This window comes from Pholcus phalangioides, unplaced genomic scaffold (genome assembly GCF_987345545.1).
Source record: "Pholcus phalangioides strain wild (caught in Gottingen) unplaced genomic scaffold, Ppha-v1.0 ptg000015l_1, whole genome shotgun sequence".
NCBI classification, from domain to species: domain Eukaryota; kingdom Metazoa; phylum Arthropoda; class Arachnida; order Araneae; family Pholcidae; genus Pholcus; species Pholcus phalangioides.
In genome coordinates, this window is record NW_028301608.1 from 39,263,598 (window position 1) to 39,396,658 (window position 133,061).

Genomic DNA, 133,061 nt, shown 5'->3' on the forward strand with positions numbered 1-133,061 from the left:
GTATGAGTGTACATAAACCTCCGATTCATTCACCTCCCCCACCTCCAGGAAAGAGATGACGTATTGGAAACTTGTGCGTCACTTTTTTATACGGCGGACATGTTGCTGAATCAGCAATATTCAATGGATATACACTCATACTGCGTACATAAGTGTAGAGAGGGGAGAAGAATTAGCTTCATAGAGTAATGAGACCCATAAAAAAAATGGAGAGAGAGAGAGAGTTTGGTAGGGTCTGAGTTATATGGATTTTTAACCCAGTTCTTCTATTCACTTACCCTGGGAAAAGGGAGTTATGAAATAATCTCTCGATTCCTTTGATGTTTGATTGGCTATTTGAGAGCATTACCGCCCATTTTTAGAACCCCTCCCTGCTCTTCTATTCAACTTGAAAAAAAACGGATTTTGTTCAGTTAAATGGATTTCTTTTTTGCTCGAAAACACTCACTTCCGAATGGAGTTACATCACAATATGGAGGGACGGGTAATCGAGTTTTAATAAAAGGGAAGTATGTTTAATTCTAAACGTCCTCAGTCGAATAAAGAGCTTATTATCAACAGCGTGAGGTACATGATAATACTATCCAATGTAATAAGTCAGTGCATGACGCGCCTTATTTTCATTTAATTCGTTTTATAAGGAAAAATTAGAACTTTGAAGAAAACTTTTATCTTTCTTTCATGCCAGACCGTCTTAACGAGTTGTGGACGGGGGGGGGGGGCAGGAATTTTATCACTTTTTGTATCCTCCTCCCTTTTAAATATTTTCCTTCTCTAAAAAATGTTTAAACCAGTGGTTCTTAACTGGAGAGTGCCCTGGTTAAGAACATTTTTGGGGGCGCGAGAATGGGGAAGAAATTGCCTGTTAATTTATTACTCAGGAAAATTGAAATAATGATAAAAATTGAATTTTTTGATTCTCAAAAACAAAAAAAATATGACTCACGTCGATATTTTGAAGAGTCATCTTTAAATTTTCGCTTGCAGAAATGTGTGACACGACATTTGAGTTTCAAATGATCCTTTTTCGGTTAGCGATCACATTTGTTTTCCATTTCGATTGAGAAAAAAAATACATACCATTAATACCTAAAATATTTCCTGGTTTGTTTATATTTGTACGTCGTGTTATTAGCATGCTGTGCTCAGATTTGATACTGTCGTGAGCATTATTCAAGAAAAAGTTTAAAAATTGATCAAATGCCAAATAAATATCTAAATATAATCGATAAATAATTCATTGAAATTTTTTTTTCCAAATTTCGAAAAATGTTTAAAAATAGTAACTTTTTTTTTTTTAGTTTTATTTTTGAATTAATTGAAAAAAAAATTAAAACAAGCCAAAATTTTCACCGCAGCCGAAAATGGAATTAAGTAAGTAAAAAAAGTTACAAAAATTAATTAATGGATAATCAATGCAATTACAGAAAACTAAATACTCTAACAGAAAACGCATTATCCGAGGGAACGCTATATAAGATATGTCGTATTCATAAACATGAGATTAAGATTGGTTATATTATATCTATGGTCGTATTGTACCCCGGGGGGTGGGGATGGAAAAAAGGTTAAGTACCACTGATTTAAATACTGAATTCAATTTCCGATGATAAAAAGAAACGTTGAAGAGAAAAACAAAATTGATGATGCAAACTACCGTCCTGACGAGTTTTGGGAGCTCAGGGCCCTAACATTTTTGGCCCCCCCCCCCTTTAAATCTTTTAATTTTATTTAAAAAAAATACCTTTCTTTTACAAAACACTGAATGTGATTGCTAATATTAAAGAAGAATGTGCTGGAGAGAGAAAAAAGAGAAAAAAATCCGCGTCTTCATGAGTTTTGAGAGTCCAGGGCATAAAAGTATTCGATGATCCTTTTAAATGTTTCACTTTCGTAAAAAAACTCCTTGGCTTTCAAATACGCTGTTGAATCCAATAAAATGAACGTTGAAACTCATTTTATTGAAAGGGAAAGAACAAAATAATGACTAAATATAAAACAGCCATCGTGACGAGTTTTGGGAGCTCAAAAATCGGGAACTCGAAGTCTAAGATTATTTTAAGATTTACCCCCCTCCCCATAAACTTGTTAATTCTATAAAAAATCTCGGCAGAACATTGAATCTTATTTCTAATATTAAAATAAAAAAGAATGCTGATTAAAAAGAAAAGAAGTAAAATAATAGTCAAATCTCGTCATAACGACGCCACGTTATAGTAAGATAGTCCTATAGTAAGCTATGTAAGTCCCAAATATTTTCATATAATGACTGTCCTATGCATTTTCCTTTCGATACAACAACCACCCGATACAACGTCCGTTTTAACGGAATGATGGGGGTCGTTGTATAACGAGCGTCGACTGTAATTAGTAAATAAAATTGCCGTCTCGACGGGTTTTGGGGGTTCCAGAGACTAGAAACTTTTGGTGATCCTTTTTAACTTTTTACTTTTGCAAAGAAATAACTTCTCTTTATTAAAAAAAAAGTTCAAGTTTAAGGAAAAAACAATAAAATTTGGAATGGAATTCAATGATTCGGGGCTCTTCTATGGATCGGCACGAACCCCGTTGATCCAATCCATAGACTAAAGATATAATTATAATAAAGATATTATTCTTACTCTGTGATCCAATCCTTAAGAAGCAACTGCTTCATGTACGATAACTATTGTACTCTGCAGCTGCATTTCTCACACGTGGGTTTTTTTGAAAAAAAGATTCTTCTAACCCCTAGAATCCACTTACCATGGGCATTATTACAAGGGTTCATTGAAAATGGATGTTACAATATAATGGGTAAGAATAATATATTGTAATTTTTTCTTGAACACATGGATATTATAATGGGCAAGGGTATTATACTGCATGGATTATTTGAACATGCATATTATTGCAATGGAACTTCGACCATACATATTATTGAAAGGGTTCCTCGAACATGTATTTTATTGACAGGGTTCCTCAGACGTGTATACTATTGAAAGGATTCCTCGAACATTAAAACTATTGAAAGGATTCCTCGAACATTAAAACTATTGAAAGGATTCCTCGAACATTAAAACTATTGAAAGGATTCCTCGAACATTAAAACTATTGAAAGGATTCCTCGAACACTAAAACTATTGCAGACTTCCTCAAACATGTATTTTACTGACAGGGTTCCTCAAACATGTATTTTACTGACAGGGTTCCTCAAACGTGTATAATATTGAAAAGATTCCTCGAACATTAAAACTATTGCAGGAGTTCTTCGAACAGCGAAATTGCAGCAAGAATTCCTCAAACATGCATATTATTGAAGGGGTTCCTCGAAAAGTGAAGTTACTGCAAGGGTTCTTCAAATATGTATGTTATTCAAAGGATATTTTGAACACCGATGCTGCTGCAATGGTTCCTCGAACATATTACTGTAAGGGTTATGGCTCCAATCCATAACTTATGGCTCTATGTTACTGCAAGGGCTCTAAACATGGATTGTTAATATATCCCTAGAAGGACGAAAAAGCAAAAAAAAAAAGAAAGCAACTCTTTTCCACATTAAATCATCATTTCAAAGGTGAATCAATGAGAATGTTGATGTATGAGTCAAAATACGAGCATTGTTTCATCCGGACCCTCATTAATTAGAAACATGGCGTGATGAATTCATCTGAATCTGGGCTGACGTGGACAAAATGGTGAACGAACAATCAACAGCAACGTCTAATAAATAAGAGAAATATTTATGGACTGACCCGAATCCGATACAATTCAAACGACCGAAGCGCGCGATTGTTATTTCGGTTCGTTTTGCGTCAATCAATTTATGAGTAGGCCTATTGTGAATCATGCACACAAACACTACAGCGTCCTTTCTTTTTTCCCCCCCCAGTGTGTTTTTGTGTCACACATACACATGCACATACAAAAGATTCCATTGTATCGCAACATGGCAGTTGATTTCCACAAGTATTACTGTAGTCACGAAATTATTTTTTTTTAAAAATGTCAGCGTTTCTCAGAAAGATACCCAAAGCTGCTCCGATGTTGCGACCTGGAAAATAAATACTCACGTTTTTTTTAGATATTTATATATCACATCTGAAAAAAAAAAAGAAGATAAATTTACATATTTGCATTGTGAGCCTTGAACTGAGCCCAATTGCTCAGAGTGAATGAATAATACAGTCGAATCCCGTTATAACGAACTCCAAGAGACGGGAGAAATCACTTCGTTATAAAGGAATTCCACTTTTTTTGCATTGTTCCTATGTGAACGTACCTGGGGGGGGGGGGGGGGGGATTAGAGACGTGTTCGTTAAAAACGAGATTTCCGCTATATCGGTATTCGTTGAAACGGGATTCGACTGTATATGTCGTCCCTACACCCCAGTTGCAGGGCCATCTTAGCCATCTTAAGAGCATCATCGGCTCCCGGCCCAAGTAGCTTTTCTGAGGCCCTACCTGGTAAATTCTAGAAAATTTCAACCGGATCTCATTTTTGTGAGGCCCCTCTTCTCTTGAGGCCCCCGGGCCGTGCCCGGGTGAGCCCATGCGTTAAGATGGCACTGCCTAGTTGTGATTCCCCCCCCCCCCAAGCGCCTGCTTTATCCAGGTCACTAAGGTGAAAATTCTTGTCCAGGCTTTCAAACTTACTTCTGGTCCGTTATAAATTAAAATTTTTTATAGTTATTTAATTTCTAAGGTATTGGTACATGCCGGAACGTGTGCTCTGAGTGTATGTGTAGCCCTGGTGTATTTGTGTTGTCAGAGATGTCCACCAAGGTCATCTCACCTATAGCCATTGGATGTAGCAGGCTGACGCATGTGAGCCATCTTTACCCCTTTTTTGTAGTATATCCAATGCCTATAGGTGAGATGACCTTCTTCAATGACGCCACGAGCTTCGAGTGGAAGCTTTCTGCTATAGATGGTGTTGCCGCTGTGCGGTCGTGTGGGTATCGTGCTGGATTCTCGTCCTGCCCGTTGACGGCACAGTGGTGGTCGACCGAAGTTGGTTTCCTGTGGTTTTCCAGCTTCGTGGCACGAATGTGAGCCGGTCTCCCATTTGAAAAAGTCTCTCCGCAGAGAGCAGGCAGGCCTACAACACGCTACTGACAAAGCATGGAAATTCAAGCATTTCCATCTTTACTTCAGAAAATGGCAGCCAGATGGCAGCGTGAACATGAAACAAGCGCAACTCGACAACATAAATACGTTAGGGCCAAGCATACACTCAGAACGCACATTCCGGCATGTGCCGATTCGTTAGAAATTCCGTAGAGGAATGTGTACAAAGTGCATGTTCGGTTAAGTAGTAGTAGTAGTATAGATGGTGTTGACCTAACAGTCTTAGTGCGTATCTAGTGATGTGTCTGATTTTTCAGTACTGCCATCTGTGGTTTCAGAAGTGGAGTGAAGTGTAATGATTGAATATTTGTACCGTTTGTAGGCCTATTGCTGGAGAGACCTTTTAAAGGGGAGATCGACTCACATTCACTCCTCGAAGTTGGGAACCACAGAAAACTAACTTTAGCCGACCACCACTGTGCGACCACTTGATCAGTCACCTACTCATTAACACACTCGTTTCCTTACTTGGTCACTGACTTGCTCCTTCACTCCCTCATTCACTCACGCACTCACTCATTTGAGCACACTCAATTTTGCCGAATCGTTTGTCGGTGAATTTTCCCTATATAGCTTGAGTGTAAAAACTTGTGCTTGCGCAAGCATGTTTCTACCGTTTGGAAGCGAAAATGAAGCAGCGCATGCTAGCGCAAAAAAGATTGAGCATGCATACTTGTCAAGCTTGCAGTTACGTGTGTAGGCACCTTAATGCACTCGTAAAATCACTCAAAAGAACGCATTAAGTTTTCGCAAAATGTGCTGGGGTACCATTTACACAGCACCAGAGGTGCATTTATAGTTTTGCTCAGTGCGGGCGCTACACTAATTTTGCCACCCTTCTCCAATTCTAGTCTAATTTTCTTGACTACTCTTTCCTCGAATTCGCCACCTTGTGCTGTAGCCCGCTTGGCCTCCTCCACTCCTGTAAGTACACCTGTATATCTAAGTCACTTTTCTGGTCACTCCCATGCTCGCACACTCTTTTAGTCATTCACTTGCTTGCACACTGTTTCGGTCACACATTTTCGCACACTGTTTTGGTGAATTGCATACTTGCACACGCTGTAGGTCACTCTTTTGATCGCCCAATGACATGCTTCCTTGCTTTATACTTATCATGGGAGGACTTACGGGGACATGGGGAGGCATATCTCTCCAAGCGTCAAAGGTGGATTCGACTGATCTAATGTATATGTGTATATATGAATTGGCACCATCATCATCGTGCCACCCCCTTAGACTTTCAAGTATATCTCTGCCTATGATGCTTATATTGATCGCCCAATATGACACATGCTTCTTTGCTTTATACAGTACTTATCATGGGCGGAAATACGGGGGGGGGGGCAAAGGTGGATTCGACTGATGTGTATACGAGATGACACCATCATCATCGTGCCCCCCAGAATTTCAAGTACATTTCCGCCGTCCCACGTGGTCTAGTGGTTAGGATACCTGGCTCTCACCCAGGAGGCCCGGGTTCTATTCCCGGCGTGGGAAGTGTTTTTTCGTAGGATACGGACCGAGCCGTCACACGGTTAGTTAATTAGAGTATTTCTCCGCCTATGGTACTTATATGTTACTTTTTTGATCAGTTACACGTTTACGCATTCTCTAGGTCATTATATTGGTCATCCACATGCTTGACCACTCCCTAGATAATTTTTTTTGGTCGTTAACATGTTTTCACTCTCTCTAGCTCACTCCTTTAGTCATTCACATGCTTGCACGTGCTCTATCACTCTCTGACCTGGTCCCTCGCTCTGTAGGTCACTTTTTTGTTCATTCACATGCTTGCTCATTCTCCAAATCACTCTTTTGCCCACTCACGAGCTTGCAGTTTCTCTAGGTCACTCTTTTGGTTTTTGGTCACTTAGTGACCTAGTCCTTTACTCTCTCGGCAGCAGGGCCTTCTTAACCCATTTTTTACTGGTGTTGCATTTGAGTAACACTTTGTTTTAAAAAAAATTTCAAATACTTTTTCATTCAATTTTTTTTTTTTTTCTGAAATAAGCGTTTCTGGGAACTAAAACGTCTAATGAGTGTCAAGATATTTTTTTTAAATTTGTTAAAAATGAAATGTGATTTTTTATGATTTTTCAAAAATGAAAGTTTCAGAAATTTTATTCCGATATTTTTTCTGAAACTTATTTTTTCGTGACCGCAGCAGAAATAAATTTTTTTTAAAAATAGAAAAAATTAATTTTTTCTAAATTTTTTTAATTTCGATTAAACTAAGATAATTAATTAGGAAATTAATTGGGAATTCTTGCATTAATTACAAACAAAAACATCCTAAATTGATAACCAATTTTTTGAAACTTCGAAAATATGTTATTTGAGTAGACAGTTGAGTAGGGAACACCGGTATCGATTGGTGAGGGATAATGCAAGGTTATGGTGTCGCAGGGAATTTTTCTCTAATAGGGTTGTTAATAAATGGAATAGCTTACCCCCGGAGGTAGTAAATTGTAACACAATTGACACGTTTAAAAAGAAATACGATAAACATGTTGGGGTAAATCGAGAAGCTATCCATTCTTAGAATAAGACAACCATAAGTATTCTTTATGGGCATTGTATAACCTTTATCATGTGTATATATTGTTTATAATTTGTGTTAATTGCATTTTTAATTGGGTTGCTTTATTTTTGAAATATATGACATCCATATTTTTATGGGCATCTTTTTCTCAGTCACCTCGTGGGGCATTTTGCCTGTTGTGGCGTTGTATTTGTATTTAGCCGTTCATCATATGTATTGTAATATATCGTCATCATAAAAAAATTGTGCGATTTTGTCACGAATTGTACGAGCGACCAAAAAATGGCTTAATATCCCCAAGGGCCCCTGGGCAAAGTAATATTTTGAGGCCCCACCGGTCTAGAAATGCCCGTCCGTAACCAATTACACTCTCGCTTACTCTAGAAAATTTTAACCGGATCTCATTTTTGTGCGCCCCTCCACTACCCTTGATGGGCTACCCCCGGGTAAGCCCTAGCGTTAAGACGCATTGACTCAGCAGAAGCGGATTTATTGAGGGTTATACGAATTATGCCACCCTTCTCCCATTTTACTGATTTTCTCTGCCACTCATTCCTCAAATTTGTCGCCCCTCTGAACTTGCCGCCCTCGTCTATAACCCGCAAAGCTCCCACTTCCCGTAAATACGCCACTGCGCAGCGCTCTCGTCACCTTTTCATTTGATCACGCCTAATAACTACAAATAATAATACACAAATAAAATATATCCGTGAGGGGGAAGGGAAGGGAAGAGCAATCGATTTGTCGTGCAAAGCAAAGAATTGAATTACACGGTCTCCATATCTGAAATCATCTTGAATTAAAAACAAACTTCCACTACCCGAACCGAACCGGGCTGTATCGAGCTAATTTCCCAGATAAACAGGCAACCGTGTAATCGTTTCCAGGGATCTATCAAAAGATTTCCGATCTTTCCCGCCTTTTTCATTCACAATTTCAACAATCTGGGGCTTTCAAACTTCCCGCTTTCTATAGTTTTGCTTTTTTTTTGTGTATGTGTGTGTATGCGTGTGTGTGCTGTCTTTTCCCGAATGTCCTGATTCATTTTTTCCCCCGGAATGGCTCTGTACAACGATCTCATCACTCCCAGCCCTTTCTCGTGACATGGGGAAACCCCCGTACCACCGGAAGTTACCGCTTTTTTTTGGCTAAAGGTGTTTAGACAATGAGACAACTGAGAATGAGAGGGAGGAGGGAAAATAAAGCAAAAGGTATATGTGTGTATATCATGTACAAAAGGAAGGGAACCCATAAATAAAAAAAAAAAGTCCTGCTGGTCGTCCGAAGTTTAGTCATGATGTGAGTCACATGATCATCTGCCATGATGGCTGAATCACTGTACATAGAGGTCCATTCATGAGTACCAGCCAATACACTTTTTTTTTATAATGTATGATTCAGAGACAGACTTCAATATCGATGAATAGTCTTTGTGAATATAACGATTTACATGGGAGGGTGGGGGATATGAGGATATCACTTGAGTCACATAATCTCAATAAAATTATTAATTTGAGAAGTTTCAATTTTTATTAAGGATCATTAGCATTTTTTCAGTTCATGAAGATTGTGACTGCAATGCTCCTAGATTAATTATTGTATGAAGTCAGTGAAGTCCTGAAAGCTGGTCCTGGGCGTAAGGTTCCTGATCAAACATGAGGAAGCTTGTTCATTCTGAGATTTTGTTTTAGCCAGTGAGGTGTCTTAACGGCTAGGACAACAGATCGTGGGTGTGAAGCTCCCGATCAAACAAGACAGATCCATATCATTGAAGAGATTGTATTCATTCAGAGCTTTTTTCGGACAGCAGTATCTTAATGGCTGGGACAACAAATCCTGAGCTTAAATGTTTTCCAATTTTTACAACGGAGAACCATATCATTGAAGAGTTTTGTTCATTCTTCTTCCTTTTTTTTTAATTAATTTTATTTACATTTATTAATTTAATATTTCAATTTATTTCGTTATTTGCAGTTCGATTCAGTGTTTTAAGATTCAGTGTTTTAAGATTCAGTGTAGAAAAGAAATTTTTACAGAAGTTAAAAAGTGGTCCCAAAAATTTTTGGGTCACTACTTCCTCTTTCCCTGAACTCGTAGTGATGGAACTCAATAAACCGTAAACGTCCGAATAGCCCGTTCCGTCTATTCGTATTAATGAAAAAAAAAAGATGTAAAAGATGTCAGTTTTACTTGAGTTGTGTTTCAGTGTCACTTATAAAATGGTTTTATTCGAGATTTTTACAGTACTAATTTACCTGAAACAGTTTATTAAAATAACTTTCGATACCTATAATAGACGAAAATCATAGCGAAAGTTAGGAGCTCCCCACATAATAGGCCGAGAATTTAAGTGTGACAATTTAATTGAGAATTAATTTGAGGTTAGTCAATATTAATTGAGATCAATTAATTTGATACCAGGGCCCTGAATTTCCTTTTTATTAAAGTAAATTTATATTGTTTAAAAGATAAAACAATAAGAAGCTAAATCTTTGACCAAAAAAGTTATGGATTTATTTACGCGTATTTTCGGAGAAAATAATCTGAAATCCTCAAGAGAGAGAGAGAGAGGAAAAAAATACTTATAAGACAAAAAGATAATTAAAATAATATGGGGGGGGGGAACAGGGCTGTCTAAACGAGTTCAGAAGATAAGAACACAAATATTATGTACTATAAAAACTGTCTTTTAGGCAGGGATTACACTATAAAAGTTCGATAAAAGTCCTTGTATAAAACTTGAAAAATCCAACCAATAAGATTATCGGTTACATTCTAGAAAATGCAACCGGTGACCTTATTGGCTACATTTTTTAAGTTTTATAAAGGGACTTTTACTAAACTTTTATAGTGTAATCTCGGCCTAAGTGGGAAATCACTGAGCCGATTGCAATTAAAGAATAATAAAATAAAATAATGGAAGAGAGAGAATAAATAGCAAAAAACTGATTAAAATTGATGGCTCTTCAATGATTTGGATGTCTCTTGAGACCCCCCATTCACCAAATCGTTGAGAAGCCATGATAAAAGGGGAATCATCGTCATGAAAAAATTCCAAATGACTTCAAAACTTATGAATTTTAGTAATATAATTTCTATAAAATACGATATGTATGGCTTCATCAATACAGTCGAATCCCGTTATAACGAACCCCAAGAGACCGGAGGAATCACTTCGTTAAAACGAAATTTCGAAATAAAGGAATTCCAGTTTGTTACCTAGCATTGTTCCTATGTAAACTTATTTGGGGGAATTAGAAAAGTGTTCGTTAAAACGAGATTTTCGCTATAACGGTATTCGTTAAAACGGGATTCGAATGTATATATTTTATATACAGATAATATAATACTTTTATATATATTTTTTTCGACTGAATTTTTTACTAATTAAAGAAATAATAACAATTTCATGGCCCGTATGAAACTGAGTGTGAATTGGATGGAGGCAAAAAAAAAAATTATGGCAAAAATAATTTTTCAATAACCCACACACAATACATTTTTATTATATTTTTCGGATAGAAGCACAAATTTGTCGTTCTTGTTTCCATTTTTTGGGTTGTTTATTTTTTCAGCGCCACGTCATATACCGTTTTGGCATTACACATGTATATATAGATTGTTGTCACGGAACGATTCCTTCCTCGACGTGCATTGCCCTCCTCGACATTTTGTATTTCTTTTCCGGGAAAACTGTCGGGGCCAGCCAAAGAAAGAGAGAGAAAAAGAGAAATATATATATATTTTTTTTGTCGAGGTTTGTGACACGACATCTGAATATGCAGATGGAAAACGAACAAGATTTTGTGAATGATGAACTTTTAACACACAGAATTCACCCTCTATGATTCATTTTTAAATATAGCGAATTCGGGTATTGTGATTGAGTCTTTTAATTGCTTGAAAATGGTCGTATTTCTATGGACTAATATTTCTCATGTTTAAGATTTTCTCTTTTCTTCTTAAATGAGCGATAAGAATCGTGCGAATTGTATATAGCAGTATTTCTCAACCTTCGGAAGCCCGCAGTCCGGTTGATTTCTTATTTGTGAATGGAAGGCCCGGTCATACACACGACTAATGGGAAAATAATTGAAGAAAAAATGAAACAGAGTGAATCACTCGCGGTCCGGTTTGACTGACGGCAGGGCCGGTGATGGAAAAACACTACTATTACTACTATTTAAACGTTTGAACCTGGGACCGTGGCGGCAACCTTCACGGTGGTACACGAGCATCGTACCATCGCGTCACTCGGGTGCTACGAGAGTTCCACTGGAGTATATTGATGTTATTAGTGAGCGTTTGAATAATATTCGCTGCACAAGCTGGACATATGACGTCACTAACAACAGAGAACAACAACTACGACGACAAAACTGAGAATAAAAATGTTCAACGTCAGCTGATGAACTCAATGCTTGCCTCGACAATCATCAACACTGGCACGAAGTTAAAAAGTTAATCATTATCCACCAACATGCGATCATTTTCACATCAGTTAATCAAACTTAGCAATGGAAGAATTCCCGTAGACCCAAGCACTGGACTGATTACGTTCCCCAAATGGATTTTACCAGTTGTTAAACTCAGTTCAAGAACTTGCAGACAAAGTCTTCCCAAACATTCAACAAAATCACCGAAACCATGAGTGGCTTTGCGAGAGAGCAATTCTGGCACCGAAAAATGACAGTGCGAACAAGATCAACGAAAAAATCCTAAAAATTATTCCAAGAGACTCCACATCTTACAAATCGGTTGACGCTATCACAGACACAGAGCAGACAGTTCTGTATTCTGCAGAATTTCTGAACTCTTTGGATATTCCGGGTGTGTCACCACACAACTTGACCCTCAAAGTCGGAGCACCTATAATGCTTTTAAGAAATTTGGAGACACCGAGACTCTGCAATGGCAGCAGACTCTGCGTGAAGAAATTGCACAATTACATCATCGAATCACCGATTATAATTGGATGTGCCAAAGGAGAAGACACGTCTTCATTCCACGTATCCCGATTATCACTGAAAAAACGCCATTCACTTTCGAGCGATTACAGTTCCCGATTCGTTTAGCTTTTGCCATGACAATCAACAAAGCGCAAGACCAGTCGTTAGCAGTGGCAGGTATCAACCTACTAAACAAAAAATATTGTGTATCCACAAGCGATTGCCTGAAGTTTTTAATTAAAATATTAAAAAATAAAAATAATTTTTTCTTACTTGATGCAGAAATTTTTTTGATTAAGAAATAATTAATAAGCTATACATATATACATTTTTTACGGGGCAGGCAACGTCGCCTGGTATCGGCTAGTCTTTCATAAACACACACTTTTGCTCTTTTTCTATTGCCCTTTTGTTGCTTTTCATTTTATTTATTTAAAAAAAAAAAAAATCAAACTTCATTTGTTTCTTAATTCATTGTTGAACAATACCAAGTTCAAAATAGAGTTTTGTAAATGAAATTTGTATGTCTTGCTTATTGCTTAAACCTTTATCTACATTATGAAAAGTAGAGTAAGAGGAACCTGACATACAAGAATAAAAATATAATTATAATAAAATAGATAATATTGCGGTATCATGAAAATTTAAAGTGTGTGTCATTTTATAGTTCCAATTCAAAGCAAATAAAATACTCTTTTTCAAACAATTACCTGTTATTCGTTGAATGAAGTACCAAGCTTAATTAACGTAGTGGGCATATATTCGCCTTTATCTTCTCTACTATTGTACTTCGTTAAGGAAGATTTAGTGAACAAAATGGCCATGTTAATGGATAAGAGAATACCGGTCTGTTTATCAACTGGCTTCGGAAAGTATATTCTTTTCGTAAAAGAAATGAAATTTCTGATGTTAATAGGTTTTGTCAAGAGAATATTTGTTCCTCCCATGTGTTATACAACTAGGAAAAAAATTGTAAGTCCCCCAAGGAAAGTTCAAAAGCTTTAAGTTATATTGGAGATTCTGATTTCAAAACTAGTGTTGGTTTTGCGTTATTGCCTCTAGTTTTTGAGGTAATGCATACTCTCAACATTTGAACACACGATAGTCTGTCCGCAGCTACTAATTTTTGCGTAGAATTTTTATTTTATAAATGTTCCTATTTTCATCCACTTTATTATTTCATCATCAGGCATCAGTGGTCTTTGTATAAGTCTTTAGTATATTGTTGGTTTAAATTCCACACAGTTTCCATGTGATTTGTATGCTGCTTATATTAATATTGAAGTTTAATTTTCACTTCATCTCAGAAATGGAGCCACTCTGACAATACCAATGCCAAATTCGTATTCAATGTCTCAAAATCAACCTAAAAACACTGAAACATATTTGGGAACAAAATCTGTGTTGAGCAAAATTATCAATCACCCTTAAAAAAACGATGATTTCCAAAACTTTCCAACGTTGCAAAATACTATTTGGCTCCCTGCACAAACTATTCATGTCAATATGGCATTTATAGAGAATAGTTATTTCCAAACAACGTACACATGTAATGTGATTAATAGTTTGACTAACAAAAATATAGTAGAACCTCAAATAACGGAGACGCCCTGTTAGCGGACACATTTTGAATTGTTTCTACGGGCCTCAATGTATTTTAATATCCGTTAACGAACAAACTTTTCGGTCACATGGGAGTCACGTTATCGAGAGGTTCTGCTGTAGTTGGTTACCCGTATCGAGAACGGCGTAACTTGTATTGATATCCATGGGAACGTGCCTACCCCCCCCCCCCATATTTGTTACCATTTCCATGTTACTTCTAGATATACAGTATTTGGTTTGAGCCCTCCAAATACAAGTGAACTTGGCTAATTTAAACTTAGTTAATTATAATTTTTGGATAATTCGAATTTTAGGAATTCCCTATTCAATTTAATTTTAAAGTTAGCTGTTTAATTGGTGTATGTCAGAGGGGCGCCAAAATTATCATGTTTCGTACGAGCGAGAATTTTGTCTTTACCCGCCCTCGGCGAGAGGTATTAACAGAACAGAACGGACGGAGCACGGCCAGGCTCTTTCGCTTACGCGATATAAGCTCATTGCCCCAGAGAGCGTAGTCATGCCGGAGAAAATTCTGAGTTACAAGGAAAAAATAATAATAATTGGGGTCCCTACCGTGGAATCTAAAGGAACCTCTTAGTCATGTATCTGCATTCATTTTAATTACAAAAAGCATGTGCGAGGTCTAACATATAAGATGGGAATCAGTTTATAAAGGAGTTCGGGGGGGGGGGGGAGCTATTTTAGGGTACTTAGAGGACCCTTTGACAACATGCACTCAAACACCACAAGATTCAAAGTAACATGTAGCCTACAAGTATAAATACAACTATATATACTTGTTGTTGTATACACACAAAAGTGCGAAATTGTAAAAATAAAAAAATCGGTGGTCCTAAAGGACCCCAGTCATGCTCATTCATGTACAATTTCAAAAAGCATGTGCAAAGTCAGGCAGGCATATGCGAAAATAATCAGGTTAGAGGTACCGGGTGTTTCACGAAGGACCCTACCTTTGGAAATGAATGAGTCGGAAAGGGTGATGGATAGAAGCATGAAACCAGTGATATGTTTATTAAAAAAACCGTAAGAATTTGATACAGAAACCTCAAAATTTTAGTTACATAAACTGCGCGCGCGCGGGAGCAATATTTTATGATGAAACGACATTTGTTCTTTGTGCTGCCATCTATGAGATGCATTTAAAAATAAACTGAAACAAATTTTATTAACGTACAATGTACATACACATATATATACAATAAATAAGAACACAAGCGACAGCACGATACATATACGAACATACACAAACAAAATACATGAAATGAATAGATAATAATCTTTTCACATAAATGAAAGAGCTTTTCACATCTTTGAATTTGGTAAATATAATGTTGAAAACATAGTGAATTGTGTACATGTATGACTTGCAAACGGTTTCTGGGTTATTAGGCCATGGTCTAGGTCAGCGGTTCTCAACAGGTGCTCCGCGGAGCCCTTGAGGCTCCTTGTGCACTCGCAAGGGGCTCCGCATCCACTCGAAGAAAATTAAAAAAAAAAAACCCGTAAAATTTAAAAAAATAATTATAAATATTTTTAAATAGTAAAATTAAATCAGTAACTTTGATGAGTAATTAAAAAATTGGCCTACGGGGCTCCGCCATAGAATTTTTTTACTTAAAAGGGCTCCGCGCGAGTAAAAAAAGGTTGAGAACCGCTTGTCTAGGTACATGTATTTCAATTCGACACCAGAGGCAGGTTTATGGTTCTGCAATTGTGGACTATACAAATTTTCCCGCCCTTTTTCCCGTTCTTGAATTTCTAATTTTTTGATCATTCAATATGAAAATTTTCCGTCCTTTCTCCTTGGGCTATAGGCCAATTAGCTCCTCTTTAAATCACACTCTTTTTTGATGCTCATTCGTACTTAAGATAATATTCTTGTGAGGCCGGATTTTCGGGCTTGATTTCATGCTGCTACTTTTTTGAAGTGAAACTTCTATAGTGACATAACAGTGAATTTTAGCGAGGGGAAGGAAATTCATCATAAAAACTGGAACGCTTTCCTTTTCCTCAAAATCCAACTTTTTCTTTTCCCTCTAACAGATTGTGTGGTGAAGGTCCAATAAGTTGATGGGCTGATGTGGTGATGGTGGGGGAAGATGTTAGTAGAGGTTCGGCCGTGTAGGGAAATAAAGTTGAATGGGGGTTTGGAACTCTGCTACTAGACTTATCCAGCACCTCCTAGAGATCGCAGGCCTCCGCACGCTGCTCGTGACGTCAGCAAGTAGTCCATTTTACCTCAGAATATTCAGGGGGAAAAATTCCCTGTTCGTGCCAGTATCATCGTTGTGAGGAAAAGAAATGATTGGATCAGAATTGGCGATTTCTATGCCCTACATCCAATCACTATGCGGTATTTGTGAGCCAATCAAGAAGATTCTACGCCAAAATACGAAGAAACTAAATAGGATGCTGTGTTTCAAAATGTGGCAAACTTGCTAGGTAGTCTGAATGGCGTTTATGGCAAACAGTGCAGAGGCCTTCTATCTCTAGGAGGTGCTGACTTATCCCGTCTTCCGGCTCAGCTTCGTGACAGAATCTGGAACAGTGAGTATGTGCTCCTAAAGAACAATCTGAGTGCGTATGTAGTGGTGTGTGTGAATTTCAGTGCTGCCATCTACATTTCAAAATATGTGAGTGAAGTGAAATGATTGGATATTTGTACCATTGTAGGCCTGTTGTTCTCTGCGGAGAAACTTTTCAAAGGAAATGTCGGCTTACATTCATGCCTCGAAGTTAGGGACCAATACCGAATAGTACTGTTTTCTTAAACAGAATTTCAGGTCACAAATTTTTTTTCTAGCTCAAATCTCTGAATAAGGAGAAGAAAACATAGAATGAATTTAAAAATAAAATAATGCTGTCAAAAGATTTGGTAGTCTATACAGCCACGTTCACAAGGGGGTAATCCACCTCAGTGAAATATTATAACAATTATTACAATTGACCACAATTAAAAGAATAGTAGTTTAGTTTTTAAATGATTACTCAAAAACAACAACAAATATGCATTCACCGGTACTCGGCAAATCTATTGCCCTACATAATAGGAACAGTTCGAATCTGATGAGACAATTTTTTTATGAAAGTTAATTAATGAAATTGATGAATTTATTGAGAACTGAAGATAAATTATTAACTTACACGAATATATAAGGTGATGTTTACAGTATCACTGGAATACGATTTTCTTTCCCTCACAAAATTTCACTCTTATGGCACTAAAGAAGTTTCACCTTCATGAAATAGATCCGGGAACCTGAAAATGTGAGGGCAAAAGGTCGAATTCTCCGAAACGTAGGAGGACGCTTGAAATAACACCAAAGAGGACGGCGTCTAGTAACTCTATTTATACGGGAAATATACTACATTCTACAAAATACTACATTTAGTATATAGCAATGCAAGGGCGTAGAGGGAAGGGGGGAGACTTGGGGGGTCTGTTCCCCCCTCCGAACGAAATTTCTGGCTACGCCCCTGTAGCAATGTAAAAACAATAAGTTAATTGTTTTCTCATCAAAACTCACTGAATCTCCTGAAATCTCCCCAAGAACCCTCGGGGGAAGCCAGCATCTATTGCCTCTGCTGACAATCTTAAGGGGACGAAAAATTTCGGGGGAAACAAAAATGCTGTTACAAAAATCATAGACTTTTATAGTGAAGAAGGCAGCAAAATTACGGTTTTCCCTACTAAAAAAAATCCCAGTTGCTGTCCTGGGTCCGTGACAATGGGTTAGGAAACCTTGCGCTTTATGGACATGTCCATTGTCCATGTATACGTGAATTCTAAAAATCAATCAATTGGTAAAAAAGTTTTTGTGAGCGAATTTATCGTTTGTTTAAAAAAAGAAAAGCAACCCAAAAAAAAATACAATAAATCAGTTTCATTAATCAATGCTTTGTAGCTATACCGTTTTTTTTAAATTGGCGCATTTAATTTTTCCTTGATCTCATGAATGAATTGTGCCGTCATCTCTTGACGTATATCAGAAACTTACTTGTCCCGCAAACTAAATTGCAGAAAACAAAGTTTGTAATGAACATATATATAGAATGTAATTCTCTTAAAAACAATTTGTTCTAACTACTTATTTTTTTAAGTAGTGAAAACTTTATATATCTTGTATTTTCTCTTGAAGATAAAAACAAAATAAGAAATGAGTTGTCATTTTTATTGTACCATTTTTACATGGGCTTCTCGGGCAGAGTGGTATTCGGTGGCCTCAACCAGGGGGGGGGGGGGGAGAAAGGGGTGGACTGAGGGACTCTGGGGGTCCTCCCCCCCCCCGAAATGTGAGAAAATGACCGAAAAAATGGAAAAAAAGATAGCCAAGTCTATTGTTCTATCACTTTTGTCGTTTTCCCCCGAACAAAATTTCTGACTCCAGGCCTGTGTGCCAGGTCCCATCATTTTGAAGGAAACCAAAGGTGAGCGGGACCCATCCGTTAAGACAGCCGTTGAAATAAGTTTTCTTAAAAAAATCGAACATTTTTCACAAAAAAAGCGGGACGACTAAACACAAAAAGACAAAAATACGAAAAAGTTCTGTAAAATTATCACTATGGTCATTTTAGCTAAAAACCAAGCAATTTATGCTTTCTTCAAAGTCAATGTTTAAAACAAAACCAATTCTATGATTTTCATCAACTAGGGTTACAATACGTCTCGTATTTTCTAGACATTCCCGGTTTTTTTCCCTGGTTGTCTTGCCATCCCGAATTTTTTTTTCGCAAAAATGACCCGTTTTTTTAGTTAGGAGTTTTCTCGAATTTGTTATTTTCATCAAAAACGTTGATGCAGGTTATTTTTGTAATTGAATAACGAGTTGTCGAGTTGACATATATTTGAACTTTTTTTCTGAATAAGCAACATTTTGGCGCTTCAATACTTTGACAACACACCAGACAGAATTTATATTTATTCAGAATACAGCGTATTTATTTGAAAATCGGTCAAACCTAAATACCTATATGATACATTAATTACCGTTTTTTCTTTGTTTTTACATTGTACGTTGATAAAAAAAATCGAGTTGAAGCATTTTTAAAAATTAAGTGAGGCAGTATTTCTCAATTAACATAAACCATGCAGAGTATTATGCTCATTGACTTTTTTATTCCTTGTCAGAAGCTTTCTGCTTTCCACATTTTACAGGAAGCGTTTAACTGATTTTTCAACATATTATGCTAGGATCCTATGGGTTCGCTTGAGTTGGGGGGCGATGAGAGAAAAATTTCTCTGAAGAAGGGGGCGATGGAACAAAAAGTTTGGAAACTATGGTTTAGAGCAGCGGTTCTCAACCGGTGCTCCGCGGAGTCCCTAGGGCTCCTTGTGCACTTCCCAGGGTCTCCGCGGCCACTCGAGGATAACAAAATAAATTAATAAATTTGATAAACAAGCAAAAAAAAAGAGGCCTAAAGGGTACCGTGATATAAATAATATACAAAAAAGGACTCCCCAAGTTAAACAGGTCTCCGCCATAGACATTATACACTGAAAAGCGAGACAGAAAAGGTTGAGAACCGCTGGTTTAGAGGATACTTACGTCATCAACCACTCTTTACAAAAATATGAAATATTCTTAATGGCATCTTAGTCGGTGCGTCAAAAATGAGAAAAACTTTCCCTAGTTTGTGGGCACCTGAACTAACATTCTTTCTATTGATAAGTCCCTTACAGAACCACGCTTTAGTAATCTCTAAATGTTTCGCGTATCAAAGTGATCTGGAAATGTGTCAGGGCAGCTTAAGTACTCTGGAACTGAGCCACACATCACTCAAGTGATCCTTAATTATGGCGCGGGTAACTTGAGCGATGTAGAACCGCACTGGGGCCATTTAAGTGGTCTAAAACTGTGCCACATGTCACTCAAGGGATCTCTAAATGTGCCACAGGCAGCTTAAATACTCTGGAATAGTGCCACGGGTCACTTAAGTGATCCGTAAATACACCACTTAGTTCATTTTTACAAAATTAGGTTTATGGGGGCAGGCCAATTCAGATAGCCCCCAGCAACTGGGGGGGGGGGACTTGGATGTCTGGTTCCCCCCACCCTCCGAAATGTGAGAAAACTACCGAAAAAAAGGAAAAAGATGGTCAAATCTATTGTTGAATCACATTGGTCTCTCTCCGAACGAAATTTCTGGCTACGGGCCCAACCCCCTGGGTCGGGTCAACGGGCCAAGGGTCTACCATTCACGACTTGGAGGGTTGGTCACAATAAATTTCTTAAAAGAAATTTTGAGTTCTTAGCTTTCAAATAGCATTGAAATTAACAGAAATTCATTATAATGGCATATAAAGGTATTTTCTTTGGAAATTTTAATTAAAAAAAATATTTTATGCATTAAGAAAAGTAATTGTTTGATCGTCCGGGGGTGCACAAGCAATACCTTCTCTGCTCTAGAAGGTATTGGCACAAGCCTCCCCATACCCCCCCCCCTCCTACCTGCGACGTCTCTCATCCCACCAATATTCGTTGGTGGGGGGGAGTGCTGAGAAAAATTTGCTGACAAGGGGGGGGGGGTCAGAGTTTTGCTGACAAGGGGAGAGGAGGTAAAAAAAATTTCTGAAAATTTGCTGACGTAATACTTGAACGGCCCCTGTGGCCTGGGTATCTTTCGGTTTAACGGCCCCTTATTATATATTTTGCAAAATAAACACATTCAGAGCACAAAGTAAAAATGTAGAGAAATATGGAAATGTTCTGATAGCAGTCTGTTTCCTCCGCTGCTGTGGTGTTCGAGTAATCATAGTGGTAACTCATATGGTGTGGATCCGGGTTAGAACCCCACAGTCGTGGTCGGCTGAAGTTAGTTTTCTGTGATTCCCAACTTCGAGGCTTAAATATGAATCGATCTTCCCCATCGAAAATTATCGCCACAGAGAGCAACAGTACAATTATTCAATCATTACACTTCACTTATAGTTAGAAAAACTGATGGCAGCACTACACATATCAAGCATTAAATAGAAACAAACTTTACGTTAAACCTATAGGTTTAACACTTATATGCTCATTCCTGCATGTACCGATTTGTTAGAAATTCCGTAGAGAAATATGTACGAGGTGTGTGTGTGTGTATGGTTAAGTAGTAGTCTTTATCCTCCACTTGAGGGAAACATTGTTGAGCGGGTAATTATTTTTTGAATCAGTTAATGAGAACACACCATACACACAAAATATTTGGAGGGTTTTAAATCACCACAAACGTACTTTTTCTGAAAATCTTTTCAAACGTGAGGTGGGGGAGGGGATTTAAAACAGCTGTTTGTATACATATTGTAGTATTTTCGAAAGTTTTGATTTGTATTGTGGACCTAAATTAGCAATTTTGTTGTGATTTGGCGGCAATTGGCAATGTCCCGTATTTTTCCTCGAAAAAAAATATGGCCAGCTTATTACCAAAGTTTTTTTGTTATCTAGTAAGTCCACAGAACATTCAGTAAGACCCATGAATCCGAAATGACGTCGTCGATCGAACCAGTGACGTCACTCGTGAGCTGGTGGGGAAAGGAAAAAGTGCTGCAGTCGTGTTTCGCAGATCTATATAAAGGGCAGCCATTGCTTGGATCAACTCGGCTTCAAGGAAGCCTCCCGTGCTTGTTCCTTCAGGAGGACGTGATAACTTTTTTTTTTCCTCTTTTTTTTTTCTTTCTTTTCCTTTTTTTAAATTTCTTTTTGAAAAAAAAAAGCATGTCTGCGGCAAGCACTGTGGTAAATTGATTTCTATAACTTTTGATCAAATAACTTTGTTCCTATAAGAAAATTATGCAGTATTGTCTATGAGAGTATCAGTTGATGGTACATGTAGTTGCAAAGGTTAACCCGTGTGTTTACGTGTATTTAATCACGATAAAAAACAGATTTTCCCCTAATATATCTCCATATTTCCAAATCTGTGGGGATTTTTGTTTAATAAAGAGAGCGAAATACAAAACTAATCATTGCAGTATTTATAATATATTATAGAATTTGAAATCCCTCTCTAGGGATAATTTTTCAAGGTTTTTTTTATTCATAAAGTTGTTACTCAATTAATTTGTTTCATTAACATCTATAAGTTCACTTAAACTTTCTCGGTTTTAATTTATCCTCTATGTAAAATGTTAATAATTATTGTTAACTTTTTCTAGTTTCACCCTAGCTTTATTATTTTTTTTTCTAATTTTGTTTTAATTGCCTATATCGAATTTCTGTGTAGTTTTATCGTGATCTTCAGGTTTTTTTTTTTCTCAAGTATAATCGAAAAGGCTTTTTTAACAGCACCGTGTGTTCCCTGGGCCGAGTGATTTTTCTCGTCCTGTTACTTGCATGGGCAAACAGCAGGTGTGTCAAGGGACCCAAAATTTGCTGTTTTTTATATCATGGGTACAGGCTTTGAACCTCCACCATCATCACAGTGGTGGTGAAGTTGGTTTTCTGAAGTTCCCAACTTCAAGATGTAAATGCGAGCCGATCTCTCTCATTAACGTCTCGCCACACAGAGCAACAGGCTTACAATGATAAAATTATTCAATCATTATACTTCACTCACAGCTAGAGAGACTAATGGGAGCGCTACATATAACAAGCATTACATAGAAACAAACTTCATGTTAGATTCACAATGTGCACCAATTCATTAGAGGCAAGGCTGTAGCTAGGGAAAGGAGGACTTAGGCTTCTGGTCCAACTCTCCCCTCCCCGAAATGTAAAAAAATGACCAAAAAAAAGGGGGAAATGGTCAAATGTATTGTTTTATCACTGGTTCCCTCTCCCGAACGACGACCACAAAGGAATGTGAATGAGGTACATGTACCGTTAAGTAGTATAGGTGCAGGGTCTGTTCTGGATATTTTTCAAGTGTAAGTGAATGATATTTTGGTGATAAAAAATTAGATGGCTTCCTAAAAGATTGTCCTCCCCTTCAGTAGGCACCTGCTGCAGCGTAGGTTGCAGGCTTCAAAGTCCAGCCCTTCTCATACCCAGGGCTGCAGCTAGGGGAGAACAGACAGGTCTGGTACACTGGTCTAGAGGGGAGGGGTGCTGAATTCAACCTTTAAGTGTTTGTTCTACATTAGATGGGCATCAGAACGTATCTGGCCCCTGCTGACTATTTAGTTGCGGCCTTGCTCACACCTCTGCCTGAAAAAGCACTATATGTATAAGGCCCTGGTTTCAGGGGACCCTACCAGGTGGGAAGTATCTTCCTATCTACTTCTTTCTTGCTCAAAAAATCATAGTACAGTAAACCTGCTCAAGTCGGGCATCTACAGTTCCATTGAAATCTAAGTTTTTTTTTCGGTAAAAGTGTCCGATATTGCTGCAGTTATTTTTGTGAAAACGTCAATTTTTTATAGTAAATTTTAATTATAATGTAATTAATAATCAGTGCCCACATCCGGTATTGATTTTAAAGACTTTTTCATGTCAACAAGTATTTTTTAAATAGTCAGCCGCGGTGCAAGTTAGATTTCCAGCCGCCGCATTGGGAATGCTAAGTGGGTCCAATGGGTCTGGGTTTACCTCCATTGCGCTGTCCATTTCATCAGCAACAAAATTCACAACAATACTTGATCCAGCCCCATCAGATGTCGCCAGAGTTGCCCGAACATGCTTGCGTTGCCTAAATTTGTGGCAGTACTGCACAATGGTTTTAGGTTTGATCTGTGTTTTTGGTGTCATTATCTTCATCTTATGTTCTATGCATTCGTGCCCAATTTTTCTCTTTTTGGTTGTACTTTGTACTCGATGATTTAAGAGGCGAGAAGTGTCTACCTACAGATTTCATCCTTACTTTTAAAAAATCAGTCAGTCATGCCCTTCACATCTTACAACAGGGTCCGTAGGCTGGGACCTTTCACAGGTCCGTCCCAGACAAAAGTTTTCATGTTCCCCACAATAGTGAACTTATCGCTTAAAAAAAAACAAGAATTGTCCCTGACTTAGTCCTTTCAGCCTTACCCTTGTGGGGGACAATCATAGTACTAGAACAAATTACCTTGAGCCCTCACAGGCTGTGCCCAGGGGGATTCCATGCATAAAGCCATCACTGATGATCAATTTTTATCTCTTTAATGAAATATAATGAAATCTTGAGTTAAGAGTTTAAAACTGTTTCTAAAAACGAACTGTCAAGAGAATCGAGGGGGGGGGGGCAGCTACATGTTCACATTATCAGCCTGCCGGTTCACATATTTACTCACAGACATTAGTACCAGACATAATCAGGAGGTCCTGTTATGCATCTGTGGCTTTTGGAAAATTGCCACGTGTTAAAATGGCCTATTACTATTTAACTGTACATGCACCTTGTTCACATAACCTCTGCAGAATTTCTAACGAATCCTTACACGTCAGAACATGTGCGAGTTTTCGTATATGTGTACTCTTAACATATTTATGTTGTCAAAGTTTTGCTTGTTTTCATGCTGGTGCTGCCACTGCTGCTGTTGTTGTCAAGTGGTCATAGTGACAGACTTGCATTGCAAGGATCCGGGTTCAAACCCCACCAGAAGCACGGTGGTAGGATGAAATTGGTTTTTCAAATGAGAGCCAATCTCCCTGTTAGCAAGTCTCGCCACAGAGAGCAACAGGCCTATAATGGTACAAATATTCAATGATTACACTTCACTCATAGTTTGAAAAATTGATAGCTCACTATAACAAGCATTGCACACAAACAAACTTCACAATAGTTTCATAGCGCATACGCTCATATTTTCCAACACAGGCCCAGGTCGTCTTTGACCACCTGCTTATATCTGTTCATTGAGAAAGAGATAATCATGCCACAATCTGGTTAGGAGGAGGTGCTGCCATCTGTCTTCTATATTTTGGAGTAAAGATGGTAAATTCTTAAATTTTCATCTTATGTAAGTAGTTTGCTAAAGGACTGGGTGCTCTCGGTAAAGAGGCTTTTTCACAAAGGGAAGACTAACTCGCAATTAAAATGGCAGTTTCTGAAAGTTACTTGCAGGGCTGAAACTTGAGACCGGTGGGGGGTAGCTAAATAGATGTAAAATATATTTTCCTTAAAAAGTATATTTGCAGATCTCAAGATATGATCATGGCCTTTCTCTGCAATTGTGACCCCTCGTTTATTTGACACTGCTGATTTAATACTAGAGGGGTAGGTACTGGAACGGAGGGCTGATGCTATTTTAGCTTTCCAGTAAATTTTGTGTGGGGGTGCTTTGATCCTCCCCCTCCCCAATGATTCAATGATGGATGAATATATAATGTAACACATTCTTCCTCCCTTTCTATATGAGAGCTTGAGTCCCGTATACACAGCGCACAATTGGCAACTTTCAGCCCCTCAATTGTTTCTTCATGCCAGCGCTTATGACGGAGGGGGGGTTTATCAAAATATGTCTTCCTTCTCCCCCTCTATTTTGATGAAATATCTAGTAGTTGCATTGCAGGCCAGGTTACTCATCTCTTAAAAAATGGTATCTTGAAGCAAACTCTCAAACAAAATAATGGAAATCATTTAGTATAATTTAGCACAGTGTGTGTAGTACTGCATGACTTCACAATACAGTGAAACTTCAATATAGTGATATTCTACGGACCCAAGTAAAGAAGAGTTTGAAAAAAAGATCAAAGGAAAACAGCAAAGCTGAAAAAAATAGTTATTGGGGGAGTTATTGTAGTAGAGGATATTTTTGTATCAAGAGGAGTTTAACAATTAGGGTAAAGGTGATTTCAAAGTAAATACAAAAAATTATTGTGGAGGGAGTTATCATTTTAGGAAGTTTCACTGTATATCAATTTATGCAGTTAACAGCTGTGATTTGGCGATATTCAGTTTTGATGGTCTTTTTTTTATTATTCATCATGTCTCTTGCTAGAAAATTACTCTAGTTTTGTTTTATGTAAGTAGTGAAACTTGACAAATCATTATTTCTGACTATCAATTGTGTGTTTCACTTTTCACTACAGAGTGTATATTTAGATATTAAGTAGCCTATTTGACATATTGTTTATTTTGAGAAATCCTTCATGATCCACACTTTGAGAGGCAGTTGTTGATAGTTCTTGCTTATTCATTTCGCAAAGTATGTAATTATATATTAATTATTCCATTTTTCCCCCCTTCCCACGTACTTTTAGCCGAAGCTTTATTATGGTGTCATTGATGAAGTGATCGCAAGTGTGAGGGATGCATTTATTGATGAAGGTATTGATGAACAAACATTGGCTGAGCTCAAGATGGTGAGTATTTAGATTATGTCTGAAGCCTTTTTTATTACCTAGGTATGATGTGTGATTATTCCTAATAGTGTGAAACATGTATTTTTTTTTAATCCGATGAACCCTAAAATTATCTGTTAATTTTGTTTGTTTACGTGTTGACTTAAATGGAATTTGCATGTTTGAACCCGTCCAATGAGTTCAGATGCACATCGGAAATATTTGTAATGTTGAATTGAAATCCAGCAGAGTATTAATCGGGGATATGATATCCTTAGAAGAAATTTGTGGTTGCTCTTATGGAAACCTTCAGCTGCTTCTTCCTTATCACTCTGTTCCCCTAATAGTTCTGCAATAATCTATTTACTGCTTGCTTCGCCTAACACTAGCAGATCATTGTCTTAATTTAAGAATTCTTCACTGTTAAATTCAAATTCGTGTTCTGCAAATTTTTGTTATCTCGCATTCTGTACCATGGAGGTGTCATTTTCCAAGATTTGAAAAAAAAATTGAGATGTGTAATGTCCGGGCTGGACAAATCCCAGGAGCCAGGTCCTAGCAACTAGAAAATCATTATTTGTGTGCATTTAAAATTTTCTAAATGTGGTTGCTAAATTAAAGCTAACTTCTAAATTGGAGTCTAAGGGTGACACAAAATTTTCTAATTTCATTACGCTATATCTTTTAACATAGAAAAAAATAAAATAGAACATTATTTATAGGATCTTTTTTCTTGACCAAAATACCATTCTTGGCTCCTAAGAAATCAGGCTGGCACCTAAATGTTTTTGTTTTTTTTTCGATTTGTCAAGTCTAGTATAATGTACTACCAATTTTCTAAAGAGGTTAAATTATCGATATAAACAGGAGCGTCTAAAAAGTGATTGTGGTAGGCAGGTTCAAAATACATTGAGTAAATATAGGAATTCTGCCAGACTATCATAAGACTTCATCATTGACTATCATAAGACTTCATCATTGACTATCATAAGACTTCATCATTGACTATCATAAGACTTCATCATTGACTATCATAAGACTTCATCATTGACTATCATAAGACTTCATCATTGACTATCATAAGACTTCATCATTGACTATCATAAGACTTCATCATTGACTATCATAAGACTTCATCATTGACTATCATAAAAAATTCTGTACCAATTAAATTTAATATGGTTTAAATTTATCTTGTTAATATTTTCATTCATGTTTTTCCCTTCATGTAGGAATTTAGCTGTTATGAAACACGGAAAAGGTAATGTTTAACAAAATATGACAAAGTTCACACATGATATAGGTATCCTGTAACATGCAGCATAGAAAATGTCAAATTATACACCAGTTATTATGCAAAGTAATTTTGCACATGCCGAGACAGTTTAATAAAACAACCATGACATTGGTTTAATCAAATTTTCTAGACAATTTTTTCATATTTGTAACAAAATAAACAAATTCTAAACACCCATCTGCGATAGACAACTGTATAGCATCATTGATACTTCCAATTTCACTTTTTGATAAGAATAACAATATAAACTGTTAGCAGGTTTGAGAAGTGAAAAAAAATGCTACTGATTATGTCATCAGTAGGACTGCTTTCCCGTCATTCATAAACCAAAAATATCTCTAAAATGATATTCTAAATGATACATAGAAGTCACAGTAATGAATAACTACTAAACCACACATGCACCTCATCCATATTCCTCTGCAGAACCTCTAATGAATTTGTACATGCTGGAATGTGCATGTATGAACCTGTACTGTATTGAACCTGTGCATGTATGAATGTGCTGTGTTATGAACCTGACGTGAGAAGTTTGTTTATGTGCAATGTTTGTTGTGTGGGGTACTGCCATCTTCCATCAGTTTTTTTGAGTGAAGTGTAATGATTGAATAACAGTAATGAATAACTTTAACACATTCTACTGCTCTTCTGTAAAAATCCTTGTGTAATTCTATAGCCTACTAATGATAATAGTACTGAAGGTTTTATTGACATATCCATTGTCAGTAGTGATGCAGATAGCAGAGAAATTTTTTTAAAAAAGGTCCTTCACCTTTTTTTCAAAAGTTATCATGTATCTGTAGTCATGTATCTTTGTTGTCATCCTGAGCAGTTTTTGACTTAGACTTTGGGTGATTGGTTCAATGGAACCTTAGATCCATTGTGCTGTAGCAAAAAAAATAAATAAAAATCTTCTAAAGTGTTCCTAAATGATGACCCAAGTGCTCAAACCTATATGCAGACTGCTTTTCACTTTCACAAAGAAAGTGAGTAGCTGTTTGTTTCTTATGTAAATAGTCTGTAGTAATCGAGTCACTACTAACTCCTATGAAACTAAGATGCCTTTTTAAAGCACAGCAGGGCTTGACAAATCAAAAAAATTTAGGCACCAACCAGATTTCTTCGAAGACAAATATGGCTTTTTCACAAGAAAACCCATCTGTTTTTTCTGCATTTCTAAAACCTAATGGTTCTTTCCCAAGTGTGAAGGCACTTTATTTATGAAATAAGAAAATTTTGAATCATCACGTATAGAATATTTTAGGTGGTAATATGGATTTTCTAGTCACCATGGTGACCTAGAATCCAGGATTTGTTAAGCCCTAGAGTACAGTAACCAATACCTCTTCAAATACCATTTTTGCTTAGCTTCATCAGCTTCTGTCTAAAACTAGGTCAGTCACAAATCTCTTTTGCTTGTCGCTGACAAACAAAAGAGCCAATTTCGGCACTGTTTTTATCTGAATGACTTGGAAACAGTATTTATAATCAATTCCAATGAAATGCACAAATCTGGCTCATTACCAGTGAAGATAGTCAGAACCCCTTCTAGCCAACTTTTGAACTAATTCATTACCTGAGGTACGAGAATGACAAGGTACCCAGTGAAGCTTGATTCTATTGTTGTTGGATAGATTACAAGTTCAGTGTTAACACTCTCAGACCACATCGGAAGTAAGATTTCTGGGGAACCATCAGAGCAGCCTAGCTATTCAAGAGCATATAAAAATAAATCTCCTACCTACACCTCTGTCTATGCGAACATGTTCTATTTTACAGTATTTTGACTGTGCCACTGTGGTGGTCGAGTGGTCATAGTGACGGACTTGCATTGCGGGGACCCGGGTATGAGCCCCACCGTCGCCACAGTGGTGGTCGGCTGAAGTTGGTTTTCTGTGGTTCCCAACTTCGAGGTGCAAATGCGAGCCCATCTCCCCGTTAAAAAGTCTCGCCACAGAAAGCAACAGGCCTACAAACAGTACAAATATTCAGTCACTACACATCACTCACTTCACTTCTGAGATATAGATGGCAGCACTGAAAATCAAACACAATACTACATATGCACTCAGACAGTTAGGTACACACACAGTTGCACCTCCGGCACAGCTTGCTAGGTAGTAAATTGCCCATAAATGGCGATAGACCTGAGTTGTGCTCGGTTTGAAAAAAAAAAAAAAGAATTTTGACTAGTTATATCCTAGTTTACTGTAGTTTTATCTTTTATTGATATTGTTTGTAATTTTTATCAAAATCTCTTGCTTTATGTAAGTTTTTCATAATTATGTAATATTTAAAATTATACAAAGAAGTTTTTTTTATTCTCAATAGATTTGGGAAAAAAAAGTGGCAGAATCAAAAGTTATTGAAAGGGATCCAGATCCTTCACAGAAACCACTGCCAAATGCTTTGCCTACTACTCCTGCTTTACAACATACTTTGATCCAACAGCATCAACAGTTTCAGCAGCAGCAGCAACAACAGCAGCAGCAGCAGCAGCAACAACAACAGCAGCAGCAGCAGCAGCAACAACAACATCATCAGCAGCAGCAACATCATCAGCAGCAGCAGCAACACCATCAGCAGCAGCAAGCTCAACCAAGTCGTGTTTCTACTAGTAGGAACCATTTTCTTTAAAAAAAATTAATGTGTTCAGTTAAATTTTCATGTGCAAACAATACATTTTCAATCATGTACACATTTGTTTAAAAAAATCAGAACGTCCCAGAAATTTGCTACAATGGAGTTGATTTGATTCATGGCAAGAAAAACATATAGGGTTGCATGAAAACATTCAAGTAAAAATCCATTTCAAGTTAGATGTTTTAATATTTTTTTGTACAACTTTTTTTGGAAAGTTCAAATTTTTTGAAACAAAGAGAAAAAGTAATTTTATATTTTATGATGCATTCAATCTACTTTATGTTAATATTTTTGTAAAAAACCTGTAAGGAGATGGAAAATGCAAAATACATCCATACTGTAAATTTTGGCTTTTTAACTGCAGCATTTGATGAACTGCGCTCGTAAATTTTCTTTGACTTTAAAATTTTTTGAAACATGTCTAATTTCTGTAGCAGAATATGTCAAAAAACTGTGACCTATGTTGCAGATTAATCAGTGCTACTGCGGAACAATTTTGATGAGAATCTTAAGAAGAAAAATCTTTAGAGTAGAAAACGCTATCATGAAAATTTTTATTGCAGAACATTTTCAGTGAGCTGAGGACTCATGTAAGAACAATGCAAAACATTCTGCTTTGGGGTGTACAACAAATAATTTTTTGTAATTTATTTATGTAGGGAAACCTCACTATATATATAAACAATACCCTCCTTTTAACAAAACTCTGTGGGAAAAAAATTCCAATGTCAAGCACGATTTCCTGTAGGCTTACATAAAATTTTATTTTGTATAAAAAGTCTATTTATAAAATTTTGTTAGAAATAGTTAAACTGTTGCAGGACTTGTTAATCGAGTACCTAGACCAGAGAAATAGAGATCATTGTTCACCAATACACATCTAGATGATTCACTCATCAAGATTAAATTTAATAATACAATAATAACATGATCTTCACGTATTCCCAAGGGATCAGCATGATCCGTCCAGGGAATTTGTTAGTGTTAGTAGACATCCATGCCCGAACCGGGATTCGAACCCAGACCTGCACAGTGAGAAGCTAGTTCCCTAACCACTCGACTGCCAGGCGGCGATTTTTTTTTTCACTCAAAATTTTTTTAGTGGAAATACTCATTCAAATTTTAAGTAATTTTTTTTAATAGTTCTTATTTTTCCGTAAACATACTCTTTTATGAATTGGTGTCAGTATCTTTCTGCCTTGAAGGGCCGGACACACCCCGCTTCACATCTCAGAGATACCGAAGCAGTGAGTGGTTTCAAGTCAATGGGGGGGGGGGGAACGCCTACTACTAAACCATACATGTACCTCATCCACATTCGCTTGTGGAACTTTTAATGAAGTAGTACACGTTGGTGTGTAATGATTGAATTGTAATATGTCTGTTGCTCTCTGTGGCGAGACTTTTTAACAGGAAGATTTGTTTGCATTCACACCTCAAAGTTGGGAACCACAGAAACCCAACTTTAGCTGACCACCACTGTGGTACTGGGGGTGTTCAACCTGGGTCCTCTGTGGGGGGGGGGGTCTGATTCTCCAAAAAAAATCCTGTAAATACTTGCATATTCTTGCTAAAATGAAAAAAAAAATCAGTTATAAATAAATTCAAAAACAAGTTTCTGAAAATCAACAGAAGAGTACAGAATGTTTCAAAAATGATCCTGTAAAATTGGTTTCATAGAATTAACTAGCTGAACTGTTGGGGAAGACAGGCTGTTCTTCTATGGCTTGTGGGGAAGAAATTTTAACTAATACGCTGCGTGAAAAAGAAATAAAATCTGGTAAGCATTAGGAATGTTCCATATTTCTTCAGTTTCAAAATGAGTAGGCTTGAAAGAAGACAATTTTTGATTAAAGAAAAACCTAAGATCATTTCTGAAGTTGATGCTGGAGTAAATAAAAACAATGACATTCAAATCTCCATCTACTCTAGAAAAATTGGACCACGTTGAAATTTCAAATTCAAATAAACAAAAGTTACAGGAACCCATAGAAAAATACTACCCTTTCGAATTACTCTCTCTCAGATTTTCAAGATGTGAATGTAGCTGTCTTTAGGGGATATTTGTTCAAGAAATTTTCCAGAAACACATGATTAATATGCATACATAAATATTTGGGACATTTATTCCCAAAATGTGCCAGTTATCAGCTCACTCATATGAGAAAATACTTAGGAATTTGCATGTGCTTTTGGATGTGAAATCTTTCAAGCATTGCACATATATAATTTAGAGGAATTTGTTGTTTCCTCTGCTTCCATAATACTTGTAAATAAATAAAACATGAATTGTTTGCCTCAAATATGTTAAGTAAGTAAAACGTATCCAAAAAAAAATTAATGCCTAATTGATTTGAGTTTTTTTTTTAGTTATTTTTGAAATTTAACTTCATTCCTTTTATTATCTAGAATGTAAATAAGTAATTTATCCTCAGAATTAAATTCCACCACAACAAACAAATTTCTAACTAATGTTAAAATTCATAAAATTGGAAATTCCTTTATAACGAAGTGATTTCTTCAGTCCCTTTGGGTTTATTATAACAGGATTCGACTGTATATAATTTTTGCTGTCAAAATTGAAATGTGCTGCACAAAACAATTGAACTTTGATCTTCAAAATTAAGATAAGAAAAGAATAAACATAGTTTATCGTAATTTAGCTGAGTGTATAACAATTTGAATATGTGTAAATGTTTATCGGTTTTATTTCTTTCACAAATGAGCATTTCATTCGAATCTGCCATGCATGTGTAGTTTGTCTAACACATCTCTTTTCAGTAATCCAGTATTCAATAAAATGAAAACTATTGGACATTTTTTATTACTAGTGGAGTCACCTCCTTATATTTTGTGAAATGATATTTTTATTTTAATTCTCTGTTGTAGCTATTCCAGTTACACCTCAGATTGCTATGCCGGCTAACCTAACAGTGCCTCAGGCTGTGCTTCAGTATTCTACTACAGCTTCTGTAAGTAGAAATTTATCTTTATTTTTCATTTAAATCACATAAATTATTGGATGTCTGTTGAAAAAACATTATTGAAAAGAAAAATGATTTGACATTCACATATTTTGCCAGAATTGTTTAGGCCTTGTCAGGGTTGTTTGGTTTAAACCACGTTGATTTAAACCATGGTTTAAACCTTGGTTTTAACCAAATGGTTTTTTTAAAAAAACCACTTCGGTTTTTTTCAAAAAATCAAATAAAAGTTGCCTAAATATAAATTTTTTTCCTTGAAAATATCATATTGGTTCATTATTAGCCAAAATGTTTCATTTTTACCACATTTTATATCCTTGGGGTACATTGTGATGGTATATCTTTAAATGACATAAGATTTTATAAGTGGTTTTTTTCAAAAAGTCTCATAAAAGTGGCCAGAATATATATATATTTTTCATATGAAGTATCTTAGTCATTTAAAGTTATATATAAAAGCCTAAATTTCTCATTCTTACAACATTTTCTAACCTTTGGCTACATTCTGATGCTCTATCTGTAGCAAATTCATGAATAAGGATTGCATCACACATGTAAATAAAATGGTGTATTATCTCACAGGGTTTTTTTTTCCCTTCACAAAGAAGCAGCTACAGTAGTGGCACCATCATGCTAGGGGCAGGTGGTCCTATAATCCAATAAAGACACCAGCTGTCCTTAAAGGACAGACTAGTGTACTAGTTCTAACATTACCTCACATACATTTTCATTTTCTTTCCCATAAGAAGTAGCACATCTCCTACTGTATATCTCCCAGTCTTAATATTCTCTCTCAATAGTTGTTTTTTTTATACTTTCACACAGACACTGTTAAGCCCAATTAATCAAGGTTCTACTGTATAGTAGTAACAGATTTCCGAAAAATAATCAGCTATATACAGGGTGATTATAATTAAAGTTTTGATTCCAAAACTATACAATAAGTACTGATCAGAATGACTTGAAAATTTGCATGGATACTCCTGAAGCAATGGAAGTTTCTTTCGCAAAAGTAAAAAGTGTAAAATGTGCAAGTAGACGATGCTGTACTTGGCCAGCAGTATAATCTATTTTGTGCAACCACATCATTTCGGCACTTCCACAGCATCAGTGTGTGGATAGAACTTCTATCAAGATGCACATTGCAATACCAGCTGCTGAAGACCCATTTTGACAGGATGCACCTTAACCCTTGCAACTTCTGGCTGTGGGGATACCTCAAAATGTTATAAACAGTGGTCAGATTAAGTGGTTTAATAAAGCTGAATTGCAAGCACATCCACATTATGACCATGGAGCATACTTTGATTCTGTTGTTGAACAAGAATTTTTGTGCTTTCAACCTCATAGCCAGAACACGCGGTGGACAACATATTTAACATTTCTTAAGTAAGTTGTAGTTATTTGTTCAATTACTTCGTTTTTTGTGATGTTTCCATGAATTATGAAATTGTGAAATGTTATAATTAAGGTATCATTCTGCCATGACTGTCTATCGTTTCCATTCTGCGGGCAAATTTCCCACATGTTGCATGATATCATTAATTTTACATTTTTAAGTATTTTTTCCCCTTTATCAAATAAAATTGAATTTTTTCAGGAATATTCATGTCAATTTTCAAGTCATTCTGACAATCGTTCTTTTTTTACAGTGTTTTGAAATCAGAACCTTAGTTATAATCACCCCGTATATCGTAAACCATTGCTAATTAATCTGCATTATTTATGCTTCATTAAATACATTATATTCACTTAATTTTTATTACTTTTTGCAAAATAGCTTCCTAATTAAGTATACTGAAAGTAACTGGAGAAAAACCTTTATATATAATATGATTAATAATAACATTAAAAGAATTTTCAAACACACAGTAATCCATTGAGTTAAACAAAAAATAATTAAATTGCAAAAGTTGGTTTTTGTTAAAATGTAATAAATATTTATTGATTAATTAGCATGGGAATAGTGTTAATTACATTAATAAACATTTTATTTTAGTTAATTATTGGAAGTTTGAATGATTTTTCAGATATTTTATTGTTTTTAATGTTAATACTATTTAAAACAAAAAAACCGGTTTAAACCAAAAAAACCTGGTTTAAACCAAAAAAACCCGGTTTTTTGGTTTTTTTACCAACCCTTGGCCACCATAATTAACTTAGGTTGTTTCGGAATGTACATAGTCATTCTTCCAGACAACTGTTCAATATTTATTTTTTAGCTGTCTTTCATAATCTTTGGTTTTTGAGAATAAATTTGAAAGTATAAAATTTGAAAAACCTTGTAATTATTGAATTCATGGACTAGGATAAGACAGTAGCTTTTGAGTGGCGTGGTGGTAAGATGCTCGTCTGCCACCGTGAAGGTTGCTGTTACGGTTCCAGGTTCGAACCCAAGGGAGGATATGGATAAGATATTTTCCTTACTGAACTTGAGGCAATCGCCAATTGACAGCACCTTCATTGCCAACCCATCTCATTAATGGCAGTAAATTGCAATATATCGATATGGCCAGAGTTTGTGTCTGGTGAAGTAAGATAGGACAGTAAAACTGTTAAGCATAATCTGTGTGAGCTTTTCAATGTAATCTATATTCTATATGTTAATAAATGTTTGTGGAGTGAAATTAGTTTTGATTTTTAAACTTTGAGTGCATTTTTATTTCGTGTACGAGTCTATTTTGGCTGTAAAAAAATTTCTTGTTTTGACGGGTGTCTTAGAAATATTTTTTATCCTTTTTTTAGTCTGATGGCCAGAAAACAATGGCGTTAAATTTGCCTCAAAAGCTGACACTCACTGTTCCTGCCAACTTGGCTCAGTCTGGTCTTCAGACTCTGATGGTGAGTATTGAATTTTAGATCATTGTAATATCCCATGATAGGAATTACAATCATGGTGAAACAGGTCCTTGCTTTCTTTTTTACTTTTGATTATCGAATCTACCCACTAGTGTCATATGAACCAGGTTAAACAATTATCATTTTAATCTGTGTTATTACAGTAAAACCCCTCTTTTGCGGACACTCGCGGGACAAAAAAAATTCCCCATTAAAAAGGAGTGGCCGTATCGGAGGGGGTTCTCATATTAATTGTATTATATAGTATAACAGTAATTGAAATGGTACTTTATTTGAATATGAATGAAATTTTGGCAATATGAGATGCATTTAAAGTCATGACAATACATAATTATTGCATAGATACAAAATTAAAATTACAAAAGATAATATATAATATTTCTTAAATATTATACAAAATATTATACATTAACATCTTTTGAAAAAACTGGTCAGTTGCATTGTGGTGGGTTTTGCTGAGTATTTCAACTCCTTCAAAATATATTTTAAGCTGAAAAACTAAATCCAATGACTTTCCACTATTGCGTTTACAGAAAAATGCATTGAATTCATTTGCAAGAGCATCAATTCCAGTTTCGTTTTTCACTGCATTTGAGACATACATTTCTCTTAGTGATAGAGAGCGACAATTATACTAGAGCTGGCCATATTAAACACTGAGAAAATATGAGACCAACCAGCAACATGTGGCTTCAGATTCTAAATGGACATCAGAATTGCAAAACATTAACAAACATAAATGAACTTCAAGTGAAAATTTCATTCAGAAGTAGCCAAATATGAAAAGTTGGTCAATATTGAAACTTTTTCTGCTATCTAGTGATCATAATTAGAATCAAAATTGCAACTACTAGTGTCCGTACAAGGGGTTTTAATCCAATGAAACAAATGAAGGAAAATTGGGTCCATTACCATATTTGAGGGTGACAGTTAAACAGGGGTTTGAAATGTATTATTTGAATAGGTTTTTTTGCCGGGATATTTTTATGTGGCTGTAAAATGGGGTGACCGTTAAGAGGGGTTTTACTTTATTGAAATTGTGCTATTCGTATAAAATCTATTTCAGTCAATTTAAAAGTTGTCGTTATATTTGAGATTTCAACAGAGTTTGATATCATTTTTCATGCGTCTGATGGTTCAATGATGATCTGATACAATCTTGGTCAAATACCTCAACGCCCTGATTTATGCAAGCTCAGAATTACCTTGATAACAGATATTTTCTGTATTTAATTTTCTGAAAAATATGTTTCTTTGATATCTTGGGCTGAGAAAGAAAGCTGTATCTCTCTCTACCCTTCCTCCTGGGGTCATTTGCTGAAAGTTGAGAGATTAGTAATGCCTCTACTTCGACGTCTTGCGCACTGTGATGCTATGAAATAAGGAAGACAGAGAGAGGATTGTGTGTTTCTTATAGTGTAGATGGTAGTGTGCTTGCCCGGTTTGTAAGAGGGCCTGGGTTAGAGTCCTAGTGGAGACCAGATGACTGACCAGGAACCCATGATGTCCTTAAGATGGCCCCCAGTATAACTATTACAGAATTATTATTGAGATAGAAACAGTGTTTCAATCATGGTGTAACAATCAAGTGAGAGAAGAATTAACTAAGTCTATCAAAACACCATGCGTAATCAAACGAAGCTGATTTTTGAGAGCAAAAATAAACGTCTTCTTTTGTTCTGTTGTCTAAACCCTGATGACCATATGGTGACCCATTGTCTCTCTTCGCCCCCCATCCTCCCCCCACTGAGGATAAATGACTGAACAAATGGGTGAAATGCTTTAAAAGAAAAAAATCAACACGATCATCGATATTCGTGTATTCTAATTTCAAAATGGTATATGGCTGAACAATTGAAACAATAGTACATTAAAGAAAAACCAGTCCCAGAACTATTAGAGCAGACTAAGTATATTGGAGCAACTGCAAAATTTTGGCTAAGTTTTCTATTTGGAGCCACCTGTTTTTAGGGAATTTTTGTGATTAATATTTCCATGTATTTGTGTGCAAAGTTGCCTCCTAATTTAAACAATTAAATGTTGCCTCCCTTTCTGTATAAATTAAGGATTTTGTTGTGTCTGTAAAAATTTTCATTACTGTTAATTTCAAGATTTTTTTTTCTTTGTTTCAGTCTGCTGCCCCTGGAACTGCTGTGCAAATCCCAGCTGATTTAGCTTCAATATTGCAAGGTATGTAGTGAGTAGCTTTAAGTGCTCCCCCTCCCCAATATGAATTTGTTTTAAATAAAATATAAGAGTTTATTCAAAAAGTTTTAATTAAAATTATTTGTAAAATTTGGATGGTTTTCAAATAATTGGTGGGTAGGTTGTAGAATTTCCATTGAATATAAAAATTTCATCTGCATGGGGTTCTTTGTGATATATCATTCTTGTGATGACAGTACATCTCGACTATCATGAGATAGCAAAAACTTCTTTGAAACTCTGATCTTTCTCTAGCCTTATAATTTATTATCACTTTTCTCGTTGTATTCTTTTAAACTTATTCCTCTGCTTCATTTGTCATGTATATTTTGATTAAATTTTGGTTTTATCATTCAAACCTTTAGGTGGGCAACATTTACCATTCCACACGGTTACAATTCCAGTCTCCGCTCCTCAGCAGCAACAGGCAAGTCATTTCTTTTTTATATATTGTTGTTGTATAATACTTTTTCCCTTTTTAAATGGGGTCTTTTTTTCTCCTATGCATAAACATATTTGAATCAGCTGTTTAAAGAAAGAAGCAAAAACCACATGATAGCAAATGAATCCAACCTGATTAGTAAATCAATTGCTACTTACAATCTACTGATATTATGCTATCAAAATTTTGATATCGTATAGGTGATTCATCATTAAAACAAAATAAATGAAATAAATTTGAAAAAATAGGAATTTTTTTTGAATTTTTTCAATCTAGTTCCTGAATTTGTTCTCCCCCCCCCCCCTTCAAACTGATGATCATTTATAAAAACAACAAACATATAACCACACACAGTAAGAATTTCCTAGCACTTCAGCACTAATCTATCGCGGAACTAACACCAACTTACAGGAAAATATCTTCCATACTGATGTACTGGGAAAACAGATTAATTTGTTGTGGAATTCTCCCATCTCGCTGTTCTTGGCGAGAAAGGAGAGAAAAATAACTTTTAATTATGAATGAACATTTGTATATGGGTGATTCTCATGAAATTTGCCTAAATTGTGTCCCCGGCAGTTCACATTAAATATATTTGACACAGAACTTTTTTTATCACTTTCTATTTATATTCCAGTTCCTCTAAAAAGTCGTCACTCTTTTTTTAATTTTTTCATCAATAAATTTTTTTAATTTGCCTGAACATATTTTCATTTGTTAAGGAAATGTCCTTCTCCTGGCAGTGCCCAGCCCCATTTTTTAAAATAACTTTTTATTCTCAAACAAAAAAAAAATTTCAATATTATATATTTTTAGGACCAGTATATTTCCATATTTAATCTTTTTTTACAATTTTAAATGTTTTTATCAATAGTTTATAACCAAATTAAAATTTCACCCCCCCCCCCCCCAGCTTTTTTTTTTCTTCTATTCTTGACACTTGGAAAACATTAGTTCAAGTCCTACAACACTAGTTGCCACCTATCAAATTTCGTGTTTAGAAGATTAAGGAAAATGTAACCATCACTTGAACCTCCTTTTAAATTAATTGGAATTATTAATAAATTCATAAATATTATATTTATTGAGGAAAAGAGGAGTGTTTTATTAAACTTGTCAATTTTTTTGTGAGAAATATATATAGTAGAATCTCTTTTGCAGACACCGGTGGGATAAAAAAAATTTGTCCATAAAAGAGGGGGTGATCATCAATTGGGTTTGAAATACATTCTTTCATTTCACGGGGAAATTATAATTTGGTCATAAAAAGGGGGTGTCTGTTAGGGGGAGGGTTACTGTAATTAAAAATTATTTTCACTTTACAGCATGTTTCAATTCAGAGACATTTATTATTTCTGAAAATGCACATGTTTTTTCAACATGCTTAGTTTTTGTTCAGTATTGTAAAACATTTAAAAATGTCTGTCTCTTGGCAGGTAACCAGATGAAACATTTGATCATAAGTTAAGGGGAGGGGGAAGTAAACACAACACAAATTTCTTGGTTGCAATATCAAGCTGCAATAATGTTTCATCTGAAGACTACTTTGAGAATGCAACTCGTGCTCTAGCAAAACAGACAAATTAGAAATATGTTCTCTCCCAACATAAAATTGATGAAAAAAGAGCAAGAAACATAAATGAAAAAAGAAATGCAATTAATAAAAAAAAATTATTCAGAGTATCAGCGTTTGTCCAAGTTGAAAATAAAATTTGTATAATAGCCAATAGTGACATAATGGTAATGGTGCTGTGACATAATGGTAAATGGATATGATTAGGATATGTAATGATGGCAACAGTTGTTGTATCGGAGAAGATGGCGGAAAGACATACTTTTTTATGTCTATGAGTGTATCAAATAAATGTTTTAAAAATGATTTCACCTTAGCATAGGCGTACGCAGAATTTTCTCGAGGGGGGGGGGGGTTCAGATTTTTTTTCTTTCTGAGGGGGTTTAAGTTTTTTCCTGCAAAATAACACTAATCTTGGCTCAAAGGGGGTTAGAACCCCCAAACCCCCACCCCTTTGCGTACGCAGATGCACCTTAGACATACCCAATGTTGTGAGTGTCAATCATAAATATCAAATTAAGTGCTGAAACAAGCAAAATACCTCTTCGGATATGCCCATCTCTTAACATGGCTAAATTTAAATTAATTTTTTTATCTGAATTTTTAACGAACTTCATTGTTGATTATATTCCATTTATTAGCCGGTAAAGAAGTGTCCCTAAGAATTTTTTCGGTTGATTTTTTCCCTATTTTTGTCCAATTTCATAAGAAAAACCAATACACAATACATATAATCTGTTACGGTTTAGATGTGAGAAGGAAATTTTATTTTTCATAATGTATCCCTTTGTGTAAATTGAAGCAAGGAACTTGTTAAACTTTATTCATTATTCTTTTCTTATAAGGACAGTAATCACTGGATGTGTAAAGAAAACGTTAACAGCTGAATTTAGTAATCTAGGTTTTCTTTAATAGAAAGATCTGAAATTTCGTTGGTGTATTATTAATAGATGTTTCTGCACAAAACTCAATCCAAACAAATTTTTCATCACATGAAAATTTGAATTTAGAGATAAACTGTTCTGGATTTTAATTTACTTGTTTTATACTCCATGTAGACCACAGGCATGTTGGGTCAGATGGATGGTGCAGATGACACAAGTGATGACGATGATGAAGATGACTTTCCTGATAATGATGATGATGCTGATGAGAATGATGATGATCAAAATGAGGAAGAAGTTGGAGATGAAGAGGAAGAAGAGGTGCATATATATTATATTTTTTTGTATTTGTATGTCTTTCATATTGTGTCTTGTCAATTACATAAATTAACCTTTGTCATTTGCTTCACCAAAATGAATTGTTCCAAATATAGTAACAAAATTTTTCTTATTACAGAGATAATAAAACTCTATCTTTTGTAGGACCCTCTCAATTCAGATGATGACGTCAGCGATGATGACCCATCTGATTTGTTTGATACAGACAATGTTGTCGTTTGCCAATATGACAAGGTAGGGACATATTTATGATTATCAATGTTTTCGTTATTAGGAATTAATTAAATGTTATCAAAATTAAAAAAAAAATCTTTTTCTCGTTTTCATTTTGAGTTTTCATTAGCTGAATGATGTACAAAATTTCTTTACAAAGTATCTGACCATAATTTTTGTGTGAATCAATGAAGCTAGGGAGGCGTGGTTTGGTGCACTTATGTAGGCACACTTCAAATTATCCCAAGATGGTCTGTCTAGGCAGTCAGCTGTCATGTCTGTCTGTCTGTAGGCATACTTGAATTTTTTCCTGCCTATACAAGCTGCCAGTCACAGGCAGACCGCGATGAGTGAGGAAGTGTGAGTGTCTTTGCATTTTTGTTTTTGACAAAATAGCAAGAAAAACTTGAACAGTGCTACTGCATTAATCATAAGGGAGCTACCAATTGCAACACAGAACCTCTTGGTAGTAGTACTTAGTGATGGTGTAACCTCCCTCAGAGTTACATGCCTGGTTCGAATTATTCAGTTATGGCAGACAGCAAGGAAAACCAAACAAGTTTTTTCACCTCAATTACTTTATTACATTTTGTGAAGATAGCGCTTTACATTAACACTTAATGTTTCAATTTAGTTTGAAACATTAAGTGTTAATGTAAAGCATTAAGCAGTAGCATTGCTTGAAAAAACTGAAAGTGCCACACAGTGCTCACTTACACTTTCTCACTCATCTGTGGTCTGCCAGTTTCTGTAGGCAGGTGAAAATTTAAGCATGTGCATTAGGATGTGTACCAAACCCCACCTTTCTAGCGTCATTGGTTTACACAGAAAAAATTATGGTTGAATAATTTTTGAACAAACCTTGTATGTTGGTGAACATATATTAAAAAATCTTTGGTGAAAAAATCTATGTGATTAAACATTAACACTAGATAGTAAAATCTGTCCATTCTATTCTTGTTTAGATCACCAGGAGCAAAAACCGATGGAAGTTCCACCTAAAAGATGGGATCATGAATCTTCAAGGAAAGGACTTTGTCTTCCAAAAAGCATTGGGTGATTCTGAGTGGTAGCTAAGCGAATGTATGATACACATTTTCTAAAAATATATATATTTAAAAACAAAAGAAAACGTTTCCACTAAGTCTGAATCAGAATCTTCAACCAAACTTCCCAGTCAAAGAATCCGTGAATTTTCTAGTTGTATACCAATGCCTTCTTGAGTTTTCAATTCTATTTTCACTTGCATCGTTAAAAATGTGCATCGAATGCCTTCAAGCTGTCTGTGTATGGAATTGTGGAGTAAATCTTAACGAGTAGGCTCTGATGATGGGGATGTACTATGGTATTCGTAAGATTTAATATATGTTTGCGTGAAGAGGAAAAAATTTTGTTTATTTTTTTGTTTTTGTTTTCATTCTATGAGTTTATTTTGTGGGGTTTTTTTGTGTGTGAGTGAACGTTTTCTCTTATGAAGATTTTATTTTAATTGTATGGGTAAAGGGTGATTTAGTATTTAGCTTATTTCTAATGTTTGATTTATGTAATCTGCATCTTCCCATAAAATAGTCTTTTATTGTGATCTTATAAAAATCAGAATTTTGTTTTTCATCTATAATGTGCTCTTGTGATATCATAAGTAATGCTATTTATGTTCTGATCTTTTAATTGAAAGGTGTTTTTTGGTATAAATTGAGCTGTTTTGATGAGTGAAATAATAATTTTCACTTAAAATCATTAGGAATGGCCACATATTTCTTGATTCTGCAAAGAAAACTCTTGAGGTTTTGCCCATACTAACAGCAAATATTACTTAATTATATGTAAATCAACCTGCATTCAAATCACACACCCTTCCTAATAGTTTCACAAATGGTCTTTATTTCTTTATTGTTATTCTGTAATATTTATAATCTAGGTATATTGCTTTTTTAAATTGTTATTGCTGGTGGTAAAGAATGGAATTTAGTGGGGGATAGGAAAGCTGTCAATTTATGACTGCTATTGGTTCTGACAGACTAAGTTGATGTTTCAAAATGGCAATGTTTGTTTTAAATCCTGTCTTGCTGCCACGTCTTAGAACTGTTCCCCCTTTCCTTTCCCATTTTACTCAGTAAGTTTTATCTATCTATGGAGAAGCAACACATAATATTCTGTGGCAGGGGTTTTCAAACTGTGTGCTGCAAACCTTTGTCAGAGGCTCTGTAGAGTGGTGATGTTGACAAAATTTCTTTGAAACAATTCTTTGTTACACTGCCTTGGGAAAGCCGTGGATCAGCATTGATTAGGGAAAGGGGCACTGCAGGTGGAAAAGGTTTGAGAACCCCTGTCCTATGGTATCACATAATATAAATGATATTTGTGCTTCATTTTACTTATTTATTTTATTAGTTGTGAAGTTAAGATCAGGTGGTTGTTAACTACCTGTGTAAATTCAACATCGAAAATAAAGCAGTGTAGAACTGCCATTTTCATATCTGGTAATATGTTTAGGAATCTTGATTTCACACAGTGGTTATTGTGCAATGTGTAATATATAGTGAATGATATTGAATAAAAGAATGATTATAAAGTAAAACCTCCCATGTGAAAATAAATATATATGTTTCACGCATATCTATTCAAAGATATGTATGAGATACAAGGGTGAAAATGAGGTCAAAGAAATGGTGAAAATTATTTGCAAGATAATTTTTGAATTTTTTAGCCCTTTATTAGCTTAACAATTTTTATAGCTGTAAAAAGCATGAGCAGAGATAGATTTGAAGTGCTTAGGGTGGGGGATACAGTTATTATGTCAGTACATTATGCAGTAAAACCTATTTAAGATCAACATTCTGAGACAGAAACCTGCCTTGAACAAAATCAATAGATTTTTCGATCAGTGCTTCAATATGTACCTTCATAAAACAAACCTGTATGAAACAGTAAAATTACTTTAGTCCTTTTACGTTCCTTTTCATACAGGTCTCACTGTATAAGTTCTATCTATCTCATCAGTTACACTGAGGAGCAGTGTCCTCTAATACACGTCAAAATGCTTAATTCACACATCAAAATTCAATTTTACTCACATTTTGTTGAGGAGTGGAAATACTACAAATTTTAGGTAATTTTTTTAATAGTTATTTTTCTCTGATAAAAAAAAGTACCCTTAAAATTTTGGAGAGGAGTAAAATTACTCTTCAAATCTTCAAAATCATATATTCGGTTAACACTACTGGGGAGTATCGTTGTCCTACAATCCCCCCCCCCCCCAATTTCAATCCTATCCTCAGTGTCTTTGCCCAGGGTACCTTATGAAACCCATTCTAGGTAAGGTTATTTTTGATATGGGAGGTTTTGCTGTGTATCAAAATCTTGATCCTTCACAGAATTTTTTTTTAATCTGAAATCTCTCACACATGGTAAAATATTTTTAATTACTTTTTCCCCCTTACTAAAGCTTCTGAATTCTGCAAAAATTCTGAAGTGTTTCTTTTAACGATGTTATGGTTCACCTGGGAAGTTTATTGAGGAAGACAAGCATTTTGCAAGTGAAAATTTCATGTGGAAGTTTATTAGAGTTTTTTTTTTTCTTCTCCTGTATATGTATATTCTGTTTATTAATGTTTGGAGTTTTGTGTAATGGATCCTGATTTATCATGATCTGGCTTGTATCATGATGAGATAAAACTGTCTCACATGTTTTATGTTTGTTTCAATAAAATTAGAAGAGTTTTCTAATTGTGACAGTGATATCAGTCAATTTGCGACCATTGGGGCATTAGTTAATATGAGTGGTTTTTCATTATTCAAACATCCTTTTAATAATTAGAATTATCGCAAACATAAATATTTGCTTTGGAGGGTCTTGGAATGTAAAATAATGTTGATTTTGTAATTGCTGATGATTATTGTTTGAATGGGGTTGTGAATTGATAAATTATTATGACGTTCTTGCAGGGGTTGAAAGACTTAAACAGTTTTTAGATTTGTTTTCGTGGAGAAATCGCTCTTGTACCTTGAGTGGGGGAAAAAATATGCTCCATTATAAAATTGTAAAGTTTTATTGTATTGTATATGTTATTTTCATTGAAATCTCAATTAAAAAAAAAACTTGTAAAATAACTTTTTTGTTGTTTCATTGGATAAACCACATATAAATTTTGCATGAAAGTTATTATTGTATTGCATTATTTGCTTATGGCAGGACTTGACAAATCCCAGGTTGCCATGGTGACAAACATTTTTGTTTGTGACTAATTTTTTTAAGTGAACCAAATTAGAGTCAGGACATCACACAATTTTCAGAAATTATATCTGCATTGTATGGAAAGTGGTATCCTGGCCTCTTTTCCTAAGTCTTGGATGAGTTATTAATATGAACTATATTTTTAGACTGTTTTTGTGGGGGAAAAAAATGCTTACTCCCCTATGAAATATGGACAGACACCTAATTTTTTTTTACTTTCAAAGCCGTGGCTTATGATGGTTTTAAGTCTCCTGATGGTGACCATGGAAATAGTCTTTTCCTGAGTATATTTTACAATTGTTGTCAATTCGTGAAAGCATATCACCTTCCTAAACCCATAACTTGTAAACTTAAAATTTTGGTAGGCCTGAGCTATAGTCGGTTTCAGATAAACTTAAAATTTGGTGATTTTTAGGTAACTGCAAAAATGAAGCTTAGTAAGAGCTTAACCCTTACAACGGCAATCCCGAGATATCTCGTCAAACTTGATCTGCTTTATTTCGGTCATTCCCAAATATCGAGTTAACACGCTTTTATTTTCAATGTGGCAGTTATAATGTGAATCATGAAATTTTTGAAAACCGCTTAAAGGGTCAAATATGCCACAACCATGCAATCCATAATGCAAGTCCTAGTATTTATTTTGCTTGCTTCAATAATAATGACGGATGCAATGAAACGTCTGTATAACAATACTCAAGGTACTGGAGAAGTGTATTAGTATACAGTGAAACCTATGTATAATGATAAACCCATGCCTATTAACGGTATTTTCTTTGGTCCCAATGAATTTCCTATTTAATAGGAAATAGCGCACATGCTCAAACTGTTTACAACGATAACCTGTCTATAACAGGTTTATAACATATTTTTTCTAGGCCCCTACAGTATTGTTATAGACAGGTTTCACTTATACGCTTTAGTTTTTTAAGTGGAGCATATTAACACCATGGAAAGTGCATTGGAACCGAAGAGTAATATCATTTATCATTAGAGCATGGTTTCTCTATCCCAAACTTTGTTCATTATCCCCTGTTCGGGAAAAATTCTCATCGCCTCCACCACTTTTCCTTGAGTGATGGAATCTTGTATCGGTAATTGTTTTTGTGCCCCTGGTAGGTTCCATCTCTCACCCCTATGGGCTGATATTGCCTACTTTGGGAAACACTAATATAGAGGGTATTGCTATATACCAGCGTTTTCAATTTGTGTCTCCAACCTTTGTCATGTTCACAGCGCCCCTGACAATAATATCGATTTTTCGAAAATATTCTTTGTGAAACAGCTCTAGGGAGCTCACGGATAAGCACTGAATATAGAAAGGGGCCACCGCTTTTCAGAACTTTCAGAAACCCTGTTGCATATGTTTCACTGTATACGCTTCTTTAGTGTTCAATTTTCAAAATTGAGTCTAAAATATTGATTAATCTAGTTGTATTGACCCAACAGTATAGTATTTTATACTGATTTCATTTTATATTGGTTCTTATTACATTTTTTCGTAGTGAATAATTTCTATCTCAATGCTTATTCTTTAAAAAAAATCAGAGGAAATATATTAAATATTTAATGCTTGTTGTGAACACAATTTCTGGGTGTTAGGTACCTGAATCTAGAAATGAATAGTGCAATAAGATTTTACATTAACATGGGGAATAAATTGGACAGATGACGTAACACAAGTTTGTAAATGTTTCACACTAGCTAAATATTCTAACTCATTTATGAGACAATATTTAAGAATAAAAGACCAGCAAGAGAAACAATAAATTAATGTTCAACATGTAAAATACATTGATGTCTGTGATCATATTAACTTCTGATGAACAATCACGTGTAGTCCAAGAAGTCTTTATCCAGGTATACTTTCAGCTCGTCCTGCAAAGGAAGGAAAAAAATTGAGGGAGGATATAAAATGATTTTGTGAAAAGTACAAATATTATTCTGTATTACAGTTGATCCTTCCGTGTCTAGAACAACCACTATTATTTTTTTATGCGCATTCACTTAAGATGTTTACTAGAAGTTAGTGACCGAAGAAATGGTGCAAATTCTCTAAATTTAACAATTAAATTTCTTCAATGTTTATCTCTTCATTAGACGGTCTTTTGCTCAAGTCCAAAATTGATTCGATCTCTTATATCTCGGATGAAAGAGTTTCTATTGCATCAATACAATGTACAGTGGATTCTTCTTACAACGTTCCCACTTAAAACGTCTACTTGCTTATTTTCTTAGTCTCAACTTTTCCTAATCGAGATTTCCCGCTAAAAGCGTTCTCTCGCTTACAACATTTTTTCATGAGGTGTTTTTTTTGTTTGTTTTTTTGTGGGGGGAAACATCATAAAAGGGATTTCCTGTATTCAGATTTGAGTTTTTAACCCTTTATTTGGCAATTGTTGTTCTTTAAGCAACATGGTTTTCTGAAATGTTTCAACTAAACGCATATGTTTTGAACTCGTTTTGGCATTGATGCATCTAAGCCACTCCTAAATATTCAATTTTTACTTGTGAGCTGTTCATAAAGCTTCTATAATTACCAGCCGAATGGCTCAAAGGTCACACGTCTCCTATATTTTGACAAACCAAGCAAGAACGATTTTTGAGCCTTGCATTTTGGAGGGAAATACGATTTGTGGAGGAGACATATATCACTGTGTATTCTTCAACAACGATAGAAAAGTAAGCTGGCAAACAATATAAATGACGTAAGTATGAGCTCAGGACAAATAATTACAATGTTTGATGAATAATACGAGTTAATATTGCTTGATTTTTGCTACAAAAAAGTGTATTATCCATGAAGATGTTTGTTTGATTCGAGTGTGTAGATAGATTTGAAAGAAGAGGGGGTACACGCGGGTGATGATGATATGATGTCAGTCCCATGTATGCGTATGCATTAGATCAGTCAGCTCCATTATTGACGGGGGGGGGGGGGGGGATTTCCTTCCCGTATCTCCAACCATGTTCGAGAGGATTTTATTTCAATCATACGTATATTTTCATCATTCATGGAAAATACACTTCTTTTTTGCCAGGATTTTTTTTTTTAATTTTATACTTGGGTAACACGAAAATTATTTAAGAATTTTAAGAACTTTTCATTAAGAAATGGAAGCTGTAAAACAGGTTAAAATTAATAATTACCAGCAGCCTTTCGTTATCTTCTTTGAGCCTGAACTCTTTCCTTTCGTATTCTCTCAGCTGTTCCTTTTCTTCTGCGGCCAACCTGGCCTCTGTCTCTTCCAGTTCCTTCTCCAAGTTGTTCATTTTTTCAAGGATCGCTGGTTGCTCTGCCAACAATTCTTCCAGCTAATATGAAACAATTCAATTTTTACACTTTTCAAATTCTCATTTTAAGAGAAAACAAATATGAATGAGAGAATATTCGATTTCGACAAATACTGTACATATTAACTAAGCCGGATTTGTCTTAAAAATCTCTATTACTGTGCGCAATTGAACAAAAAATACAAGAGATTATGCCCTGATACTTCGGCACATGACACATTATACATGAGGGCAGGATCAATCACAGTCATAATATTATATAATAAAGTTATATTAATATCTGTGCACGCGTCAACGTAAGAAATGAATTCGAAACTAAAATTGTGGTTCTGTGCCAACAGATGGCAGCAGTATATATCTTTGAGGAAAAAAAATAATAATTTACGCGCGAATTTTAAAATGAAGTGCGAGCCATTATTTGGGCCTACTCATTACCATGAAATGCCCGAGATGGGGTTCCATATTTGCTGACTTTTGATGACAAGGGGGGGGGGGGGGGTTTGAAGGTTGCTTACGTCATCAACCACCCTTTTTGAAGATATGAAATATTCTAAGCTGCTGACGAAATTTTGCTGACAAGGATGGGGGGGGGGGGGTCAAAAATGGCTAAAAATCTACTTACGTAATACTTGAATGGCCCCTTACAGCGGCAATGACGAGATATCTCGCCTAACTTGATGCCTCTTATTTCACCATTTCCGAGACATCTCGCGTCCTTAAAACCCTCTTATTTCGGCAATGCCAAACTCAGCTAGATCTGTAACGAGTTTTGTTCGCAAACATGTGTGTTTTCCATCCCTCCCAACCTGTCAGATCAAGTCCCAGTGGGTATAGCCAGCTTTTGTTCAAAGTCTAATAACAGAAGGATAGAGACAGTGTTTTTTCTTTCCCTTCGGAGTAGTATAGGAATATGCGTGTAGTGTAAACAACAGAAAAAGCTAGAATATTTCTTTTCCTCGGTTGTTAAATGGTTAACAAAGATTTTGAAAGCAATTATGAATGAGTTTGAAGATAACGCAATGAAGAAAAAAATGGCTATTGATGAAGCAAGTAGCAAGAAAAACAAGGAATTCCTTAAGCGTTTTTCAACTCAACTTACCATGGGTGTCATGTTTAGAATGGAAATGACTCTTTTCCTGCTGCTTGTGTTTATCGTTGGTCTTTTTTTTTGTTGTGCTTGATTAAGCAAAGAATTTCTATTTCTCCGTACAGTTTCAAGATAGGCGTTATCTCCACATAATATCCACTTTCTTGTTTAGTAGTGCAAAACTAGGTGAAGGTTAGCGCCGTTTAAACGCATGGGCGCTCCCGGGCACGTCCCAGGGGTTTCAAGAGAAGAGGAAGAGGCCTCACACAGAAATGAAATCTGGTTGAAATTTTCAAGAATTTGCCAGCAGGTAGGGCCTCATAAAAATTACTTGGCCCCCATAATGCTCTTAAGACGGCCCTGGTGAAAACTTCATGGACTTAAGATCAGACGAGCTAATATGTACACTATTACTCACCTCGTTCTGAGCGTCTTGCTCGTCCTTCAGTCTCCCAAGCGATTTCTTGATGCCGAAAGCGATGTTGCTCTCGTAGACCTTGCTTAATGTGTCCACTGTCATCTGAGTCTCGTTTCGGATCATCTTATAAAGCTTCCCTCGCTCAGGGCATTCTATAATTTCTTGTCTAATCAGCTCGTCTTGATAAAAAAGGAATCAAACTAAGTTAGGGGAAACTACAGGGTGATTCAGAAAAGATGGGAAGAAAAAGAAAGAGGTGAGAAATGAGAAGAAAAACAATACACACCAATATAAACAATTGTTATCAAAAAATGCATGGTCTAACATGAAACTCAAACGCGTTAGTGCGTTGCGTTTCGAAACGGATGCTCCGCAAACGTTAAAACGGCATTCCTGTTGAAATTTATCAGGAGAAAAAGAACACCATGCATTTAAATGTAACCTGGGAAGAAGAAGAAACCGTATGCAAAATTACGGCGCGGACGCCAGCCCTGTGAAGTTATTCCAGCGTGCATCCGTTCTAACAGTTGTAATGTACGGGATAATGGCACAATTTAGTAGTACTGAAAAAGCAGACATGCAAGTACCACAGAGACAGTACGAATGTACGGTAAGCGTTTTTCCCACAGGCGGCTGCCCAATCCGATTCAGAAAATATGGGAAAAACTTTAAGTGCTGGTAGTAGTACACACAAAAACAAAGGTTTTGCTTGCAGCTGCGTAAATGGAATGCATGTCTACTTTTTCAGTATTACTATATAAAATGTGCGCTTATCCCATACGTTACAACTGTTAGAACGATTGCAGGAATGTTGTTTTAACGTTTGCGGAGCGGCCGTTTTGAAACGCGCTAGCGCATTTGCGTTTCATGTTAGGCCATGCATTTTCTGATGACTCTGATGACAATTGTTTGTATTGGTGTGTACCATTGGCATACGCAAAGGGGGGGTTGATGGTTCCCTCAAGCCGTGGTTATAGTATTATTTTGCAGGAAAAAACGTAAACCCCCTCCCCCACTTAAGAAGAAAAAAATTGAACCCCTTCCCCCTTGAGAAAATTCTGCGTACTCCTATGGTGTGTACTATCACCTCTTAAAGTTTTTCCCATCTTTTCTGAATCACCCTGTATAAAATTTCATGTTATTCGTCTCCAAAATAAGGTGAGTGGTTATATCAATAGTAAGAAAATAGAATATGGTTCATTGGGGGAGCATACTAGGAGAGGGCAGATGGGCCTGGTGCTCTGGGCGGTGGATCTGGAAGGGTTCCGAATTTACAGGTTTTCCGTTCAAAATTACGAGAATGGGCGCACGAAAATGGACACTGGCTCCAGATGACATAGGAAGTTTTCGTTTGTAGTTGCGGCCCTGTGATTCATGCACCAGCATAGTTGGCCATAAGAATTAGGTAGATTGGATGATTCGATATTTGTATTTGCTGCCAGTGATGGCCGGCGATGTCATTTTAATATTCAATAAATCTTCATAGAAACCCACAGTTCCTATGGGACAAAGTGCTTATATCACCCTATGTGGTAGAGCCTGGGTAGGGTTACAAGATTCGAATACTGAGGAGAAAAGAGGACGCTTGTGTGCACCCTTAGGGACGTCACTCATCCAAATTTCCACAATAGATGGCGCCACTACTCCGACCAATGAAACCGGCCACAACAATAATTTTTCCCAACACTAAAACAGAACCGCTAAAAAAAGTATTTTAGTTGCTGATTTAAATTTTTTCTTGACCTAAGTTCCTGCTAAATTGAGCAGCACACATGTTTGGCAAACGATATCCAAAATGTCGAGTGCATCAGTAACTGAAACGTTGACCGAACGTAACTGAAACGTTGACCGAACGTAACTGAAACGTCTCCTGTCGGACAGAATCGAAACTGTTTGGAAACATTCATTAGAATAACCGCTAGGTAACGTTAAATTCTTTTTTCAGCATTGGTGCAAAGTACCAGATTTCATTGCTATGATCGGGAAGTCCATGCTCTAAGACGGCCTGGTTTATTAAGGTGAATTCTTGGGCAGTTTTCTGAAACGTCTTCAGTACATACCGTAAACAAATGGTGCACTTCTGCATAAAGCCAAACGAACAAACTCGTCATTATAAGGCAAGTTTCTGGGAATTTTTCTCGGTTGAAAAATTTGTTACCATCGATCAACTAAACGTTCTTAAAATTGACCCCGAAATAGGAGAATGGCAAAAAAAAACAACAACAACAAGGTAGCACTTACCGAAGCACTGTGTATACAATTCCCTTCTAATGGGACATATCCCTATTTCGCGCGCCTCCTGCCGAGAAAGTTCTCTGTCGAACTGCTCCTCGAGGTTTAACACTTCCATGTCTGTGGCGGGGCTCCTAGATACGCGCTGGATCCATAAGGTGGTACCTTCTTCGCACTGCCTGCCCCCAGGAAAATATACAATAAAGACAATTAGGAAAGATTCTTTGCTTCACATGAATTTTAAAACTTGATGGATTGCATGAAATAATATGTGTATGCCATTATCACTCAGAAGAGAATGATGGACTACAGATAAAGTGAACACAAAAAAGATAAAAAGGATAAAAATAGAAGGAAATCGACAGCAGAGCTACTTTCGTACAGCTATAAAAGGAAAAGGTTGCAATGAAGCAAGCGCAGATCCAGAGAGGAACGATAGGGGCGATCGCCCCTCAAGAGCCGAGTAATATGGGGCGAATTTTTCTGCCCCGTAAAGTACGGGATGATCCAATGCACCTACACAATAACTCGCTTCTTCGACACATCGGCTTTAATCCGCCTGCCCCCCTCCCCCATCGCAGCTCAAGATGTCCGTCTTCGCTCCATTCGCTGCTGGAGATCCATTTCGCTCAATTTGAAGCTGAATATATTTGCCTTGACTTCATTCGCAGCTGAAGATATCCGCTTCGGCTTCATCCGAAGCTGAAGATACCTGCTTCGTCTTCATTACCAGCTGAAGATATCCGCTTCGGCTTCATCCGAAGCTGAAGATACCTGCTTCGTCTTCATTGCCAGCTGAAGATATCCGCTTCGGCTTCATCCGAAGCTGAAGATACCTGCTTCGTCTTCATTACCAGCTGAATATTTTTGCCTTCGTTCAGGGCCGTCTTGAGAGCATCATGGGCTCCTGGGCCAATTGGTTTTTCTGAAGCCCTACCTGAAAAATTCTCAAAAATTTCAATTAGGTATCATTTTTGTGAGACCCCTCTTCTCTTGAGGCCCCCGGGTCTTGCCAAAGCCTCCTAGAAGTACGCTTCTAGTATCTAGGAGGCTTTGGTCTTGCCCGGGTGGGCCCATGCGTTAAGACGGCACTACCTTCGTTCCAATCGAAGCTGAAGCTGTCTGCCTGCCTTTCCAGTCGAAGCTGACGATGCCTACCTCCAATCCATTCACAACTGAAGATCTCTGCCTTTGCTCAGGCGTAGATACTGTGGGAGGGGAGTGATGAGAATGATCGCCTCTCCCAAAAGCCGAATAATATGGGATAATTTGTCTGTCCCGCAAAAAAAAAGATGATTGAAAGAACTTTCATAATTTGCCCCTCCCGAAATATCGTCCTGGATCCACGCCTGCTATGAAGCAATGTTGCTTTCTTTTCTGAGCATTATACCCTACCCCGACGTTAATTTGAACCTGATGTGAAAACACCTAAATATGCTAAATCCGTTTCTATTCCCGAATGAAAAGTTTTTGGCAATGTCATAAAACCAAAAAAAGAATGAAGATAAAAAAACCTTGGTGGCAAGAGGACATCAAGTAGTTCTTGAGTTTCATCAATTACTTCTTTCTCCTCTTCAGATGATGACTCTTCCATTAGCTCTTCCAGATCCGAAACTTCTGGTTTAGCTTTCTTTGCCTGGAAATCCGAAAAGAATAGTAAGAAAAAGATTGATTACAGAAGATTTTGAGGTAAAGTTCAACAAAGATTCAATAGTCTGGCCCACAGCGTGAGCCCGCCGCTAAACCCGCCTCTGCAAGTATGTTAACAAATCGAATTGCTAACTAGTAGGGGAACCAAAGAACATAACTTTGCAAGGGGTACCCGCGATGCTATTGAGGTGGCCTTTAGAACTTCAACTGGATGCTTTGTCGGAAAGAGCCTGCGCAATTTGGCGCCTCAATATAGGGTTGAATGTATGGTTAAAAGGCAAATTCGGCACCCGTTTTGGCTATCTTATGCTGCTCAACCCAGACAATGTAGAATGAAACTCAGCATAAACAGCTCAAATTGTTATGCAATAACAGACAGATGGAAAAAGTAGGCAAAAAATAAAGATACCGCATATAAAATTACCTTTACAACATCGGGATCATCATAAAGCGTCACAAGACGTGGACTTTCATACTTTAATAAACTTTGAGGAAACATCGCCATATTAGTTACGTTTCAATAACAAAGGCCTCAAAAGAAATTCCTCAATTAAGAAAAAAAAAGGCAAGAAATAACGAATGAATTAATGAACATCATCTTTTGAAGCAAAGATCAGTGAATTCACTTTTTTTTAAGCATCAATAGTCGAAGTTGCGATGCCAATTGCAGAACTAAATTTCATATTCCGTTGAGCCACTTCAAGATTAAAAGAAAACTTTGTATTGGCTTGTGTTTCAAGATTTCTGAATGTGCATTACACTAATTATTATTAGAAGAAATAGTTTAGGGTAAATAATCCAGAGCTCTGTAAAACCGCTGCCAGGACCACAACTAGATACTTTGTGAGCCGGAGCAAGCACACATTTTGCCCCCCACCGTTTAATGTAGAAGGAGCAGTTAAAAGACAAATTCGGCACCCCTTCCCCTAGTAAAGCACCTGGGGCCAGGGCCGTCTTAAAAGTACCATGGGCCCCCGGGCCAATTGGTTTTTCGGAGGCCCTACCTGGTAAATCCTAGAAAATTTCAACCGGATCTTATTTTTGTGAGGCCCCCGGGCCGTGCCCGGATGGGGCCATGTGTTAAGATGGTACTGCCTGGGGCACCGGACCTGCCTGCTCCCCCATGTCGCGGCCCTGGCTACATTCGACTTAATTCAACGCCAACGAAACTAGAGATCACGTGATTTTATCCGTCCGACCCTCGGGCATGACCGACTCGATGTGTTTGGTCACAGACACATTTTTTTTACCTGATGCACTGGGGATGAACTTAGGCCGTCTTAAGAGTATCATGGCCCCCCTGGGCCAAGTAATTTTTCTGAGGCCCTACCAGACAAATTCCTGAAAATTTCCACCAGATGCCTCTTTTGTGAGGCCCTCTCTTCTCTTGAGGCCCCCGGGCCGTGACCGGGTGGGCCCATGCTTTAAGACAGCACTAGGATGAGAACGTGGTATGTATATATATATATATATATATATTCATTAGGAATAGACTCATGTTCATAGGGAATATATTCTCTAGGTCAGACGAATAAAGTCACGTGGTCTCTATCTTCATTGGCCTTGTGTTGAGTCGGCCGTGGTGTGGCCCAGCGTACATATTTAGGTTCTTGCAAAGTAAACACCACATGGGCCCATAAGGGTGAGGCTGACAGGACTCCAGCCTTGGGGCCCGGGACAATTCCAATCATTTTTTGTTTTCCTTCATGCTATAAATTCATTATGTAGGGGCCCATGGGGGGCATCTGTCCTGGGCGCCACGCCAAAGATCCCAGCTTTGGTCCTGCTCCAGGAGGATGGGGCATGACATACCAACATGGCAAAACCAGGGCTACAACTAGGGGAGGGCAGAAGCGTCTGATGCCCCGTGTGCTGGATCAGAAAGGGCACAGAATTTACTGTTTTCCCATTGAAAATTATCTTCTCAGCCAGCTCGTTGGGCATTTTGCCTGTTGTGGCCTTGTATGTATTTGTATTAGAAGAGGGTGCCAAAAATGAACGCTGACTCCGGGCGACAGAGTAAATTTTCGTTTCTAGTTGAGACCCTGGCCACAACTGTGGTAACAGGATCCTAGAATTAAAAAAAAAATTTCGAAGCCGCGGAGACTTACGTCCAAATAACCTCAGATGATGGCTGCCACAGATGTGGGCGAAACGTCAGGATGAAAATCTCCTAGACCATGGCATAATAACCCGGAAACCGTTTGCAAGTCAAACGCTGAGAAACAAGCAAGATGTTTGCCAAATTTGCACGGACTTCATTGTCGAGATGCTTCATGGAGTTTGTAAATTGTTTTTGGGAATTTTTATTGCAGAGATAAAATTTTTCAAGGCACAAAACAAAAAGAAATTGGGGGAAAAAAAAACAGAACGAAAGTTTAGGAACCTCTCACTAGAGAGCAGTACATGTTGCCTTGACAACTAGGCTTATTAATTAATTAAGACATTTTGTAGACTTTAAAAACAACAAAAAATGTAAAAGCTTGAAAAAAAGTAATTATTTGGAAAAACAATTTAAATTTAGATAATTATGGAAACATACAATATGAGAAATCCAATATAGCCAATCGTTGTCTTGTTCTTAAATTAGAAGTACTTCTTACATCCAGAAAATCCAGTTTGATTCGTCAATATTGACGCTCTAAACGCGTGTCTGAGTTGATAGACGAAGCGTAAACAAACCGCAAAATAACCGCAATGGTACTCGAGGGGGGCGGAGTTTCCGCCACCTGTTGTAAACAAATAGTGGTATTTTCACTATAAATCAGTCATATTTATTTTTTCGTCCAATAATTTATAGACGCGATATTTCGTAGAGAATTTATTTGTCGCCGATAAATGGCTCGTGAAATTTTAGTGACGTAATTTCGCGGTGTTTGATTATGAAATACATAATTAATAATCATAATAAGGTTTTTTTATGATAAAATCTTTAAGGGTGTCAGTGTGGTTGTTATTTGTAAGTACGCTGCTGTAACTTATTATTTGATAATCATTGTTGTCACATGCCCTTCCCAAAATACTATGTATTTGTTTTTAATATTTCTAATTACCAAGGTAATGAAATACAGTGAAACCTCGGTGCAACGATACTCGATATAACGATAAATCCCTCTACAACAATATTTTTTCTAATCTTGTTTGGAAATGCCTATGCTGTAATGTCAAACTGATGCTTCTCGATATAATGATAGTCCTTCTACAACTATATTTTTTCTTGGTCCGCAGGGTATTGTTATATCGAGGTTTCACCGTATTATTAAAATTTTACCCTGGTTCCCATGGCCCTCCACAAGGCCAGGCCTCCCTGAGGCACAGGACAATTCTTACCATATTTTGTTTTTTATACAACAAATTCACTGAGGAGGGGGCCCCCCCAGCTGCAGGATGGAGGGGGGCATGCTGGAGTTGGGGAACCCCCAGGTGGTGATCTGTGACGTACCTTCAGCCATGATTTTTCATGAACATCTGTAAAATTTTTCGTGTGAAATAAATGAAAGAACTCGTCCCAGGGATGAGTCCTCTCTAACCTGTATCATTCTACACATACATCAACTGGATGCTTTGTCAGCTGGAGAAACTGCAAAACACTTGGGCTCTGTGGCAAGAAGCAACGTAAGCACTTCAACTCCATGGGGGCGGGGGGGATATCTCTGGAAAAACCAGAATTTATTGATACATCAAAGATTATATATAGTGCATCATGATAAAGAAATTATGTAAATTGAAGAGTCAAGTGAAAATCAAAGTGCAACGGGCACAATATCAAACAATTACAGAAAGTCGTATAAAGCCATTTTGCAATCAAAAGTTTGATCGATTAAGTATTGTATGACAAAAGGCGGAAAACCCAATTCTGCAATTCCAGACAGTTCAATCCACCCAGTCAAATTGACTCGAGCACAGTTGAAGACAGAAAATTTCTTTAAGGCTTCACTGAATTTTGGATTCATCATGATCCTTGCTTGCAAACAGTGCCACCAGTATGCTCTGTCAGGGTCAAGACGCTATTATCTTTCTAACAGGGACACTGGTATCTGAGCTGGAGAGAAGCTGGATCCCTTATCTTCTCTAGATGTTGCTCAAGAAATTTGACCAATTTTCTTATCTTTTTTTTCGATTCCTCTCGACGTAGTATGCAAATGGTGTGTGGAGATGGACAGCCAGTGAATGGAAGTGTACTTTGCCAACTGAAGCAAACATGCATTTCGGCGCCTCAGTGTAATGTAGTAGGAGCAGTTAAAGGGCGACTCCTGTTCCCTCTCTAGTTCAGCTCGTGGGACACCAGACCCACCAGTTGTGGCCCTGAGCATGCACTATGTTTGAGGGTACATTTTGAAGTTTCAAAAAATTCTAAATTCCTTGCACCGTTCGTGAGATCACTTTGATTTGAACACATCAGGGTGGAAGGTAAGTTCAATTTCGGAAGTGTTGTTACAGTAAGAAAAAAGTAAATGAAAACCTTTGTATATTTTATTACATTGTTATGTACATTATGCACCACCACTTAACCACTCATATGAGTGAAAGTTACAACAACCATTAATTGCAATGCTCTTAAAATTGATTGACATTAATTCACCAAAATTTATACTGTATTTCATTTCAGGTGCAAAAATGGAAGAAACTTCTCCAGATATTGTATCAAAATATCAAAAATTAGCGACAGAATATTCAAAGGTATATTGATTTTTTTAACAAAAAAAGCTGCCTTAAATAAATTATTCTCTCTATATATATTCAGGGCAGCAACTAGATACTTTGTCAGCCAGGCAAACACACATTTTGGCGTCCTTTTAATATAGAAGGAGCAGTTAAAGGGTTAATTTGGTGCCTTTCTACTAGTCCAGTGCCCGGGGCACCAGACCTGCTTGATCTTCCCTAGTTACAGCCCTCTGTATATGCTACCCTGAGCTGTATGATTTTCTGTGAAAACATGCACATTTCTGTAAGTAAAGTGTAACCAGTGGTAGAGATTAATTATTGGTAGAGAATATATATATAATAAATCATACTCTCAATTAAAAATTATTTTATTCGATCAAAACACTGTATGTAAACTGCAGTAAACAAGCTGCACTGATTTTTGAAAGCGGGGTGGTAGCCTAGTCTTTTATATTGGACTGGACTGAACACAACACATAAAACATACAATCAAACTGAGAAAAGCACAAATCAATAAAACTTCACACAAAGTAACATAAGGATGACACAGACACTCGATGAGCCTCCCCCCCCCCCAAGGGACTGATAGTCCTTCTTCCAGTGGGTCAATATATGTTAAATTAAAGAGCTGATTGAACTATGCAACAGCCTTGTTACAATACTAATTGGTTAATATTTTATAAAGTCATATATATATATTTTCAGATATTTTTTAACTGAACAAAGAAAATATACATATATATATATCTTATATATAAATGTGAAAGTATGTATGTATGTATGTATGTATCATCAGCACTCTACTTCACCAAACACCAACTCTGGCCATATCGCTACATTGCAATTTACTGCCATTAGTGAGATGGGTTGGAAGTGAAGGTGCTGTCTATCGGTGGTCGCCTCGAGTTTGTTAGGACATCAACACTCTGGCACGAAGCTAAAAAATTATCATTATCCACCAACATGCGAGTTCAACTGCAAAATGACTCAGCACTGCTATCATTTTCACATCAGTTGATCAAACTTGGCAATGGAAGAATTCCCGTAGACCCAAGCACTGGACTGATAACGTTCCCAAATGGATTTTGCCAGTTATTATATATATAAACTCAGTTCAAGAACTTGCAGACCACGTCTTCCCAAACATTCAACAAAATCACCGAAACCATGAGTGGCTTTGTGAGAGTGCGATTCTGGCACCGAAAAATGACAGTGTGAACAAGATCGATAGACAGCACCTTCACTTCCAACCCATCTCACTAATGGCAGTAAATTGCACTATAGCGATATGGCCAGAGTTTGTGTTTGGTGAAGTAGTAGTAGTGTGAACAAGATCAACGGAAAAATCCTAAAAATTATTCCGGGAGACTCCACATCTTACAAATCGGTTGACACTGTCACAGACACAGCGCAGACAGTTCTGTATCCTGCAGAATTTCTGAACTCTTTGGATATTCCGGGTGTGCCACCACACAACTTGACCCTCAAAGTCGGAGCACCTAAAATGATTTTAAGAAATTTGGAGATACCGATACTCTGCAATGGCAACAGACTCTGCGTGAAGAAATTGCACAATTACATCATTGAAGCAACGATTCTAACTGGATGTGCTGGAGAAGAAGACGTCTTCATTCCACGTACCCCAATTACCACTGAAGAAATGCCATTCACTTTAAAGCGATTACAGTTCCCGATTCGTTTAGCTTTTGCCATGACAATCAACAAAGCGCAAGGCCAGTTGTTAGTAGTGGCAGGTATCAACCTACGTGAGCCCTGTATTTCACACGGACAGCTTTTCGTCACCTGTTCGCGTGTTGGTAATCCCAAAAATTTGTACATTTACGCACCAGATGGAAAAACCAAAGATATTGTGTATCCACAAGCGATTGCCTGAAGTTTTTAATTAAAATATTTAAAAATTAAAGTAATTTTTTTTTACTTAATGCAAAAATATTTGATTAAGAAATAATTAATAAGCTATATATATGTAAATTTTTTACAGGGCGGGCAACGTCGCCGGGTATCAGCTAGTCTTATATATAAATGTGAAAGTATGTATGTATGTATGTATGTATGCTCTTTATACAAATCTACAGTTTTAGACCGATCGTCGCCAGATTTTGCATATATACCAAACAGGTCCAGGATTGAGCCGTAAGCTACTTTAAAACTTCGTCAGAGCTGGGCAAATGCCCGAAATGGGCAAAAAACTGTCGGGCAACAATGGTATTGGGGCCTCAACAATTACTTTCTCGGAACGTTTACTTCGGTTACCGTGGTTTCCAACAATGCGTTTCAGACGTGTATATATGCCTTTACAATGGTTCGTCCCACCTTTGATTCTGTTGTTATAACAGTTTATTCATTTATAACGGTTTGTCACTTTTCCAATTTAATTGCAGAAAACCCGGAAAGCGCCGGGTATTTCTGCTAGCCTATATACAGGTTGCCCTGTAATCCTGTAAGTGATAATGCGGCCTTTATCTCATCAACCGCCCATCGTATAGGTATAGTTTCAATTTAAAAAATGCGTAAAGCGTTTGAATAATATTCGCTGCACAAGCTGGACGTATGACGATAAGAACAACTACGCTGACAAAACTGGGAATAGAAATGTTCAACGCCAACTGATGAACTCAATGCTTGCCTCAAATCATCAACACTCTGGCACGAAGTTAAAAAATTACCATTATCCACCAACATGCGAGTTCAACTGCAAAATGACTCAGCACTGCTATCATTTTCACATCAGTTGACCCAAGCACTGGACCGATTACGTTCCCAAATGGATTTTGCCAGTTGTTAAACTCAGTTCAAGAACTTGCAGACAAAGTCTTCCCAAAAATTCAACAAAATGACCAAAACCATGAGTGGCTTTCTGAGAGCGATTCTGGCACCGAAAAAGATCAACGAAAAAATCCTAAAAATTATTCCAGGAGACTCCACATCTTACAAATCGGTTGACACTGTCACAGACACAGCGCAGACATTTAGTTCTGTATCCTGCAGAATTTCTGAACTCCTTTGGATATTCCGGGTGTGCCGCCACACAATTTGGCCCTCAAAGTCGGAGTACCTATAATGCTTTTAAGAAATTTGGACACACCGAGACTGCAATGGCACCAGACTCTGCGTGAAGAAATTGCACAATTGCATCATTGAAGCGACGATTCTAACTGGATGTGCCAAAGGAGAGAAGACGTCTTCGTTCCACGTATCCGAATTATCACTGAAGAAATGCCATTCACTTTCAAGCGATCACAGTTCCCGATTCATTTAGCTTTTGCCATGACAATCAACAAAGCGCAAGGCCAATCGTTAGCAGTGGCAGGTATCAACTTACTTGAGTCCTGTTTTTCACACGGACACCTTTTCGTCACCTGTTCACGTGTTGGTAATAGCAAAAATTTGTACATCTACACACCAGATGGGAAAAGAAAAAATATTGTGTATTCACAAGCGATTGCTTGAAGTTTTTAATAATAAAAGTAATTTTTTCTTACTTGATGCAGAAATTTTTTTAAGTAAGAAGTAATTAATAAGCTATACATATATAAATTTTTTACGGGGCGGGCAACGTCGCCGGGTATCAGCTAGTCTTAGATATAAATGTGAAAGTATGTATGTATGTATGTTCTTTATACAAATCTACAGTTTCAGACCGATCGTCGCCAGATTTTGCATATATACCAAACAGGTCCGGGATTGAACCGTAGGCTACTTTAAAAGTTCGTCAGAGCTGGACAAATGCCCGAAATGGGCGAAAAACTGTCGGGCAACAATAGTTTTGGGGCCTCAAGAATTACTTTCGGTACGTTTACTTTGGTTACTGTGGTTTCCAACAATGTGTTTCAGACGTGAATATATGCCTTTACAATGGTTTGTCACACCTTTAATTCTGTTATTATAACAGTTTATTCCTTTATAACGGTTTGTCACTTTTCCAATCCTCCCAGTAATCGAAGAAAACCCGGGAAGCGCCGGGTATTACGGCTAGTTTAAATATAAACATATAAAATTAGTCAGTTGACGAACACAGAAATCACATACAATGTGTACTCACATGTATTTTTTATGTTTTTAGAATAAATTATTTTAATTGTGTTTTAGGATCCATTATTGTTGTAGTATGGATTCTAAACTATTGTTTATTGAGAATATAAATATATTGTGATTGGATCTTATGTTATTATTTGTATGATTAGTTGCATGGTATTTGTTCATTATTTTTGGGGCAGCTTTTGTTTAGCTACATACAATTTTAAAATACATTTTTAAATCCCCTTTGTCTCAGTACCACAGGTGGAAAGGTTTGGGAACCCCTGCCCTAGAATCTTTCAGTTCCCCACCAGGGTCTTTTTAGGGGCAGCACAGGAGGCTTTGCTCCCAGGCAGCAGGTGAGCTTGAACCACCCCTGTTTGAAAGGTATGTAAAGATGAAACCTCACCATTTATTTAGGAATGAAACTCCTAGGATTGTATGTTATCTGCAATTTTTGCAGAAGTCACATTTGCATACCTGAAGACAAACGTTATTGCCAGTCTTGGATAAAAAAAAAGTTTAATGGGACGTTCATGGATGATAATGAACCTGAACCTTCGTAAAAGATATTTTATCAAAATTTTATAGTGTAATCCCAGCCCAAGAAGGGAAAAGATATATTTTTCCTGAATTAGTGAGATGGTCAAGTGACTAATTATAATACCTAACTGTTTGTCCCATGTTTTTGTTTTAAAAGCTTCGTGCACAAGTGGCTGTCTTGAAGAAAGCCGTTTCTGAAGAACAAGGCAAAAATCATGAACTGAAGGTAATATTAATGTTTTTCTTTTAGGTGAGGAAATTATGTATTTGACGTAACTAATTCAAGATATTTTTTTGATACATCTTGAAAATTTAAAAAATTAGGTACCAGCCAAACTTTTTAGAAGCAAGAATTTTTTCCCAAAAAAAAAAAAACGGTCCAAAATCAGTTTTTCCTTCCAACTTTTCAAGATTTTGGTGACATTTTCCCCTATTAGTGGACACACTAACATTAAATCTAGAAATTTTGTACATAAAATTTTTTAGGCACCACAGTTCCATTTTTTTAGTGACCTGGCATTTGTCAAATCCTGAGATACATCATACATATAAATATGCTGCTCAGAAAGAAATTATATGGAATTTATTAACTTTGATTTCATCAGTTCAGTATTAAATCCTTCTTGCTTTGGTACAAAACACATTAAATTCACAGTTATGTCTTGGTTATTTTTATTGCTATCAGTTGTTATGTTTATTGTTGTAATGATGATTTCAATTAGAAATTTTTATTTTTTTTATAATTCAGGAAGCACTGAAAGAGCGAGATCAGTCCATTAGGAAATTAGAACAAGAAGTTGAGTGCTTGAATTTTAGAAATGTACAGTTGTCGAAGAGAGTTTCTGTTTTGCAAAATGACCTTGAATCAACAGAAGAACGATTCAAAAAATCAAAAGTTTGTACAAAGTTTTTTTTTTTAAAAAAAACAAGTGTTCATTTTATTGTTCAAAGTTATAAGAATTCTATTTAAAGTGTTTTTTTTACTTTCCTGCATTTTACTTTTTCTTTCCATGAAGTTATAAGAGTTTAGAAATTTATTAATTGTATTCAGAGAAAGTCAAATGAATAAAACAATAAAAATAAATGTTTTATCTGAAGCATTTTGTGAGCAGTATTTTCTACCATTTATGTAATGCAGGGTGAATGCATTTTATTTGCTAAAGTGTATAAAATGTGTGAATGGAAATTGGAAATAAAAATTTTTCTTGAAAAAGCTAAATGCTGCCATTCAAATAGGAACTTCATTAGAAAAAATTTATTTTCCCTGATCTGTTTATTATTTTGCAAAACTTGGAGGGATTTTTTCGGAATCTGACATTTGTGCGATAAGAAAATTTGTGCATACAACTGATCCTTGCTATCATATGTGTATTTCCAATGAGTAAAATTTCATTTTCTGTGTTTCAGAGCAAAACTACAGCAGCAGCAAACCCAGTGCCTATTCCTGTTGAAAACCACACTGTCTTGAACGCTGAGTTACTTAGCAGGATAGAAGAAAACGAAAGACTTTACCAGCAGGTAAAAAAAAATATTTTTCATAATATATCAAGTTTTGGTAGAATCTCTCTTAATGGGGTACCAAGGGGAGCTAGACCCATTTAGGATATATTTTAATGGAATCTTTTTGATATTTTAAATTGGTATAAAAATTATTTTTAAAAAAGAGTTTTAAAATTTTAGGTCTGTGAATCTGAAGTTGAACATAAAAAGACAGTTTCTGAGTTGACAATGAAAGCTGAACTGTTGCAGTCACAACTTGATAAACAAAGTACAACACTGAATGATACTATTTCAAGGCATGAAGCTACTATCAACAAGTTATCAAAGGAGCGTGCAAAATTGGAGGTAATTTGTTTTATTTATTTACCTATAATAAATATTTATTTTCAATTGGCTGGTCAATTCATTTCAAAATATCATTCATTGTTTTGAGGGGTTTTTTTTTTTTTCTGAATGAACAATTTTATACAGGATCACAATTGATGAATTTTCTTCCTTGTAATCTTCATCTCCACAAATAACCAGTCTGTCAATGAATCTTGTATTAACAAGTGGAGAGGACATTTTTATGTGAATAATTTTTGTTGCAATATTTTTTTAACGCATTTCTAATTTTCATATATAAATGATTTTTTTATGATCATACCCTGATCTAACTGAACTGACATTGATCACATCCTTAGTCATTATATTTTGCTGCTGTGGTGGTTGAGTGGTCATAGTGACGGACTCGCGATGCGAGGATCCAGGTTCGAACCCAACCGGAGCCACAGTGGTGGTCGGTTGAAGTTGGTTTTCTGTGGTTCCCAACTTCAAGGTGGGAATGCAAGCCAATCTTCCTGTTAAAAAGTCTCCCCACAGAGAGCAACAGGCCTACAACGTTACAAATATTCAATCATTACACTTCACTCACAATTTGAAGTATATATACTTCAAAATCCATCTATAGATGGCAGCACTGAAATATAATACACAACACTAGCTACACACTCAGACTGTTAGGTGCACTCACTTTGTTCCAGACTCTGCCACGAAGCTGGGCTGGAAGAGATCTCAGCAACGGGATAAGTCCGGTGGCGGAGACCCTGGCATTGATTCATTCAGTCATTATATTTCGCTGAAGTTTTTTCTTTTGCAGTTGTCTCTAAAAAACCATGAAAAAGAAATAAAAGATTCCAAACTTCAAGATGATATGTGGTAAATATAGTATTAATACAATTTTTTGGTTTGTAGTTATATTTTTCATGAAGAAAATTCAATATTTATATGCATATTTAGTATATATTAAATATTTATTTTAGCCTTCACTCACTATGTATTTTTTTAATGAAATTTTAATGAAAGATCTATGTAGTTTTGTTTGAATATGCTTTCGTTGGTTTTAGTAAGCAAGAACTTGAATTTGTCAAGAAAGATTTGGGTGGAAAACTTGATGAAGCGAAAAAAATTCTTCAAGAGAAAGTTTTCTTCAATGATACCAGTGAGATTTTTTTTAAATATTAAAAGCTGACCAAAGTAGTGAAATAAAGTAACATAAGATATTATCTTATTTCATTACTCAAATTAACCTACTTATTATATTAAATACTATAACTTAATATATTAAGATAGTAAATATTCTATTTGGGGTATTTACTGTCGTTTCTAATCTCTTGGTTTCTCAATTATTATTTTCTTCTTAATTTTTCTGTTTTCTTTGAAATGTGAATTAATTTCAATTTTCATTCTGCATAAATTAAAAATTTTTATTCTGATATTGGTTGACAAAGTGTTGTCTTTGAGAATGAAGTTTATAAATAACTTGATTGTGCAAAATACATTTCATTCACTTATGAATAAATGTATTTAATTGTGAGAGCGTTTTCTTCATGAAATCATTAAATACCTTTTGTACATTTATTTTCCTTTCCTAGAGACCAAGTTCCTGAATTCCCTGAGTGTACCAGTTCTCCTGCATAGCAAACATGTGCAACTACGTACCCTTATTTTAGAACTCAAGTCAATTGTGTCTGATATTACCCGTAAATTTTCTGACTTGTTCAGCTATGCAGAGCAGAAGATCCGAAGTTCAGAAAATTTTAGTCCCCTTGAACCTGTAAATAAAGTAAGAAGTTTATTTATTACTGCTATTGTTTTTTCCAATTTCATTGAACTATATACTTAGATGAGCTAATTAGAAATGTGACAAAAAGTGCTTGTAAAATATATTACGTGTCGTTGTATATTTTCTATTGTATGTACTGAATTTTTTTTTTTTAACATTTGCATTGATACCATATGGCATCCACTGGTGATATATTGCGCTTTCGAATTGCATCCGTATGTTGTTATTGTACATACTGATCTGATTTATCTTTTCTTTTTGTATTACGCTGTATTGCAATTTTTGAGTTTCTTGAATCGTATATGTTTGTTGTTGTTACTTATATTTGTAAGCCTCGTGGCATACTCTGTGGAACACAGAGTTGTTTCTGTAGGACCCAAATAAAATATATATATATATATATATATATGTATATCCTGAATAGCTAACAAATGTATTCATGATTGGAATGGTAGTTTGGATAATTAAAATAAAATCTTTTCTATGGAATATTATCATTGCATTGGAAAAAAAACTCATTTTAAATCAGATATTCTGTTCGAGGTAGAATTTTTCCATAATTTTTGTTTCTCCCCCGCCCTTCAAAATTACAGTAAAATCGCTCATAATTGGAAACGCCTAAGTAATTTTTTACACATATATATTAAAGATACATATACACTGGGCCATCTTAAGAACATCGTGGAGCCCCCAGGCAAATAGATTTTTCAGATACCTTCTCCCTATCTGACTATAAACACCTCTACCTATCAATTCACATGCTTAATCTCTAAAATCTTAACCAGATCATATTTATCATGAGGTCCCCTCCACACTTGAGGCCCATGCATTAAGACGACACTGTGTGTACACTGAGTAGGGGAGGAGTGACCTCGCATACCTCCCTTCTTTTTAAGTTTACGTTAAGAAAATTCAACTGCAGTTGGTTGTCATTTTTTTAATATGATATCAAACATACATATCTAAAAAATTGTATTTGCAATGAACAATGTTGTCAAATTTCATAAGCCAACTCAACTCAGTCTAGAAACTTTGATCATTTTTGTTTTTGTTGCTTGATTTTATGCTCTTAATTAGAGATTATTCCTGTGTATATTTTCAGTTTGCTTCTTATTTACATGATAATACCCAATATCTTAAAGATATTCAAAGTGCTGTAGATGGATTCGCAACTGAAATCCAGAAAGATCCTTCTTCTTGGGTAAGTAATGAATAAATTTTCATGCATGAAAACATTTAAATCAATCGGTTAAATATTGAACCACTCAGGGGCGTAGCCAGAAATTTCGTTCGGGGGGGGACCACTTTCATTTCGGGGGGGGGGGGGGACCAAAGTGACAGAACAATAGATTTGGCCATCTTTTTCCCTTTTTTCGGTCATTTTCTCACATTTCGGGGGGGGGGGCAGACCCCAAGTCCCCCCCCCCCCCTCTGGCTACGCCCTTGGAACCACTAGTTATTTTATTGAAACTGAATACTATGATTGGTTCTCATATCCATATGGCAATCATTTCATTATTTTGCCAAAAGCAGATACAGTCAAACTTATGATCTAATATAATGCTATATAAAAAAATCTAGCATTTGCTGATATTAACCATTACTCGTCACATATTCGGCAAAATAGAAATGAGGAAATTGGTAAGTAACATCATGCAAATCGGAAACGCATAGTAAAACATCTTAATAAACACACTATCTGCTGATTCCATAAGAAAAAGTTGTAAAGTATAAAATGTTTTTCAATTAGCACATACTGAATGATATGTGCTGTTACACTGTGTTTATATACTGAAAGAACCAAGTACTCCCTTATCTGTCGTGATACCAGAAACCATTTCTTTGCAAGATATGGTAATGCCTTGTTAATAAAAGCATTCCTAGCTGTAAGAAAACTGGTTTAGTCCCAAAAATATTTGAATAATAGCATACTTTCATGTTGCATAAACATGCAATAATGTTCACATCTCTCTGCCTGTTTTACAATTAAGCTCAGGGCTCCTCCCCCAACCTTCAGCAATCGTCCAAAGACCAACTATGGAAAAAATCTAGTGTACACTGTATGTATTCACTTACATACGTACAAAAGAAAACATTTTGCAAAAATTCACTTGTTTTGAATTGTGTCTTAGTCATGTTTCAGATTTTGTAAAGAAAATTTGCATTTGATTACTAAATTTCTTTTAATTTAATTGTCATAAAAAGCATGAAATTTGTAATTCAATCGAAAAGCAATCCAAACTTGCTTTTAGAAGTCCTTGCATTATAAATGAAATTTTCACTGTTCAGTCAAACCCCATCATAGCCACCTCCCATGTCACGCCAAACCCACTTAGCGCCAGAAATTTTCAGTGAACAAATCTTCCATCTCTAGGTTTTACACATGTTAAACCTAAATTCGAAAGAACACCAAACTCGTTAAAGCACCAGAATTCTGTGAAATATATGATGGCATTGAATCAAGGTTCAACTGGCTTTCAAATAATTTAAATCAAATGTTTTCATTATTAGAAGTGTTTTTTACCTTTTCTTGTGGGTGATGAATGATGTACACAATGTTTTATTTTTCTTTTGCAGTTTAATGTATCTAGTCTCAAGGCAATTAGTGAAGCTTTGTCCAAATTTATATGCTACATGGATAAATTGCTGCCATATCTGATTCTGAGGTAAATCCAAAGGGAAATATTAAACATCACTGTTAGTATTACTCAATTCTTTAGTTGAGGACTTTTAAAAGTCTTCTGTATATACATGTTCAATATTTATTTACATAGCCTCTCATATCATATTTAAAACTCAAAAATACTGTCAGTTTTGCTTAGCAAAATATAACTGAATAAGTACATTAAATTAAAAATATTCCTTGCTATTATTTTTCATTTGATAAAAAATAATGTAAGTGAAATCCAATTTAACCCCTAGGCTGCAGGAATAGTCTGGAAAAAAAGCGGTTCTCAAAACAGCTGCATAAAAAATCCTTATTTTTTAGTTATCTTTTGTGAAAGATAGATGGCTCTCAAACTCATACATTGCAAATACAGTGATACCTTGGCTAATGAAGATTAGTCTGGAATCGCGTTTGTTAGCCGAAAACTTTGTAAGCTGAGGCATTTGTTAACCTAGGTATCACTGTGCGGTAAAACCTATCCAAGACGAACGCTGTATGAGACAGAAACCTACCTTCGACAGAATCAAAAAACACTCCCTTCACTGATTAATGCTTTTATGTGTGTGCGCACTATTACAAAATGGAAACCTGTCTGAAATGGAATATTATTTCAGTCTCTTGACGTTCTGTTTCAAACAGGTTTTAAAGTATAATGCAATCACGAAAAAAGGGTGTCATACAAACAGACAATCTCGATTCAAACCCACAGTCACCAACAAAATAATGTTTGGGGGCAAGCAGGCACTCTACTACTACTCAAAAATGTACAATCATCTCACACAGAACAAGCAAACTTGTTAGAGAATAGATAGAAATAATAATAAAAAAAACTGGAGTATATATATGTGTACACTACCTATATGTCATTTTAAGAACTTCATGTTGAAAAATTTCTTTGAAAAAAAAATCCAGATTATCTGTGGAGGATGGAGCATGCTGAGGGTTAATCTCTCAGTTTGGTGCCAATTATGTATGTTCTCACATCTTTATTGCAAAACTGGTTTAAGGCTATTGTTATTGGGCTTATACTTATCATTTGTTATAAAACTGATCAATTGCACAGTCACGCTAGGATGTTGCTTAGTAAAGAATTCGAATCTTATATTTAGAAAGAAAGATCTTTCTAAACATGACAAGTTTCAAATGTAACATGAAGAAACAGGATCATCACCAGCATAGTTAAGCTACATGTTACATGATTTATGTGCAAAATGATTTTACAAGCCTTCCCATTTGTTTCCAGTTATCTTAAAACAATCTAATAAGTTAGTTTTTTTTATTTTTTCAAGTATCCGGGCTGAAGATAGTGCCAAAGGAACGACCCCTCGTTTAAAAGAGATGTACAAGAACTTACAGGCTATTTCAAAATCACTCTTATTAGGTTTCAGAAGGCTGGAAAGATATATCCAACTTTTAGTGATACTGAGTAAGTACAAACATATGTCTATTGTCTAGCTTTTTAAATGAATACACATCTATCAGCATAGGCGGAGATAGACTTGGAAGTCTGGGGGGGGGCGGCATGTTGATGCCAATTCATATATACACATATACATTAGATCAATTGACTCCACCTTTGACGCCCCCCCCCCCCGTATCTCTGCGCATGTCTATCAGTTTAATTAGAAATTTATCTAATTCGCTTGATTTTCATTCATTTTTAAGGCTATGCTTTTGACCTCATGGCATGAGAACACATAAGATGCACTTTGGAATTGCATATTATTTGTATGAATGCGAAATGTGACCATCTTCTCAACGTACTTGATAAGGAACAAAAAACATTTTGTATTGTATCAAGTATGTTGAAGAAATGGTGAAAATGTTTTTTACCCTCCCCCATCTTAACAGTTGTTGTGCAACCATTACAAGACCAATTTATCAGTGGTGAAGCCCCACTTTTTAAGCATTTCCTCTATGGAGATATTTACCTATAATTTGAAATTCTTTTTTTCCTGAAATGAATTCAGTCTCCTTTATTTCAGATATGGGACACTGTGCAATGATTTGGCTACCTATAATACAATTTGTTTTTTCTGATATTTTTATATTTTCATTAACCTTTTTTTAATTATTTTTGTCTAAGAGAAAATCTAATAATATCTGTTCGAGCAGTCTAGGGAATAGTTTGAGTTATTTATAGAAGTATTCATTATGATTTAACATAAATTTTAATATAGATTTTTCTGAGCAAATACTAGCGCTTGATCACTACCAATTATTTAAAATATTTTTCATATCCATGTACCTTACTTAAGAGCAGGGGTTTTTAACCTTTTGTGTTCTGCAGACACTTTGTCCCAATAAGTGTAAAGCAAAGGGATTTCCTTACTCGTAAGATGAAGGCTACAGAGAGACCCCCTTAACAGAGTAATATTCAGAATATAACAATGTAAAACAATAAATTAATTGGTTCCCTGGTCGAGAATCACTGCTTTAGAGGGGCGTTTTTCTTTCATTTGAATACTTCCTTCAAGCAGTAAATTTTTTTTTGTATTCAAATTCACAGTAATCTAGACTCAATTTCATAAAAATCTGGCCTTTGCAATATCAATAAAGAAAATGTATTAATTTATATTTGTTGTAAGAAGGCAATTTATTTTCAGGCTGTCCTACAACGCCTGATTCCCTCAGCATTAGCCGACCGATGCTGATAAAAAAAATTGTTGCTTCTTTAAGTGCTTTGCGTTCACTATTTGATGGTGAGTCTTTTGCTCCTTTTTTTTTTTTTGGTTAAATTTCACGTGTAATTTTAAGAATAAATTCAAATTTCACTGACCTGTGCTGTGTAAGTGATAACGTAGTTACACAAGTATCCTTATTGATCTCTGAGAAGGTTGTGCTTTTCTTTTTCAGAATCCAGAAAAGTATTTGGTGCCAAAGTTTTTTCCGACCATCAGTTACCTACAATAACAGAAGCTGACAAAACTACAGATAACTGTATTCTTTCGTGTATGATTACTGTATCTTCAGGTGTAAAGAAGGTATTTTTTAAATGTGATATAAATTTTTTATGTATGCTTGAAAAGAATTGTTTCAAAATTTTTTAGTGACATATGAAGCATTTAGCTTTTTGGATTTCCCCACCTATAAAATTGGAGTGCAAAATGTAAAACTTTCAACACAATTTCAATACAGTATTCTTTATTAGTTATTTAACTTTCCAAGTATTCTATAATTTCCCATAAAAATGTAAGTTCTACTAAATTCTCTCGTCTCAGAAAACCAACTTCAGCTGACCACCACTGTGCCGTCACATCCACGCAGTGGCAGCTATGTAGACTAAAACTGTGAAAGCTCCCTACAACGATACTTGATATAACAATAAATCTATGGGTCTCCACAAGCATGGAGCTGACAGAGCCCGGGACATTTTTCATAATTTTTTAAAAATGTTTTTAACCCTATAAATTCAATGTACAGGGGCCTACCGTAGATCCCAGCCTAGGGACCCCACTCCAGGATGTGGGAGCCATGGATAAATCTACAATGTTATTTTTCAAAATCTATACTCTAAAGTTAAACTACTGCCTCTAAATGTAATGATGATCCCTCTTTAGCAACATTTTTTCCTTGGTTTGCAAAATATTGTTATATCAAGGTTTCACTGTACATTTTTTTTTTTTTTGTTGCAGAATCCTTCTTCCCATATTGTCATCAGTCCCCCTACCAAGCTTGACGTTATATTCTTGTTGTTACATAGAGTTTAATATGACTCTGAGTAGTGTCAGTTTAGTTGAAAACCATCCTGTGTATATAATGAAATCAAATATTTACACCGTATATAGAAACGAAATATTTAATTAATAGATGGGATTATTATGCATCATAGATTACGCTTCTGCTTGAAGAAAAAGTAGATGTCTTGGAGTGTGGGGTTCCATTCCAGCCTAAAGGCATCCGCAGAGAAGAAAAACTCTCCATCAATTCCTGTGTTCCCGAGATGAGAGAGAGGGGTCTCAGGTACATCACTATGCTGCAAACAGTGAGTTCAATTTTATGTTTATGATGTCATTATCATTCAGTGATTCTAATGGCAAAAAATTTTACCAAGAAAAAAAACTTTGACACTGTGAATTGACACTTCCATTTCAAGTCTTTTTCAGTTGTTTAAAGTCCCCTTAGAAAAATATTTCTGACTCCACTTTGAGGAAAGACCATTACGAAAATTTTTGAAGTTGCATAAATTTTTTATTTCAAAATAAATAATTTTTTTTCCCATTTATTTAAACTGTGTTTCTAGGAACAACCCGAAACAATACCAATAGAACTTGCCTTAAGGAACAGTAAAATATTAAGCAGTTATGCAGACAGTCGAGAAAGCTTAGCTCAACAGGTGAGTACTACAGCAAACTCTTACGAAGTTTGTTCAAAATGTATGTGATCATACTTTTCCATGCATAAACCAATAAAGCTAGTGAGGTTTAGTGCACGTATGTAGGTTTTCCTGCCTACAGAAGCTGTCAGTCACTGACAGACTGCCGATAAATAGGAAGTGTAAGTGAACTCCATTTTTCATTTTTGGCAAAATGGCAGGAAAAATGTAAACAATGCTACTGCATTAAATTTTGTGTGAGAAATGGTAATTTCCGAGTGAAAACAATCTGTAAGATTCAACAGACCTTTGGAGATGAAGAAATGGCGACCATACCGATAAAGGAGTGGTATAACTGCCTGACAGATGGCAGAATATCAATGGAGAGTAAAGTAAATTCTGTTAGGCCCTTAACATCTGGAAATTATATATATTTTTTGACGAAGCAGGGATTCTGGTGATGCAGGATCATCAAAACTTGAGGCAAGAATTCATTCGATTTTGTTCGAACAAAGTTCATTCTATTTTGACTGACGATTTGGGGCCGTTCAAGTATTACGTCATCATCGATGGGGGGGGGGGGATTCCACTTTGCTGACTTTCGATGGGGAGGGGGGGTTTGGATAATGTTTACGTCATCAACCACCCTTTATGAAAATATGAGTTAGGATTCAGAGGGGCAGAGCTGATGACGAAAGTTTGCTGACAAGGGGGGGGGGTCAAAAATGGCTAAAAATTTGCTTACGTAATACTTGAACGGCCCCTTTAGTCTTTAGGAGATGCAGTGTCAAAGTCATGCTGACCATCTTCTATGACTCCAGTTGTGTTTTTCATCACGAATACACACTGCACGATACAACCATTACCAAGGAGTACTACCAAGAAGTTATATGTTGTAATTGGCAGCTCCATCAGGATTGGTGCAGTAGCTTTGTTATTTTTTCCCTGCCATTTTATTAAAAATTAAAATTTGGCTAAGCTCACACTTCTTCACTCATCAGTGGTCTGCTGCAGGCACAAGAAAAAATTAAAGCATGCGCACTAGGATTGCCTACATATGTGCACCAAACTGTGCTTCCCTGACATGAAAAATTATGGTTGGATACTTTTTTTGAACGAACCACATACTTCATGAAATGCTGGAAGAAAAAATATATTTTCATCATTGTTTAGAAAGAAATAAATGAGTTGTACTGTATTAAGAATTATAAATTTAATTATTGTATATTTTTATAAAGTAGTGAATACATTTTTATATCTTCTTATCATAAAGGCATTTTATCACTGCATGTATTGTGAACTGGGAACATCATTTTTATTTATTCTAGTTGCAAGCATGCCAGACAAAACTTTCGAAATTGGAACTTGTAAGTTCTTGATTTTGAACATATCTGTAGCTTCTAATATATTTCTGAGCGTTTAAATCTCTTAAATTAATCTCTATCATTTCTTGATTTTGCATTTGACAGAAACTTCTACATCATATTTGCTCAAATCGAACATTGACTTTATTCAAAAATGTTTCAGATTTGAGGTATTCTAGATGATGAAATTATTATTTGATGCACCTTTGTTAGGAATTTAGTTTTATTTTATCTTCTTTTTTAATATCAAACATGTTGACCCTTTAAGTAGTCATTGGCAAGATATCTCACCTCCTTAATAGCCACTTATTTTAGCTTTGACAATCCCAAATATTTTAAAAAGTTAATTTCTCCACGGAACACTTTTTTTTCTATGTCCCTTTCTTTGCACATGCTTAAAATTGAAAGAAAACATACTTTTCATTAAAAAAATATTGAGTTTTTTTATAGGAGGGATTCTGTGATTTCCACTATTCTGTGAAAGGTTTAAAGGTTTAAATTAAATTGAAAATAAATATTTGCAACTCATGAATGTTTGCATTTTATATGTGCATGATAAAACTTTTTTTTCACATCCTAACTATTATTTTGACGGCCTTAACAAACTCATCAGTTGAGAAACCCTGATCAATTTTTTTTTATTCTTTTGTCAAAGACTAAGTAGGATTTTTTATTTAAAATATTTTTTGAACTTTGTACAAAATTCAATTCTTTTTGCTGCTGTAGGAAAAAGAACATTGGATTGTCGAGTGTCAATTATTGAGAACAAAGCAATCTAGAGTGAGTTTGTTCTCTATCAAATTACTTATCTAGTAAATAGAATACTGATAGAATCTTGAGTTTTTATTAATTATTGAGTAGCTTGATAACAAAAATAGTAGTAATTCATCTATATTGACAATGAATACAGTCAAACTTGGTTGATTCGAAGTTCAAAGTCCTTGGAAAAAAAGTTTGAACTATCCAATTATCTATCCTGGATCCATAAAATAACTATAAATTATGTGTGAAATTTAAGTATCAATATTCACATTGGAAATATTTATCAATTATTAAAATTTGATCATCAGTTATGAAACACTGTCCAAATTTTAGTAACTGATAACTGTATTTGTAATTTTTTTTTTCAATACTTTCCTTACTCCTAAAAAGACAATAAAAAGTTTGGCTTTGAACGGTACACCTTGATCAAAGGTTGACAATATAATTTATATCAAGTGGTAAAAAAAAACACACACACACATATTGTTGATGCACTCCAGCTAAAGAGTGTTAAAATGAGCATTAAATTATCAAAGGAAAAAAAACGAAGTTTACAAATTAGTATTTCTATATTTTCTTATACTGACAATTCATATTTGAAATAGTTCACTCATCATTCAAGCACTTTTGTTGTTATCATTCAGCACGGATAAGCTTTTTATGAAATTAGATCATGGAGTTTTGTCGGTTTTCAATCAACAATTGTAATTTTGTTTTGTCAAACTGAGCTGCCAAAGAATAATTCTAACGGGAAAAGCAAATTAAATTCTGACGTATGTTTTAACATACAAAGGGTGCTGTTTTCAAAGAATTAAATACTTGTTTTTTATCAAAAGTTTATTATGGTTTATCTTTGGGTCTGGCTCCTTTTTTCTTTTCACATTGCTCAGAAGACAGAATGGCAGTTCAAACCAAAAGTCAAGGTCTGAAAAACGGCATCCATAATGTACTGAATTAACATCAAAATTTCGAATTCTGTATTTTTTTTTCAAACATTTGATGCATAACAACTTGGTTGAGAGAAACAAAGTCTTATACTGCTAGAATTTTTCCAAAATGAATTTGCTCATAAAAAAAAACAATTTTTCCCTCCAACTTCAAATTATCCAAAACATTAAAAAAAAATTTGAATTAAATGAGAAATTTTGACATTAAATTAAAAAACTCAAAGAGAGCTTATGGAAGTTCAAATTATCCAAAAATCGAATTAACCAAGTTCCACTGTATGTATATACATGTTAGTCCAAGTCTAACATCTTTGCAGTGTGACCGGTACATTCCCAGTCTTAGACACTAGGCACTTCCCAAAGATGATAAACTTTGGACTCAATCATAACATATTTGATACTTATTCTCTGCTAAATAATGTTTTGTAAAAAAAAAAAAAATTCATTATAAATGCTCGTTTAAGATTAATTTTATTTATACTACTATAAATTTAACATATTTATTTTGAATTGAAGCACTAGTTCAACTTCATGGAAAAGATATCTTTAAAAAAAGATATTTGAGTAGCATAATAGCGAAATAGCTGTTCAATACAGAAAATGATTGTTATTAATTTATATGACGAACTATACTTATTTTTTATTTACAAATTATATTTATTTATTTATTATTTGTATTAATTTATACGAGACAGTATATTACAGTTTTGATTGTTATTTTTAGATGAGTCCTGCGATAGAGAATAGTGATATTTCTCCTGAAGATGACGAAACATTCCAAAAATTTGTCAAAGCCAGCGTCAACCAACTTGTCACTCAAATACAGCATGCTGACAGCAAAGCTCTTGCGTTCCAGACCGAAGTATTTGTTTTTGATTAAAACTTAGATTTTAATTGTAATCAGTTACACATTCCTTAGAATAAGTTGCTTTTTATTTTTTTTAATTTTGATTTAATATACCATATTTAATCTGAAATATCAATCTAAAATGATATAGTTTCTCATTGAAAGAGGATTTATATGTCATTATGCTTTAAATATTTTTATCTTTCCCATGTAAATTTCTACTGCCTCTAATGACAAAGCATACTTTCTATAATTAAGTTTATGGTTGTTATTCTCATTTTTTATGTTGATGAAATGAATTATGAACAGTAATTATCAAAGTTCAAATGTTCAAAGGAGTTACTTTGTAGATGACATATTATTAACACTATGAAAAGTGCATTGGGACGAGAGGGTAATATTTATATAGGTGTTTAACGTAGTGTAGAGGGTATCATTATATAGGATCTTCATTGCATGCTAATCATTTGTTAAACTGTTACATTGCATTAGGAATAAGTAATCATCATTAACTCTTCACACACAAATTTGAGAAAATAATTAAACTCTTCGGTATAGTATCAATGATTTTTATGTAAAAATAACAATGTAAACAACTGCAAAATTCTAAGAATAACTACGTTTTGAGTAATGTTTGCTCAAAACCATAACTATAATTCTTTTAATACTAATTTTTAATAGCATTGATGTATTTTCCTTCACAGTGTGAGAATTTGTATCAGAAGTTGAAGTTGACCGAACAAAAAAAACTGTCATTAGAAAAAGAGATATCCGGTTCCTCGCAAACCATAAAAAGTTTGAAGGTTAGTTTCACTCTCTACTTTTCTCATAGCAACTTTTTCTTTGTCCAAAGAAAATTTAATAAAAACGTTTTTGGCAGCTCTTAATAATGACCATTTTGTGTTTGTTTTTTTATGTTAAATTTTTGCACGAGTTTGTTCAGTGAGACTGAATATAATAATCTCCATCATGTTTGGAAAGGATTACAGTGAAACTTCGGTTAACAAGTATAATTTATGCCGTGTATGTGCTCTTTACCCAAATCACTTGTATATCAAATCAAACTTCCCCATAAGAAATAATGAAAAGTCTGATGATTCATTCCATAATTATTCATACTCATAACAAAAACTGATAAAAATGGTATTTAATCAATATAATTAATCGTTATCTGCTATCTCACTGCAATCTTCTTTTTGTGTGACTTTGAAAAGGAACCTATTCAATGACACCTGCTTTTGCCTTCTTTTTAGTAGGGATTTAGCGGAAATGGGAAATTGCATCATTGTTGGACGGATTCATTGCTCGCACTGCTACAGCTTTATTTGAATGATTTTTTTCTACAAAACTTTTCTCCGGTCCACTGGTCTTTCCCAAGGACACAGTCTCTTGGCAGCTATTGCTCTCATGAGCTAAACTCTCAAAATCAACGTCCAGTAAGGAAATCAGCCCAGTTTTCTTCAGGCAGAATGTTTTTTTTTGGGGGGGGGGGGGGGGGTTGATGACATCCCTTCCAGGCTTTATCGTGGAAATAGTTTTTCCAAAATTCCAGGAGATTTTTTCATTTGGCATGCTGACCAGAGACTGCACGGAAGAAAATTTTCTACCATTCCACTGTGTGTGTTGGCAAAAGCAAACAATTGTTTCAGTTGTGATTATGTGAAACTGACTAAACAAAGTGCAAACTTTTTGCTTGTAATGGGAATTATTGCTCGTTAATCAAGTCAAAATTTGTTTGAAATGTTTGCTCATTATACAAATTACTCATTAACCAGAGTTCAAATGTATTTCCTATTGATGAATGCAAATAGTAGAGATGAATTTTTATTGATATCAGTCCAGACTGCTTTCTAGATATTTTAAGACTCTTTCTGGGTAGTATTACACTCATTGAGTGTCGAAATATGTTAGGAGTTCGTGTTTTTTTTTGTTTGCCTTTATCATTAGTTTTCTTCTTTATTATATGTTACTTTATTTTTTTCTATAATTTAGAAAAAAATTGTTATTAAATTAATGTTTTGAATGAACTTGATGCCTAATGTCTTAATGAACTTGATGATTCTTTTTCTAAAATTAGGAAGAGCAACAAACTCTCATGAAGAACTATGAAGACCAGTTAAGTACGATGAGTGAACATCTGGCGACAATGAACGAAACTTTAACTATACAGAAAGATGAAATTGATGCTTTGAAACATGCAAGTTCTAATAAAGTGAGCTATAAACTTAATTTTTTTTTTTGTTTTTTTTGTATACCATGGTTTGATTTTGAGCAATGATTTATATTTTTCTTTTTTTAGTCTTCAAAGAAAGGAAAAGGCAAGTGATTCGAATGAATGTCACTTCAGGGGACCAAAGATATGATAGTCCAAAGTGCATTAGTGCTGTTACTCGCATTCCTTATGTTATGTTTTTGTTTGAAAGTTGAGAACTTGCTAGTTAACTAAAGCCAGCATTAACTTTGAAAATTAATCAGTCTTTCTTGTACATTTAACGCTAATTTTTAGAATCGACTGTTGCTCTGATCCATCGAACAAAATACTCATAAAGTTAATTCACAAGCCTCAAATTTAACTAGAATTCTCTTAAATACTATATTTAAATCACATAAAAATTAAATTATACATTACCATTCACTTGTTCAATTTTAAAATTAAATCTTCGAATTGGATCGTGTTCCAATGAAAATTAATTGAATTGATTGGCTCTCTGACTTGCAGATTGATATGACTCAGAAATGTTCCATGTTTATCGTGTATTTTTGTGAAGACATTTTAACTCACTGCTGACTCGCTATAGCACTGTGTTTCCTACCAAGGGCTGTTTGTAAACTACTACTACATTCAGAAAGTGCAGAGACTTATTTTATTATGGAAAAATGAATGCAGATATAAACTGATTATTTGGTGTTTCCTTTGAATTAACTACCCTGTGCAAAACTATAAATTTTTGCCATTGTTCATAGTTGTAAATGTGGATTGAAAAATTTTTTTGTCACACCCTCCACTGCCTTCATTGCTGATTGCTGCACTTCTTTGGAACCTGAGAATTGTTGCCCCTTAAACAAATTCTTTAATCGAGGGAAAAGGAAAAAATCACATGGGGCAAAATAAGGGGGAATAAGTTGGTTGTGAAAGTATCTGAATGTAATGTTCTGACAGGCAATCAGACATCTGGGGAGGGGTGACACACAAACACCTGTGAGTCCTTAAATATCCTCATGATTCAGTGAGACACAAGCCACAAAATCTTTGGAAGGTCTGGGTGCTCCATCACAAAAATTTGCTATAGTTTGAATAGCTCACACGTCTTTCGTGGTGTCAAATTATCTCTGTCAAAACATCCTACTCCGATAGTTCTACAACTAGCTTATTCCCCCGATCTTGCCCCATGTGACTTTTTCCTCGGATATAGAATTTGCTTAAGGAGCAACAATTCTCAGGTTCCATAGTATTGCAGCGAGCAGCGATAAAGGCACTGGAAGGCACAAAAAATTACTTGCAATCTGCATTTACATCTTTGTATGAACAATGGCAAGAAAGCATAATTGCACAGGGTGGTTACTTTGAAAGAAACACCAAATAAACAGGTTCCATCTGTATTCATTCTTCTGTAATAAAATTAATCTCTAAACTTTTTGAACACAGCAGTATAATTAATAATTTTTCTGTCAATTTGCAACATTTTTGGTGAGAATTTGTGATTTGCCATGTTTATGATCCCGATTTCCCATGATCAAATAGTTTCACCTAAATCATAATGAAATTTGGTTACAACAAAAAAAAATTTCCGCAGAATCTTTGATGGTGTTATAACCAAGTTTGATTGCATATGTGTGGGTCTTAAAAACAAAAACTTTAGAGAATAAAACTATTTCATTTTAATAGGCAACCTGGTTTTCACAGTAAATGAATTTGAAAATCGTTGTAAAATGCTTGCCATAATGTGCCATATTTCTTGTATTGATACTGTGTACTGTATGTTATCATTCATGATTTATCAAAATAGATTTGTTATCTGATTTTTATTACCTGCATGCCATGCAGATTACCTTGTAAATATGAATGTTACGGAAATGTTATAAAAAATAACTGGCTGTTATGCATATTTACCAATCGACTTGGTAAGTTTGATAAATACTTAAAAAATTAACACTTTTACCAGAATTTATCCATAATAACCAATTAATGATGGTAAATTTGATGAATACTTGAAATTTGCAGCCTTTATCTGTGATTATACATGATACCCTAGTGTAATTGGTGAATTTGATAAATATGAAAAAAATTCCAAATGAGTCTAGTATGTGTAATGAATATAGTCGGACCCCAATATAATGATAACAAAGTGTACCATTCTACTCCTGATATAATGCCACAATACATGTATGAATTATCTCATATATAGCAGGGCTGGGAAAATCACAAAAAAATATAGGCACCAACAAAAATTTCACCAGAAGAAAAAGGTTTAAAATATAATGTTTTTGACTTTTTCAGGACATAAAATTGATCCTTTCATGTTGGCAGATATGCTGTTATAAATTGCAAACATTTTGTGCTGCTTTCAGCCGGCAATTTAGTAGCTACACAAAGAGTTTTTTTAGGTGCCAATACCAATTTTTTAGTTCTCATGGCAACCTGGTGCTTGTCCAGCCCTGATGTATAACATATTACATTGTCAACTTATGATGAAAACCTTGTGCATCAACTTTTTTTAGAAAATTACTTTTTCAGAGTTTTAGATTCAGATCATCTCACCTATTATAGCTTTTTGGGAAAAAATGTTTCAATGATCTGATGCTTAGAACCAAAGTTACGACAACATTAGTGTTGCGGTTTTACATACAAGTAAATCTGTTAAATCTCTATAGAGGAGAAAATGAACCCCTTTCATGTGTGCGGAGGTCCCAGCCTTTTTCTTTCTCTTCCTGTAAAGTTGGGAATTCTTGATACACAAGGTTTTCATTATAAGGTGACAATATAGCATCATGTCATTGTATGCCAATGACATGATGCTTGGGTATTATTCGTAATTGCCAGTAAAAGTGATTTTTTTAGCACTTATTAAATTTACCAATGATGCTTGGACACTTCATAATCGCCGGTAAAAGTGATAAATTTAGGAAAATTTATCAAACTTACTAAAATGGTTGGTGACTATGCATAATAACCAGTTATTATGTATATCACATTTTCCATAACAAATATATATATATTTTAGTTGAAAGAATTTTTTGAAATGACTTTTTTTTTAATGTTAAGTTTTTATTTAATCACAGTTATTTAAATTGGAATTTCATGCAGAAATCAGTCACGACTGCATTTTGTTATGTTCAACTGTATTTGAAAAAAAAAGGTCATTATAACAAGACTAAAATTTTGTTCAATGAGAACATTTCGAAAAAAATTTGGTGCACTTTAAATATATTTGTAAATAGTTATTTTTGTCCATATCATTAGAAATTGCACAATGTAGGCTGCACATAATTTTATTTGAATATTGCATAAAACGTCATTTCCTACAATGTAAACAATCGATCCTTAATCAAGACAACAAACTCCTCAGGCATACATATAATGAAATCAGTTCAATATAGCAGCTTTTCAAATCACAATATTTGTGTATAATACAGAATGATCTAAATCATTGTTTTTTAACGCTTTTCAGCTCATGCAGGTGCAGATCCAGGGCAATGTGTTGGGAGGGGAGATTGTGTAGATTCATCACATATTTTACGTGACAGACCAGTTTCTCTCATATTATTCATGGCTCTTTGGAGGTGGGGGCCATCAACCACCTTTGAATTGGTGACAGATTAGCAAAGCACTCAAGTAGTCCTCGAAAGATAATCAAATGATTAAGTGTCTTGCGGCATATTTTCAGATCCCCTTAAGTAATCCCAAGCACATTACCAAATCATTTGAGCAACCCGCAGCATGACTCCTGCTACAACTCACAGCACACTTAGCCAGGTATGAATCCAGGGCGAGGTGTTGGGAGGAGTGAATTATTTTGTAGTTTCATTGGATCATTCTGCATTCTATAGGAAAAATCTAATTTCCCCTCCAATTTTATGACTCTTAGGAGGGATGATTGCCCCACAAAAAATTCTTGTCCCCCCAATTCAGAAGAGGAATTTTTTTTACTTATTGAATTGATTTAGTTGAAACTAAATTTATAATGAACAAAAATTTTATAAATATATATAAGGTCGATCTGCACCCAAGAAGTGGATCCATGGAGGGGGGAGAGCATCAACCTTTCCAAGAGCTGAATTACATAGGAAAAATTGTTTCTGTCCCATAAAAAATACAGGATAATCCAACGAGCCCACACAAAATAAATCACTCTTCCCAACCAGGATCCGTTCCTATCCTAAGCTAGAGTTCAGTGAGCTTTCTTCTTGAAGAGGGGGGGGGGTCCCAGCAAAGCTCGTAACGTCATTGAAGTTATTTCACCTGTAACCATTGGATATAGCACCTCTGTGCAGTATATCCAACGACTATACGTGATATAACTTTTTCATTGACGTCACGAGCTTTGTACAGAGGCCTTCTGCTATAGATGGTGTTGGTTCTCTGCAGGACTGTCTCAACATCAAAGTACTGGGTGAAGTGGTGTTCTGGGACCCCATATTTTTCCTGTTTACTCCACGTGCAAGGATCATAGTACCAGAACTCATCATGTAGGCCTTCTATGGGCAGGATGCCTGCAGGTCACGTCCATATGGACCCATGCATTGAGGTGGTCCAAACTTTATTTGCAGTTCTGCTGGATTCTGGAAGTAGTCACATTTTTCCCTCCAAAATTTGTTCACATCTCTCTGTGCCCCCCAGAATATCTTAGGACAGCGAGGGACATATGGCTCCCAGGTTGAAACCACTGATCTGAATCATGGGATCTTGTATATTTTGTTGTTTAACCATATTGTTTTCATTCGACTCCATTGTAGAAATTTTATATTATGCTTTTGATTCAATCAGGAAATTTTGAAACAATGAGGAGGAATTGTTTTTGAAATACTATCTAGGATTTGCTGTATTGCAAAATGATTAAGCATTGTGATGAAATAATATAATCAAGATGATTTTATAAAGGAAACTTTGCATTATAATTAAAAAAAGTGTGTCAATTTTGTCATTCTTCATTATTGTATGTCTACCATTAAAAACAGTAAGAATCATCTTGGGTTGGAGCCGTCAGACCCACAACTTTATATAATGCATACATACACTGTCAAGATGAACAAAACATCAAAGACACACGCTTAATGCTTACAAAAATTAAACTTGCTGTTTATTGGTAAATGGTTACACAAATGTGAAAAGGTAGGCCTAAGGGCATGTCTTGACTTACACACGGTACTTAGGGAAATTGTTGATGTCCACTTGCAATGCATTGGCGAAGTAAATTTCTCATTTTATCATGAATTTTTTTTTAACTAAGTTGAATAATCGCGTCTACTGTATATACAAACCTTTGCAATAAGAATGACGTATCTGAAGTCTACACATTATCTGGATACTTTTTCCCATTGCAATAGAATCAACACTTTAAGTTATTTCAGGATAAAGGGACTTTCCCATGCACCCCATATATGCTCCATAGAAAATTACAGCTTCTGTATATATAATGTGTCGGAAGTGAAATGATGTATAATAATCGGATCGGGTGAAAAGGCCATGGAGCCGGAGGGAGACAAGGTTGTTGACTGTTGGACTGCACTCGAGAGCAGCTGAATGTAGGGAAGACCTGGGGCAAAATCAAGAGCAGGACAGATACCCCGCGATCTTTCATCATCAAGACGCCAAGGGGATCTGTGAGAAGAAATCAGTTCCGACTGAACGCCCTGAGCCTGGTTCAGAATCGGATCCTGGAATTGTAGAGCTTCCACCCGTTGGTCCGACACACAGTTCGGGATGACGACACCATGCAGAGAAGGCCAACTGGAGAATCGTCAGGAGAACAAACATCCGTCCCCATCGGAGCAACACGATACCGTTGTGTGGTGCGGAAGCCCCAGCACTATTCGCTCACTGACACTATAAACTAGTCATTTTTATGAAGAAAAAAAAATAAACATAAAAGGGGGGATGTGTCGGAAGTGATGTATAATAATTGGATCGGGTGAAAAAGCCATGGAGACATGGTTGTTGACTGTTGGACATGAGAGCATGTCGGATGCTCTGGTTTAGGCGTCTATGTAAATAAATATGAATATAAGTTATTCTCGTTGGCTCTGGTGTATACTTAAATAGTAATATGTCTAGGAAGCAAAGCATATAACTCGCCTGTATTGCAGTTCACTGTCATCCAGAAACATTATTCTTCCCAAATAATCCAGTTTTGCACATACAATCTCTGGCAAGCACTAATTTGATATTCCCTAGAGGAATGTTTCAGAGATGCATGTATAGCTTAATAGATAACTGTCATAGTAATAAATGGATTAGCTAGCCAGGCTCATTTAAATTAAGTCGAGTACTTAGTTTTTGGTTTTTTTAATGAAATAAAACCTTTTACTATCCCAACTTAACGTCCTTGTTAACTACTTTCCCAATTTAGAAGCAAGATATGGAGAAAGGGTAACAATTCTGTCACATCAAAGAATTATTTTTTGCTGGGCATATTCTTTGATACCTCTTTAAAAGCACCCTTTACTTGAACCTTCAATAGAGAAAACTGAGGTGGCCAGGTTTTATTGAATTTTCTAGGAAAAAGATGCAATGAAAAATTATAACCAGCAAAATATTCTCAGTTATAACTGAAGCCCGATTTGAAAGGAAAATTACTACATAAGGACTGTTGCTTATCAAGGGTAATTCACATAGCCCGGTCAGAGTTAAAAACTGCTGTTACACTTTACTTAATAGTACATTTCACAGTCATGCTCCAGAATATCCAGTCAAAGATGTTTTATTCATTAAAATACACAGTTTTCAGTACTTCAGAAAGAACTTTTCCCAAGTCTTCAATATGTTCAATTACTGGAAAATGTTTACCATACATTAATAATAATAAATGGAGTATGAATAATGCTCTTATATGCCAGAAGATGAAAGTCCATATGTATATCTTGACAGTCAGCCAACGATGTCTCCTTCAAATCAAATCCGCCACTAAAAAAATTGTAAAAATGAATTAAAAATTTGTTTTCACAAGACTCACACAAGTTATACTATGAAATATTACCATGTTACGTGCCCAACACGGGAGATGAATTTTTACTGATAAAAAAATTGTGCTTACAATTCATAGGCATCTCATCAATTTGAGTACTGTAGTACTGTTCAATATCCCTCAAAATTCTGATGTCATCTGTTTTTGCAAAGTTGATGGCAACACCTTTACGCCCAAACCTTCCAGAACGACCAATTCTTTTGGCAAAAAAAATGTATTTATGGCTTTAAGAAGGCAAGATCAATTTTTACAACATATTCAAATATGTCTTTTATAATACACAAATTAATATTCAATAAACATAGTAAAAAAAGTCACCTGTGAATATATAATTCTCTGTTGTTAGGCAAATCATAATTTATGACAAGAGAAACTTGCTGCACATCGATACCACGAGCCCAGACATCAGTGGTTATCAAAACTCTCCTTTTCAATTGAAAAAAAAAGGTAATCATTAAACCAATTTTTTTAAATTCATAAAAACAAATTTCACTATTCTCAGAATGAATGTTGGAATTAAAGTTAAATACATATATAATAAGATAGTATCCATGTCGCCACTTTTTTTCTTTTTTTTTTTATAATTTTTCAATATATTTTTAAAATTTGCTGTAACAAATTTTCATTTGTTAAGGAAATGTCATCCTCCTGTCTGTCCCCAGCCCATTTTTCAAATATTAAAATAACTTTCTATCCTAAAACAAAAAAATATTTTTTCCAGTGATATATATTTTTAATACTGATGTAGCTTCATCTTTTTCTTACTTTTAAATATTTTTTATCAATACTTTAGGGGCTGTTCAAGTATTACGTAAGCACACTTTTAGCCATTTTTGACCCCCTCCCCCCCCTTGTCAGCAAAATTTCGTCATCAGCTCTGCCCCTCTGAATCCAACTCATATTTTCATAAAGGGTGGTTGATGATGTAAGCATTATCCAATCCCCCCTTGTCATCAAATCGGAAACCCCCCCCCCCCCATTCACGACATTTGGGAAACATTGATTCAAGTCCTACAACACCAGTTCCTGCAAGAAGAATGCAGCCATCAATTAGAATTGTAAATTAATTCATACACGAGGTTCAGGAAAAAAGAAGCGAGTGTTTTCATCAAATGTCCAGGCTATTTCATTTTGTGAGAAATATATACAGTCGAATCCTGTTATAATGAACTCCAAGAAGCTAGAGAAATCACTTTGTAACAACGAAATTTCATTATAAAGTAATTTCAGATTTTTTACATTGTTAAAACTTTTTTTTATAATAATGTGATCCTCACGTATTCCCAAGGGATCAACATAATCCATCCAGGAAATTTTGTTTTCGTTAAAACGAGATTTTTGCACTATAACAGTATTCGTTAAAACAGGAATCGACTGCAATTGAAAATTTTCACTATCACATGTTTCAGTGATAATCGTAGTCGGGTGGTCAATCATAGTTTTATGGGCAGTGTATCTATAGTTTTGATTTATTGCAATTGGGTATTTAGGCTATGACAACTATAATTTTATGGGTTTTCCAATATTATTTCTTTACTTTATTTTTTCCAATCACCTCGTTGGGAAACTTTCCTATGTGGCTTCTGACTTCGTATTTGTATAAGAGTGATTCTCACATGAAATTGCCTCAATTGTGTCCCTCTCCAACAGGTTACAAAATTGTCTTGAATGAATTTTCATATCCCATGTCCATCATATGATTATGTCCATTACCCGTGAACATTGAATGTATCCCTATAAATGCTGGTGAAATAAGTTTAATGGCAAAAATAAACATGTGTTTTCAAGTGGTGGTGACGCAGATAGCCCCGCTCACATGGGAAATGGAAGTTTAATTTCATTCGACAAAACGAAAAAAAATCACAAATTATGGGAAAAGGCACGCGAAACCGTAAAAAAATCACCAAAGAGAACGGGGGGTTAAATTTTTTTTTCTCTTCCTTTCCCTGTGAGAGAGAAATTTGCCAAGCAGGTTATATCCACTAAACCACTTCCATTGACAGCACTGTTGCTCATAACTGTTGAGCAAAATTAATTTTTGAAGTAAAAAAGTTGTAAACAGATTTTATGGAAATGTAGTTAAAAAAATAAAAATTTTTGCATTAATTCATCAAAATTTGAAAATTTTGCTTTCATCACATTTATTTCATAAATATGATGTGACACCTAAGACGGACATTGTATAAAACGGAAATTTGTCTTAAATGAAATATTATTTTATACAGATTTCACTGTGCTGTACACATCGCATAGACAATATACATACGTCTGTCCTGATCTGAATTCTTTCATGATAGCATCTCTTTCTTTCTGAGGCATGTCACCGTGCATCGATGAAACTGTGAAGTTTGATTCCCTCATTTTTTCTGTCAGCCAATCAACCTATTACAAAATTTACGGGCAAACTATTATTTCACACATTATTTGGTGTGGATGTAATTAAGTTTCTCTTTTTACACAAGGTGAAATAGAAATTACTATAATAACTTGAATTTCCTTTTCAAGTGAAATACTAAGATTCACAAGTTAGTAAAATCTAAATTTTACTTTGATAAACAATACTCTTAGTTTGTTTCATTGTCATGATCTGATGAATCAATCATTCGCCAATAAAAACTATGGAACATTTCAATTTTTCAAAAAAGGTACAGCTCTTGCTTCTACTGAAAAAAGATTCGTTCTTCAACAATGTGATTGTTATGAGTGATGATATAGTATCACAAATTAAATCTTCACCCTACACTTGTTTATCCCATCCCCATGAAAAAATTCCTTGGCGGGAAAAAAAACCTATCCAATATGCCCAGTAAACAACATAAGCAGGTACAGACTTCTTGAATGGGATGGGGTTCACTCCCACTCTATGCCAACAATACAAATTTTTCACCTTTGTTTTTGATGGGTGAGGAAAATTTGACAATAACTTCCTCAGTACCAATGATCTAGGTTATACTGCATATCATCAGCAATTACTAAGGATTATCAAAACAGGTGTATAAATCAATAACACTGAAAAGATAGATATTAGTAGACATCTTACCTTTCGCTTTGTGTTGCAGAATATGACAGCTTGGGTTATTGTGAGAGTATCATACAAATCACACAACGTGTCTAGTTTCCACTCTTCCCTTTCCACAGCAACAAAGAACTGTTTGATTCCTTCTAAAGTCAATTCATCACTATAATATGAATATACATTAGCATAAGATTTCTCACAATGATAATGCATTACACATCAAATTAGCTGAAATAAATACTAGGGCTAGTCTGACTAACAACTGGCCGATTAACCAACCCAATTAATCTCAGTAAAAAAGTTTAGTTGAGTTAATTGGCACAATCAATCTGATTAAACTTCGACAAATTTTTTTATTAAAAGCTTAGAGTTTGCCCCGATTCATTTTACAAAACCGGTTAGATGTCTTAGTGTTCTAATACATAGCATTTTTGATAAGAAACCATATTTGAAATCAATATTTCGATCAAATTTTTTTGATGCCAATTCAATGAAAAATGATCATTTTAGTTTCATATTGAGTTCAGTTAAAAACAGAAGTTTTACAACAAAAAAATTGTCTTCACTGTGGACAGCAGTTTTGTATTCAGCAAGCATCAGTGCCGCCGCCCCCCCCCCCCCCCACACACACAAACTCCAGTATACAATTTGGGGAACGAGTAACAGTAGGCAGATTGAAAGTAGTTTCGCAATCATTAACTGAAAAATGATTTTTATACAAAAAAAGAGGACCCTAATGAATAAATTCCAAGATTTAGCAAATATATGTTCAGCGCATCGGATTGTTCCAAGTGGGCACCCTAAATTTCTTAATCTAGTTTACATCTAGCAAATAGCGGAATGGACAAAATATATTTCTATAGCATTGATCAACATTATACAGTTACCAATACAATTGTTATAAATAATGAGCAAATGAAAATATTCTATTAAAACTTGATTAATCAGCCGATTAAAAATTTTTGATTAACTAGTTAGAATTGTAATTGATTCCAGCCCTAATGAACACCCTTTCATGTAATAAATAATACTTTCATTTAAGGGGTCATGCCTTTTAACATGGTGAAAAACTTTGCTCTAATAGAAATATCATTAAAAATACTATTTAACCATTGTGGTTTGTTTCAAATTTTTTACACGTTCTTGATTGTATGCGCTATCCTATGCTGGTATCAAGTTTCACATACCTCTGATAATTTTTTGGAAATTTATTTATCTTTATCATATGATAAAATACCATGACATCAATGTAATTGAATAAAAATTGCTTGCAAAACTTTATACTAGCACGGGATAGCACATGCAATCAAGAACATGTGTAAAAAATTTGAAATGAATCAATGATTAAATAGTATTTTTATGATATTTCTATTAGAGCAAAGTTTTTCACCATGTTAAAAGGTACGAGACCCTTTGAACTACATATTCATTTTTACCATATCTCTGTTACTATAGGGTTACGCCAACAGTTTATGGCTAACTCCAAATGGTTATTTTATCTTTTTTTGTTGAGTGGTTTGTGAGATAGCTACTAAAATAAGAGGCTTTTTGATGCAAACAAATTTTGTGTTCCCGACTTGGCACTACCCATGCATATACGATATTTGTCAAACCTACCGCTTCACAAGTATGCGAACAGGTTCTGTCATGAATTTGCTGGTCATCTCCAGGATTTCGTGTGGCAAAGTTGCAGAGAGGAGAACAACTTGTGTTGCAGGTGGTAAGTATCGATATACATCATAGATCTGATCCTTGAAACCTGAAAGTTTGAATGAAATAACAATGAAAGCAATCTCATTTCCTAAAACATTGAATTTCATTAAAGCAACATACAGACATATCAGAATTCTTACCTTCCAATAAAGATGCAGATTTCAAAACAATTTTGGAAAATGCATTACAAATTCTTTAAGAGACTTAACATTCAATTTTATTTTTGTTGCGAAATTATGTCACTTCAATTATTAAACATCTCACATTTACAAACTTAACTGCACATCATTCATTACCTTTGTTCAGCATTTCATCAGCTTCATCTAAAACGAGCATTTTTATTGACCTGGTTCTCAAATTCCTTCTTCTTATCATGTCTGTAGAAAAGAAAAAGCATGATTTTACTTCACTTAAATATAAAATAGTTCTCATGAAACACACAAAATTATTTACTTGTAGAATTTTTATTTACGCTCGAAAGTAAAATAAAAAAAATACTTCAATTTTTTCATGGTGTAACTTACCAAAAACTCTGCCAGGTGTTCCAGACACGACATGTGTACCATAATCTAGCTTGCGAATGTCTTCACCCAAGTTGGTTCCTCCAATACAAGCATGACACTGCACATTCATGTAATCGCCAAGTGCCAATATAACCTGCAGAATTTTTTAAAATTTTATCAATAAAAGAATCATAATGTCACATTTCATCATATGATTCATCACTAACAGAATTAATTTAATGTAATGTTATAACTTTGAGCATCTCTGGTAGTTATTTTAAAAATTGAAAATGAATGGCATATTTCAAATGCATTCAGACCTTTTGGATTTGAACAGCAAGTTCCCTGGTTGGTGATAATATCAACACTTGGGTTTCTCTCAGCTCCATGTCTATGGTCTGAAGGACACCAATGGAAAATGTTGCAGTCTTTCCTGTTCCAGATTGTGCTCTTAAAATTACAAATACATTTTAATATTACTTCAGGTCATATTTATAGATATCAAGGTCTTTCCTATACATAAAATAATCTAAATACCATAAATGATTTTGAACAAAATGACAAAAAATATATATCACGATAATCTGCTATATAACAATGTTACTACCTGGTCCCAATACACTTTTCATAGTGTTAATATATTTCATCTATAACTCCTCTGTAATGAAACGTTTATCTGATCCCTCGAGTACTGTTTTTTTTTGTTTTTTTTTTAAGTATCACGTTAAAGTTCTCTCTGAGGAAAAACTGGCTAGCATTTGTGCGTTTCAATTGAAAAACCAACTTCAACCATCATTGTGATCAGCTGTAGATCATGAAGTGACACCAACCGGCCACATAAAACTGGATAACGCTACAAAGCTTGATAGACATCTCTAGAGATATCAAAGTAATTCAGGAAATACTGCACTTCAAATGCACTCGACGGAAAAAGATGCTTTGTTGTAGTGATAAAAAAGTTGTACTGGAGGGAGAGTATGAATAGAAGAATGATAGTGTTTAGAATAGAGATGCGAGGTGAGAATATTCTCCTGGATGTAAAAATTGGAGAATAATCGAGAATATTCAATATTCATTTTTCTTTTAAATAATTCAAATTTTTTTACTAATTTTGTTTATATTATGAAATATAAATCAGTTTTCATTGCCTGAAACATTTACAACAAAACAATTTTTGGTATAAACCCCGCCCCCACCAAAGAAAACTTTAGTTATAGAATATTCTCCAGGTCATGATGAGGGGTTTTTAAAAGTTTGGTTATAAAGATTTTAGAAACCTTTAGATTAAAACCTTAAGAAATATTTTAAAATTAAATAAATTTGCAGAAATAAGTTCACAACAAAAGAAATTAAATCAAAGTTGATTGATAAAGGAAGCTATTCTTATATAATCACTTTCATTCTAAGATACAGAACTGTTGTTTTCTTCAATGCACATACTTAAATTCTGTATCACTCACATTTCTTTAAAAGTTGTGCAATTCAGCCCTGTTGGTTTAATTTTCTAGCTTTCAAACATTAATATTGTTCTTGACGGGGGAAAAAGACGGATACAAAGAATATTCTCTCAAAGGATTATTATAAATTACTAGATAATATTCTTATCAAAAAGTTATTTATCAAGATTATTTATTATGTTATTATATATATTCTTGATAATACTCTCTGGAAAAAGTTCAGTAACTGAAGAATATTCTCATCAAGGAGAATATTCTCTGGAAGGACTGTTATTAATAACTTCAGAATTCTTATTATTTTCTATAAGTATATTCCCCAGTAATTTATGAAAGTAGTCCTTCCAGAGGATATTATTCGTAACTATATCATAAATAACAGGAGAATATTCTCATCAAGAACTTAAGTCAAGTTATTTATTATAGTAGTCCTACCAGAGAATATTCTCCGAAAGATTATTCTTGAGAATTTTACATCTCTAGTTTAGAAGATAAAGTTCTTTCTATACTTACTGTGCTATGACATCCCGGCCCTTCATTATGGGTTTGATAGCCCTCTGTTGGATTGCGGATGGTTTCTCGAATCCTACGAAGAAGAAATAGGAATTATACTCACGAAAAACATAATAGTAATATTAATTTAATGAGAAATGTGGTTTGTTTGTTTTTTACTCACCATAGGCATATATTCCTCTCAAAAGGTCCTCATTCAAGCCCATGGTATCGAAGGTTGGCAAAATTTCAACATCTTCACTCGTTTGAAATTCAACATTTGACAAATCTGTTTCTATGACACGACGAGATCTATTACCACTCATTTTGACAACTTTCGTACAATTTAAATCGGTTCAAACAACCACATGCACGCAAAAAGGTTGACTTGATGGGAACTGAGAAATTTAGTACTGCCAGGGAATTACTCATTAAATAAGCTCTATTATCCGAGGCAAAAATAGAAAAATTAGTTTGGTTCATGCCCGTCGGAGGTATTTGAAAAAAATATATATAATTTTTAAATTTTATCACTCATGATTTCACAAAATAGTTTTCACTTTTACTAAGAAAAAAAAGATAAAAATTATATTTGGAAACTAAATATAACCTTAAGTTTGTGCAAAAAAATATCCGCAGAAGTTAAAATTGAGTTTCAAGTATGTTAGCTGACCATATTTTTCCGAGACAAAATACGGAAGCTTTATTGCCACCAATAATGACACAAGCACTGTAAACCTACTTTACTTATAGCTCAGTGACTGAAGGTGAGCGAAGTTGCCAACTATCCATGAAATGACCGAAAAACCAATCATAGGCGGTGATAGACCTAAAAGTCGGGGAGGGGCACGATGATTGCTGGGGGGGGGGGGGAGAAGGGCATGATGATGATGATGCCAATTCATATACGCAAATACCCAGGCATTGCCAATAATTTCTGCTCTAGAAGATATTGGCATTGCCCCCCTGTATCTCCACCTCCACCCATGAAACCTTAGAGGAGAATTATATTTCTCCTCGATGCATGAAACCAATTGCGGCGGGAAATGAGGCTGTAGCAGAGCCGTAACTAGGCTGGGGCAACCGAGGTATTGCCCAGGGCCCCGAGACAAATAGGGGACCCAAAAAAATTAACATTTATTTTGCATAATAATAATTCGTTCAAGAAGGGCCCCAAAGAAAGGTCTGCCCCCGAAGCCTCGAAAAGGTGCACTACGGCTAGTAGTGTATCAAAAAACTTAATACATGACAAAAATATGAGATGAATATTCATAGACTGACCATATTTCTTTGAAGAAAATACTGGATACCAAAGTACGATATACCCCCCCCCCCCACCCGTAACGGTCATCTCTATTTTACTACCAAATAATAATTTCCCCTAATAATAAAGTACGCATTTCAAACACGATTAACGGTCACCGCTCTTTTTAAGGACGTTAAGGACGAATTTTTTTTGTCCCATCAGTGTCAGAAAAAGAGAGGCTTTACTGGATTCCAAAAACACATAGGCGGAGATAGACTCGAAAGTCTGGGGGGGGGGCACGATGATGATGATCTCAATTCATATATGCACATATACATTAGATCAGTCGACTCCACCTTTGATGCTGCCCCTCCCCCCTCCCGTATCTACACCTATGCGAAAACATCACCAAAAATGATGCCGGAAATAAGCGAAGTTGCCAACTCTTACTAAAGTCACTGAAAAATCGTCAGTGGCGGCAAATGAAGCACTACTGCAGTGGTTCTCAAACTTTTGTGACCCGTGACTTCATTGCCCAATTCATCGTTTAGCCGCGGGGTTCCCCAGAATAGTTCAACAGAAAGATCCACTTAAAAAGCAGAAGTCACACACATATCGATATTGCCAGTTCAACCACGACGCGCACGTTAAGGAAAAACACTGCACTGCTGCAAATTGCAATGAATTAAATTAATTCTACGAAATAAAACATTTAAACACATGACAAATGTGATAATTGATAATAAAGATGAATATCATTATTTATAATCGTAATTATCATAATACAAATAATTTATGCGAGTTGCGATGATAATTTTAATCCTTCAATTTGAATACAGGATAAAAGTTGGCTTTGTTGGAAACACGTTAATAATCGTCGAGTGTCTCGCAGATAAATATACCGTATATTTTACTCACTGGTGGAAGAGACCAATTTCCTGTCGTCTGCTTCTTAGTTTAAAACCAGCAGATACGTCAGATTATGCTCACATAATAGCGTGATTATTCAACTGAAAGCCGATGAAAAAGGGTAAGTGTGTGTACAGTCGAATCTCGTTTTAACGAATACCGTTATAGCGAAAATCTCGTTTTAACGAACACTTTTCTATAATCCCCCAAATAAGTTTACATAGGAACAATGCTAGGTAACCTGGAATTCCTTTAAACGAAATTTCGTTTTAACGAAGTGGTTCCTCTGGTCTCTTGGCGTTCGTTATAATGGGATTCAACTGTAGTTACAATTTTTTGTCATCTATTTCGATTCACAGATTCAGGAGCCCCCGGGACCAAAGTGATGGTCTGGGGGGGGGGGGCTTTTACCCTGGTCGAAGTATATATCGATTTGTCCATACCCATTTCCATACTTACGCTGAAAAATCACAGTACCCAATCTCTTAACATCAAGGTCTCCCACGCACTGGAGCAGTGATTTCCGGGAGGTCTTAAGAGTATCGCGGAACCCCCCTGGAAAAAAGGGAATTTTCTGAGCATCCCCCTGGTTAGAAATTGTTATCTAATTAAAATGCTTACTGTCAAAAATTCGAACCAGACCTCACACTAGAGAGGCCCCGGACCATGCCCGCGTGGACCAACACCAGCTATAGCAGATCTGCAAAAGCTGGTGTTGGGTGAACCCATGCGCTAAGATGGCACTGATGGTACAGGTTCGGGACCCAACCATCCTTTAAAGAAAAGGATTTCGCAGTCCTGTAAAGTAGCCTTATCAAGGGTATATCAATATATTCTTTATCCTTCTTTTTTATGGGCGGTGTATTATATACAGTATTAATTATTAGTTTTTCTTTCCTGTATATGCTTCTATATTGGGTTGCTGCATTTTGCTTATACGTATTTGACACCACTCAGCCATAAGTAAACTTATAGCTTAGTGTTTGACACCCATGTTTTTATGGGCCTTTTTTTCAGCCACCCCGGTGGGTGATTTGCCTGTTGTACCCTTTGTATTTATACAAAGGAATATATTTGGGGGTCCACTCGGGCTCCTCAAGAAAAGAGGGGCCTTACAAAAATGACAACCGGTTCAAATTTTCCAGAATTCCCCAGGTAGGGGACAGAAAATCACTTGGCCCATGATGCTCTTAAGACGGCCCTGGTCACCCCCCCCCCCAAAAAAATATATATATAATAACGATCAAACTGTAATTGGGCCCCCCACATTCTTTAGAGGACCACTTTAAGCCGGGGTATTTCATGAGCCCTTTTATAAGCGAATTCATGGAACAAAAAATAAGGCTAAACTCAAGCATCGAACCTGATCAGTTTGCCCCATGCGTATGGTCTGGGAGCAGGACGAAATACAGTAGACTCTCTATAATCCGGCCGTGCCAATGAGTGAATGTGAATATACGATTTTTATATTTTCACCCCTCCCCTAAAATATTTTTGAAGAGGCTCTACTTAGTGCCGCCACTAGATACTTAGTCAGCCGGGGCAAGCACGAATTTTGGCGCCCTGTGTAATGTAGAAAGAAGTTAAAGCGTGAATTTCGCACCCGCCTGCTCCCCATCCCTAGATGGGACTCTGGCTCTACTTGCCAAAGGAAACCAGAAATCAAGCATTACGTCAGCATCGATAGGGGGGGGGGGGGGGGTCCGACTTGCTGAGTTTTGTTGACTGGGGGAGGGTAGGGGGGTTTGGATGATGCTTACGTCATCAACCACCCTTTATAAAAATATGAAATATTCTTAATTTCATCTTACTCGGTCTCAAAAAACGAGAAACACCTTCCGCTAGTTTGCGGGCACCTGAAATAACATTCTTCCCCCAGGGCCGTCATTTCAACTTTTTCCAGGGGGGGGGGGGGGGCGAAGAGCATGTACTAAAGGTACGCATATATCTATTCTATAATATAAAATCACAAACAAACTCGAAAATGGCCTGTTGCTAAGCAACCGAGTGACGGAAGTGGGTGAAATTTTTGAGTGACGGAAATCTGTTACGGAAGTGGGTTCGATTCATATATCGATATTCACATTCATATATCGTACATTCATATTCATATATCGATATGATATCATATATCGATATTGGGTCGATATTCACATATCGGGACCCATTTGACCCATCGGGACTATGTTATGTGCATGTACCAAGAAGCTCCTACATCCTACAGCAGAGCCCTTAGGCTGGAATTTAGATTTCGAGCCCCCAAACCAGCTTTTCAGGGGCCCCTCTGTGATTAATTTACAGTGTGAAAAATCAAAAAGTGATAAGAATCGTTGTGGCCCCTGTCAGCCCTTCCTTTGTGGGGGGGGGGACATGTATAATATACACACACAACAGCAGTGCTCCCAACACAGGGTCGGGGTACCCGGGGAAGATTTCACGTATAAGTAAAAAGTTTTCATTTCCAGGGGCCCTTGATGGATCTCATTGTTTTCTTGCTGCTTTAACGTTGAAAAATTTCGATAGCGGAAGCAAAAGATATATCCAGTCTGGGGCCCCACCAAAAGTATGCGAATTGGTGTCCCGGGTAATTGGTTGGGGGGTCCTAGATTTTATTCGTTGGTAAAACGAATACAAATGAAAATTTTTCATGGTACTCGCTCCGTGGGATGGCCGACAAGCTTCCAAGTCGGGGCCCATGTTTACAGGTTTCATTTTGGGGCCCTGGACGAATCTCATTCTTTTCTGTTGTAGAATTCGCAACAGCGGAAGCCCGAGATAAAGCCAGTCTGGGGCCCCACCAAAAGTATGCGAATTGGTGTCCCGGGTAATTGGTTGGGGGGTCCTGGATTTTATTCGTTGGTAAAACGAATACAAATGAAAATTTTTCATGGTACTCGCTCCGTGGGATGGCCGACAAGCTTCCAAGTCGGGGCCCATGTTTACAGGTTTCATTTTGGGGCCCTGGACGAATCTCATTCTTTTCTGTTGTAGAATTCGCAACAGCGGAAGCCCGAGATAAAGCCAGTCTGGGGCCCCACCAAAAGTATGCGAATTGGTGTCCCGGGTAATTGGTTGGGGGCCCTGGATTTTATTCGTTGGTAAAACGAATACAAATGGAAATTTTTCATGGCACTCGCTCCGGGGGATGACCGACAAGCTTCCAAGTCGGCGGCCCCATGTTTACAGGTTTCATTTTGGGGGCCCTGGATTTTATTCGTTGGTAAAACGAATACAAATGAAAATTTTTCATGGCACTCGCTCCGGGGGATGACCGACAAGCTTCCAAGTCGGGGGCCCCATGTTTACAGGTTTCATTTTGGGGGCCCTGGATTTTATTCGTTGGTAAAACGAATACAAATGGAAATTTTTCATGGCACTCGCTCCGGGGGATGACCGACAAGCTTCCAAGTCGGGGGCCCCCATGTTTACAGGTTTCATTTTGGGTGCCCTGGATTTTATTTGTTGGTAAAACGAATACAAATGAAAATTTTTCATAGCACTCGCACCGGGGGATGACCGACAAGCTTCCAAGTCGGGGGCCCCATGTTTACAGGTTTCATTTTGGGGCCCTGGACGAATCTCATTCTTTTCTGTTGTAGAATTCGCAACAGCGGAAGCCCGAGATAAAGCCAGTCTGGGGCCCCACCAAAAGTATGCGAATTGGTGTCCCGGGTAATTGGTTGGGGGCCCTGGATTTTATTCGTTGGTAAAACGAATACAAATGGAAATTTTTCATGGCACTCGCTCCGGGGGATGACCGACAAGCTTCCAAGTCGGGGGCCCCATGTTTACAGGTTTCATTTTGGGGGCCCTGGATTTTATTCGTTGGTAAAACGAATGCAAATGAAAATTTTTCATGGCACTCGCTCCGGGGGATGACCGACAAGCTTCCAAGTCGGGGGCCCCATGTTTACAGGTTTCATTTTGGGGCCCTGGACGAATCTCATTCTTTTCTGTTGTAGAATTCGCAACAGCGGAAGCCCGAGATAAAGCCAGTCTGGGGCCCCACCAAAAGTATGCGAATTGGTGTCCCGGGTAATTGGTTGGGGGCCCTGGATTATTCGTTGGTAAAACGAATACAAATGGAAATTTTTCATGGCACTCGCTCCGGGGGATGACCGACAAGCTTCCAAGTCGGGGGCCCCATGTTTACAGGTTTCATTTTGGGGGCCCTGGATTTTATTCGTTGGTAAAACGAATGCAAATGAAAATTTTTCATGGCACTCGCTCCGGGAGATGACCGACAAGCTTCCAAGTCGGGGGCCCCATGTTTACAGGTTTCATTTTGGGGGCCCTGGACGAATCTCATTCTTTTCTGTTGTAGAATTCGCAACAGCGGAACCCCGAGATAAAGCCAGTCTGGGGCCCCACCAAAAGTATGCGAATTGGTGTTCCGGGTAATTGTTTGGGGGCCCTGGATTTTATTCGTTAGTAAAACGAATACAAATGAAAATTTTTCATGGCACTCGCACCGGGGGATGACCGACAAGCTTCCAAGTCGGGGGCCCCATGTTTACAGGTTTCATTTTGGGGCCCTGGATTTTATTCGTTGGTAAAACGAATACAAATGAAAATTTTTCATGGCACTCGCACCGGGGGATGACCGACAAGCTTCCAAGTCGGGGGCCCCATGTTTACAGGTTTCATTTTGGGGCCCTGGATTTTATTCGTTGGTAAAACGAATACAAATGAAAATTTTTCATGGCACTCGCACCGGGGGATGACCGACAAGCTTCCAAGTCGGGGGGCCCCATGTTTACAGGTTTGATTTTGGGGGCCCTGGATGAATCTCATTCTTTTCTGTTGTAGAATTTGCCACAGCCGAAACCCGAGATATAGCCAGTCTGGGGCCCCACTAAAAATCTGCGTATTGTGTCCCCGCTACTGGATGTGGGGCCCTGGATTTTATTCGTTGTAAAATTGATAAAAATGAAAAATTCTCACAGGGGGGTGTCCGACAAGCTTGCAGGTCAGGGCTTCATGGAAATGTTGGCAGGTTGTAATTCGGTGCCCCTGAATGTATCTCATTGATTTTTGTGGTTTAACATTGTAAAATTTGCAACACATCGGTAGCCCAAGATATATCCAGTGTGGGGCCCCACTGAAATTCAGCGAATTGAATCTGGGGACCCCCATGGGGAAGTTTTCTGGGGATACTTGATGAATCTCATTTGTTTTTTGTTGCTTTATTATTATTTTCATTAAAATTCGCTTCTTCAGTAGGCTGGTGCTTTCACACGTCCCTTTCCCCTTTTCCATAGCACGCTGATGAAGTGGGACGAAATAAACAAGATATGTCCGGGAGAGAATTGGGTGGGGGGGGGGGGGGGTTGGCCGCCGAAGGCGGCAGGGGGGCAGAGCCCCCTAGTATATATATATATATATATATATATAGAGCATTTGTAGTGTATTTTCAAAAGCCAGCCCCCCCCCCCCCTAAATGACGGGCCTGATTCTTCCTATTTGACAAGTCCCCTACAGAGCCACTTTAGTGATCTCTTGTATCGCGGATCCAAGTGATCTGGAAATGTATCCGGGTCGTTTGAGTGCTTTGGAACTGTGCCATCAGGTAACCCCAGGGCCACATTTTGTCCGCGGGCCATATATACCTTAGAGAAATGAGTAGCAATGAATTTCTTAAAAAGAAATTTTGAGTTCTTAGCCCAAAAATAGCATTGAAATTAACAGAAATTAATTATAACAACATATAAAGATATTTTCTTTCGAATACTTGAACGGCCCCCCAAGAGGAAATTGGGCTTTGCCTACACCGGCTAGAGCAGCTCTAATCTAAACCTGCTCTAGCTGGTGTTGGTTATGCGCAGGGCCGCAACTAGACACTTAGTCAGCTGGGGCAAGCAAGCATTTTGGCTCCCCCTTGTAATGTTGAAGGAGAGGTCAAAAAATGAAACTTTCGCTCCCCTCCCCTTCTGGTCCGGTGTATGGGCACCAGAACCCCCTTCCCTCAGTCGCGACCCTGCCTAAAAGTGCCGAAGCACAGAAATTTACATTACTTAAATGGCTTTTTTTCAACTGCCATCCAGTAGGCTAATCCGGCATGACCCTGGTTCGATATGCGCCGGATTAGTGACAGTCTAACAATATATATTTGTCACCATCTACATATCTGCTTACCTATATGAAAGATTGGGTTTGAGTCTCAATTTCTTTATTCAGCGGTTCATTGTTGGATGAAACAAAAAATTGAAAAAAGGGGGTAAAGAATATGAACATGTGGGGCAATGAAATGCATTTGTGTTGGTCGTGAATTAATTTGAGAATGCAGTCAAATTCCTTTCATTCACTTAAAAGTGATCACAGCAATTTCTTGCGTATTAATCCGGATTATAATACTTTAAAATAATTTTTAATAATATATTTTTTAAAAATAACAGTGTAGAGATGAGTGTAGAAGAACGAAGGCATTTTTCGCCAGAAAAGTGTGACCTTCCATTCCCATTACTGATGAAAAAATTACGGATTACTAATTTTTTTTCCTTCAAATCATCGAAATGGTACGCGTTCATAGTAATTGACAAAGAAATGCGACGAGCCTTTGAGTCGGAGGAGGAATTTAGTGGCCATGTCTTCAAAGTATGGCCCGCCGAGCTCTTTAATAACGTATTTATTATATCAGGGAGAAATTCTAACCTTATAAGTTGATGATCCCTGCTCTATAACAATGGCTATCCAAAAAAAAAAGTCCGCGGGATGTGTTTTAGAAGAAAAATCAATTAGTGTAGTAAACTGAATATATAGCGAGTGGATATGGTATAGTCCAGGTTCCCCTATAAATGATCTAATTTTTGTTGGTAGAAAAATATCAGTATGAAAAAAGTATGTGCATGTGACACGGTAAATGTGTTAAATCCGGTTTTGTTCGTGATTATGCATAATTGCCGACATGAATCCGGCGATATTATACATAATCTCCGTTTTATTACATTTATCGTAACATATTATTTCAGAATATGGGGCGCAAAATTAACTGTTCATTAGTATAGATATACACGCTAATTTCGGGTAAAAAAAGACAAAAATATACGATTTTTTTAATGGACAAATCAGCAGGGCTTGTTTTTCGCAAGGCACGGGGGAATGTGTGTGGTGTGTGCCCAGGGCCTGGACTAATGAGGGACAGACCCTACAAATCCGGATAAATCTGTCACATTGGTATACTGTATATAGTAGTGTTTCTGAATTGGCACTTATCCCGGAACACAGGGCCGTCTCGGGTAAGTGCGAAGGGTGTTACAACAATGAGCCATAAAAGGGGAACACCCAGGCCAAGGTTTTTCAGGGTTTCTTACATTAGTTCTCCAATAAAAGAAAAACAGCAAAAAAAAATTAAAGTTATGCATAATTACAGACAAAACCGGATTTATCTCACATTTACAGTAACATATACATACTTTTACAACTGATATTTTTCTACCAACAAAAATAATTGGATATCTGTTTAAAATTTTTTTCCTTCTTTTCTTAGCTCTAAATATAATCTTTCATTCAAGAAAATGACCACACTGTCGAATATGAATTATCAGCAGAGAGTCAAAATAGCTCTGGCAATCATCAGGAATACCCCTCCAGATTTTAGTTGCAAAGATTACGTCTCTTACCTGTCATTATGTGCGACAGCTCTGAATCGAGAACATGCAGGTAAGAGAACATGTATTGTTTGAGTTTATATAAGAAAATTGCTGAAGTTTATAGTTGCATGAGGGAAATTGCATGTGAATTCGAGTATGTTATGAATCAAAAGCACAATAAAATCTGCCAACTTAGATAGGTATAAGCACATTAAACTAAGCATTCAGCACATAAAATGTTCTACATGAGGCTTATAGTGAAGTTACCAAAACAAATAATAAGCAAGAAATCCTGAATATCAGCAGCCAATACTAACTTATCTAGATTTGCATATATGGGTATATTTAAGTTTATTATTATATATTATGACATGAATGTCGCTCTCCACTTGTTAATACAAGATATAACGAAGACTGGATTTTGTGAAGATATTTATTATTTGAGATGTTAATTTTTTTTTTTATATATATACGCTCTAGCGAAGGAAAATCTCTATCTCCTCTGTAGCTTAGTGGTCAGAGCACTCGTCCGGCAATCGAGGGACCCGGGTTCGACTCCCGGTAGAGGCAGAGATGAGTTTTTTCCTTCCTTAAAAAAAAATTAACATCTCAAATAATAAATATCTTCACAAAATCCAGTCTTCGTTATATCTTGTATTATATATTATATTATAGAGCCCACTGCTACAATTTCCAGTGACCTTACGAATGAGAGAAGATTTGAACTCGATGATGGATTTTGCTCTATTTCAATTGATGCAGAGAACATTCTCAATCCCCTGACAAGAAATTTTGAGGACCTTAGATCGGATACTGGGTCCAAATTATCTGATAACACATTTCAGAGGTGTGTAGAAGCAGTGAAGAGCATGCTGTTTAAAGATGAACATCTTAGTGACAAAATCGTGGAGCTGTGTCTAACATTTGTGGACGGGATTAGTAGCGATATGATCAATGAAGTCCGAATAGATCAGGTACACTGTCGTTCCTCTATTTTTCATTTTTAAATTAAAAGTTTACATTCATCCTAGCAAAGCATAGACATGCTTAAATATAATAGTAACTTCTACTGATGCTTACTAATGGGTTCAATACCTCAATCGATTAATTACAAAATTTAAAATAGAAAATATTGTTTTGTCATTAGTAGTTAATTTTTTTTAAAGTTAAAAATACATGAAAATATGAAATATATATGCATATATGCAGCTTCCGGGTTGCATATAAGACAATACAATTGGACTCAATTATAACGAACACAGATATTAAAAATTTTCACGTGTAAGAAAGTTTTTCCATTTCCTGTGAATTTTTTATTGCTTATCTATGCTCATAAAGCTGGTACAGATATAACGAAGTTAAGTACATAAATATTTTTGCATGTCACAGATACTTTTGATGGGTTTTCAAACTTCTTTATAAGTGGGTCCAACTGTATTTTATATGATACGGTGAAACCTCACTACAATGATACTCGATATAATGATAAATCCTTCTACAACAGGGTTGCCAAACTAAAATTGGATTGTAGTCCATTTCCTTCAAAATTCTCTCATGTGGGCTGCAAATTATTAAAATTCAAGAATTAAAAAAACTTATCAATTAATAAAACTTTAGTGATTGGAAATAAAAAAATTTAATTAGTAATGAAAATTAATTATAAACATTTTAAAAATTGCTCTAGTAATCGAAGGGAAGCAAATGAATTATAAATATACCATAAAATTAATTCTACCTACCTACCAACCAAGATTTTTTTATAAACTTGCTGGACATATAGAAAAGTAATTTAAATATTTTCTTCTAAATAGCATTTGAGCAAATCCAGTTTACACCTAAGTTATTAATGCATTATGCATAACTGTTATTGGCTTATCTTTCCCTTGAAATTTATTTAATTCCTTCAAATGTCTCTAATGTCAATGAATGTAAAATTAAACGAAATCTTATAAACCTTCATTTCTAGGAACAGTTTTACCTCGTTTAAATGTAAAAACGAAAATATTTTTTAGAAATCTATTTAAAAAAACCAAATTTTTATGTAATGGGGTAGCACATTCAAATTTGTTTTTCAAGTTCTCAAGACATTGCGGGAATAAGCGCTGCCTGATGTCTCTGGGGATCAGGTGAAGTTGTTCGCACAGGATTGACAACACAGCTGCTTATTTCCAACTCCTTGCAGCAAAAGAAATGCTTATAAGCATGCTTATAAATGACCCAATGGATAGATTACAGTTTAAGAATGTCTCAATACATTTCCTTCGATTTTGCTCGGAGTCTTGAAGCAAACTTTATATTTTTGTCAGCCACTTCTGATGTACCACTCTTTCTTAATTCTACGAGTTTATTCATAGGAAGTTGATATTTTTCCTCAGTGCATAATTTGATAAATTCTGCTACAATATCTGAAATATTTTTCCCCTTAAGTGATTCCGTGAATAGAAAACATTTCTAAAAATTCTTCAGTGATTTTCATATTGGCATCGCAAGCCTGAAGAAACAGAGTTTGAGCCACGTCTTGAATACCCAAGATTTTGTTGAGTACTATTGAAAAACACTACATTTCAGAATATTAGTTCGAACTGGTTACACAAATTATAACATATTACTGTTATTCTTTGGACCACAATACGCCTCAGTATAAAAAATATCAGGAAATGATTACATATATTTTAAGATTGACATTTTCTCCAGCATTTATCATTCATCAACAAGAAACAGTCACGAAAAAGGTTTCAATTTTTTGTGAATATTTAGCTAATTTCATTATAAACAGAAGCTGTTGCTGCTGATTCTTTGCATTTCATATTTTTTGGACATAAATTCTTCATACTTTGTATTTAAAAAAATTGCAAATTTTTTTTAATGAAATTTGAAATTTTTTAAAATTAAAAAACAGTATTCACTGTATTAGTTGCCAAGAAAGATGCAGAGATGAAAAAAAATTCCAACATTATCATTAAAATTACTCATCAAATAAATAAATATATGTCAAAAATGAAGAATTACTTCAATGTCATTTTGCTAAAATTGAATGATAATAAATTTGTGAAAAAAATATATTTCAAATGAATTATTTCTTAGTGCCTTATCTTTATGAATCCAAATTTTTTTCTGCATTTAATCAAAGCTCTCTATCTCTCTCCAAAGATTTGGAGAAAAAGTTCATTTATCGGAATAAATAATTTTCATTAACACCATCATCGTATAATGAAAACCTTGTACATCGAAAATTCCCAACGTTACAAGAGGAAAAAAGGATAGGACACTGTTCCACTGTATATAACAAAAAAAATTTCAATTTTTTCCTCTATAGAGAGCAAACTGTTGCTGACTGTTTTTTTTCAAAGCTGTGATGGGTGAGATATGACGTTCTCAATCTAAAACTGTCAAAAAGTCATTTTCGAAAAAATTGATGCACAAGGTTTTCATGATAAGGTGATGATATGCAATTATAGTTTAAGCACCCTGAATATACTGTATTCCCCCACATTAGCCGGCATGACGCCGAACTCAAGGAACACCAGATCTTTGAATATTGGGATCTGGCCTATTCTAGGCATGCCAGGAAAAGGCGAGATTTAATAGAAAACACAGTATGCATTCAGCCAATTCAATAAATTTTTATAATATAGATATTTACGAATTTTCCAGAATCTGCAACTAGAATTTCCCTGCATGCTGGTCTCCCTTTATGTTTCCCAGCTAATGCAAGAAATATGATATTTTAAATAGAGTAGAGAATGATTTTGATAACAATTTTATTAGATAGTAAACAGGACGCTAAAATTTCCATTGTATTTTTGTCCCTGCACAGTACCGCTTCCAAGAAAGGAGAATGTGCTTGTTGAAGACAGTTGCTGATCACCCAGATCTAACAATCAAAGTGATGGAAAGGCTTGTAGCCAAAATCAATTCCTTTTACAAGGAAGACCAAGATATTCAAGATGGGTCTGCAGACTTCTTGACAAAATTTGACAACATCTACTATGTGTTGCAAGTTTTGGAAGGCTTACTCGGTTCAGCTCTGGAGAAGAGACACAAAAATCCAGATGATGTTGTAACTACTACAGGGGCTTGTGAGTTGGTCAACATCTATAAGGTGTTGGACCTGAATCTACAAGAAGCAACTATGGACTTGGGAGCTCGATTCCCTTTATTTAATGCTTTTACAGGACGTCTTTTTCCCCTTTTTGGCAAACTGGTAAGGGAATAAATATTCAAGAGGAAAAAATAACAGCATTCAGCTATTCAAAAACTATAGTATCTTTTCTGTTTAAAAATAAAACTGATATAAAATGAAAATACACATATTTATATGTTGCTCACACTCTTATTTATGAAATATGTGCAAAGTGTGAAATCTGGATGTTCCATAAAGTGACTGATGGTTTTCAGGCAATGTATAAAATAAGAGCACTTGTGATTAGGCTAAACAAAACTAAATATATATGTAATATAAACTTGAAACATATTAATATACATGCTCCAGAACTTTTGCATGTCTGATTATTTGTTACACTTATAATTAACATTAGAAACCAGTAGGCCTACATTTCACTTTGCCTAACACCAGACATTCCTGTATAATGCTAAATCTCAAATACTGTCGACAACATATATATAATTATTTCTTTAAGACATTTGTCAGAAACCATCACCAAGGGATGAGGGGTTACCCAAAGTGAGGACGACACCTTTGGAGGTCAACCCTGGATGAAAAAAAGCAAGAGAAGAGGTGAAAAGAGACATGGGGGGGGGGGGGGGTGAAGAGAACTTTCTTTTAGAGAGATAAGGCAAGCGGCTAACTTGAAAAAAAGAAGGAAGTGCAGAATGCTTGGTCCACTGCTTCATGTTTTTTATGTGGATATTATATAAATATAGTTGTGTGAAGTATATGTACATAAAAACGTTATTCTTACTCAAGAATAAAATCTAGGAACAACCATCAATTTTATTCTTGTGAATTGGATTTTTGATGAGTTACTAGTTTACTCGTCTTCTTGATATGCCATGAAGAATAGCATTTTCATGCGATTATGTTGAAACTGGCTGAGATAAAAAAATTGTTAGCCGATTTACTTAACACCAGAATTTGAAAAATCAAAAAGAAAGTTTTTAGGTGCCAATCACTTTTTTTCTCCATCAAAATCTGTCCAAAATAGTGTATTTTTTTATTTGTCTAGAACTTAGGAACCCTTTTCAATGCTAGTAATCATGCTGATGCACAGTGAAACCTGTACGAAACAGAACATCAACAGACTGAAATAATATTCCGTTTTAGACAGATTTCTGTTTTATAAAGGTGCAAATACAAGCACTACTCATTGAACAGACTACATTTTGATTCCATTTAAGACAGGTTTCCGTCTCATACAGTCTGTAATTTATAATAGTTTGTGCTGTCCTAAGACTTCATTTTAGGTTTCATACAGAAAAAACATCGGGTACAAACATAATTTTTTTAATCAGCATGGCAACCTGGTGCCTGGAATTTGTCAGGCACTGTCATCTAATAAATGGTATCTCATTCAAATTTTTCTTATACAGGGTAGGCAAAAAGTCCGTAAAAACTTTAAAAATGAATAAAAACCAGAAAAATAACCGAAATAAAAAACAGTTTGTAGGGTTAGCATTGCTAGGTCATGGGAAATTTTTTAAGACAGGAAAAAATAACTAAAAAAACAGCAGACAGGTGGCGCTGATACGAGCGACTTCAGTGGAAATATGCAAATGAGACAGTTATAAGAACTTGATCTAATCTACAACCAGTTCACAGTTGTGAACAGTGTATGTGGACCTGCTGCACTCTGCCGTTGCTGGATTTGTGAATCGCCTGCAGTGTGTTATCCCCTGTGGTGGTCATGTGGAACACGTACTGCTGCAATAAACAATTTGGAGGCATTCTGTTCATTATTTGCGTATATTTTCTCTTTGACTTGTGTACATCAATGCCACCTATAGACTTTTTTCCTGTCTTAAAAAAATTCCTGTGACCTAACGATGCTAACTCTGCAAGTCATTTTTTATTTTGGTTGTTTTTCCAGTTTTTATGAATTTTTAAAGTTTCTACAGACTTTTTGCCCACCCTGTATACCCAAAAAAAAAAAAATAAATCCATAAGACATACATTCATAATACAAACACCAAAAAATAATTAAATTTACAATTTATTAGATACAATGATTCTCAACTTTTTTTCTCAATTCATATCACCGTTTTGCCAAATAAAAAATAATCGTAATCGATACATCACAAATAAAATCTAATACCATGGAGATAAACAATCATGGGATTTTCTTAATATTGAAGATAAGAATGCAAAAAAAAATTTGTGCTGAGCTTGATAGATGAAAATGAAATGAGCATACTTTGATTCGTGGCAGGAAAATGTGTCTTATGTGTATGTAGACATATATCTCTGTAAACAGTTAATCACAGTGTAAAATGCTAAAAATTAAACACCAACATTCAGCAAGAAGAAAAAAGATAAAGGGGAGAAAAAAACACTACAGATACACATAACATTTATATTCCAGGTGATGTCTAGTTTTTAATTTATCAAGATTTAAAATTCAATTATAAAAAAAATGTATAAAAATTTAGGAATAAATTTTTGCAAGTAAAAAAACCAATGTAAAGCAAATCAATGGTTAATATCATGTGTTTACATACGTTCATTGATACATTCAAGTTTAAATTTTTTGTGGGGGATAAAATGGACGGAAATTCGATGTAGGAAATACTTTTTGATCATGCAGCTGCACGTAGTACTGTTGGATTCTAAAAGTACGCTCCAATGAATTTGCATTCTTTTTATCATCCAATAGCAAGAGAGCATTTGTTCAATGTTTCATACTAACTGAAAGTAAATACTGTGACAAAGAAATTACTGTATATATATATATGATACAAGATACTATATTTTCTTTCACTATAATTTTCTTCTCCATCAGTTGCTAACTATAATTCACTATATCCAATTATGCATCAGTAACAATCAATAATATGACTGTTCATGCTAGCGTCAAGTAAACAATCTAGCGATTTAAAAGGTACTGTTATCTTATTTGAAATTGCACCCTTCTGGGACGATGAGAAAAAAAACTTGAAAAGTGCAAAGCTGATGGATCTAGTAAAAAAAAGAACATACCAAATGACTCTTCTCAAGAACTATTGAACATTGGTTCAAAATATTTTAAATTGATTCAAAAATATCAAGATAAATTTAAGGTGAGCCACCATAACAGATTTTTAAGTCTCTCACATCAAAAGCAAAACCTGAATGGTCCTATGGAACATGCTAAATGATTGAACATGCCATAGTTGTTCTGTGCTTTGTAGAAAAAAATGTCTTAACAATATCATATGAATGAAAAATTGACTTCAACATTCTTAAACATTCCTGATAGCATTCTTATCAAACAGAGCTATAATTTATTTTTCTAATATTACAATCAGCTGATCGTGCTAAAGAAACGAACAGAGCTTACTTTTAGAACTGTACAGCAAAAAATAACTTCATTTAAATAAATTTATAAACTGGCAACAATAAAAAATAAACTGCATCAACATATGGAAAGAAATTGATTCCTTAAAGACTGTTTTTAAAATGAAGTTTTAAAGAATAATAAAATAGACATTAAAATTATGTGTTTACAACTGAGATTCTGACAAACAAAATAAATTACATGAAAATTACAAATTCATGGAAACATTTCTTAAATCGTATTATTGTTCCCACACAATCTCAAACAAAAATAATTTTGCTTTATTGAATATTTTGATAATTTCATGAGCTTAAGATGAGCATTGCATTGGTGTACAAGCCGTAATTTTCTAGAGCAAACTTTTAAAAAACCAATGCAATTTTTTTCCATTCTACAAACATACATTTATTAAAGAATACTAGCTCAGAACCAATTCTATGTGTTAGAAATATAATTCAATAAACTGTCCTCAAACATAAGAGCTGTTATACTTATTCTTAAAAGATATGGTATCTCGTCAGAGTTTTAAATACATATAACTTAAATATTTTTTATAATTGAGTGTAAACATCATGTGAAATGAAGAGAAATGTTAATGAAAAAACAACAAACGTGGACTATAAATCTAAAAAAAGACAACAAACTCTGATAACCGCTGCAAATACAACCAAAATCACCCGCATGCCTCCATGGCCATCCTTTTAAATAAAAAAAATGACTATTTTGAATAATTTTCTTTTTCAAAAAAATTTGCACAACTGGAATGTTGTTGGATCAGTATTTTGAACTAGGGAGTCAATTCCTTCTGTACACAAATTTAATCATTAGCAATACCAGAGATGGCACTGACGCACTATAGTGCATCATATACTCGAAATTTTGGAAAAGGACGCATAAAAATTTAGTTTACGCATCCCATGGGACGTGCTCTTTAGTAATAGACAATGAAAATATAAGAACCTACTTATAAGCTGGTGAATTAATATTTTTTTTTCAATAAATCTTTGGATTGAACATTGTTTTTAGAAATGAATTATTTGATTCATAGGGATACCAGCGAATATGATGGGTGGGGGAGGGGGGGGGGACCCTACTTTAATTTTTTTCGAGAGGGATCCACTTTCACTTAAAATAGAACCCAGATTTGGCCAATCACCTGGGTCCCAGGAAAATTAGAGTACTGTGGAATCTCTGGCAATATCATAGTTAATTTTTTGCACAGAAAATACATAAATTGATCTTGTGTCCCGATAATAGAGCAGAGATAATAACAAAGAAAAAAATACCAACAAAAATAATACTCAAGGCCATTAATATGAATTTGAAACCATTGTGCACATGCACTATAATAATAAGAAAAATATTGATTGTAAAAACAACAGTAAAAATGCAAGGGCAATACATTCCTCTACTTCTCCCATAGTATGTAAAACTAATCTTACGTATACATTTACATAGAAAATAAAGCATGACAGTGTTACAAAAAGTATTTAAAAAAAAATAGCACAGAAATTCAGAATCATTAAAAAAAAGTATTTTTGGTATTTTACGGAAAAATGCACTAAAAAAGAAAAATAATACATTGAAAAAGTCATAGTTATGCTAAAAATAAATGCTTCACATCAAAGAAACATCTTCCCCAAATAACATATTGCATTAAAAACAATATTTTTACATGAAGCATAAAAAAGAAAAGTGGATCCATAAATCTTCATTCAGAAAAAAATAAGCTTTCAAAAAAAAGTTTTATCTTGACTCATTCAAATCAGTTTTTTATAACTCAGAAATATATAAACACTCCAATAGCTTCCAGTAATGATTAGAGCCCGGAAGCTTAGGCACTAAAAATGATTAAAAAAAAAAAGGCACTAAAAATGCCTAAAATAGGCACTAAAAAAACATTTAATTTATGGAATAAGGTAACTAAAATAACTAAAACTAAGGTATTAAAGTTCTAAAAACTAGCTGAAAAATTGGTTGCATGTATTTTTTTCTGCTTTAATTATGATTTACAATAATTGAATTATAATGCAAGTTAAACTAATTTTAAGCCCAAAATAAAATGTCAGTAGACCCTTATTATTAGGTCAATTCCAGGACCACAATTACCAGACGCAGAGCCCGTAGAGAAATGACATATGGGACTCCTTCAAGTTGTGAATAATTCTTGTTTATTTGTTGTATTATTTGGAATGATCATTATCATTTCTATAGTTGAAAAATAGCTATCTTGTTCTAATGTAGTAAAAAAATTAGTTTTTTATTACCACGTATATGGGACTACTTCAAGTGCAGGGCCTTATGTGGCCTCATCTGTCGCACACCCCTGCGGGCGACTGGTAAATTTAATCGAATACTAAATATCTAAAATAAATAGCCTCGGTTTGCAGTGCATTAATGGTAATATCAGCAGAACAACATGGGACCACACACACAATAGCCCTGTCTATTTCTACCCCACCTTGTGTGAGTCATGATGTCAATTGATGACCTCTTGGTACAGCCATCGGTCAGCTATACATATACAATGCAGTCCAATGCCTGAGTGAGACATGTTTATGTGAAGCATATGGAGAAACAAAAATTTCTAATTTCCTTCTGCTTGTCTAACATGGGCTGCATTTATCTGAAACAAAATCATTCACGTCTAACACCATCCAGTCAAAGTAAAGTTAATACACAGCAACACCAACTTCTCTATTTCTCAGATCACTTATTTGCGTTTAAATGGGCTGGAAGGGGTGGGACTTTCTGATAATTAGTACCATGAGACTTGGAAAATTTTTTGTTCTCAATGCTCAAACTATTCAAGTTGTATAGATTATGGCCACTGAAATTCACTAATAAACTTAAAAAAATGTTAAAATAGATATTTATGGCAGGAAAACTTTAAAAAAGGCATTTTCACCAAAAAAAGTTTAAAAATAGACAAAAAAAGACATTTATGGCATTTTGCCTGAACTTCCGGGCTCTAGTAATGATTATTCATATGAACGGAGAAGCTGCATTCACAAAATATGATTAACTACTCCAACAAATGACACTTCTTCCCCAAATCGAAAGATCCGAAAATTCCATTGCCATGTAAGCCTAAACTAAAACCAATATATGAAAATTGCATTTATCTTAATTACACATGACATGCATACATCATATTCATCATTTAACAGATAATATAGCTGCCGATTTTTCAAGAGACATCCAGGATCTCTTTTTTTTTAACTCTATATAAAAACTCTTTTTTTTTTCTTTTTGTACAAAACGTCTTCATAACTTTCATTTAAAAGGTAACTGCAGTTCAAAATTAAAAACAAGTCAGTGTTTATAGCAAAAATATTTGTCCTCTCACAGCCTAAGTCTTCTGAGGCCGGGAACCACGTTGTCCACTTTCTTATACTCTCTTCTACCATCAAAGATATTTTAATTTTTCAATTTAAATTATTTCCAGTACCATTCGTGAATTTTTTTCTCAGTGAACTTATGGAAATTTTTTAAGATATATATAGGGGAAAAAATGTGTTACCACAAATTAAAAACATGGAGTGCTCAATGAAATACTGTCGGACCCCAATATAACAAACTGATTCAGCAGATTCATTGATTTAAAAATTTTCTTCTGAAATTCTGATGAAAATAAAAATGTCAAACCCCTTTTTAACCAATAAAATCCTTGACATAACAAATGTTTTTCAAACTATCTTTAATATTTCTTATTTCTCATAACCCAAAACTATGATACCAAGATTTGACTTCCCAGGATTTGACATTCAGCTTTTCTTTATAGACAAACAAAAAAAAGGGGGAAGAAGAAATCTGTCCCCTTTCGAGCAAAAGAGGCAATTTAAAATGTGCACAGGTTTAAGTGTGTGGCCAATTGGTGTACACGGATACCATTAAACTTTGTGGTTGTCCGCATATCTAGATTTCAGTCAAGAAATAAAGTTAATTCAAGTTTGTGTGTTCTGTCTTCGACAAGCAAAGAATGGTCATCTGAAGAGAAAGCATTTTTCGGTTAGCAAGAAAATGACAATTTAGACAGAATCTGATAGAAATGTTGGACATACTGAACAAACATCTGTCAAGAAATTTTTTCATGCATCCCGACTTTATTCTTAAGTTTATATCTTTCTCCCAATTGTTGTCAGAAATAGGTTATCAACAGCAACCCCAAAAAAGCTTTTAAAATTTTCTGTTTCGAGTGTGTTTATGCTCCTGATCAATTTGACCCAATGATTTCTTCAATTTAACGATAAAATTGCAGGTTTCTTCCAATGTCTTAAATCAGGGTTCAACTGTATCTAGCCTAACCAACAAATCTGTGGGACAACAAATGCAGGTAAACAATAAATGCAGGTAAACAATAAATGCAGGTAAACAATAAAATGCTAAAATATGCTCACATATTTTATCACATATTTTACAGCATCAATACATAATCTTTGTATATATAACATTTGAAAAATTCAAACAGAAGAGAATTTTTTGTTGATAAAATGAATGAAAAGATGATTATCTACAGATAAAATGAAGTTGCTAAATGAGACAAAAAAAAGCTGATTAGTCCCTTTCAAGGCTCAAATCATTCCGAGTTTGGTGATAAAAAAATATTTTTTCAATGCTTATTTATGGTCATATATATTTTTTAACATAATAGTAGGGGAGACCGGAGACGGTTGGCATAGTTTTTATAGTTTTTTCCTGTAACTTACAGCAAATTTGACCGATGCTGCGAATAGCTGTACTCCTCGACTATAAATTTATGATTAAAATATCATGTGAAATTGCATTATCAATTTGTCAAAAATTTCCAAAATTGTTCTAGCTATGCCAACTTACCCCAGATGTGGGGCAAGTTGGCACAACACTTGGGGTATGTTGGTATAGCATGATGGTAATATATATATAGGATCTGGGGAATAAATTTAAGTTAGTAACTACAAAACTTATTTCAATACAGAAGGGCAGAGAAAAATGATGTGCATGTTAAGCACAAAATATTTTGAAGTAGAAAACAAATGTAAAAAGAAAAGTTAAAAAAAGAACAAGGAAGTGATTATTTATAGCTTCATGTCCACCAAGAAAGTGAGTTGATCGCTCACTTGAATGACACGTGCTCTATGCCAACATGCCCCTCAGCTGGGATGTCAACTTTCCCCTCAACATGACTCTTTAGACAAGTGCGCTGCCTCACAGTTCCACAAGTTTTATGAAGCATTACACAGCACTTGAATACAATCGTTATTGACCACTCTACCCATCACAACTGTTGAAAATGTCCCAACATATACTAGTCCTTCGCTGAATAGCAAAAAATTTTAAGTGAAAAAAAATAAATAAAACTTTCCGGGCACGAAATCGGAAAACTTGCTGTCCTTCATCTAAGGGAGCTCCCATCACACTGAAACTACAATGCATGTAGGAAGACCGTCAGGTGGTTTGACAATGACGATACAAGCATTCAGTGCTCACTGTCATAGGAGTATGCAAAGTAGCTTCAGTCTCCCTGACTATATACATAATTTTTTTTTCTGAAAATTGTTTGAGAAAAAAAACTTGATTCATTAGAATAAAATTCTACCTGTAAAGTTAGTTTTCCTACTGAATTTTTACAATACTGAACTCATTAAAACTGGGCTGGAAGAGATCTCAGCAACGGGATGAGTCCGGTGTCAGAGTCCTGGCATGAGTTCAGTACTGAACTCATTAGAACTCGCTCGTTTTTATAAAAACTCAGTTAAGAGTTTCTTCTAAAGGTAACCCAGTTTCACATGATATAGTACATTTTGTTTTTATAATTCAGTCACCCTCCCCCTCTTCACAGGAGAAAGAGTAATAAAATGTCTAAATATGGAAAAATGATCACGGTAGTGTTGATTAGTAGAGCAGTCTCAGGGATTCCAACTCACTGGAAATTATAGATTTAAGTTGGACTGAAAGACAGATGTAGTCTAGGGCTAAAGACTAAAGGCAAAAGTAATTACCATTTACTTTCACGTAGCTCTTTTTCTTTTATGATTCTATTTTGATTATAAGATCAAAGCAGAATATATAAACACAAATCACATCCTCAGCAACTTGCATACAATCAAAATCTTGATAGGTAGAATACAAAGCGACCGATGAAAAATATGCAGTTACTATTAGTTCGACTCACTGAACAAACTACCCTACATCATTGAAGATTCTGAAGTCAAATAAAAACTTTGACTGAATTTGACATATTGTGGCTCTTCTGTAGACCACATAGCTGCAGACTTTTGAGAATGAGAATTACGGAGGTTTTTGCGCGGATCCGAATTCCATGCAAAAATGAATATAAAAGGGATTTTTCAAAAAAGAAATATAGGGATTTTTTTCCCTTTGCAAAAACATAACATTGCACAAGCTGTCACCAATTAGCGCCAACTATTAGGTTGAATTACCTGTCATTACTACTCCCAAATCAAATCATACTAACAAAAAAAATTGTTATCAGCCTGAAACAGGACATGGTCAGATCAGATACGAGTCATCTCACCAATTGTGGATATCAAAAAGCTGAATTGACACAGGCTGTTTGACAATTTTTGTCTTTTACCTCGAAAATGATTTTTTTCCCACTAGATGCAAATAGCAACAATTTACATTATGCTTGACATTATTTTGGGAATTAAAATAAAAGCAGAGAGAATAAATAAAATAATTGAATATAAGATTTTTTTTAGGGGTCTTGGAGATGGAGTAGAAATTCGGGAGAGACTCCTGAAAAATCCGGAAGACTTGGCAGCTATGGTAAGTTTACATCATTTTCGAACATCTTATTGAAAATGATCACTATCAGCACCATACCATCAGCCAGAGAGGGTCCATAGTAGATTAATGTCTGGGACCCCCAAGATGTTCATCTTTCTACATCTAATCAGCTCACACAAGAGCACCCCCCCCCCCAAAGTCGCAGGAGCATTGCTCCAGTGGCTCTTAGCATAGTTACGTCTCTAACCACTGTTCTGTAATTACAGATATTGGTATTAACACCATGCTGAACAATGATAAGCACAAACTGCTCTGTGCTTATTATATTAATACAAAGTATAACACACACTGGATATTGAATATGGTTTCACATACAGAATTTTCTCGAGAAAAAAATGAAAGCAAAACTTTTTTGATTTAAGAAAAAAAAAGTGCAGTAAAATTTCAGTTGCCTGTTAACAATTGGAATTTTAAGTCCAAATACTACACTTTAAAAATAGACCATATGTATATATATATTTTTTATATACTTCTTTCACAACATATCAAATATTTCATTCCGTTTAACTTCCATACATACGTGTATATATATGTATTTACACTTATACAACATTGTCATTCACCAATAAAAACAATTATTTTTCATATAACAACACATATACACACACACATATACATTTTTAAAAAACCAGATTTGATTGTTTTAACCGGATATTTTCCTTCGGAAACAAGGAATGGAGAAAAAAAAAAGTTCAACAATAAAACATTTTTTCTTTTTCCCCCTCTCAGGCTTTGTTAGTATTATTCAATTTATTCAATGTGAAAACCTGTTGATTCCTGCTCTTCATTCGTTGAACGGCAAGATAAGACTCAACGTAGAATAGGACAGCTGCAGCGAGCTCGCAAAGTGCTCCAACCACAGCGCATCCAAATGACCATGACAGGAAATTGTGATCAGGATCGGGCATCCAATTTCTTTCATCTCCCAGTGCCCCAAATGTTATCACTGCTACAAGGGAAAATATACCTGCAAGAAAAGAATCAGGAAAATAAGCATAGCTGTTTATTATCTCTATTTGTCAAAAAAGTGCGGTAACTTAACATGATCACCATCAGATAAATTGATCCAGTTCGAAGGGGACAATCAAAATAAATCCTATGGACAAAACTAGAAAATTCTCTCAACTACAGAAATACCCTAACATATGTTACCTCACATTCATGTAGTTTTGTCCCAAAATAGGATTTTTTCTCAATTAGATGTACGCAGAACAAATGAAGGGTAAAAGTGGTAAATGCTGTAAGTGTCAAAAGGAAAAATGTTTGAAAATTGCAAAAAGCTGTTTTTGCCGCAATTAGGGACATTCGCATTTGCGACCTCTTTACATGCTCTTTTGAACCACTTAGAGAACTACCGGGTATAGTCCTCCGACCACGAGATGAATTTTCGCTGCGACATGTCACGTCGGATGATTTTATTCAATTTTTTTTTTTTGGTAAAACGATTGCACATCGAGAAAAGTTCATCAGTGACTGAGCTTTCACGATTGGCACGTCCTTCTAGGATAAAATAGAATTGTTTGACGTGACATGACGTGCCGTAGCCAAATCTCATCTCGTGGTAGGAGGACTATACTTTTCACATTGACACGATCACTGCTCATTTGACACTTTAACATGAAAAACAGTGTTTAAATTTTTTTTTGACATTTACCATTTTTACCATTCAAATCTCGAAGATATAGGTACAGGCTGACCTTGTTTTGGCCACGTGTCTTGGTTACTTGGTGTGAAAAATTGAAAAATGCCAGCAACAATAATGAAAAACTTCAACTGAGCCTCCAAACATATAAAGGTTTGAAAGCAATGCTCTAAAACGTACCTGCTGCTCCGGTGACACCAGCCAACACTTTCAGCACCTTTATCTCCTTGTCTGGAGTCAAGCACAATATGAAGGCCATCAGCAACAAACATGACAGAATCAGGAAAACGAATCCCATCGTATACAATGTCTGTACGGCAACGAAGAACGCTTTTGAGGTGAAACAAATGCATTAAATGAGTTTTTAAAACAGAAACTAAAACAAATAAACATGAAACATTGTTACTTTTGCATTATTTATAATCCACACATTTTTGACACCCACCAAATTTGGTGAATTTTGACTTGATCCTTCCGGCACACTAGGCTTGTTGACATAATGTTTAGGCTTCTTGGCATGATATTTAACAGAAACCATTATGATATAAAAATATTTATCTGAATATCTCGGAATGTAAAACAGCACAGCAGGGACGTCTTAAGAGCATTGGGAAGGGGGGGGGGGTACGCCAACTTATTTCTCTGAGGCCCTACTTGGGAAACTCTCGAGAATTTCAACCAGTTCTAATTTTTGTGAGGGTCCCAGGACCATCCCTGGGTAGACCCATGCGCTAAGACGTCACTGCAGCACAGCTGAAATGAAAACTGTATCAAAGATAATGCACATTTGGCTGACATTTCATCTCCTCATCAATATATACTAGCACACTCTCTAGGTAACTCATTAGGACAAAGTTTCCCCAAAAAGTGTGTCACCAACCTATATCAGGGACGTCGCGATGAGCTGAAGGTATAGCCTACACTTGTGTCCCTTATCAGGCCTGGACTTAGGTAGGTACGAAAGTGTGGTTACAATGGGTTGCAAAATTTATGGGACCACAATTTTGATAAAAGAAACCCTTTTCTTCTAAAATGGGAAATATTTGTGGAAAATTTAATTTTTTTTCCTGAATGATGAAGGACATGAAACAGCTTCCAGTTTCACCCCTAATAATGTCAAAGCACTCATGGCTACTGCAATTAATGAAGGAATTCCAGAGCATATGCATAAAATTGCATTGGGATCAAAACGACCTTCTTTCCCCTAATATTTTTAATACTTATGAAAACATTGGTTTGAGGCCCCCAATATTTCCACACGGTCGCAACTAGATGCTTAGTCCTCTGGGGTCTGCATGCATTTTGGTGCCGCCTCGTAATGGTGAAGGAGATATTCAAGGGTGAAATTTGTACTCTCTCTGACTCCAGCAAGGAACTAGGCACCGGACCACTCTTTTGATTATTTATACATGCTTTAGGTCACTCTTTTGGTTATTGACATGCTTTCACACTCTCTAGATCAGTGGTGTGCAAACTTTTTGAAGTGTGACCCCCCCCCCCCTTTGACAAAAAAATTGATCGGCAACCCCTACATAGGCTGACCACACATCCTAGTTTTCCGGAACATTCTGATTTTTTGCCAGTAAATGTGCTGCTTGTTTCGATTTTCATAAGGCACTATTGACTTCCAAAGATATTTTTTTTTAATATCATACAAATACAGTATTCATTTTGTTTTTTGATGTACTTAGTGTCCCTTATGCAAGATGGAAGTGTATCGAGGTGTATGATCCTTGATTTTCGTATACAGGATGATTAAGAAAGAATTGTCAGATTTCAAAATGATTCTACACTTGAAATCGACCATTAACAAAAACTGTTCATGAAACATACACACATCTTCCCCATATATTCACATATCATTTTTCATTCTATTCTGTGCTTTTACTTTTAAAGAAATATACAATTTTGAAATTGGATGATTCTCCCATCCAGTCACCCTGTAAAAGTACTAATTTGATATCGTCCGCTGCATGCCAGAAGCATGAATGTACAAACTTTCTTCTTTCTTAATCAGCTGTTTGGATGTGCCTGAAATGTGAATGTGTATCTTTATTGAAACACACATTACATGTCAGGAAAATAACTTCCATAGGGTACAGTAAATATTCAAACGTCATTTCCCGCATTCTTTTGCAAGGACATTGCACATTCATGATTCTGGCAGGATGAAGCCGATATATTGATCCAATTGTACAAGTAGAAATTTGATAAAATTACATTGTACGGTACATGGTAATTAGATCAGCTGAATAAAATAATTTTTTAGTTTTGACATATTTTTAAATAAAAACGAATTTCTTATTTGGAAGTTTTTATTTTGGAGAATCTCTCGTGACCCTCCCCCAGTTCATTGACGAAACCAAAAGTTTGTGCACCACTGCTCCAGACAAGGCTGCAACTAGATGCTTGGTCAACAGCGGCAAGTGCTCATTTTGATGTCACCTTGCGATGTTGAAGGAGAGGTTTCAGAATGAAATTTGTGCACCCTCGAGTCTAGCGCCAGGGGCACGAGACCCATTTACTCCCCTCCTAGTTGTGGCCCTGGCTCCAGATCACTGTTTTGGCCATTTACATGTTTGTACACGCTCTATGCCACTCATTTATCTGGTCCCTCATTCTGTAAGTCACTTTTTTTTGGTCATTTACATGACTGTTCGCGCTCTAACTGACACTTTCGCTAACTCACGTGCTTGTGAACTCTAGGTCACATTTTTGGCTGCTCACTGGCCTAGCCTCTAGCTGTCTGGGCAGAGGCGGATTTATTCAGGGTTATACAAATTTTGCCGCCCCTTTTCCCATTGTACTAATTTTCTTGGCCACTCATTCCTCAAATTTGCCACCCTTGGCTATAGTCCCCTCCCCGTTAATACACCACTGTGGACAATTGCAATTAGTATTTGAAACACACACAAGCAAATTCAACAAATATATCAATACTCACGAGGCGACAGGAAATCCTGTATGAAGTTGTAATCTTCGTCGAAGATCCACTTGCAGCCTCGGAATTCGCGGTCGTACCTGTAGTTGATGTCGACGAATCCTTTGAAGCAGGCCTCCCACAGCCCGAGCCTCTGGAACTTCTCGACGGGCGCCTCGCCATCGGACACCAGCCAGTAGGGCGTCGTGAAGGCAATAATCACGAAAAGGGCGCCGATTCCCAACGTTATGCAAGACAACAGCATGACATTGTGCATCTTGCCTAGGCCCATTTTTAACTTCAGTGGCATGAATATCGACACGGGGACGCGTTGGACAAGACAAAACTGACAAACGATCTCGTAACTGCGATTATCTCGTAATTATCTCATCACCTTAGAACCTAGAAATTGACACTCTCCGAAAATCTCGATGAATATTACTCATAAACACCGAATGTTTACCATAAAGGCGTGGTGTTCACCTGGACAAGAATGAAATACTACAGCGACAGGTGCCAACGGCGGAAAAATAAGGTAACTACTGCTGTAAATATAAGACAGCCCCGTTCCGAGTTGAAGGTTTCTACGTCGGTGGAAACATTTGGCGCGTTTTCGCGTTGGCGCTTTAGAGAGAACGTAATAACCAAAGTTTTAAATATGGTATATTTGCCGCTCTTGGTAAATAGTGTACGCAAGGAGTGGAGGTGCAGGCATTGGCATCGTTTTTCCGGGGGCGAGGCTATTTGCGCCCTCCCCCAATAAATTTCGTGAGGGTAAGGCTTTTCAATGAAAAAAAAATGCTACGCACCCTTCCTTCTCTTGAGGGAATCCCCATACACGGGACGATTGACAATTTTATGGCCTTCACCATACGCGGAGATAGACTAGGAAGTCTGGGGGGGGGGGGCACGATGATGATGTTGATATCAATTCATATATACATTTATACATTAGATCAGTCGACTCCACCTTTGAAGCTGGGAGGGCAATGCCCCCCACGCCCCCCCCCGTATCTCCGCCCATGAATCAGGGCCGTAGGTCGCGATCTTAGGCACAGTGCCGTCTTAACGCATGGGCCGAGCCGGGCACGGCCCGGGGCCCCCCAAGAGAAGAGGGGCCTTAGAAAAATGAGAAGTAGTGGAATTTTTCAAGAATTTTTAAGGTAGGGCCTCAAAAAAAGCACTTGGCCCGGGGGCCCATGATGCTCTTAAGACGTTCCTGCTTAGGCGGCCCCGGGACCAGACTTTTCACGACCCTTGTATATTGAATTTATAACGCCAAAAAAAATGATGAGAATTGTTCCTGAAACCAGGGATGGAGCCCTATCAGCACTGTCCTTGACTGCAGGGCCCCTATGCTAGGATCTTTTGCGAGCGCCCAGACCAGGCTTTTCACGTACCCTCTATAGTGAATTTTTTTTGTGAGAAAGCTAAAAATGGTAAGAATCACCTCGGACCAAAGGCTGGAGCCATGTCAGCCCCACTCTTATGGAGACCATGGGCAACTTTCAGCACCCTCCAATGTTTTATTAATGTCAGTGCCTCGGGAGGGGGGGGGGTCAGAATTATACCGTAAAAAAGAAACCGGCAAGTCAGAAATAAGAAATGAAAAAAATCTTGCGTACGCCCAGTGCTTGTTTCTCGCATAAGCAAACAGGGGCATGGCCCACAAATTTTCAGGGTATCGAAATTGGCAGCATTTTGTATTATGGATACGGACCCAATGATATATTGCCGATCGACTGTAGAGCCTGGGCCTTGTTCGGTTCAAAGGGAAAATATACGGGATTTCCCCCCCCCCCTTTTCCACGCCTCTGCATCAAAGAACACTTTCCATAAAGGGCCCCCAAAAATCCATATTTTTCTAGGGCCCGAACGTATGAGATACTGCGCCTGCGTACGCCTATATGCTCTTGGTTGACCGCGGCAGCTCTCGGGCTGGTAACCATGGCAGCCTCGTGGGACACCACTCTGAAGGGGCACCAAATCAAAAGGTTCATGGCCCATACGCTGAAATCTTTGGCGGATCTCAATCCATATTTTTCACGGACCCTTCTATATTGAATTTATACCATTAAAAAGGCAAAAAAATGACGGTGATAGTCCGAACCCCAGGACTGAACTCTCTCAGCACCCCACCCCCACTCCCCACTCCGTGGGGGACCATGCTAAGGTGACAAGGTGAAAAGAAGGTTTTATTGACTAAAAACTAAAAAAAAATTTGAGAAAATAATTTCTGTGCACTCTAAAAGGGGTGCCAAATACGAAGTGGAAGGGCAAAAAATATTTAGAAAGGAAAAAAATTGTTGAAATAAATTGGCGGCAAGAGGGTAGGCACAGGACGGCCATCCTTGCAAAGATATCTCGAGCTGCCCCTGTTGGTAGATAATAAGTTTTAGGTGGGCCCCCTATAGTTTGATTGCAATTAACAGGAAACCACTAGCTTACGTTAACACCCACCACGAGCTCACCATGGGAGGGAGAGGGAGAATTTTTCTTTTTGTATGTTTTACACACACTGGGAATGGAAAACGAAACCCGAAAACCGCACTTTTTCTGACGTCAATCGTCGCGAGTCATTCTGGAGCGTCTTCAGTCAAAAAGTGGCCACGAAATGAGTAATGGAACAATTAGTATGGCGTCGGACAGGCTGAACAGGGGCGCAACTATAAATGAAGGGATAATGATTCTCAAACTTTTACCACCCGCAGCAATGCTCCAACAGGCCCCTGGGCTGGGATCATGGCCCCCACATCCTGGAGCAGGGCCCCCAGGCCAGGATCTTATGCGGGCCCCCGACCAGATTTTTACGGGCCTCCTTTATGATGAATTTACAGCGTGAAAAAACAAAAAAAGGTGAAAATCATCCCGGGCCCCAGGGCTGGCGCCTTGTCAGCCCATCCCTTGTGGGGGCCATGGCTTGGATATTTGGCGGACCCCGACGCCGGGATTATTTACGGGCATCTCTGTCTCTGTTATAGGTTCAACTTTATTTATTTTTTAGCTTTTCAAAAATTTAAGCTCCGGCCCGCCAACCTTGCTCCAATCTACAAAAAAATTACCTGTGCAAACTTTTTAGCTCAATCGGACAAGTGCTATAGACGCCTCTTAAAAGCCTTGAAGTTGGAACATAGTAAGCAATGCTTACCCTCTTTACGATCACGGGCGTAACGATACGTCCAAAGAGACCAGTAGAATAAATTCAAACAAGTTCTGTCAATTTTGGCACGCTCCTAATATTGAACGAAAAAACAGCAAAAATCTCTTCAAGGACTCCTGGTGCAGAACAAGTGTGTACAAGTATATACAAGTATTTGTATGTACACAAGGGTGTTTAACATTTAGGAGAATGTGGGTCACTTTACTGATTTGAAAACATGTCGAGGGTCATTCGATTGCCACGTAAATGTGCCACGGGGTTACTTAAGTAATCTGTAAATGAGTATAGGGTCACTGATCTGTATGAAATGTGCCGCAGGCCACTTGAGTGACCTGGGAGCATGTCGTGGGCCACTCAAGTGATGTGGAACTGCACTGCTGGTCACTCAAGTGATCTGAAAATGTGCCACTTAGTTCAGTCTACAAAATTAGGTTTGAGGCCACGGGCCACATCAGATGGCTTCGAGCGCCACATATAGCCCGCGTCCCATGAGCATGTATAATGTACACCGACTTCCGAAACTAATTCTCGCCAATCGTTACGCCAACATACCAGCGGACCAATCAGCTTCAGTTTTAAGGAATCAAGGGCGAATTTTGAAAAATCTTTGCTCAAGGTTGAACGTGGCGAGAGAAGAGACCTTCTTTATTTCCTCGAAAATATTCCGTTCCGCTGCGTTGCGTGACATTCTCGGCGAAACCCGCTTACGGTACATAATACACGCAGTGGATGAAACGATCTCACGAATGACAAAAGATCGCCCTATTTCATCTTTTGGTGTTTCAGTTGTATATGTACCCTTCATCTGGGAACTCGCTTCTTCTCTTTTTTTTGTTCTTCTCCAGTGAAAAAAAACAAACTGTTCCGTTTTCGATTGTTCTGGAATTAAAAAAAAAAATTACAACGTGGCTATTGTCAGTGATATAATCTCCGTAAAAGTGGTCAAGATTCCCTTCACGCTCTTCTTTTCTTTTCCCCAGAGTTCTATAACTGGACCGCCGCAGTCTAATTAAAAGCATTTGCTCCCATTTCATAAGAGGAAATAATGCAGAGAAAATTTTTTTTATTACTCATTCATAGTTGAGGAAAGAAAATATGTGTTGTATTCTTCTTTTCCTTCCCTTCTTGAATTAATCAAAATAGTATGATACGAAACATCAGTGTACGTTCAGGATTTTTGCGTACTGATGATGATGATGAACGACTACTACTACTACTTAACCGTACATGCAACTCGTACACAGTCCTCTACGGAATTGGTACATGCCCGATTGCTTATTTTGAGTATATGTGTGGCTCTAACATATTTATGTTGTCAGTGTGGTTATTTTGAGTTCTTGCTAGTGCTGCCATCTGTCTTCCATATTTCGAAATGATGATGGTGAATGCTTGAATGTTCGTGTTACGTCATTATCGTGCTGTAGGTGTGCCTGTTCTTTTGATGATGCTACAGCACAAACTAAAACCACGCACATGTACCTCGTCCATATTTCTCTGCGGAACGTCTAACGAATTGGTACATGTTGGAATGTGCGTGCATGTACGTGTTGTGAACCTAACGTGAAGTTTGTTTCTGTGTAATATTTCCCATACTCATAAAGCATTACAGAGGAAACAAACCTTGTTGGTGACTAGAGACCGGAAGTTTAGGCACTAGAAATTGCAAAAAACTAGCAGGCGAAAAACACTTGAAACAGACACTTTAAAAAAGCATTTATAATTTATGTAAAAAGGAAAAATAAGTAAAAAGTAAGATGTATCAAGAGTTTCAAGAATGACTAAAGTAGCTAAAAAATTTACTCTCTCTGTTTTTTCATATTTAGTTTATAATAGCTGCATTATTAGCATACAGCGTGTACGCAAGCTTACATACAGCGCATCTCCAGGGAAAGCAAATGCAAGCACACGCAAGCCTCTTATGCATTTCTAAAGGCTATAATACTCCATTTCCACGCCTGTATAGAAAGGGGCGGAAAGCATATATACCGTGTATTTCCAGAAGAAAGCTAACCTACGCGGCTCGAGCTCACCTGCCACCTAGTGCAAAGCCTAATGTGCCGCCCCTAAAGACAACCCTGATAGTAGGCTGAAAGCGTTTTAGCCTCGGGTACGATGGCCGATTCTGGACATTTTTCAAGTGCAAGCTAATTTTGAGGATGAAAAATCGCCCCCCCCCCTCCTTCAGTTGTCTCCCTAAAAAATCAGCCCTCTTCAGTTGGCGCCTTCTGCGGCCTCGTAGCTCACAGGATTAGAGATCCGGTCCTGTAGAGGGACTCTGGGATGAACCTAATTTTTTATACGTCCAAAGCTGCACGCCATTGTTTACCGAACAAAATACAATTGATCATGCGTGTCTCTTTTAAACCATCCGGCTCGGTCTAGACAGAGCCGTCTTAAGAGCATCATGGGTCCCCGGGAAAAGTGATTTTTCTGAAGCCCTACCTGGAAAATTCTCAAAAAATTACAACTATTTCTCGTTTTTTGAGGCTCAAGGGCCGTGCCCGGGTGGGCCCATTCGTAAAGACGGCACTAGGTATAGAGTTATTTCCATTATGACAGACAACCTACAGCTCTCATTGATGAGCCATTCCCTTCCCCTTATGGATTGATTTTTAACAGTAATCTCGAATGATAGAGTTGAATACCTACTCCATGAGGTTCCTTTGGAAGGAACTAGGCTACGGTGCTCCAAGCCTAAGCCAAGGTAAGAGAGAACTCGAATTCTTGCTTTGCCTTTACTTGGCAACTTTTAAGAAGGGTCGGGACACAAAACTGTACACTTAAGTGTAAATTTTTGTGTCCTTCAAATGTCCATCACAAGGGAACAATTGCTCCCTTGTGACGGTCCATTCTTGTTTCTAGTATTATGACTCCAGGCACTGTCTGTTTCTCTCAAGTTTCCTCAACATCTTCGTTGTGAAGGTATGACTAAAAAAAATAGAGTGGCAGTGCTGGTGTCTTGTGAATTTTTATTATTCAGAATTTTGGAAATTCATGTCTAAAAGAAAGCCTAGGCTGCCGCCCTTTACAGCCTTCCGCCTGGTTGCACCACACCCTTTGCTTTTTAAGCCGCCCATGCTTATAGGTATTTCTAGGAGGCAGTACGTAAATTTTGAACGCATGAAGGGACATGCACAAACTTCTATGCATTCGGGCCTAGCGTACAGTTCGTTCGGGAGGGGCTTCAGTTGAAAGATACAGCCATCTGAGAGTCTTGGTGAATGGTAAATTCTTCTTGGTAAAATCTTTTCAAGATTCTGGATTTTCGAGAGGAAAAAAAATATGTTTCTTAAAAGAAAAATGATAACAAAAACCACCGTCATGTTACGTAATAGATTCATTCATTCATTCATACATTTATTACATTTTCCTTGGAAAATTAAAAAAAAAAAGTAATAAACGGTGCGCAGCTTTTGACAGCTTTTCTCGTCTCGCGGAGTCATTTGTCGTGTAATTTATGTCTAACTCTCTCACTGTTGACAAAAAGTCCTGTCACGACACCCATTGTTCCTACAATAGGCAGATATTTTTTCCAGTTGTGAATATATATTCACAACTTGAATTGTGTATATATATATAATTTTTGTGAATATACAACACCTGCAACCTAGGTGGTCTTAGAAGTATCACATGCCTCCGAGCGCTCTGAACCGGGACCGGATTTAGGCAGGTTCGAAGGGTGCGGCCGCACCGGGCCGCAAAAGGGTATAAAAATGTTTTGATTACGTTTTGACTTCAACTTAGCAAACTTAAGGCCTGGGTGGATAATCGGTTTTCTAGCCCTGAGAGCCCCAAATCTTCGAGTGCCTGAGGGCCCACTTGCAATTTATTCACTGAGAAGCGGACACTTTTGTCCATATTTATTGCCAAATGACATTTTTTATATATGACTACGAAGGAGTTGTACAGTCGTTCTCGGGCACCAGAGTACCCATGGACACCCTGGGGTATTGTAAAACCCCTGTTCAGAGGGGCCGCAAATTTGTTTTACACCGGGCCGCAAATTTGTTTTACACCGGGCCGCAAAATACTTAAGCCCGTCCCTGCTCTGACCCCTGACAACCGCAGCCCTGAAGTATCTCAGCCACCCACAATTTAGAATCCTTACACTGCACACCGCAGGCCCCTAGCCATAAATTTCTTTCGGAGAGGGACCACTTACATTTCTGGGGAGGGGAGGGGGGAATAGAACTATAGATTTGATCATCTTTTCCCCTCTTTTTAGTAATTTTCTCGCACTTAAGGGGGGGGGTATCAGACAACCCCCCCCCCCCCAGATTCGGACTTGGTACACCGTATTATAATTTTTTTTTTCATTTTTATCATAAAGACCCCTCATGCTCTTGGGTGGGTCCTAGGCGTTAGAACAGCACTGCATACAAAACTGAATATCCATGGATATTCAGTTTTGTATATGATATTGCAATGTCATCTTAACGGATAGGCCAATGAGGCCCCGGCATTCAGTAAATTAGGGGCCGCAAATTATTGATGACTTCTATTGCTACGCATGTAAGTCCAGGGCCGCGACTAGGGGTGAAACAGGCGGGTCTGGTGCCCCGGTCACTGGACCCAGAGGTGGTGCAAATTTCACTATTTAACCTCTCCTTCAACCTTACCAGGAAGCGCCAAAATGCGTGCTTGCCTCGGCTGATCAAGTGTCTAGTTGCGGCTGTGTGTAAGTGTATTAAATTATGAATGAGTATGCTTGATCAGTAAGATCTATGGTTCCCTCAATCGGCTGTACAAATTGAGACGTCCTCTTTCTTTTTGTTCTATCTTCCTTCTATCATATATTTCCCATATTTTCCACTCATCCAGTGCCATATTTACGGGGAGGGGGGGGGGGAACATTAGCGGGCTATAGCTCCGAGCGAGCGGCGAATTCCGAGGGGCAGAAATTTGAAGAATGAGTGGCCGAGAAAATTAGTAGAATAGGAGAAGAGTGACAAAATCATAAATAAGCCCCTGCCTAGAGTGAGGGACCAGGTCAGTCAATGAGTGACCAAGAGCAGGGCTTGACAAATCAAAAAAATTAGGCGCCAAGCAAATTGCTTAGGAGCCTGGAAAAGCTGGTAAAAAACCATTATTTTTCTGGAAAAAAATTGTGCTTGGCTCCTGGCTTTTTTTCAGAAGACTCTACAATCATCTCTTTTCCATGTTATGGGAGATATACTGAATTTACAAAAATTTTATGCTGTTAAATTTAAAGCACCATGCCTGGTCACGGCAGTGCCGTCTTAAAGTATGGGCCCACCCGGGCACGGCGTGGGGGCCTGAAACGAAAGAGAGGCCTCACAAAAATGAGATCTAGTTGAAATTTTCGAGAATTTGTTTGGCAGGGTCTCAGAAAAATCAATTGGCCCGGGGGCCCATGATACTCTTAAGACTGCCCTGGGTCACGGGCGTATGCCCTTATCATGCATTCTACTAATTTTCTTGACCACACATTCCTCAAATTTTTTTCCCCTCTGAACTTGCCGTCCTGGGACGCCACTATTTGGTCAGCCGAGGCAAGCCAGGGCCGTCTTTATTCCACTGGTAGAGTAGCGAGACGGCCCTGGTAGAACCTGGAAAAATAGCCATTATTTTTCTGGAAAAAAAATATGCTTGGCTCCTGGCTTTTTTCAGTTTGCCCCGATGATGATGATGTCAATTCATCATGCATTAGATCAGTAGACTTCACCTTTGATGCTGGGGGCAATGCCGCCCCTCCCCGTATTTCCGCCCATGTGTTGGCTATATAGCCATCAGTGCCCAGGCGGGCTCTTGCGTCAAGATGGCACTGATGGCTATATAGCCCCCAGCATCAAAGGTGAAGTCTACTGATCTAATGCATGATGAATTGACATCATCATCATCGTGCCCCCCCCCCCAGACTTCCAAGTCTATCTCCGCCTATGAGCCAACACCATCTCTATCAGAAGGCTTCCGTACGAAGCGTTGACGTCATTGAAGTCCGTTTCACCTCGTGATCATTGGATATAGCAGGTCAAGTGCAGGGGGGGGGGGGGTGCTTCATTCATGATAACGAAATCTGCGGTTAAGATTTTCGAGATTAGTGAATTGAAAGGCAGGCATTTCGAGTCAGGTGGAGGGGGCCCTCAGAAAAATCGATTCGCCCGGGGGGGGGGGAAGGGTGGCTCCTATGATATTCTTAAGACGGCTCTGGCCCAATAAGCTACCCTGTAAATATATATGCCAGTGTGCCATGGCCCCCCCCCAAGGGGTTGGCTGACAAGGCTCCAGCCAGCCCTGGGGCACGACCTCCTATATAACCTAGGTCATCTAGGTGGTCATGCCTGGGGCCCGGGATGATTTTCATCATTGTTTGTTTTTTCACGCTATAAATTCATCATAAAGGGGCCCGTGAAAGATCCCGGCCTAGGGGCCGTGCTTCAGGATGTGGGGGCCATGGCCAGTGCAGGAAATCAC

The 133,061-nt window shown here is 36.3% G+C and overlaps 6 protein-coding genes, 1 long non-coding RNA gene and 1 other non-coding gene across 8 annotated transcripts; 4 read left to right on the forward strand and 4 right to left on the reverse strand.

Moving 5' to 3' along the window:
• The first annotated feature begins 6,537 nt into the window (after positions 1 to 6,537).
• TRNAE-CUC (transfer RNA glutamic acid (anticodon CUC)) lies at positions 6,538 to 6,609 on the forward strand. Its single transcript has one exon. It is a non-coding gene; the product is annotated as a tRNA-Glu (tRNA).
• Positions 6,610 to 21,730: 15,121 nt separating this feature from the next.
• On the forward strand, positions 21,731 to 45,960 carry TfIIA-L (transcription factor IIA L). Its single transcript, XM_089243521.1, has 10 exons — positions 21,731 to 21,947; positions 26,331 to 26,432; positions 30,040 to 30,325; positions 33,241 to 33,323; positions 36,081 to 36,176; positions 38,327 to 38,384; positions 38,765 to 38,826; positions 41,473 to 41,619; positions 41,782 to 41,871; positions 42,816 to 45,960. The coding sequence occupies exons 1-10, from the start codon at positions 21,927 to 21,929 to the stop codon at positions 42,921 to 42,923; spliced, it is 1,053 nt and encodes a 350-aa protein (XP_089099647.1). The 5' UTR covers positions 21,731 to 21,926; the 3' UTR covers positions 42,924 to 45,960.
• Positions 45,961 to 47,790: 1,830 nt separating this feature from the next.
• LOC149075994 (uncharacterized) lies at positions 47,791 to 49,393 on the reverse strand. Its single transcript, XR_016193991.1, has 2 exons — positions 49,235 to 49,393; positions 47,791 to 47,962 (listed from the first exon to the last, which is right to left on the reverse strand). It is a non-coding gene; the product is annotated as an uncharacterized LOC149075994 (long non-coding RNA).
• Positions 49,394 to 50,814: 1,421 nt separating this feature from the next.
• On the reverse strand, positions 50,815 to 55,270 carry LOC149075995 (33 kDa inner dynein arm light chain, axonemal-like). The gene is made up of 4 exons (XM_089242163.1): positions 55,190 to 55,270; positions 54,630 to 54,751; positions 53,125 to 53,294; positions 50,815 to 51,062 (listed from the first exon to the last, which is right to left on the reverse strand). Exons 1-4 carry the CDS (start codon positions 55,268 to 55,270, stop codon positions 50,815 to 50,817), a joined length of 621 nt encoding a protein of 206 aa, XP_089098289.1.
• Positions 55,271 to 57,455: 2,185 nt separating this feature from the next.
• LOC149075996 (protein phosphatase 1 regulatory subunit 21) lies at positions 57,456 to 85,652 on the forward strand. The gene is made up of 22 exons (XM_089243522.1): positions 57,456 to 57,724; positions 59,375 to 59,445; positions 64,169 to 64,237; positions 64,760 to 64,906; positions 65,419 to 65,529; positions 65,692 to 65,856; positions 66,650 to 66,708; positions 66,897 to 66,991; positions 67,425 to 67,615; positions 68,718 to 68,816; positions 70,193 to 70,281; positions 71,573 to 71,709; positions 72,890 to 72,985; positions 73,140 to 73,267; positions 74,116 to 74,268; positions 74,527 to 74,619; positions 75,927 to 75,965; positions 76,689 to 76,742; positions 78,396 to 78,533; positions 79,223 to 79,321; positions 80,596 to 80,730; positions 80,818 to 85,652. The coding sequence occupies exons 2-22, from the start codon at positions 59,383 to 59,385 to the stop codon at positions 80,842 to 80,844; spliced, it is 2,187 nt and encodes a 728-aa protein (XP_089099648.1). The 5' UTR covers positions 57,456 to 57,724; positions 59,375 to 59,382; the 3' UTR covers positions 80,845 to 85,652.
• Positions 85,653 to 87,420: 1,768 nt separating this feature from the next.
• On the reverse strand, positions 87,421 to 95,305 carry LOC149075997 (eukaryotic initiation factor 4A-III). The gene is made up of 11 exons (XM_089243523.1): positions 95,063 to 95,305; positions 94,900 to 94,972; positions 93,253 to 93,382; positions 92,954 to 93,086; positions 92,726 to 92,806; positions 92,334 to 92,475; positions 90,741 to 90,879; positions 89,967 to 90,082; positions 88,019 to 88,126; positions 87,770 to 87,897; positions 87,421 to 87,639 (listed from the first exon to the last, which is right to left on the reverse strand). Exons 1-11 carry the CDS (start codon positions 95,202 to 95,204, stop codon positions 87,623 to 87,625), a joined length of 1,209 nt encoding a protein of 402 aa, XP_089099649.1. The 5' UTR covers positions 95,205 to 95,305; the 3' UTR covers positions 87,421 to 87,622.
• A 9,260-nt stretch (positions 95,306 to 104,565) lies between these two features.
• On the forward strand, positions 104,566 to 108,861 carry LOC149075998 (uncharacterized). Its single transcript, XM_089242164.1, has 3 exons — positions 104,566 to 104,692; positions 105,298 to 105,596; positions 108,440 to 108,861. The coding sequence occupies exons 1-3, from the start codon at positions 104,566 to 104,568 to the stop codon at positions 108,836 to 108,838; spliced, it is 825 nt and encodes a 274-aa protein (XP_089098290.1). The 3' UTR covers positions 108,839 to 108,861.
• Positions 108,862 to 115,366: 6,505 nt separating this feature from the next.
• On the reverse strand, positions 115,367 to 124,060 carry LOC149075999 (uncharacterized). Its single transcript, XM_089243524.1, has 3 exons — positions 123,491 to 124,060; positions 120,727 to 120,876; positions 115,367 to 119,871 (listed from the first exon to the last, which is right to left on the reverse strand). Exons 1-3 carry the CDS (start codon positions 123,774 to 123,776, stop codon positions 119,630 to 119,632), a joined length of 678 nt encoding a protein of 225 aa, XP_089099650.1. The 5' UTR covers positions 123,777 to 124,060; the 3' UTR covers positions 115,367 to 119,629.
• Between the last annotated feature and the right edge of the window lie 9,001 nt (positions 124,061 to 133,061).

Bases quoted from the DNA above. Each gene is read 5' to 3' on its own strand.
- TfIIA-L (XM_089243521.1), top strand. From the start codon at position 21,927: ATGTCTGCGGCAAGCACTGTG. The intron at 30,326-33,240 runs GTAGGAACCATT...TCTCTGTTGTAG, and splicing joins ACCAAGTCGTGTTTCTACTA to CTATTCCAGTTACACCTCAG. The intron at 38,827-41,472 runs GCAAGTCATTTC...TACTCCATGTAG, and splicing joins CCGCTCCTCAGCAGCAACAG to ACCACAGGCATGTTGGGTCA.
- LOC149075995 (XM_089242163.1), bottom strand. From the start codon at position 55,270: ATGGCGATGTTTCCTCAAAGTTTATTAAAGTATGAAAGTCCACGTCTT. The intron at 54,752-55,189 runs GTAATTTTATAT...TCGGATTTCCAG, and splicing joins ATGATCCCGATGTTGTAAAG to GCAAAGAAAGCTAAACCAGA. The intron at 53,295-54,629 runs GTTTTTTTATCT...TCCTGGGGGCAG, and splicing joins GATGTCCTCTTGCCACCAAG to GCAGTGCGAAGAAGGTACCA.
- LOC149075996 (XM_089243522.1), top strand. From the start codon at position 59,383: ATGGAAGAAACTTCTCCAGATATTGTATCAAAATATCAAAAATTAGCG. The intron at 64,238-64,759 runs GTAATATTAATG...TTTATAATTCAG, and splicing joins GCAAAAATCATGAACTGAAG to GAAGCACTGAAAGAGCGAGA. The intron at 70,282-71,572 runs GTAAATCCAAAG...TATTTTTTCAAG, and splicing joins CTGCCATATCTGATTCTGAG to TATCCGGGCTGAAGATAGTG.
- LOC149075997 (XM_089243523.1), bottom strand. From the start codon at position 95,204: ATGAGTGGTAATAGATCTCGTCGTGTCATAGAAACAGATTTGTCAAAT. The intron at 93,087-93,252 runs GTCTGAATGCAT...AAAATTCTGCAG, and splicing joins TTGCTGTTCAAATCCAAAAG to GTTATATTGGCACTTGGCGA. The intron at 90,083-90,740 runs GTAAGATGTCTA...ATTTTGTAATAG, and splicing joins TCTGCAACACAAAGCGAAAG to GTTGATTGGCTGACAGAAAA.
- LOC149075998 (XM_089242164.1), top strand. From the start codon at position 104,566: ATGAATTATCAGCAGAGAGTCAAAATAGCTCTGGCAATCATCAGGAAT. The intron at 104,693-105,297 runs GTAAGAGAACAT...ATTATATTATAG, and splicing joins TCTGAATCGAGAACATGCAG to AGCCCACTGCTACAATTTCC. The intron at 105,597-108,439 runs GTACACTGTCGT...GTCCCTGCACAG, and splicing joins ATGAAGTCCGAATAGATCAG to TACCGCTTCCAAGAAAGGAG.
- LOC149075999 (XM_089243524.1), bottom strand. From the start codon at position 123,776: ATGCCACTGAAGTTAAAAATGGGCCTAGGCAAGATGCACAATGTCATG. The intron at 120,877-123,490 runs GTGAGTATTGAT...TCACCTCAAAAG, and splicing joins ACAGGATTTCCTGTCGCCTC to CGTTCTTCGTTGCCGTACAG. The intron at 119,872-120,726 runs GTACGTTTTAGA...CTTTTCTTGCAG, and splicing joins TGGTGTCACCGGAGCAGCAG to GTATATTTTCCCTTGTAGCA.